Source organism: Symphalangus syndactylus, chromosome 18 (assembly GCF_028878055.3).
Source record: "Symphalangus syndactylus isolate Jambi chromosome 18, NHGRI_mSymSyn1-v2.1_pri, whole genome shotgun sequence".
NCBI classification, from domain to species: domain Eukaryota; kingdom Metazoa; phylum Chordata; class Mammalia; order Primates; family Hylobatidae; genus Symphalangus; species Symphalangus syndactylus.
The window spans coordinates 104,897,689-105,041,867 of NC_072440.2; the positions used below are offsets into that span (position 1 = coordinate 104,897,689).

At 40.8% G+C, this 144,179-nt stretch overlaps 1 pseudogene; it reads left to right on the plus strand.

The window, feature by feature from the left end:
* The first annotated feature begins 113,673 nt into the window (after positions 1–113,673).
* Positions 113,674–114,149, plus strand: LOC129468399 (cyclin-dependent kinase 2-associated protein 1-like; annotated as a pseudogene).
* Positions 114,150–144,179: the final 30,030 nt, after the last annotated feature.

Consider the following 144,179-nt stretch of genomic DNA (forward strand, 5'->3'; position numbering starts at 1 on the left):
GACAGACATGGCATTATCTGACTTTCTGTTCCCAAATCCCATCTGATTACGTTGCGGCCTCAGTTCTTTATCTGCTTCCCAGTCCATATGGGTTTAGTGAATGACTGGCTCCCTGAAAACCCCTCAGTCCAGATAGTGCCTTGCAGGGGAACCTCTTTCCTTCCAGGCTTGCACAGTGTATTTCAGCTGGGATGCCTCCTGATGACTCCCTGTGGCTGGTTCTGCTACATTCGCTCAGTAACCTTTAGATACTCGTTCATTATTAATCCAAAAGTGAGTGGTCATTGCTGAGTTGCAGTGGAAAGTCATACCTAACTTTCAATGCCACCTTACTCTATTCCTGAAAGAGCCCTGTATAGCCATGAGACGCTATTAGAATTTAGGCAGGATGTTATAAGCTGAGAGAATAGCAAAGGAAAAGCATTTGCCTGCCTTCCAACCTCTCATAGCAATGATTAGAACACATTAAGGATTCTTTTCATTCTAGTAAGCATTTTTCTAGGCTTGCTCGAAGACCTAAACCAAGTTAGGGTAGGTTTTCGTAAGTGCCCGTGGTCTGGGCTGAAACCGAAAACTGATTCAAATGATGCAACTGTTAAGAAAGTTTTTCTGTAATAAAGTAATCACAAAATTGAAATTATGAAATGACTAGCGTTCACTGCCTTTCCATTTTCCAAGTAATTATCTGACGCTTCTGGGGTTTAGCAGATTTTTCTGCTAAATTTTTATTAAGATGAAAAAAGAAAAACATTTGTAAATAGCACCAAAGGTAGGATGTACTAAAAAGATACAGAGATGCTCAAAAGGCGCTGAAATACACTCTGTTTAATTTCTACTGGGGTCTTGCAAGCTTTTGGACACATGAGTCTAATATTAAAACAACATTAGGGATTTTTTCTTAAATTCAGAAACCACCCCCATCATCTAAGCAAAACATTTAAATTCCATTTTGGCCTTTGTTAGAGGTGGAGCATCATCAAATGGTACTTTTTCTAATCTGACATTTTAGAAGTTGGCAAATAATGACCATGAGCCACATTCAGCCCACTGTCTGTTTTTCTAAATACAGTTTTCTTGGAGCACAACCACACCCATTTGTTTATGTCTTATCTGTGGCTGCTTTTCACACCTAAATGGCAGAGTTGAGTAGTTGCAACAGAGACCATATGGCCTGTGGAGCTGAAAGTGTTTACTATCTGGCCCTTTACAGAAGAAGTTTGACAATGCCTGCTTTAAATAAAATATACATTCTATTAGCTGGAGCTAGGCTTTTACAGACTATTCAAATATAACTAAATCCAATCCTTAACTTTCTGAGCTGCCATTACTCCCAAATATATTCCATTTGTGGCTGATAAAAACAATGCTTTTTTATTTTCTTTACCTCTCAAAAAATGCACTGAAGAAAACCTAACATATCAGAAGACCTGTCTATGGAAAAATAGGGGGGGAAAGTCTCCTAAGAACAACGTCAGAGGGATTTTAGAAGAGCAAACATTGCCCAATTTGTTCCCAAGCAGTCCCATTTCTGTTGGTAAAATAAGCTCAGGGCTTCAGTAATTACTCCTTGGGCCAGCAAGATCAAAGATGTGTTTATGTGAATGTGCCAGGGAAGGAGACAAAAAGCAGAGGTTCTCCACCATGGCTGCATATTGGAAGCACCTGGGAGATGAAGACGGTTTGAAAGCCAAGTCCCTCCCTAGACCAATTAAATCAGAGTATGTGGAAATGTGGCCAGGGCAGCAGAATGTTTTCAAATTCCCCAGGTGGTTCTCCATTGCAAATAGAACTGAGAGTCGCTGGGTTCCAGTAAGGAAGGGTGCTATATAGAACAAGGACGTCACTTAAATTTGGGGTTTTCCTTTCCATCTGTAAAATGAGATGGTTGAAATGAAGTTCTCTGAGGTCATTCCCATCTGTGATTATAAGTGCAGTTCAATTGAATTAAGTTAATTTCCCCAGAAGAGGAAGCATGGAGTATTTTGACACCTTCTGTTATGAAGAAATACATGGAATGGAAAGAGTTCAGAGCACGAATGGGTTCACTGCCATGGGAACATGGGAAAAAAGCCTTGACAGTATTTCTGCTACTACTCTGTGTTTCAATAATTCAGAAATAAGAGAAGCCAGAACTTCTCTGGGACCTGTGTCAGACACATGCTGCTATTCCTGCTGGCCTTTGCAGGCACCTGCAGTTCTGGTGGTTCACTTTTAGTTAACGACAATAACGGAACGCATGGTCTGAGGATCACACTGTGCAGAGAGAGGGTGAAGCTTCTCAAGGGTGAATATTTTCTCTAGAGGAAAACAATGGTGGGATAGATTCTGGTTCTGCTGCTTACTAGCTGTGAAAGATGGGATTTATTCATTCTCTCTAGACATCAGTTTTCTCATCTGCACAATAAGAGTAATAATCATCTCTCTATTCTAGGATCCTACAGAGGATTAAATAAAATAATGCATCAGAAGGCTTGGCAAAGTGTCCACCACAATGTAGGCTAAACAAGGGGTATATCATCATTACAATCATTTTCATTATTATTACTATAATCATCATGATGCATTGGCAATACACAAGTGAATCAAAGTTACTGGCTACCAGTGATTTTCAATTTGTGGTTACAAATGACACCTAACAGAGCTGACTTTGTTAATATTTGAGGGGCTTTATAATAGTAAGATGGGAAGGTGTCTTTCTGTATAAAATACTTCAGACATTTACAAGAATAGCAGAGGGAGCCAGGTGTGGTGGCTCACACCTGTAATCCCAGCACTTTGGGAGGCCAAGGTGGGTGGATCACTTGTGGTCAGGAGTTTGAGACCAGCCTGGCCAACATGGTGAAACCCCATCTCTAAAAAGACAAAAATTAGCCAGGCGTGGTGGTGCGTGCCTGTAAACACAGCTACTGGGGAGGCTGAGGCAGAAGAATCACTTGAACCCAGGAGGCGGAGGTTGCAGTGAGCTGACATCATGCCACTGCACTCTGGCATGGGTAAAGGAGTAAACTCCATCTCAAAACAAAACAAAACAACAACAACAGCAACAACAAGACTAGCAAAGGGCAGCGTGTATGACAGGCAGGATGCACACTAACTCCCATTCCCTCCCCCACTGCAGAATGTACAGCATCCCATGTGCAGATCGTTATTATACAAGTGTATGTCCATAAGCAATCTAGGGTGTATTTTGAATGTTTTTTAAGCTTCCTATGAACAGTAGCATATTAAACGGATGCTGGTGAAACCTGGGTTTTTACTCAACATTATGTTTTTGAGATTTATCCATATCAACACACGCCATGCAAACCCATAAGTCCTAACTGCTGTATTCTATGTCACTTTATGATTTTGCCATGATTTATTTATACTTTCTTATGTGGCTGAATATTTGGATCACTTCCATTATTCTTATTACAAAAAAAGAAATTTTGCTATGTCCATTTTACATGTTTCCTTGTGTACAAGTGTGGGAGTCTCTTAGGGTGTTTACTGAGGAGCTTTATCACACAGAATACGCCCATCTTTAAATTCTCAGTCTCCTTTCCTGGCTCATTGTTATCTCCTGAATTTTGTAAGTATCGGTGTGCCCCACAGCTCAGTTCTTGCATCTCTTCTCTTCTCTACCTGCATTCAGGTAATATTACCTGGCTCCATGTCTTTAAATACCACCCAGGATTACTATCTGCAGTCTGGACATAGCTCCTGAAGTCTGGATTCATACATCATCTTGCTCACTTAGTATCTTTGTAGATATCTAAAGGGACATAGGATGGACATTGCAAATGCTCACCAATGGGGTTTCTCTTCCAGGCACACAGACTGCATTTCTCATCACACTTTCGCCAACATGGGAGAATGTGACTACTTCTTGTTGAAAAAAAATAAGAACGTACCACTTGTCTTCGGTTCCCTGGGAAATTGAGTCACAGATTTGGTACAGGACATTATTGGGCCAGCCCTTCAGGAATTCACCTGTAGGGGAGTTAGAGGCAGAGATGTGGGCGGAGGGAAGACTTGAACTGTGATTCATTTACCGCAGAGCCTTAGCTGATCCCACAAGGGCCCTGGAGGTGAAATTGCGTCTCAGAATTGTTCCAGATGGAGGCATGAGCTGTGTCTTTGTACTCCCATGTCAGCCATCATTAGAAGTGTGCTGCTTCTAGGCAGAGGACATTTGCTTGTGCTAGATGGCTTTCTTTATCTGAGAAATTTATGGGGAGGGATGTCCCAGGGAGCCACCCAACACTTCAGCAACAGGGATAATAAATACCTCAGACCTCAGGGGGAGTTATGAGCAACACACCCCCACATCCACTGCACACTCCTAAGCTGAGGTGGTAAAACAGAGCCTGCTCAGTTTTCTTTTCTTTCTTTCTTTTTCTTTTTCTTTTTTTGAGACGGAGTCTTGCTCTCTCACCCAGACTGGAGTGCAGTGGCGCAATCTCGGCTCACTGCAAGCTCTGCCTCCTGGGTTCATGCCATTCTCCTGCCTCAGTCTTCCCAACAGCTAGGACTACAGGTGCATGCCACCACACCTGGCTAATTTTTTGGATTCTTAGTAGAGACGGGGTTTCACCTTGTTAGCCAGGATGGTCTTGATCTCCCAAAGTGCTGGGATTGCAGGTGTGAGCTGAGTCTGCTCAGTTTTCAATCTTGTACTTCCTTCAGCAATGAGTGTGAAGACCATAAATGGCCCCCATCTCAAATCCTTCAAGGAGCTACAAGGTTTTATGTCATCTGAACCTGTATCACTTCTCCAACCTCACCTTGAACCATTCATACTTATCGTTCTCCAGTACAGAAGGATCCCCCACCCTGCTCAGCTATTCACTAATTCCCTCACTTCTTTCAAGGCACTGCTCAGATGTCATCTCATTGTTATGAGCCCTACTCTGATCACCATCTATTTCAAAAAATATATGTCAATAAATTTATTTTTAAATTATTTTCCAGAGCAATTGTGTCATCATAAGACACATTACAAATTTATTCTTAAACAAATAAAAGACTAGCCCTATCTAAGCATAACTGTCTGCACTTCTCACCTGCTGCAACTGGAATAGCCACTGCATTCAATAAATGTTTGTTGAATAAATGAATTGAATATAGTAGGCATTAGTGTTAATGGTTTGGGGATTCTTTTGAATTTTCTATCAAAAATATTTTATTTGCATATAATAGCAATTTTATCTATTACTTAAATGTTTAAAGTTTTCATTTCTTTCTTTTTTTTTCTTTTCATATTGCAATGGCTAGGACCATTCTTGAGGATTGTTTTTACCACAAAAAAAGAACTAAATTGTATCAAGTTATTTTTCTGCATGAATGGAAATGGTGATGTAGCTAATAATTAATGGAGTTTCCGATGCCTAACCATACTTAAGTCTCTGTGATAACCTTCTTGAGCTTTGAAATCTATGTCAAAATGCAGAGCTCAAGAGATATAGAACACAGATTCTGATGGCAGTAAGACTTTCTGATCACAGAGAGAGCTGTTTTTCTACGAGAGACTATTCCATGGACAGAGGTGGTGCTATTGAAGCATAACCAGGCAAAGACAATGCCTTCAGGAGCCAGACAGATGCTGTGAATCAGGGAAACAGGCTGAGGGTGGAGATGGGCACATGGGAGATGCCACCTTCATACACGATGATCAGAGGAAAATCAGTACCGACTGTTGCCATGTGAAAATGAAGGCCAAGTGTGGCCAGGTCATCTGATATTTGTCCAGAGAGACTAGAAGTCTGGATATTTAAAATGTAAAATATTCTAATTTTAAGTACCTTTTAACAAATTCAAATTTATACAGGAAGACATCATGTGGTCCAAATAAAACCCATCTCTAGGCCAAGTAAGAATTATGAGTTTGAGAATTCCAGTGTACAAGAATGTCCTTCTCTGATTTTAATAGGCATTTTAACTCTTTTATCTAGTTGTCTTCACTTGTGAATTATGGCCAACAGTAATTGTCTCATTGAGTTGTGGTTTGTAAATAAGTATCATAAGCATTAAAGCAATGTTGAAAAGAAGGAAGTTCACTATGACTCCCAACCGGTAAAGGCATCGCACTGGAGGACAGAGGAGAGAGGGAAGCTGGAGCTCATGTCCATCACGCCTTGAAGAAATTCACTCTGAGAGCAGCCCTTGAGCCACATCAATACAAGTAGCCATAGTAAGTAACGGGAGCTGTTATACACATTTTTGTTTCCTACTGTCCAGTACACCCAAAATCTACTGTTTACCATTAAAAAAAATGGCGAAGTTAAGAACTCTCCTTGTGGGTGGCCCCGTGGGTGAAGTCACATGTGTGACAGGGATGATCCTACTGCAGGTGGCAGTGTAGGTGCTCAGGACATTTCTGGACACCTCTTTTCCATCTCCTTTATCCCTTGTGTCTGCAAGGCGGGCCCTTTAGGGATCGCCAAGAGGAAAGATGCTAGAGTCCAGTCCTAAAGGAGATTCCAGTCCCAGGACTGCCATCAGACACATAGAGAGGATACCTATGGGGGTGGGGCATATAGCCATGATAGCCATGGCCCTGCCAGCACTCAGCCTCTGTGCCCTGGTCCCCTGCGTATAAAATGACGATTGTACAATTCCAGTGTTGAGGGACTGTACAACCCCGATGAGATTAACGCACGTGACAGGTTTTAGCACCTGGAACTTAGTGAAGCCTCAATTACTATGAATCTTTGATATTCTTATTAAAGACAAGCAAAATTCCACGGTGAAATAACACGGTGCTCCAAAGAGAAGACTTTTGGAATGCCTGCGGGGCTGGACAGCCAGGCCATATAAAAGAGGACTTCACAGATGGATAGGGTTTCCACGGGCAGTGACGCTCATGGTACAAAGCAGAAGGTTCCCCCAAAACAAAATAAACTGGGATGAACAAGTTGAAGCTGGGTTATTCCAAAAATCATCTGGCTGTGGCCAGGATCAGGACTCTACCACCATCCCCGGCCCCCGCCCCCACCCAGTGTGTCCAGGTTCTGTGGTCATCCTCATAGAGCCAAGGGCATTTCTCCAGTGCATACAGAAGCCTGGCTTGGAGCACCCTGCGCCAGGACCACATTCCTGGAAGGAGACTCGGGCAGAGCTGTGGGCTGGGACTCAGGTGGGCCCTGGGGGCCTGGAGAAACACCAAAGAGAGCTGGGTGCGCGCGAGGAGTGCACACCTGCGGTGACGCCCGGCCGGCCTCACCTGCCCGGAAGGCTCTGCGGGCAGGGAGGGCGCATCTGCGCGGCCCCACGGAGCCCGGCTCTGCGCGCCGCTGATTAGCATGCAGGGCCCCCGCGGCCAGGCGCGCAGCTGGACGGCAGCTTCCCCCCGGCCTTTGAAAAAGCCTCTGTCACAGCTGGAGAGAAAAGAGCCCCCGCGCCACTGGCCGGCCATTGTGAGCGGCAAAGAGCCCTTCTTTAGGCGGAAGCAGAAGTTGGCCCAGCTGTCGAGCATTTGAAATGTAAAAGGCCGAGGCGCGCGGGAGGGGAGGCGACAGAGGCCGCGGCAGAGGAAATGCAAGCTGCCCGGGGGTGAGGAAACCGTGGGCTGAGAAGTTCACTTTGAGCAATCAATAAGGCTTTCAGAGACCAGGACAGAAAAAAACAGTTCCGGAGAGAGGGCAGCGAGAGCGGCCAGCCCCAGCCGCGCTCCTGCAGCCGGGCTGCGCCTGTCACTCGCAGGCCTGAGACAGGCAGCCCATCCCAGGACGCAGGGAGCGGCTGGGCTAGCCCAGAAGTCTAGGGCTGACCGGGGTGAACTGAGAGGTGGACTCAATGCGGGTGCCTGGCTGTTCCATACACCCCACTCCACCCCTTGCCCACAGTGACCTCCTCCCTAGGGCGCATGAAGCCCTTGCACCCCGCGCGTAGTCTCCAGCCCACACTGCTCTGTGACAGGGCTGGGGTCTCCACCTCACTCTCTGTGTCAGGGTATGCACTTCCTTCTCCCTTTGGGTCCCTTTGCTCTCTGAACAGTCCTTAAAAGCAAGCTCAGTCCCCTCCTGCCGCTCTTGCTGAGTCCCAGCCCCAGGGCTCCACATAGAATCAGGCAGCCCCTGCTTGTCTGTCTTTCTCATGACTTTTGACAAGCCTCCACCGTGGTTCCTATCACTAATCAACTGTGTATCCACCACCCAGCTTTCCTCAGACCTTGCGCCGTCTGCTAGGAATCCGCACACCACCACCCTGACCTCAGGGAGTTGGCAGGGGAGGGCAAATGCAACTATTTGGTGACCTAATCGAGGCAGGGGCCACCCAGGGCAGTCTCTTTAGGACAGTGGAGAAAAGAGAAATACAACTGTTTTCCTGCCTGGCTCCAGCACCCCGCGCTGTATGCCTTTAAGGATGCCTATAACACCCCTGGCTTACCTGCAGTGGACAATTCACCATGTTGTTACTTCTAGACTGCAATATGGAGCATGTCATTTTTGTGTCCGGCACTCGCTTTAAACATACTTGGTGGGCTAGTTCTTCCTTTGGTCCCTAGATGAAATGTAAGGTAGGCTTCACTTCTTTTTTTGTTGTTGTTTTTTTTGGTCATGTAAAAAAATCAGGTTACTTGATATCACAAAAACAATATAGCAGATAAGTAACAGTTCATTCCCATGTAGTAATCCAACCTGAAAACTTGATTGAAGCTGAAACTTCTTTCTCCAACTACACCTGAAGCCTTGGTTGGCTTCTTCAGCCCCTCTCTGTCTAGGGCTGCTACCGGTCCTCTGCTCTGCTATGACTGTAATACCCGACTCTACCAGGAACTGGGATTTGGGACACTAGGGAGTTGAAAGTTCTTACTTGACAACTTCGGTGCTTAGTGGTCATCCGCACATGGGGCAGCAGTTGTGTAAAGGGACTCTTCCTCTCTTGGGATGCTTTTGTGGGGTCTCACAGTCTCCCCTTACCACAGAGGATGAACACTCGCAGTTCCGTTGATGTGGGAATGCAGCTTTTGTGTATCAATCAGAATCCAGACTGGAAACTAGAAACATACTGGTTATCTTAACAGAGAGAATTGAATTTAGGGAAGGGGTTAGACAGGCGTAGCAAGAAATGACCTGCTCGAAGTCTGGGGGAACAAAGGAAAGAAGTTGTGTTGGGAGAATCTGGGAGCTGAGAGGAGTCTCACAGAGCCAGAGCCAAGCCCTACAGGAATGGAATGTGTGCTGCTGCTGGTGCTGATAATTCTAGGATCTGGAGAAGTTGGGGAGCTGGGACTCAGCTTCTGATGTGGGAGTGCTATTGGGGAGGGAGAATGATTATAGAAATGTTAAAAAACCCAGACACTGAACTGAAATCTGACTCAAGAAGCACTACAGGGCAAGCAGTATTGCTCGGATGCCTTTGGCACAAGCACTGTGCAAAGAGAAGGGTGGTGTCCCCTTTCCCTCCTCCAGCCTTGCCGTTTCCCTTAGTAGCACATGGTCAGAACTGATCAGGGAACCCTGGCAAAGGGGAAAGGTGGTTTGGCCTCCCCCAGCCTTCCCACCGTCACAAGGCTAAGCAGTGAAGGCTGAGTTTGGAGCTGAGAAACTAGCTTAATAATCAGAGCACCATGCCTGGTGGTCACTTATATTTCCTTCCTCAGAACCTCAGCATCTGGGTACACTTTGATCAAGGTCTTCTTGACCTAGTAAGGGTCTCTCTTTGACAGGAGTTACTCTAGCACACTTTTGCTCCCGTGTTCATGGCTCATGTCTGTTCCGTGGGGAAAAATCCCACGTGCTTGCTCAAAGGTCAGCCTCCTCCACTCAGCGGTCCCACGGCTGCCTCCCACTTCTCACCCTCCCAGTATCTGAGGAGGGAGCCAGACGTGACTTCACTGTGTCCACCAAAATACAACCACAATATCTGGCTCCTGAGTGATTTCTTTAAAGTGCCTTTTCTTTGACTGGGGATGACAAGGGAGAGCATCTCCATTCTTTGTAGTTCATCAAAACTCATCCGAGGAAAATCTGGCTCCAGCTCTGGCTTCCTTCAAACCTTTCATATCATCAGATGGGTGAGGGGTGATGAGCTGTGCAATTGGTCTTCTCTTCCTCTTTCTAAATCCAGCCTCAAGATCTTGCACCTCGTTGTGGAGTAAGGCATCTGTCAATTTGTTAGGTCCTCAAATGAAATTTCCATTTTATCATTCTGTTAAATTTTAATTAATAAATTCCAAATTAGAGGAAAATATTATATGTCTTACAAAAATGCCATTTATACCTTCACTTCCTTACCATGTATGAAGCTTTATTGAGATAACAAAAAGGAAAAGAGATCATCGTCTCCCATGGTGTTTTTGTGACCTAAAGGGAAAATAGAAATACAAAGAAATCATTAGAATGCAGGATGCGCGAAGTTAGGAGGAGCTATGTGGAAGAATGCACAGACGAAGGAACTTTGGAGTTAGGTTTTGAACAAAAAATTTGCTGACTAGAGAAAGAGCTACAGGGAGCTAGAGAAAGAGCTACGTCCCTGTCTTTCCAGGCAGGGGCGGGAGTACCTACAATGACTTGGGGCTGTGAAATAGAAGATGTCAAAGACAAAGAAGAAATATGACAGTGATTCCACTGTACTCGGTCATATATACCAAGCAGCTTGCTTGGGTTTTGGAGGCAATGATGAATTAAAATCAAGTCTTGGTGACTCACTGGGTGTGATAACTGAGGGGCAAAAAAAGCCAAATAAATCACGAAAATATCTTCTACCACAAAATTGGCTTTGTAGCCTTGCCAATGGCTGGATAGTAGGGAGACTGGAAGGCTGGTGATAAGAAGATGTCCCAGATGATGGGTTTGTGATGCCTGTGGGGCCTGGGGTGGAGACATTCAGCATCAGTGCGGTAAGTCCAGAAGTCCGGTGAGAACCCAGGCTGAAAGAAGAGCTGGACACATTGCCTCACTGCTTTCAGTTTGCTTTGCTCTCCATCTCATGACACAAAGCCATGAAAAAATTGGTATTCGAATATGACTTTTGAAACCACTGATACATAAAATAGACACATCTCTTATGTGCATGCTCATGTCAAATAAAGCTGCATAGATGATAGATAAACCTTAGAATATTTGGTCCAAATGAATATTTAAGAGACCACCGAGGAAGACTGATTATTTCTAGACATTTCACCTCTCCCCACCCCAAGGAACACCTTATTTACAGCCACACAAAAATGCATTCAAAATCCAAATTTTGTTGCAACACAGTGCCATCTAGTGTTCAATCTGACTAATACCAAGAGACAATTCCCCAGGGATGCATTGAAGCTCATTCGGACTTAAAACCTGACCTGGGTGTTAAAGGACAAGTTTTAGATGAAGAGCAAAGTCTCATTGTTGTCTAGTCTTCCTTCTAGTGGGTGGTGATGCTCTTTATGTGTTTAGACATAAAGAAGCACATGTGTTCATCGAGTTTGATTCGCAAGTTGTGCTTTTAAACTAGAGCCATGCACCTTCCTTATCTGATGAAAGTCTTCCTGGCATACTTGCTTTTGAATAAGATTTTTAGTTAATTATAATATAATTATTAGAACTTGGATTATCCGTTTTAATTATAGTCGTTAAAATTTTTCCTGTAAATATAATGACGCCAAATATTATGTTGGCTTGAAATTGCAAGATCGGTTTGCAGATAGATGTATTCTCAACTGCTAGACTCAGAAGGCCAGAGGCAAGAAATGTACCTATTTGTCTTAGTGGATTTTCACACGTGCAACAGCATTACAAAAGTGTGTAGCTTGGTGTGGGAGCCTTCCCCAGGACTAGGGTAACCTGTGCTCTTGCCCCAACGTTGTCATTAACGTGCCGTGTGACCTACAGCAAGACACTTAAGCCTGTGAGCCATGTCTGTAACTTAGGTATAAAACAGGGTGATCTTTCTCATGTGCTTATCATAAACCCGATGATATGCTTCCTTTATTTTATTTTGTCAATCTTCACTATTTCACTTTGCTATACATGTTATTTTCCTTGTTTTATAAATGAAGAAAGTAAATTCAGAGAGGAGAAAGTGAATATGTAGGCAGTCAGCTTGTCCGTGGCAGACCTGGTGGGGTGAGCCAGGGTGACCTGTGTCCAAGGGGACCCTGTCTTTGTACGCATCACAGATATCATATACATTGAGCATCATTTAGATTCGAGGTACAGTAAAACACCATTCAGTAGAGCCTGAAAGTTTCTTCACGGAAGCAAAGGATAAGAGGATATCATGGATCTACCCCTATCTATGTCTATTTCTGCATCTCCATCTTCATCTATTTCTATTGATTATCACTTATCAATCTAGGCATCTACTATCTACTTATTATCTCTGTCCATATTCACCTATCTATTCATCTATATGCTATATCTGTATTATATATGTATCATATAGCTATCAATCTGTTTATCTGCTTATCTATCCATCTATCTGTCTACCTATCCCCAAGAAGCAATTGGTTCAAGGAAACATATGTTATTAATAGTGATGCCAACATTAGATGATTTGAGTTTGACAGTCTCCCCAAAGGAATGCTAATCTTGAGAACTTTATTTAAATACCCCATTTCATGTTTCAACCTTACAGATTAGATATTGATCTTTACTACTGTCCAGATAAAAGGCTGGTAATACCTGCTTTCTAACTTTCCTGTGATAGAATTCTGTCTGGAATTAAAATAAAATCAAGCTGTTATTCTTCAAGACCTCACATTAGTAAAGGTTTTTAAGAGTTTGTACTATCCAACTTTTGTGACTGTGACGAGGAGTGGGTTTTCTCATGTGCTGCTGCTGTGGGTATAAGTGGGGTAGCCCGAGAGTAGAAATCTGACATTATTCATGTCTGCAAATCTGCATTCCCTGTCTCAACAGTTTGACTTTTTATTCTACAATTTTTTTTCTACTCATGCAAGTACAAATACATGTATTCATTGCATTATTTATTGCAGTATTTAAAATACTAACTTTGAAGACAACACGATTGCCCAGCCAAAGAATATTATTAAATAATGTAGAGTCCATCCATATAATACCATGCAATCTATGTAACTGTTACAAAATTATGCTATATTTGTGTGTACTGTCATATAAGGATATCTAAGACATAATTTTCAGTGAAAAACTGCAAGTTGCATACCTATATATTGAAAGCATATGTGCGTGTGTGTTAACCACATTATCATGTGATTATCATGTTCCAGACATTGGTCTTAGAAGTTTACAAATATTAACTCATTTAATTATCATAACAGCACTATGAAGAAGGAGCTATCATTAATCCTCTAGATAAGGAAACTGTGACGTGGAAATGTCACTCTTCCCAGCACTGTCTCTACTTCCACATTCGCGTATGCAGTGGTGTCTACGTACGTAGCAACCTTTTTCTTCTTTTCTTTCTTTTTTCTTTTTTGAAATGGAGTTTTGTTCTTGTTGCCCAGGCTGAAGTGCAATGGCGTGATCTTGGCTCACCGTAGTCTCTGACTCCTGGGTTCAAGCGATTCTCCTGCCTCAGCCTCCCGAGTAGCTGGGATTACAGGCATGCGCCACCACGCCTGGCTAATTTTTGTATTTTTAGTAGAGATGGGTGGGGTTTCTCCATGTTGGTCAGGCTGGTCTTGAACTCCCGACCTCAGGTGATCCTGCCGCCTCAGCCTCCCAAAGTGCTGGGGTTACAGACGTGAGCCACCACTCCTGGCCCCGAAGGTAGCAACCTTTTAGTCAGTTAACTAGTTAACCTAGGAGAGTGAGATGAATTGAGATGGAAGGAAACATTTATTCCTCTATATATCTGGAAGTTGCTTATTTCAGCTATATAAACAAATGAGTGTTCTGTTCCCGCTCTGGTGTGGGATACTGGGTCTGCACTGAGCAACTTCCCCAGGTCCTTCAGCAGATCTGAGGCAGCTTGTGAAGGTGGAGGTTGTGTACCCCTCCCAAAACCTGCACTAGAAACGAAAGCGGTCGGCATTTGAAACCTTCCAGACAGCATGCCAACTTTGCCATCTGCTCGTCCAGTAGACAATGTGCGCAGGTCTTCCTTCCAATACTAGATCAGAACCCCGAGCTCTTCCAGAGCTTTCTTTCAACTACCTTCTTTCTTGTGTGTATCAAAAGCTAGACTTGGACAAGGAGATTTTAAGAAAACTAACCCCAGTCACTAGTTCTCCAGTCACTCAGAGCTGTAAGAATGATTTGGAAAGTTTTTCTAAAAAATAAAATAAAATACACATTCCCATGTTCAATCTTCCACTCAAATTCAGTTAAACTAAGATAAGATCCCAGAATCAATATTTTTGGAATGTTTCCCAGGTGACACTGAAGGGCAGTGAAGTTTAAGAACCAAATGATGCTGTGAACTACATGATGTGTAGGAAGGTTCTAGTTCAAAGAAACTGGCTTTTTACAAAAGACTTAAGGGACCTATGAGGCCTATGGGGTCTATCTGAAGGAAGAGAAATAACCATGATGTGGAGATACATAGAACAATTCCCAGATCCCTAACCAAAGCCTGGCAGAAGAGCCGGATGTAGGGTCCCATCAAAGCAGACAAGGGAGCGAAACAAAGTCGGGACAGTAGGCAACAATTCAGGCTTCACATAAAGGGTAACCATAACTGATAAAGCGAAGGTTACTTCGGACCCAGTGCTCACCTCCAGTGAGATGAGAATCAGTGCATGGGCATTTTGACTCACTGTAGGACGCTGTGGTCTAGGATCCCTTTGTCGAAATTTAGGAAGATGGATGTCAAACTGGGGAGAGAGATCTTTCTTTTCCTTGCTCTGATTCTTCTGGGTAAAGACCAAGGCTTTGAGTATTTCTCACATCTTTTTCGTTCTGTTGCCTAGGCACAGGATCATGGTTCTTTGCAACCTTGACCCCCTGGACTCAAGTGATCCTCTCGGCTCAGCTTGCGGAGTAGGTAGGACTAAGGCGTGCACCAACACATCTGACTAATTTTTTTTCTTAATTTTTTCGTAGAGATGGGGGTTATTACTATGTTGCCCAGGCTGGTTTTGAATTCCTGGGCTTGAGGGATCTGTGCACCTTGGCCCTGCAAAGTGCTGGGATTATGGGTGTGAGCCACCATGCTGGCCTCCCAGCATCTTTCCTCCTGCATAGGAGTCTAAGTAATTAGCTGGAACAAGACTTTGTGTGTGTGAAAGAGATCCAGACTGATTCTCTGGAATTCTTCTACAGTCGATTGCTGGATTTCTTGCCCTGCCAATGGTTAACATCCAGCCAGGCCACTGGGTGAACTGCTCTGTGATGGGCAGGAAGTAAGATGGGTGCAGAAATTATCAACTCTTCTTTATCTTGCCTGTCTCATGGTAGAAATAAGGAATTGATCCCCCTATCAGTGCCCTTTCTGCATATTCAATTTGGCAGGAACTCAGTTATGTTTCTTTCTGATCCCTAACCTTAGAAAGATGTGCCAAAGAGCTAAAAAATAAAAATAAAAATAAAATAATCAACTCACCTCCGAGACAAAAGGAATTACTATGCACGGGTCCTATGTCTAAATGAGGTTGCTGAGTTGTTGACCATATGAAAGGAAGTTTCCAACTCCACCCCTACACCATGCCTGCTCACGCCAATCATTTCTTCGGTCCCGTAAACCCTTAATTCATACCAAATCATGAATGTCATTCTTCTCATTGCTTTACTCTCCAAATCAGTTGATCACCAAGCCCCACCAGCTGTTCTCCCTTCTCCAGCTCTGCTGTGACATGCCCTTCATGTGCTCTATCTTCAAACTCAATGCATATTTAAAGCTGCTAATAGCACCCCACGGAAGGTTCCTGTCCTTGTCCTCAGACATAATGCATGGTTCCACCAATGCTATGAAACGTAGGCATTTTTAATACAGTCTATTATAGTCTTCTTCTATAAGAAAAGTGTAGTTATTTCCTAACAGAGCTCCCTTGCCTTCAAGCCTCCCTCATCCAGACTCAGTACTGTAGCAAGCAGAATCACGTTTCTAAAATGCGAACCCTATCTCGCAAATCCTGTTTTTAAAAAGCCTTCAAGATGGCATATTTCTTCAGCAGTGGCTTTCAAACTGTGCTCTACAAAGTTGTGGCAGTTTCCTGAAGCATCTGAAGAAGAGAGAAGGGACTGGGTTGAATTCTAAGACCCTGCCATAATCAGTCAGGTAGCTCTGCTGGTATCCATTTTATCCATTTGGATTCTGGCTCAGATTTTATTTTGAAAGGGATCAACTTCTACTATTTTTAAACCTGGTCTGCAGAAAAAAAGGCAAATTTCCTTAGTTTGGCTCACAAAATTCTACATGGGTTCCTCTCTAATTGTTTACTGTCTGCCGTTTACTACTTTTGCTACCATTTCTATGTCCCTTAAAATGTAGTCACTCTTGAATTTTGTCTGTGATTTTGATCTGAAACAATCTATCCCCTCTCTGCTTTTATTCACCTAGTGTTAGGTATTTTTCTTTACTCTTCAAGACGCATTTTAATCACTGCCTTTATGAAGCCTTCCTGCCCTCCCACCCTGTTCCCTCACGCTCCCCATTGACTCACTCAGCCCCTTTCCTGTGCTTCTTTTTATGAGTTTGTCACACTGTCCTTGGTTTTGTGGAGGCCAGTTCACCATCCTAACTTATACATTCTCAAGAGCAAGGACCAGGGCTTGCTGTGTGTTGCATTTTGGGTTCCCCCAAGAAGCAGACTGTGGGATGACATTTAGGTACAGGCCATTTAACAAAGGAGCTCCTTTGAGGAACACACTTGTGAAAGTGGAGGTGGGAGAAGAAGCATAATTGGGAAGAAGAAGAAGTCAGATGTGATGGAGACCCAGGGACAGCTTCCATCCCTGAGGAATTCTGGAGCTAGCTAGCGGTCCCTGGCAGTTGTCCCAAATTGAAAAGAGATGGCCAGGCATTGATAACCCTGATATTTAGAGACAGATGGTGGCTCTGGGCAGAAAGATCATCTGATGGTATTCTCAGCCCCGGGACAAACATTTCTTCACTGAAAGGGGATGGAGGGCGACATATCAGTGTGTACCACACTCTGCCAACTGCCTATCAATTCTTAGGTTTAAGTAAATGACTGACATAAACATTAATGGAGAGAAGGCAGGGGATGGGGGAATACACACGCTGCATGCCAATAGAAATTTTGTAAACATGGCTCATGATTAAAAAGAAACACATTAAAATATTAAAAACATGATAATAAGAGACATTGCCGTGAAAGGCAGCAACAAGGTGGCTAGATGATGTGTGGGAGACACTAGGAACGGTTGACAGTACCTGCTCCTCCTCAGCTCCTTCTGGGTCTCTGCTGCAGTGGCTCTTTGTCCCTGTGAGCTGACACATGCCCTTCGCAGAAGTCATATGCAAGGGAGGTGCTCTCCAAGCTCAGGCTGTGGATAGATGCCAGAATTTTACCTCGTCTGTCTTCATCCAGAGGTTCTAAGTTCTGCCCATAATGATCTCACTTCTCCTTTCCTTCAGGAGCCCACAGCCAGCGTTAGAAAGACGTAGGGAAAGACATGACATTAGAATAGGACAAGAGGGGTGTGGGGCAGTGACATCAGTTCCTACAAGACTATCAGAGTAGAGTCACACACTCCATGCTCCCAGAAGAAGAGTCCCTGTGGTGTATTTGGATATCTATTAAAACCCTGCTACAAAGTCAAACCACCTTAGCAAGACAGCTTTAGCCTTTTGAATATTATTGGTCCGTGGGAAATGGCCCTATTTGTGAACATCTGATTGCTTAGAGGGGTTCTCATTTACAGACCACTAACAAGATTAAAGTGCTAATTTCAAAAGTACTTAGCCTAGACATTTAAGCAGCAGCAGCTCTATAAGTTTGTAACTGCTGTTTCTGTATTGGTTGTTATACCAGAGCCATTCATTCTCTTACATTGAAATGGATCAGATAAATCACATTAGCTGGGTTTACAGAAGCAAGCAATGACAGGTTCCTCAGAACTGAAAGCTAAATAGCCGACTGGGGTCTGACTTTCCTTCATCATGTGCTCTATCTTCAAACTCAATGCCTATTTAAAGCTGCTGATAGCACGCAACGGAAGGTTCCCGTCCTTGTCCTGAGACATAATGCATGGTTCCACCAATGCTATGGAACGTAGGCATTTTTGATACAGTCTATTAAAAAGAGGGATTGTAGCTAATTCAAATGCAGTAAGTTCTAATAAAAAAGTAAAAAGTCCATGAAATCACATGCTGCATTTGCAAAGGCAACTGGGTAGAATTCACACAAAGAAGCTCTCTGTTCTGTCACAAAATTATCTGTACTGGGCAGGCAGAATTGATAAGAGAACTCATTTTATGCACACCTCAGGAATAGAACAAGAGTAGATCTCATGATCTCCCAAAATAGCAGGGAAGTTCAAATTACTAAAGGGAATAAAGCTCCTGTATGCTTTTAGATGTGGCCATTTTTAATTCCCCTTTATGTTGCTGCAAAAGCCTCCCCTGCAGCCCCTGGGGTGCAGGTTACCTGTTTATATATAGCCTCACTCTCTTGTTAAGGTAAACCCTCACACCTCACTGAGCACTATCTTCTCATGAGACAAATATATTGAAATTGTGCAAGAAACCAAAATGAGCCTAAGTTGACTTTATGTAGCATAGTATTTTGCAATATGGTATTTCAGGACAGTTTATCTATGTTACTTGATTAAATGGTTTAAGGGTGTAACTTATTCACTTTCTTACATTGAGGTCAGATTCAATAATGAATAAATGGAAAAGCTGCTACTTTCTAATCAGACACAAGAATAGGAAAGTAGAGGGAAAAGAAGACAAAAATGCTAGAGAAAATTATCAGAAGATTTCGATAAGTAAGAAAATAAAACTAAAAATGACTAAAGGTACCAGATTGAAGAGGGAAAATACCACTGTGTGCAGATTATAGAAAGTTGGAAATATAAATATAGAGATCTAAATCTAAATCTGTTTATTGAAAACAAGAAAGTTGAATAAAGGCAAAAAAGGGCCATCCAGAAAGTTCCCATAAAACATAAAGCAGCATGTCTGTTGCTCAGGAGGACTGAAAAACAATAAATCCCAGTCCTGAATTTGCCACTCACTAGCTCTATGACCTGCACAAATCTTTTCAATCTTTTGATCTTAATCTTCCTTATTCATAAAATTGTAATTATAATAGTATCTACCTCGTGGGCTTTTATATGAGATATGGATAGTATGTTGTTTAATGTCTCAAATATTGTGATTAAAAACTGCAGCTAGCAAAACCAGAAGTGGAAGTAGTGTGTCAAGTTAAGCAGTGGTTACAGAGGTCATAACTTTTAAGTAACATTTAATTATTTTTAAATGAGTTGACCAGTGCCTTAATTACAAGTGCAATTATGCGATATCATAATTATAAAATTATTAAAAGAGAAAGGACAACGTTGATTATAATATCCATTTAACAAAAGGAAACTTGAGAAGTAAAATCTTGTCGTTGAATAATTCTAAAGAACCATTACAGAACTCAATTTAAGAATCATGGAAAGGATTTTTGCAAAGAAACACTCAACCTTCTTATTTTCAACTGTTGATTCTTTCACTTGCTCAATGAAGTGAATTAGACAGAGACACTCCACTGTAGAGAGCACAGGCTGATGGGGAAGGAAAAATGCAGATAACAAAATAAAAGCTGTGAGTGCTCTAGTCAAATACTGCAGGTGACAAGGGAGAAGCCACTTATTCTAGCTTAGGTTTTAGGAGAAAAGGGGGAGATGACATTTGCATAAAAATCTTGAATGAGTATATATGCAAGAGGTAAAGAGGAAGGGAATGTTCATTCAGACAGAGGTTATGGCACTTGCTAATGTACAGAGTTGGAAGAGAGGACCCCAAGTTTGTGAAAGGTTTATAAGTTTGCTACTGCTGTGGTGTAAATACGCTGGGAAAACAGGGAGAGCTTGAGAATGAAGCCATGATTGTGTGTCCTACTTAAGAAAGTTAACTCATTTTAAAGACCACTGAGAGCCAGGGTGTGACTCAACATGTTGCATGAAGAATGGAGCAGCTCCATTTCTGATCCAGCACACAGGAGGCTTGAAAGTCAACACCCCATCCCAGCAGCAAACAAAAGACTGAACAAACTAAAAAATCAACAACTCTTCTCACATCGATAAGGGAAATGAGGTCATAGGGCAAACCACTGTTCCTTAAATTGGAGAGAAAGATAGGTAAATAGAGATTTTCAACTTATCAGAGCAAAAATCCACAAGCAGAAGCTTCTGCGGGAACCAGTACCAGGGTGGGAAAACCCAAATTGTAATTCACAAATTGCTAAAGGCTAAGTTTGAGTAATTGCGAGAGTTAAAAACAAAAAGGGAACCCAGTCATAGGAGTATTTCCACGCTTTTGTGAGTTTTACCAATAGAAATTCCACCCAGGTTCTTACAGTAAATATCGGAGAAAAAAATCCCCTTGTGCTTCCAACAGAGGGAGGGGAAAGTAGCCATTTTAAAATATGCCAGAATATGCTGTTCTTTTTTTTTATAGGATCTTCCCTCAGGAGAACTATTTAGCCAGATCCTAACCTGTTGGGGCTTTATCAGAGCCTCACTGACCTGGAGGAAAGGAAATACCAACTCCAGCCAGCTGCAATCTTTCACATGGAGGAAGGAAAATACCTAACTCTGGACCCACTATTTATTCCGTACCACCTAAGAAAGTGAAAAAACAAAACAAACAAAACTAAACTAAAGCATGCTTGTGAATGAGCCAGAGGCACAGGCTCATTAAAAGACTAAGTCCTAATTAATTATAGGACTACAGAATGTTTTCTTCTCCATACACTTCATCACCACATTACTAAAGGCTTACGTACAGCAAGTTCTTTCTACCCAGTATATCATGTACGGCTATCAAGACAAAGTTGCAAGTTTGTAAGGCACATTATCTTAGTCTGTTTAGTGTTGCTATAAGAGAATACCTGCGGCAGGGTAGTTTATAAAGAAAAGAGGTTTATTTGGCTCATGATTCTGGTGACTGAAAAGTTCAAGATCAAGCAGCTGTATCTAGTGAGAGCCTTATACTGTTTCAACTCCGGGTGGAAAGCAGAAGGGGAGGAGGTATGTGCAAACAGGCAAAAGACAAAGTAAGAGAAAGAAACTGAGGAATCCAGGCTCTTTTTAACATCCCTTTTCTCTTGGAAGCTAATCCTGTCTCTTGAGAGTAAAAACTCACTCACCCTTGAGGGAGGGCATTTAATCTATTCCTGAGGGGTGTAGTTCCATGACCGAAATAACCCCCACTAGTTTGTACCTCCCAACACTACCATACTGGAAATCGAATTTCACCGTGAGTTTCGGTGGGGAAAATCCACATGTAAATTATATAATATACTAAAGAGCAGAAAACAGTTTAAAGAAACAGAGCACCCAAAACAGACTCAGATATGGCAGGAATGCTAAAATCATCAGACTGTGAATTTCACACAACTGCCATTAATATTCCAAGGCTTCTAATGGATAAAGTAGACTTCATGCAAGAACAGAAGGGCAATGTACGCAGAGATGTGGAAATTCTAAGAAAGAGTCAGAAAGAAACGCTAGAGGTCAAAAACACGGTAACAGAAACCAATGTCTTACAGGCTTATTAGGTGACTGGAAATGACTAAAGAAACAATCCCTAAGCTTGATGATATAACAACAGAAACTTCCAAAAGTGAAAAGCAAAGATAAAAAAGACAAAACAAAAACTCAACAAAATACATAAGACTGTGAAACAATTACAAAAGGCATAACATTTGCATATTGGTAATACCATAAGGAAAAGGAAGAGAGAATGGGACAAAGAAATATTTGAAACCACAATGACTATTTTCTCCCAAATAATGTCAGATGCCAAACCACAAATACAGAAGCTCAGAAAACTTCAAGCAGGATAAATGCAACAATAACAACAGCAACAAAACAAACAAACAAAAAATTAGTCTTATTATATTCAAGTTGCAGAAAATGAAACATAAAGAATAATTCTTGAAAGATACCAGGAGGAAAAAAGTCAGCTTAACTACAGAGGAACAAAGATAAATATTACCTCTAGCTTCTCAAAAATTATGGAAGCAGAAAAAGAGTGGAGTGAAATATTTAAAGTGTTCCGAAAACCACTTGAGTTTTGTACCCTGTTAAATTATCCTACAAGAGCAAAGTGGGAATAAATACTTTCTCAGATAAACAAAAATTGAGAAAATATATTGCCAAAAGAACTGCCTTCAAGAAATGTTAAAATAAATTCTTTATGGAGAAGGAACAGAATATAGGTTGGAAGCTCAGGTCTACACTGAAAAAAGAAAAAGCATTAAAGAAGGAATAAATGAAGGTAAAATAAAAAACATTTATGTTCTATTCTCAATTGATCTAACAGTAGGTTGTTCAAAATAATAACAGTATATTTGATTACTTATTACATGTATGTATATATGTTTGTATATGCTTATGTATAAGTAAAATTGAGTGACAGCAATGATAAAATTGACAGGAGGGAGAAATTCGAATTATTTTGTTATTATAAGGTGCTCTCACTAGCCATGATATAGTACAGTGTTATTTGAAAATGAACTTGGATTTGTTGTAAATGTGTATTGTAAATTCTAGCGCAACCACTAATGGACATTTTTTAAAAATGTGTAACTGATATTCCAAGAAAGAGGAGAAAATGGAGTAATAAAATGCACAATTAAAATTACAAAGGCAGAAAAAGACTGAAAGATAAAAATAGAAAAAATAACAAACAAGGACAACACATACAAAACATTCCAAATATATTAGCTATTTATTTAACTCTATCAGTAATAAATTTAAACATCAGTGGTCTAAATACATCAATTAAAAGGCAGAGATTATCAGAGTGGATCAAAAAACAAGATCCATCATTCTCAGCAAACTATTGCAAGGACAAAAAACCAAACACCGCACGTTCTCACTCATAGGTGGGAGTTGAACAATGAGAACACATGGACACAGGAAGGGGAACATCACACACCGGGGCCTGTTGTGGGGTGGGAGGTGGGGGGAGGGATAGCATTAGGAGGTATACCTAATGTTAAATGAAGAGTTAATGGGTGCAGCACACCAACATGGCACATGTATACATATGTAACAAACCTGCACTTTGTGCACACGTACCCTAAAACTTAAAGTATAATTAAAAAAAAAAGTTGCTAAAAAAAAACAAGATCCAACTGTATGTTATCTATATGAAACACACTTTTAATATAAAGATATGAATGGATTTAGTGTAAATTCATGGAAAAAGATATACCATGCTAATACTAATAAAAAGAAAGCAGGAGTACCTGTATTAGTTTTAGATAGGACCAATTTCAGAGCAAGAAATGTTGCCAGGGATAAAGAGGCATTACATAACAATAACAACGAAAGATCAATTTGCCAAGAATACATAACTCTCCTAAATATATTGGCCTAAAAAATACATATTAAAAAAATAGGTAAAAACTGATAAAACTGTAAGAAGAAATAGCTAAATCAACTATTAGAGTTGGGGACTTCAACACCCCTCTGTCAGAAATAGACAAATTCAGCAGTCAGAAAACTGGTAAGGATATAGTACAACTCAACATCATCATTAATTGAATTTAATTGACATCTTAAGACTACTACATTCAACAGTAGCAGAATACACACTTCTCAGGCTCACATGGAACATTCACCAAAATAGACCACATTCTGTGTTATAAAACACACCTTAACAAATTTAAAATTTAAAAATTTAAATCTATTTAAAATAGATCAAAGACAAAATGTCAATCAAAATTTAAAAAAATACTTCAAACCAAATGAAAATGATATCACAATTTATCAAAATTTGTGGAATATAGTGAAAGCAATGCTTAGAGGGAAATTTATAGCGTTGAATGAATATATTAGAAAAAGAAAGATCTAAAATCAATGGTTTAAACTAGCACTGTAGGAAACTAAAAAAAAGCAAAAAAATTAATAAGCCTCTACTATGGCTAAGTAAGAAAGAAAAGAAAAAAAACAAATTACCGATATCAAAAATGGAAGAGGTGACATTACTCCAGATCCCATGGGCATTAAAATGATATGAAAGAAATACCATGAATAGTCTAGAACCACAAATTTGATAACCTAGATGAAAAGAACCAGCTCCTTGAAAGTTATAACCTGCCAATACACACAAGAAGAAATAGGCAATGTGAAGAGGCCTACATTTATTTTTTTAAATTGAATCAATAATGAATAACTTTTCAAAATAGAAAGTGTGAAGCCCAGATGGGTCCACTGGTAAATTCCATCAAGTATTTAAGAAAAAAATACCAAGTCTTTACAATACCTTTCAGAAGATAGACACAGAGGGAATACTTCCTAAATAATTCCCCATGAGGCCAGCATTATCCTAATACCAAAACCAGACAAAGACAAGACAAAGAAAACTACAGCCCAATGTCTCTCATGAACATAGATGCAAAAATCCTTAACAAAATATTAGCAAATCAAATTTAATAATATAAAAAAGTATACACCACAATCACATGGGATTTATTCTAGTTATGAAAGACTGGTTAACATTCAAAAATCAATTAATATAGTTCATCACATCCATAAACAGGCTATAGAAGGAAAACTGCATGATTATGTCAATAAATGCAGAAAAAGCATTTGAAAAAGTCTAACATCCATTCATGATAAACATTATAAGTACACTGGGAATAGAGGGTAACTTTCTCAAGTTGATAAAGAATATCTACAAAAACCCTACAGCTAACACCATGCTTAATAGTAAGAAACTCAAAGCTTTCCCACTAAGATCAGGTACAAGGCAAAGATCTTTTCTTTTTACCGTGTTTTTTCAATGTCATGCTGAATATCTTAGCTAATGCAATGAGACAAGACATGGAAGCAAAAAAAAAAAACCATGCTAGTAGGGAAGGAAGAAATCACCATTTTTCTTCACATGTGGCATGATTGTCTATATAGACAATCCAAAAGAATCAACAAAACTCCTGAAACTAACAAATAATTATAAAAAGTTTAGGAAATATGAGTTTAATATATGAAAGTCATAACTTTCTCATATAACAATTAACGAGTGGGATTTTATATTAAAAAATCTTATCATTTATATTAACATTCCTCAAAAATAAAATGCTTAAGTATAAATTTATGAAAACACATACTAGAATTGTATGAGAAAAACTACAAAGCCTTGATGAAAAAAACAAGAACTAAATAAATGGAGAGATATTTCATGTTCATGGATAAGAAGACTCAATATTTTCAAGATGTTATTCTTAACTTGATTTATAGGTTCAGTGCAGTCCTAATCAAAATCTTAGCAACTTATTTTGTGGATATCAAGAAACCGATTCTAAAGTTTATACGGAGAGGCAAAAGACCCAGAACAATCAACATGGCATTGAAAAAGAAGAACAAAGTTTTAAGACTGACACTGCTCAACTTTAAGATTTATAATAAAGTTATAATAATCAAGAGAGTGTTGTGTTGATGAAAGAATAGACACTGGAACAGAATAGAGAGATTAGGAGTAGACACACATAAATATATTCGACTGATCCTTGACAAAGGGTAAGGATAATAGAATGGAGAAGAAATCGTATTTTCAACAAATGGTGCTGGAACAATTGGATATCCACATGCAAAAAAGATACATAAAATGAATCCTGACAAAGACCATACATCCTTCACAAAAATTAACTCAGTATGTATTATACACCTGGATATAAAATGTCAAACTATAAAATTCTTAGAAAATAACATAGGAAAAAAATCTAGTATGACCTTGGGTTTGGTGATGACTTTTTAGATACAACACCAAAGGCACAATTTTAAAAGAAGAAATTGATAAGCTATACTCTATTGCAATTAATATTTTTGCTCTATGAAATACATTGTCAAGAGAGTGAATAGACAAGCCACAAACTAGGGGAAAATATTTGCAGAAAGAAATCTCTGATAAAGGACCACTACCCCAAATATACAAAAAACTCTTAAAACTAAATAGTAAGAAAATAAACAATTCAATAAAAGTGTCCTAAGATCTTAACAAACACCTTGCCAAAGAAGATACACAGATGTCATATAAGCATATGAAAAGATACTCCACATCATATATAACTAGGGAAATGTAAATTCAAACAATGAGATACCGCTACACACCTATTAGAATGTCCAAAATTCAGAACATTGACAACATGAAATTCGGATGAGGATTTGGTACTCCAAATCTCATACATTGGGAACTCACATATATTGCTGATGAGAATGCAAAATGGCATAGCCACTTTCAAAGCCAGTTTGGCAGTTTCTTACAAAACTAAACATACTTTTACCATATAATCCAGTAATCATGCTCCCTGATATTGATCCAAATGAATTGAACGCTTATGTCCACAAAAATACTTGCACATAGGGTTTATAGCAGCTTCATTTATAATTAACAAAACTTGGAGGCAACCAAGGTGTCCTTCAGTAGGTAAATGCACAAAAAAACTGGTAATCTAGACAATAGAATACTATTTAGTACAAAGAAAATAAACTTTAAGCCATGTAAAGACAAGGGGGGAAACATAAATGCACATTACTAAGTAAAATAAGCCAATCTGAAAAGGCTACATAAGATATGATTCGAGGTAAATGGCATTCTGGAAAAGGCAAAACTGTGGAGACAGAAAAAATGTAATTGTTCCCAGGGACTGGGGAGAAGGGAGGATGAATGGTGGATCACAGGGGATTTTGGGGGAAGTGAAACTATTCTGTATGATACTATAATGGTGAATACAGGCCATTACAGATTTATCCAAAGCCATGGCACGTATGAATTTGGGGTGCTAATGATGTATCAATATAGGTTCATCAACTGTAACAAATTTCCCACTCTGGTGAAAGATGTTGATAGTGGGAGGTTATGTATGTGTGAGGGCAGGGAAAATATGGCAAATACCTGCAGCTTCTGTTCAATTTTGCTAGAAACCCAAAACATAATTAAAATATTTATTTAAAAAAGGGGGCCAGAGTTGCAAGACACTGCTGGCAACTGCAATTGCACAGATGTGAAATAATAATGAGTACTTGACAATGGAGGCCTTAAAACTCCACAGAGAAAGTGAGATGAGGGCTGGAGAGTGTGGTTACATATAGGAGTCATATCTCAAATAGAAACTAGAGAATTAGGCGTGGAGTATAGGAAGTGCAAGGTAGAAATGAGGATAGTTCCTGAGACTCTAGTACTCTTTCTTGGAAGCCTGAGATTTTAAACCTACATTAACTTACATGGTGATAGAAACAAACGTAGGAGTAGGATTGGCTCAGTTGGTGAAAGCAATGTCATCTCAAAGTACTACAATGCTCTCCATTGCACTGGTGAGAATATTGGCACTTTTGAGTGCATTAACTTAAAAAGTTCTCAAAAGAATGTGGTACGTTAAGCACTAGTATACTCGTTTATTAGAGGAAATATGGTTAGAGTGGTTGAATAACTCCCAAAGCCACTCTGTCCTCTTCCTCCAGACTCTAGGCTTGAAGTCATCCTTTGAAGTTCATGTTTTCATTTGTTGACTTGGGTATTTTTGGGAGAGAACAAGTGTTTCTCTCTTGTTCTAAAGTCTAGGAAAATGGATTCTGCCAACTGAGGGAATCAAGGGTCAACTGGAGTACTGAAATTAAATGTGTAATTCATTACTTGCTAGTCCAGGACAGGGTTCAAGGTAGAGCTTGTTGACTAACACGTGGGTCTACAATGAATGTTCCTGCTGGCTGCAATTCTCTCTGGGAGAATATTGAGTAATAGATCAATCCAATAATCTCTATGAGTGTGTCACCAAATCTGAAGCAAAATGGGTACAAATCTGGAAAGGAATTAAGATGCGGAAAGAGGAAAGAGAGCAGAGATCCGGGTGTGAGAATACCTGAATGTGCTGGAAGCAGGAATTGAGCAAGTCACTTGCATCTCTAAGCTTCCGCTTTATCAGCTACAATACAAGGAGGACACCTTCTTTGCCCAACTGCTACACGATCCATGTGGAACACCTCATGCATGTAAAGCAATGGTGCATCCAGGGGCCACTGCTGCTAGACTGTGACTCTGGACTCAGGATTTTGCCTCTGCCTTTTCCTGGCCAAACTTTTTTAACTCCTCACTCTTAATTAAGGTAAAACATTTCAGAAGGTCTTCCATGACTGTAACACTTTAAAGCTCTCATTGTCCAGGCAGTGAATGAGGTGAGGCGTTGCATTGTTAAATGCCAAATACCAACTGTGTAGGAGAAAAAAATACCACCTTACTTAGGATAGCAATTATTATGAGGAGTAAGTTGCACTTTGAAACAGAAATGATTTTATGTTGATCCTTTTCCTATGAGCATCAGGGGCTGAGCTAGGAAGGAGTCCTCAGCCAGGTTTTCAGGCTGTTGAGAGCACATTTTTCCCCTGCAGCAGAAATGTGGCAAAAAGAGAAGAACAAAAGCAATATAGAACCTCAGTTTTCATAATTAAAAACAGATTCCCAAACACTGATGCTGAGCAGGAATTCTGAGCAAATGAAGTAAGTATTAAAATAGTAATGCTCAGGATATCTGCTTAGTGGCCACCAAATGTACAACTACTCTTTTGCAGTTACCATTTGAGAGATACAGTATACATTGGGACTAAGTGTTCTCATGACTACCTTTAGGCTAAGCAGTTTCACCAGGTATTATGGAATGAAAAATATCAGCCTATCTCTAGCTCTTCTCTACTCAAGAATCTTGATTTTTTTTTTTTTTTAATTTTGCCTGCTCTTCCGCAGTGAGAGAGACTTTCAGAAATATTCAATACTTTCTATCCTGGTTCTAGGAAAATGAGGATATAGAAATTTGTCATTCGAATGAACTTTCCAGGGATTTATAGCCTCTGGAGTTACTGTAGTGAGTGTGTATCTTCTGATGAGTAATCCACAAGAAAATCACTGGGCTGAAGAGTTCAGTGTTTGAATATTGTGTCTGAAATTACAACAAAATTTAAAGAACTCTTTGAGAAATCTTGTAGAAGATTTCTCAATAGTAATGGAAATTCAACTTTTGATATAAGACAGAGCTCTCAACAAACAGGAAAAAAACGAGCCAAAGGTACCCAAACCAGCTGACATTTGTTTATGATGGAAAGATGAAGTTTAATTCACTTTTGTTCTTAAATGTTCACATTTACAACAACCAAAATAACATGGACTTAACTAATGTATAATTTGAAAAAGCTTTCATATACTATGTTAAATGTAAATGTCTATTACCTCATTTGATATAAGAAATGTACTTTAAGAAGTTCTTGTAAACTAATATTTAGTGAATTAATCAGTGGTTTACTTCTTCTTCATTCTGGGGCCAGTGTGGGTCTTCAATTGAGTGTTAGGTGATAAGGAAATGCACGCTGGACACAGAGCTGAAAGATCTCATTATCACACACTTCGTATTGCTAGATGTGTTGCTTTGGGCAGGCCATGACCTTCTCTCTGGGACTCAGTTTCCTTGCCTTATGGAACAAAGGATCCAGTGCAGGCTGACATTTAGGGCCTCGGGAGCTTCCTCAGGATGAAATGACCCATTGGGTCTTCCATGTGGCGAGCCTCGGTTAGCAGAAGCCAGGGCTTGCCATCCAGGGAATTAACTACACATGGTGGTCTCCATCAGTGGACGAGTGAGTGCAAAGGTATTTATCCTCCAAGACAGCCTGTGTGCACATGGATGTCCCCAAGTTCAGTGGCACCACGGTTAGTCTAGTGCTGTGCCCTTGAGCCCGGCAGGCCCTTCAGCTTCCCGAGCCTTCATTTCCCATCTGCCCAGTAGAGATAAGAACGCCTGCCAGGTCTGTGCATCGTGTGAAATACGTGAGATGATGTGTGTCAATCCAGGGCACAGGACTTGGCCCCTAGCACCAGCTTGGAAAATGAAAATTCTTCCATTCAGGGTCCCGGGGGTAGAAAGTAAGAAAATATAACAATAAAGGAGGGAGGGGGAAGGAAAGATAGATTGCCATTCTTTAAATAAAATCAGGGAGCGAGGTGTGAGAAAAATAGAGAAAGGCAGAGAGTATGAGAGAGAGGAATAGCTACAGGCACTTGGAATAGTGCTGCAAGATTCTCATAAGTAAAAGCTTCTCTTAAAATATTGGAGTTCCTCCATATGGGAAGCTTGGGGAGAGAAGAGAAAAAATTAAATTAAAGCATTTGAAAGTATATTATAGTTTTATCTCTTTGGCTCTGTGATTTCAGAAATAATATAATCCTATGGAAAACATGCTGCCAGAGGATTTTGTATAGTGGCGCCCCGACAGGATGGGACTGAATGATGTCAAAAAAGCTTATATAACAGTTTTGTTTTATTCATTTACATAAATCACATTTACCGTAGGTGTTTTATTCAAAATAAAGTTTGGGAAAAATAAATTGAACAGATGAACCTAGGCAAACCTGGTGATTTTTTCATGAGTAGTGTTTGATGATAAAGGCATAAAAGCATAATGTGGTATCATTTCACCAAGGCACAATATGGATCACCCATATGGAGCAGAAGTTGATAATACTGCAAAGAAGCAAAAATAAACAGAACAGATGTACTTGTAAAATCAAGTCTGCACCCACCCCTGAGTACCTGCCTTGTACTGGAGAAGTTTCTGCTAAAACTCCAAACTGGCTTCAAGTCCCCTTCCCACAGACACTCTTGGGAAGCCAGAGATGAAATCTTATATGACCAAACAGAAATGAGAAAAGGTTTTCTAAAGCAGCAAGCTCCCAAGAGAGACTGAACCAGAGCCTGTTGGATCCCCCAAAGAAAGCCGACCACTGACAATGCCTCAGTTGTCAGGATCAGAAGGCATGGGTTCCAATCCTGGCTCCTCCTAGCTGAGTCTTGGAGAAATCTTCAAATTTCTAAGCATTGGTTCATCAAAGGTGAAGTCTCAGTGGTGTTACCTACTTCACAGGGATATTGTCAAGCTTAACTGAGAAATACAGGGAGGAAAAAAAATGCAATGCCAAAAGCACCAGACAGACCGAATTCTGTCTACATGGTTTTGTTCCAGGCCTTTTCTGAGGGACATGCCAAAGAGGATGTGATATAAAGTGTTCTTGTTTTAACAAAGAGATAAGGTCTTTGGGAAGTCTAGGTTTATTGTTTGATAAAGATTCTATGTAGAATCATGATATTCCTGAGAGTATGTCAGCCTTAGACTACTCGTAATATTAGTAACATGTACATAAAACTTTGTAATTTCCAAGGCAGTTTCTCAAATGGATTTTCTTCTGACCCAACCTAACTCTGTAAGGTGGGCAATGCGGGGAATAATCCCCATTCAACAGATGAGCAGACTGTCACTCAGACAGGGACTTGGGACAGCCAGGACTGGAGCCCACGTGTTTCACGACGCCATGCCGCTTGTCACTCACACATTCACAGACGCTTTTATCGTAGGAGAGGATTTTACATCTCATCAGCCATGAAATATTGAGCCTATGTCTGAAGGCTTGGCTGTCTTGCAAACACAAGAGGCCCCAGTAGTTGGTGTTTAGCTGAGAGTATTTGAAATCACATTTGTCATGTGTAAAGTATAGAGCTCTTTGCAAACTGTAAAGTGCAAATATGCATATACAGTGTTATCTTTTCATTACTGGTTTCCATTCCAACAGCAGAGGAATGTCTACGACTAGGAGGACGACCTCAGACCTTCCCGCTGTGATTGCAGGAAACTCAGTTCCAACCCTCTGCTGTGAGCCAAGTTCTCCTGAGAGTGCTGCTTTGTCTTATCTACACAACTTGGGAGAAAGTTGACGGCACTGCTTCATTTAGAAATTCCGTGCTCTGACCAAGTTACCTGAATCCTGCAAAGCCCTTTTGCATGTTTCACAAAAAGTACCTGGAAATTCTTTTCCCCATGGAGACTCTCCACGGCTGTCTATTTCAGAGAGAAGGAGGCAGACATGATTTCAGTAGCCCAGAAAAACAATCTAAGAAAGCTGGGACCAAGGGAGAAGCAGAGCACAGGAGGGAAATTCTCTTCTTTGCCCATAGTAAACGTGTTCACGTGGTCAGCAGCTGGAATGCACCATCCACGGCCCCTGATGTCATCAAGTAGCCACCCATCTGCTTGGTTCCCAAAGCAGCTAGGAAAAAATAGCGTCCCACGTCCCACGCACTCCAGCTGTCCTCGGCATCCAGTGCTCAGTGAGTTGTTTTTTTTTTTTTTTTCTAAAAATAAAATGAAATAAAATCATCACTTTTCCAATCAAGAGAGCACTTGTTTAAGGAACAATTATGTGAGACAGAAGCCATTGTTCTAAATCTATGTGTAGGTTTGTTGAAGCAAGTGTGGAAGTCACCCCTTTATCAGAGATAGGAATCCTCTGAAAATTGAGCAGCAAAGCCAGTTGGTATTGGAAGTATCTGCTTGTTATGTCCATTTGGAGGAAGAAAGTTGCTCTCTGGGTTCCCCTGGGCCACGGTGCTAGGTATGGGACACTGTTAGCTCTTGGGAATTGACTTCTTGTGTAATATTTTGGGCTCCATTATTTCTAATTGGATGGCAAAAGCATCCCTCCATAGAATGTGGACATATGTCAATTTTCAAGAATAGAACTGGCAGATATTTGCAGACATGCAGCTTTTGGGTATGCCAGCATTATCTCCAGTCAAATTCAATCTCAGAGGAAACACAAATCAAGCAAACATTTCCCCTCAGACTTCAAGTTTTAGAGCAGAAATTCCAAACAAGAGTCAGATAATTGAAAGAGGAGAAAGGGGTCTGATTTCTCATTGTGGCCAGGAGAGCCTGCCCTCCTATCTTTTTTTCTTTTTTTTTTTTTTTTTGAGATGGAGTCTCGCTCTGTTGCCCAGGCTGCTGTGCAATGGCGCAATCTCGGCTCACTGCAACCTCCACCTCCTGGCTTCAAGCAATTCTCCTGCCTCAGCCTTCCGAGTAGCTGGGATTACAGGTGCACGCCCCCAGGCCCGGCTAATGAGCCTGCCCACCTCTCTAGCACAGCCCTCCAACCCTCTCCTGGGGTTCCCGTTATGCAGTTGTACTGCACTGCGGGCCATTCTCCAGGCACGATCTGCCTGGGATGACATTCCAGGTGCATGCCAAATAGTCTCCTTTTCGTTTGTCCTGTCAGCTCATCTTTCCTTTAACATAGGCAGTACTTGAGAAATTCCCCACCTGCTGTTTGATTACAGTAAAATTATATAACATACATTTGTTTTCTTCACTAGAGTATCTATTTTTTATATATTTAAGAAACGCTTATAGCATTTATCAGGTACAAGCCATTCTTCAAAGTGGTATACATGAAAGAGCTCACTGAATCCCCCTAGCAGCCCTGTAGTTTAGGGATGGTTGCTGTGGCCATTCCACAGATGAGGTAACTGAGGCCAGCAGAAACAAAACACTTTGTCCAGCATCACTCAGTGAGAGGGTGGCAGAGTCAGCACCCAAACCAAGGGTGCTGACTCTGGAGCCAGTCTGGCTCCAGAGTTCATGCTCCATTGCTGCACTCTGAGCAGCTAGAGGGCAGGGGAACCACCCTACAACTTTTAATTTATTCCTCACCTATTCTTTGCCAGTTCAATAAATTCCTGTTGATCAAAATATTGGTGACAATAAAACCTATGCAGGCACGCGATAATATATATGTGTAGGTTTGCACTGGTAGTCACCGTGAGTGCAGTTTCAGAATGGACATTTTATATCAATCAATAATTTAAGCATAGCAAGACATGACACAGAAACACTGTGCAATAAATCAGGCAGACATCATTAAACCCATTTTACAGGTGAACAAAGTTTTATGGATTAGATATATAAAGGAATCTGATAATAAAATAGCCATGTAAACTTATATTTTAGGAAGATAAAATTTCACATGTGATTTCCAGGTTCAAAAGAAAACAAGTGATTACAAAAGCAGCCGGCATTTGATTTACGTCTGGAGGACCTGAGTACGTTTAAAAAAATATCTGTCCAGAAAGCTCCTGGGTATAGGAAACCCAGGAGAATGTATTCTAAACGAATGCTCTAGAATATAGAGAGGTGACAGCTGCGTTGTCTCATCCTAGACAAGGAACAGAGAACTGGACTTAGCTACAGTGTGGAGAACACAGGTGCACCTGTAAAGCCCTGGAGAGGCAGCAGTAAGTGGCTCCCACCAACATACCTTCTTCTGAAAGGAGGCACGGAAATGCAAGTGTGCATGGCCCAGAAGGGAAGATGTCCACTTAATGATTCTGAACTGACAAAATGCTGGCTGGGTGTTGGTCAGGTAGCCACACATCACGTGGTTTTCTGTCGAGCATTTGCTTTCAAAAGGGGAAAGCAGCACCTCGTCAACTCCTACATTAACGACCACAAGACTACCCTGGAGCTGCAGTGGAAAATAAAGAAACTCACTGAGTTCATAGCCTTGACTCACAAAGCCAAAGAGAGCCAGTTTCTGATTCCGCATGCTCACGTTTCCCTTGGTAGTTAGTGAGGGCACGTTGAAAGTTTGACGGAAGTTGAGAATGATCATCTTGCAAACTTACCTAACTGGAAAAGCCAGAGCTTGTCCTTGCCCTCTGGGGAGCATTTAACACTTCACAACATAGTTTTTTATTAGTAAAATAGGGATTGTACCATTTTACTATAGATCTTAAGAGATATGATTTAGATTGAATATGATAAAATTTCCATAGCACTTTATAAACTGTGAAGTTTTTCAAAAATACAACAAATTGGAGCCACTTGATTCAAGACTTTTCCTCTGCAAATTGATGTCATGTGGAGCAGATACTAAGATAATGATGAATCTAGAAATGTCTCCCTGGATACTAAGCTGGAAATGTGCTGATCACATAGAGGCCTATGGAGGATTTGATGGAGAAAAAAAAAAAAAAAAACATTGTGAAAGGACCCTGTGTCCGTTTGTAAACTACCAAATTCATGCAAATTAATATAGCTCCAACAATCTATAAATGCAGGAGACAGAGGCAACCTTAGCTAGATACCTATCAACTGGCTTTAGATTGATGTGAAGATAAAAGATTGAAATCAAAGATGCTCCATCTTCAGATTCCGGAACAGAAACAAACCACAGCTTTAAAAATTGGTGAGCTAGCACCACTCTGGTTCCCTGTTCAACGCTGGAGGGTTTAACTGAAGGAGCCCTTCTGTATCATTTCAATACTACTCGAAGTCTTAAAACCTCTGATATTTGTAAATAGCTGAATTAATATAACATTTACTCCAATGGTAGCAATCATTATCATTTGTGCTTGGCTAATCCTTCATATTCACCTTCACATGCATGTTGATTGGGGAGCCTCCCCAGATACAGGTGATGTACGATGGGCCATTGGACATGTGAGCCTGATGCCATCGCAGACACCTGCCGTGCCCCAAACGCGCTGGGCCAACTGGGTGTATATGCGCAGGGGGAAGGTGGATTCCTCTCCAAGAAGCCTCAACTATAGGTAATATGTTGATTTCGTTGCAAATCTTTTAGTCCCCTGAATTAGGTGGTGATAGAGGTTAACACGTAAGGAAGTGCATTTTCTGCAGGGTTTCCAGGAGCCTTGAACAGAGCACAGGTGAAGAGAGGATGGGTTATGCAGGCGCTGGCCACACAGCTGTTCCCAGGGACCCTTTAGAAGCCCTCTTACCGGCTACAGGAAATGGCAAAGGAACCGCAGCTGAATCAGGAAAAGGGGGTGAGTCCTTGTTTCCGCTCCCTTCTGCTCCCCTCTACTCCAGCCCCACACAGACTGCAGAGCTGGCCCTTTTCCTTCAGGGCACCCAGGCTGAAGGCAGCTCCATGTTTGTTTTTTAAGCTCTCTCCCTCTTTCTCTCAGTTTGCCTCTCTTTCTCCCTCCATCTCTGTCTTTCTCTTTCCTCTTCTTTCTCTGTCTCTGTCTGTCTTTATCTTTGTTTCTTTTGCCTCTTCTTTGTCTCTTTCTCTCCCTTCCTCCATCTTTCTCTCTGTCTCTCTCTGTCTCTGTTTCGTCTTTCACTGTTTCTCTCTGGTGCAGCTTTTTAAATCTTGGACACTTCTGTAAGGGTCACTTCACAGCTTTGTGTTTCTCTAAAGTCTTCCTACTACATCTTCAGATCCAATATTTTGTTACTCTATACTTTTATTTTTCCTTTGAAAGTATGTTAACAAACATGCAAATCTAAAATTACTCCAATCTCAATTATCATGAAACTGCTAAAAAAAATCCACCAAGAACAATAAAAACAAGTTTCTTTAAAGATGTTTAAGGACTAATGAATATTTTACAAAATACTTGTCAGGATGAATCTTATTTCTTATTTTACTTATTAATCCGGAAGAGGCGGTGCACTGTGTCATTTCTAAGTTTGCAGACAAGACTAAAAATGCTGTTGAATAGAAAGACGTCAAGCTGACAGGGATAGACGGCAGCAGGAGGATTGCTCCAGGCTGGCTGAGGGGGTGGGCAGTGGCAGATGAGTTTCAGTGTGGGTTAGTGTGGGGACACCATGGGGAGAGTCAGTTATAAAATGATTATCTCCCAGCCATCAGACCCATGACATAGAAAACACCACTTCAAGACGTCAGGAACTAGGATCCGAACATACAAATATTAAGACCATATTAACAGTGTTCTATAATTTACAAAAAAAAGCTGTGTGTGTGTGTGTGTGTTTGTGTGTGTTTGTGTTTGTACACATACATTCAATAATAACAAATAACTATATATGTACATTATATAAAAGTGAGTTAGGTTAATGATGTGGTTACAATTCCATGGCTATTTAATGATTAAATATTAGCCATTCTTCCTGATCTCAAGCACTTAGACCCCAGAAGGGAAGTCACACATAAAACCCATGTAGTACAGTTTCTCCTGTGCTGTTTCAAACAAAAAGGCTGACTGCTATACAGCATCAGAAATCCTTCAGAAGGAACATAGTAGAAGAATATTGTGTAAAACAGGACTTTAAAACTTAACATTGCATATACCTTACAAATGTTGTTGAAAATGTTAAACATTCTATTACGTGATGTCCTCCTTAGGATTGTAGTGCTATATATAGATTTGCCTCTCTTGGATAAAAAAGAGAGAACATTTTGCTTTTTTTTGTGAATCTGTGAATTTTATAACTGCTCTTTTTTCCGTCTCTGTGTTAATTTCTAGGAAGTAAAGAGTCAGTATGAGTAGCAAGTTCAGGGGACCTTACAGAAGAAAGTAAAGATACTTTATCATAGGCTTCCCTAGTTTAATTTAATCTGAACCAGATGCCACACGGCTACAACAAGCCATGGCTACTTCAGTTCCGTGGGCTGTGCTCCCACAGGCCTCCATGTGTCCACACAGGACACAGATTGCAATCCAGTCTGCCTTATTCTTAGAGGCATTCTCTTATTTTCAGATTTGTCCCTGTCCACCCTCTGCATATAGCTTTGCTTCAGTTTCCCTGTCCACCCTCTGCACATAGCTTTGCTTCAGTTACTTTGGTTTTGATCTGTAACAGTTTTGAGACATCTGGTCCCTCTCACCTTTTAGCATATTCCACTCTTAGCTGCCAGGCCCAGCCACACACAAGGGGATGTTTGCTGAGGTGAGACAGGGAGCAGCTCTTTTAAGTTTCTCTTCAAGTTGTCCCTGTAAATGGAGTCATGGAATCATAGAACCACGATTCTGTTTCAATGGAGGCCAGTTTGGCTTCTTAAATAATGAATGATCAGGCACAATTTGTGATATAATTCAAAGAAAACATTTGTTACTGGGATATGGAGCCAAACAATTGGAGGCAAATATTTATTTCTTCCACAGGTACATACTGTTATATACGCTATTTATAGGAGATCAGAAGTGTTTCCTTGATCCTCAAGTGTGTTTGCTGGAGAGAATGAGTCATTCCCAAGGAAAGATCTTTCAAGGAAATGACGGATTCATGCTTACCATATGAATAAACTTTCTACAAGTTTCTATCTTCCTATCATCTATAAATAATACTTTCCCCACTTAATGTCAGACATTCTATAAATTTTTAAATGAACTTTGTATATTCTTTATTGACATTGTCTTATCAGAATAAAGATAAGTTTTTACCCATGTACAACTCAATATCTGGCACACTTTATCTGTCCATCAAGTGTTTGTTAAGAAACTGAGTTTTAGTTCAATCATCTTGAATGCTTTGCTTGTTCTCCAGTTTTCTGAAGACAGTTCTGTGAAGTGAAGAATTTACAATAAAATGGTCGATATGTAAGTATCTATATAATTGAGTGGTACTATTCAAAACTGAGAAGAGTCATTGGATTTTGATCAAAACACTTTACAGTTACAGAAACTAAGTAACTTATTCTAAGACAGACAATGAATTTATGGCCCAACAGAAACTCCCAGATCAGAAACCCAACACCAGCATGTCAGTGGCTCCTGGTACAGAGTCTTTTCCCTGAGAGCATCTCATAGATTCTAATTTGGAGGACCCATCCTTTTCTCCAGAAATGAATTTAATAATTAAGCTGGGTATGATTAACTCCCGTGATGTATTTCCTGTCTCCCGGAAGTCACTGCGCACCATTCTTTATGTCTCATCTCTACATAAACAAAATTTGGAGGAAAAAGTAATGTGAAATTTGAAAACATGACCAAGTGGCTTCGAATATAATCTCTCGAAGGAAAAGATGGTGCATTTTTCCTTGAATGAAGACTACCTTCAAAGCATGACAGCATTCTCCTATAAGATCATCACCAGGACCTGTTGGTTCCTCCTTCTTAACAGCTGCAACAAGAATCCATTCTCTATGTTTCTACACCGCAGAGTGACTATTTCTTAGTGATTAAAACCAAAACCATTTAGCATGAATCCCACCTCCTTTTGACACAAGCCTTCCTATCTCTTGATTACTCCTTCTGAGAACCATGTTTCTCATATGAGGCCTGCTTTCATTTCCCTAAGGGAATCGCTTCTTTTCTTCATTGAACCACTTGTCTTTATTGGAAGCGACAGTCAACAACTGACACTGTTTTTAAACAGTGTCTTTCTCTTCTCTCCCAAAAGGATCAAACATGCAACTCCACACGGGTCAATGCTGTGGTCCCATCCTAGACTTTAAAGTCTGAGCCAAGTAGCAGACAGAACGAACACTGTGAGAGGTACTCGAATCCAGCAGTGCTCACATGAGAGGGTTGCTGTGGCTTACGAGGCTCTAGGCATTCCCTGGCTCCTCATTATTTCACCCCTAGTTCTCCAGCTGTTCTGTAGATTTCTTGAGCTAGTCAATATCTTTCCCTCACTTCACCTTTTGCTTAAGTTATCTAGTTTTAGTATCTGTTGCTTGCAACCCAAACAACCCTAACTGGTAACACTGCTCTAGCCCAGAACCACACCACCCCTGGACATGGATCACTGCAGCTTCCAAACTGATCATCTGGCCTTCAGTGTCTCACTTTCAGTTCATTCTTGTATATTCATCTTCACTGACATCACTCGTAACATGACACATCCTGATGAAATCCATGAGGGCACAGAGGAGAGGCACAAAGCCATTCCTAGATACTTCTGGAAGGGCTTCCATTAGGGAAGGATGTCTGGAGACATAAAAACTGAGAGAGAGTTGATGGGAGAACACCGTTGTTATGGACTGCATTTGGGAAAATGGTGGATGTAAAGAAAGAAAGATAAACCTCTAAGCACCAGAGGTAAGAGAAGATGGGACTGAAAGCAGCAATGTGTGACAGTGAAGCTCTGTGAGGCCTGATGAGGGTGCTTGTCCTCATTCTGAGAACAATAGGGAGCCATTAAAAATCTCTGAGCCAAGCAGAAATATCGTCTAATTGGCATTTGAAATATACAGAAGAGCCCAGAAATGCAGGTGAGGACGTCGGGTTAGTGCAAATTTCCATAGCAGCATTCTGGGGGCCACACTCTCACGGTCATTGCTTCCAAGTCTTTCTCAGTTTCTCTTCTCACATATACTGTTTAAATGCTGTATTTCCTCTCCTTTCCCCACAGCATTCATTATTTCTGGGCAACCTAATAAAAACCTGAACTTACCTTTCCACGTAGTATATTAATCGTGTATGTTCTTTGTCCTTTTCAATCCAGTCTCTCACCTTCTCGCCCCCCTTACTCTAAACAAATTATTTGGCTTTCTCAATATACCGTGAGCATTTTTGCACTCCTGTACATTTCTAAGTCCTCTTCCCTCTGGGTAGAATGTTGTCCTCTCCCTTCTTTACCAAATTCAGCACTACCTAAACCCTCCTCAAAGTTTCAGACCTTTACATCTAACTGCCTGCCCCACATCTCCATTTGAGTTTCACAGATGCCCATAATTCAACATTACAAAAATAACTTCATTCTTTTCCTACAACATCTGTTTCTTTCTGTTTCCTTATCACAATGAAAGTCCCAAAACCTGCCAAGCTATTTGAGTGAGAAATCTTGGCCTTACCCTTTTCCCCTTCCAGTTTCCCTTGGTGTAACCTAAAAATGTTGAATTAACCAACAAATCTGATAGATTTTATTTCTTAAAAAAATACTGGCTGGGTGCGGTGGCTCACGCCTGTAATCCCAGCACTTTGGGAGGCCAAGGCGGGTGGATGACCTGAGGTCAGGAGTTCCAGACCAGCCTGGCCAATATAGTGGAACCCCGTCTCCATTAGAAATACAAAAACTTAGCCGGGCATAGTGGCGCGCCTGTAATCCCAGCTACTCGGGAGGCTGAGACAGGAGAATCGCTTGAAACCTGGAGGCAGAGGTTGCAGTGAGCTGAGATCGCACCATTGCACTCCAGCCTGGGTGACAAGATCTAAACTCCATCTCTAAAAAAAAAAAAAAAACCTAAATACACCTTCTCTGACGGCATTGCTTTAGTTAAGGCTGATGTTTTTTGACTCATGTTACTGCAGTCATATTCTTAGTAATTACTCCATCTTCACTACTCACAACTTAAAGATGTATCCTTCCTGTAACTTTCAGAGTAAATATTTACAATTAAAAATACGATTAAAATATTTCAGTAGCTCTCTATGGTCCTAGTGATGTCTAAATGTGTTAGTGTACTATATGTTTACATACAGTACACCGAGTCTAAATGAAGTCGATGGCTTAGTGTTCTAATCGTCATGTATCAGAACATGTTGCTGTTCTTAGCAATGTATTTGTTCTTTGTCTATCTCTTCAGTCCAGTCTCTCACCTTCTCACCTTCCTTACTCTAATCAAATTATTTGGCTTTCTTAATAGATTGGGATCGTTTTTGCACCACTGTGCATTTGTAAGTGCTCTTCCCTCTGCTTAGAATGTTGTGCTCTCCATTCTTTACCCTTACCCTTCCAGTAAGATGTCCTCTTCTTCCATTTTGGGGGGTTAGAGCCTTTCCCTGGGCTCAAAATGCAACTTGCTTTGATCTCACCCTCATAACATCTGATTATAGCTAATTGCATGGGGGTCATGCAGGTTAAAATTGCTTAAGGTCAGGGACTCTGCCACATTCCTCTTGTGCCTCCCATGGCCTTTCTGCCACTCAGGAAATGCTTGGTGAACCATGATCTCTATGTAAAGGGAGAGGTGAAATGTTACCTTGGTCAGCATCATGTGGCTTACAATATTTTTAAGTGAATCATTTGCTATACTAACATTCTCCTTATATATTTTTAATGAAATCTGCAGATTTATACTTATTTTTCTCATGGTATTAGTTCTGACACAATTAACAGTTCTATACTATTTGAATATTTTTACTTTAAAATCTTAAGTCTGACTTTTCAAAAGAAGACATACGTGCTGCCAATAATCATTTAAAGATCTCACCATCACTGATCATTAGAGAAATGCAAATCAAAACCACCATGAGATATCATCTCACAGCAGTCATAATCACTATTATTAAAAAGTAAAACAAAACAAAACAAAACAAAAAACAGATGCTGGCAAGGTTGTGGAGAAAAAGGGATGCTTATACACTAATTGGTGGGAATATTTAACCATTGTGGAAGATAGTGTGACGATTCCTTAAAGACCTAAAAACAGAAATACCATTCAATCCAACAATCCCATTGCTAGGTATATTCCCAAAGGAACATAATTCTTTGTATCACAAAGACGCATGCATGCGTATGGTAATTGTGGAAATATTCACAACAGCAAGGACATGAAATCTGCTTAAATGCCCATCAGTGGTTGACTGGATAAAGAAAATGTGATAAATACACACCATGGCATACTATGCATCTATTAAAAAGAATAAGATGATGTTTTTTGCAGGAACATGAATGGAGATAGAGACCACAATCCTTACCAAACTAACTCAGGAACAGAAAACCAAATACTGCATGTTCTCGCTGTAAGTGGGAGCTAAATGATGAGAACACATGGATACACAGAGGGGAACAACACACACTGGGGCCTACTGGAGGGAGGAGGGAAGGGGAGGGTAAGATCAGGAAATATAACTAATGGATACTAGGCTTAATGCCTGGGTGATGAAATAATCTATATAACAAATTCCCATGACATAAGTTTACCCATATAACAAACTTACACATGTACCCCTGAACTTAACATAAAAGTTAAATTAAAAAAAAAGATCCCTAAAGAAAACTTACAATATCAGAATCTGTAGTCAGCAAATTCTGATGCGGCCACAAAGAATTTAAATAAAAGTAAAATGATCCTGAAAAAAAATATTCTGATCTGGAACTGACAAAATTGAGGAAACACATTCACAAATGAGAATAGTCTAGTTTATGCTGATTGATTCATCCATCCACTTGACTATCCCTCCCCAAAGTTGTTTTCTTAAATACAAATGTGCCTATTTTTGTGGAACATTAATAAAACAGAGGGTTTTAAAAAGTAAACAAAAAGTAGAATTTTGCTAACCTAGAAGTATTCTAGTAATTATAAAAAATCTAAGCAAAGACAGGTATAATTTAGGCAAAAACTGTTTTCTTCATATTTTGCTTATATGTTACACATTTTACAACATGGCTGATTTGAAGTGTGTCTTTTTTATGCTACTAAAGTATGTTTTAGTAAGTACTTTCTGCAGTATTCACCTTTCCGAGTTATCAGGTGAAATAAAGCGTTTGAAAGTGATTTATAAACTTTGCACAACTGTATACATATCAAGTACTTTTATAATACTAGCAATCAGTCATTCATTACTATCTACTACATCTATAAGTTGGCTGGCTCAATATAAATACAATTTAGATTTAAATGTCCTGATCTCTGTTTTTACATAATTTGCAGACAATTTTGGAGAAACCAATCAGAGAAATGATAAACTATCAACACAACACAGAATATAGTGGTGACCAAAGCACTGGTCCAGCCATGTCAGGAGAGTTCAGGAGATGGGAGCATTAGTTACGACTACTTTCTCAAGGAAGTAGAATTAGAACTTTTGGTCTTGAATGATGAATGGAATATATAAAGTATCCTTTTTTTTCAGATTTGGATAGAAATTTTAAGATGTCCCCCAACACCCTGCCCTTTGGTGTCTACACCCTGAATACTCTACTGTCTTTGAGTGTAGAGGGAGTTCTGATTAAAAAGGGTGCCATTCCATGATGAAGTTCTGCCATAAGGCAAAGGTGATGAGATTTTGCAAATGTAATTAAGGGCTCAAATCAAAAAAGACCTTAATCAAAAGGGAGATTATGCTGGGCAGGCAGGACACAATTAGTGAAAGCTTTTGACAAAGGGACTGGCCCCTCCCTCAAGAGAGATGCTCCCCTGCTGGCCTGGAGGAAGCAACCATGAGTTCTGCAGCCATGTGGAAACGAATTCTGCCCACAACCTGCAGGAGCTTGGCAGCAGACCTTTTCCCATGAATCCTCTAAAGAAAAAGCGTTTTGGCTGATATTTTGAGCACAGTTTTGTGAGACTCTGAGCAGAGAACCTGGCTAAGCTATGCCTGGCTTCCTGTCCCACAGAAATCATGAGATAATAAATGCGAATTGCTAAGTTTGTGATAATTTTTTATGTAGCAGTGGAAATCGAATACAACAACTATTCCACTAGATTCTCCAATTTATACCTGAAAACTCCTCTAGACCTATCATTTGGGGCTTCGCAAGTCACTGTTCTCTATGGCATCCTTTGCTGTCTGAGCTGTTCAGAGGCAGGTGGAAAGGAGTCACTGTCAGTCAACTGTTGTGATGAGTGAGCACTCCCCGCTAGGAAATGAGAAAGCTGCTGGCCCAGAGGAGATCCTACAGAACACAGTAGAGATTTGCCAGCATACCTGAGAATCACAAACTCCATCACTGTAAGAGACCACTAAGCTCAGGATCTGATTCTCTAAATTTGCCCCCAGAGGCTCTTGGTGGCACAGCTAGCTCCTCCAAGAGCTGAGAGAGGAACCCAAGTCTTCTGACACCCAGGCCAGTGTTCTTGACACTAGTTTGACCTCCACTGAGTCAAGGCAAGATCCCACCCAATAAACCATGATCATTACAGTCTCAATTCCATGGCATCTTATTAAAGTTCAAAAGAGCAAGAAGAGAAATTATCCAGTTTTCTCTGCCTTTATCACAGAGACAGTTTTTTTTTTTTCCATGATAAATTAGTAATAACTCTCAGGCACATTTGGCAAGCCAAAGAAAAATGGATTTTTTACAATGCATTGAATAAACATCTTCTGCTTGAATATCTCCTATACTTCACTGGCTTCAATACAGTAGAAGTTTATTGACGTATGTACTGCAAGCTATGTTTGAATGATTGCTTCATATATTATGCTATGCTACATTACATCGTGTTCCTTTTCTGCTTCCATAGCCCAAAGACTTATTGGAATCAGTTGTTTCAGACTCATAAAATATACATGACTTTAAAAAAAAAGATTATCATAGCAAGAATTTCACCAGTCTTTTGAAGCTGCATCCTTGATTATTTGTTGAAATTCATTTCATTTTTCTATCATTATCCCAGTGCATGTTAAGTCCTACCATCGAGTATAAATGTACAATCTGCTCAGCGAGGCAGTTTGTAATAAGCTAGCATGAAACAACGTTTTCAGTGTTATGGTTTGTTGACTTTTTTTTTTTTTTAAGAAACTAACATCCATAAAGCAGAAAGTTTGTTTGAAAGTGTGAATTCTAAAATGAGCCTTTTCCTAAAGCAATTCCATCTAAAATTTAACTAAACTGTCTTGTCTTTATCAATAAACCATCTCCATTCCACACGGTAGACATTTTTAACAGGAAGATTTATGAGATTGTTGAAGCAGCAGGGTTGAGGAGAATGCACAGAAATTGGAGGCTGAAATCAATATCTGGGTGTCCTGTTGCCCCTTCATTCTGCAGCAGGCCAGAGGCCCATGTGCATGGACTCCTTTGCCTTCAGCAAGAGATCAAGGGTGGGGGCGGGGTTGTATGTTCAGCTCTCCTGATGCAGATGACCACAGGTGCTAACTTTCTTCTAGAGTCAGGGCACTCTTTCCACATGATGCCCCCTCTTGGTCTCCGCTGCAGGGTGGTGACAGCTTCTCACTCCTGGTCTTGCTTCATCTTTGTTGTTTTCCCTAAACACTACACGTCATCGTAAACAATGTGTTTTTAAACCCTCCTCCATATCAAATTTGAACGTGCCAGTTGTTTTTTTGCAGGGACCCATGATTGCACAGTTATGGTACTTGGGTATGTCATTTACATTACTTGTGCCTGTAATCCTCTTTTTCCTTTTCTAAAACTTACAGGAAAATATTCCTGCTCAAATTGCTTCATGAGCTTATTAGTGTATAAAATGTGAAAATACACAGTTGAATGACTTTAAATACTTAACATTTTCATTTAATCCATGTACATTGAAGGCTTTGTTTATGCAAGACATTATAAAAAGTCATGATGCAAGAATACAAAAATGAATTAGGCATAATCTCTGCAAACTGATAACTATAGTGGAAGGCTATGGTGAAAACCAAAACTGATACCAACAATTTGACACGCAAGTTTAGTGTAGCTAAAATTGGGGGAAGAAGGGGTGAAAGCTTCCAGCAGAAGATGTCATTTGAACTGGATATGAAAGGATGTATGAAATTTGAAGCCAGGATGGAATTGCTCATCAAGGATGACAGAGTCATGCACAGGAGCAAGAGATCTGGCAAAGCCTGGCCATCACCTGACAGACTCCAAGTACTCCATATGCTTTCTTATACGACAGGTTTCAAAATGGGAGTCACGTTCTTAATGGGCTGCTCCTGCGGCTCTAGCTCAGAGGTTGTTTCTTCAAGTGTGGTCCTGAGATCAGCAGCAGCCACCTCACCGGGAAACTCATCAAGAAAGACAAATCATCTGCCCGCCCCTGACCTGCGGAACCGGAAACTCTGGGTGTGGGTGGAGCTCACAGCCCTTGCTTAACTTCGACCTCCTCCTCCAAACTGGGGATGATATCATCCACCTGACAGGGCCACTGGGAGAATGACATGAGATAATACTGCTGAAATGTGAAACTAAAGACTGCTTCTCTTTAGTGAAGCTCTATTCACTGTCGAGGCTTCAGTGTACGGGGGCGCATCCACGGGCTGTCTCTCCAGCTGCCCAGGTGGGTTTCATTCTGGTACTACACTCTGCTTCAGACTTCTGAGAGACATTCTCCATAGCAGGACGTTCCTATCCTCTATTTGGGAGATTCCTTGGTCAATGTCTGTGTCACTGAGTCTCACTGATTAGACAATAGGCCCCATGATGGGAGACACCTGGCTTTTTTTATTCCCTTGGATATGTAATGACTATAGCACAGTATATACATAGTGTAATAGTTCTTGAATGACTGCATGAGAAGTCCCTGAAAATAGTTACTGAACTTTTTAAATAATCATGCAAACAAGATCCAAAGAAATGTCACAAATAGCTCTTAACTCCTTAAAAACAAACAATTCCAGACACCTAGAATGAGCAAAGCAGTGCTAAGTCACCTTTCTCATGAGATTTTTCACCAATAAATTGTGAAGGTGAGGGCCTTGGCCATTAAATACTGCCTCATCCAGCCACTCTCTGCCGTAATTTAACCACACTGTCCTGAGCTTGATCCTTCTGTCTCTATCTCTGTGCACCTGGGACACCTTACAGGCTCTGACTTTAACTCTGGTACCCTTGCACCTGTTCTGCCACCTGCCCCTCCACCGAGTTACTGTTTCTCTGTTCCTGAATTGTGAGGCTGCCTTGGTGTGACTCTTTCTGTTTTATCCTCAGCTGCTATGGAGCATTTTTTCTCTCTCATTCATATGTGTGTGTGTTTACAAACACATATTTCTTGTATGCAATGTGAGTATATATATAATGGCATATAGATAGATGTAAACACATATCAATATAGATAGATATAAATATATACCAATAAAGATTTTTATTTCATGATAAATAAAAATATATATCATCTATATAATGTGAGTATATGTATAATGGCATATAGATAGATATAACTATATATCAATAAAGATAGGCTACGTCCATGTTTGCTTTTTGTCTTCTGATAGTGGAAAAGGTGTGACTTTCTGACTCTATTTCTGTCAATTAGCAATTATCAAAAGGCATTTAGATGATTCAGCTATAACTGACTTCAAAACACCAAATATGCTGCAGTCTGATTTCCCAGTGCTTGAGAAATTGGGGTGTGACAATAAACTGCCAGGATGATTGTCAGCTGCCCATATCCTGCTCTATGACAGCTGGACTTTGGTACTTCCCAGAAAAATATCAACAGACATGGAGTCTGCAGAGGTCCTAGAATTCTTGCAGTGCTCAGTGCCTGGCACAGTGCTTTTCAAAGTGTGGTCCCTGGACCAGCAGCATAGGCATCAGCAGGGAACCTTTCAGAAATACAGACTCTGGGGCCCTACACTAGATCTACTGACACAGAAACTCTGGAGCTGGGCCTAGCAATATAATATTTGGCAAGATAAACTGTACCCACTAGGAGTTTAAAAAATATATATATTTAACAAAATCTCTAAATGATTCTGATGCATACTGATATGGTTTGGCTGTGTTCCCATTCAAATCTCAACTTGAATTGTATCTCCCAGAATTCCCACGTGTTGTGGGAGGAACCTAGGGGGAGGTAATTGAATCATGGGGGTCAGTCTTTCCCATGCTATTCTGATAGTGAATAAGTCTCATGAGATCTGATGGGTTTATCAGGGGTCACTGCTTTTGCTTCTTCCTCATTCTTTCTTGCTGCCGCCATGTAAGCAGTGCCTTTCACCTCCCACTGTGATTCTGAGGCCTTCCCAGTCGTGTGGAACTGTAAGTCCAATTAAACCTCCTTTTCTTCCCAGTCTTGGGTATGTCCTTATCAACGGCATGAAAATGAACTAACACAGTAAATTGGTACCAGTAGAGTGGGGCGTTGCTGAAAAGATACCCAAAAATGTGGAAGCGATTTTGGAACTGGGTAACAGACAGAGGTTGGAAGAGTTTGGAGGGCTCAGAATAAGATAGGAAATGTGGGAAAGTTTGGAACTTCCTAGAGACTTGTTGAATGGCTTTGCCCAAAATGCTGAAAGTGATATGGACAATAAAATTCAGGCTGAGTTGGTCTCAGATGGAGATGAGGAACTTGCTGGGAACTGGAGCAAAGGTGACTCTTACTATGTTTTAGCAAAGAGACTTGCAGCATTTGGCCCCTGCCCTAGAGATTTGTGGAACTTTGAAGTTGAGAGAGATGATTAAGGTATCTGGTGGAGAAATTTCTAAGCAGCAAAGCATCCAAGAGGTGACTTGGGTTCTTTTAAAGGCATTCAGTTTTACAAGGGAAGCAGAGCATAAAAGTTTGGAAAATTTGCAGCCTGACTATGTGATAGAAAAGAAAAACCCATTTTCTGTGGAGAAATTCAGGCAGTTGCACAACTTTGCATAAGTAGCAAGGAGCCTAATGTTAATCCCAAAGACCATAGAGAAAAGTCTCCAGGTCATGTCAGAGACCTTCACTGCAGCCCCTCTCATCACAGGCCTAGAGGCCTAGGAAGAAAAAGTGGCCTCATGGGCCAGGCCCAGCGTCCCCGTGATGTGTGCAGCCAGAGACTTGGTGCCCTGTGTCCCAGCTGCTCCAGCGGTGGCTGAAATGTGCCAACGTAGAGCTCAGGCTGTGACTTCAGAGGGTGGAAGCCCCAAGCCTTGGCAGCTTCCACATGGTGTTGAGCCTGTGGGTACACAGAAGTCAAAAATAGAGGTTTGGGAACCTCTGCCTAGATTTCAGAAGATGTATGGAAATGCCTGGATGCCCAGGCAGAATTTGGCTGAAGAGATGGGGCCCTCATGGAGAATTCTGCTAGGGCAATGCAGAAGGGAAACGTGAGGTCAGAGCCCCCACACAGAGTACCTACTGGGGCACTGCCTAGTGGAGCTGTGAGAAGAGGGCTACTGTCCTCCAGGCTTCAGAATGGTAGATCCACTGAAAGCTTGCATTATGCACCTGGAAAAGCTGCAGACGCTCAATGCCAGCCTGTGAAAGCAGCCAGGAAGGAGGCTGTACCCTACAGAACCACAGGGGCAGAGCTGCCCAAGACCATGGGAACCCATCTCTTGCATCAGCATGATCTAGATGTGAGATACCTGGAGTCAAAGGAGATCATTTTGGAGCTTTAAAATTTGACTGCCCTGCTGAATTTCGGACTTGCACGGGCCCTGTAACCCCTTTGTTTTGGACAATTTCTCCCATTTGGAATACCTGTATTTACCCAATACCTGTACCTCCATTGTATTTAGGAAGTAACTAGCTTGCTTTTGGTTTTACAGGCTCATAGGCGGAAGGGACTTGCCATGTTTCAGATGAGACTTTGGACTGTGGACTTTTGGGTTAATGCTGAAATGAGTTAAGGATTTGGTGGGCTGTTGGGAAGGCATGACTGGTTTTGAAATGTGAGGACATGTGATTTGGAGGGGCCAGGGGTAGAATGATATGTTTTGGCTATGTCCCCACCTAAATCTCAACTTGAATTGTATCTCCCAGAATTCCCACACATTGTGGGAGGGACTCAGGTGGAGGTAATTGAATCATGGGGAATGGTCTTTCCTGTCCTATTCTCGTGATAGTAAGTCTCATGAGATCTTATGGGTTTATCGGAGTTTCCACTTTTGCTTCTTCCTCATTCTCTTGCTGCTGCCATGTAAGAAGTGCCTTCCACCTCCTGCCATGTTTCTGAGGCCTCCCTAGCCATGTGGAACTGTAAGTCCAATTAAACCTCTTTTTCTTCCCAGTCTTAGGTATGTCTTTATCAGCAGCATGAAAATGGACTAATACACATACTCAAGTGTGTGAGCCACTGTCCTAGTTCAATATTTGATACTAATTGTACATGAATATTGTCTATGATTAAAGAGAGGAAGCTTCCTGCACATCTATTTCACCAAGTAGCTATACTGGGGTAAGAGATAAGCTGAAGCCAGGGGCATGGTTTTAAACCAATTATGATATTGATTCCATAGCCAATCACCCACCCTATAAAGGCACCATATGTAATGCTGGATCCATGTTTTTAAACAATATAAGAAATGAATGATCCTCAGGAAGGGGGTCACTGGGAGGCTCTGTGGTGGCACCCAGTTGCCTTTATGGCTGTATCAGTGTTTACTGCCTGACAGTAGGGCTGCTTGGGAAAAGAGTCAGAACTGGAAGTCTGTAGGTTGCAGAGCCTTCTGCATGTATGCCCCCAGGTCCTCATTGGCTCCCATGACTCTGTGAGGTGGCAGAACAGTAGCAGTCGTCTCTTATTCCATACTCCATTGACTTTCCTAATTGGTTGATATAAAAATAAAGGCAAACCTAAGGTTGCTATCAGAACCTCCCCCATCTTCCCACCCCCACCATCACCAGGCTGGCAGCTTCCAAACCAGCCTTGGCTTTGGAGAACTGTAGACTTCAGGGGTGTATTAGTCCATTCTCTCATTGCTACAAATAACTACCTGAGACTGGGTAATTAATGAAGAAAAGAGGTTTAATTGACTCACAGTTCCACAGGCTGTACAGGAAGCATGGCTGGGAGGCCTCAAGAAACTTACAATTATGAAGGAAGGTGAAGGGGAAGAAAACAGGTCTCATATGGTCAGAGCAGGAGAAAGAGAGGGGTGGCAGTGGTTGGGGGGGGGTGTTACACACTTTTAAACAACCAGATCTCCTGATAACTCTATCATGAGGCAGCACCAGGGGGATGGTGCTAAACCATTAGAAACCACCCCCATGATCCAATCACCTCCCACTAGGTCTCACCTCCAACACTCAGGATCACCATTCAACATGAGATTTGGGTAGGGACACAGTGAAACCATATCAAGGGTCAAGCAGGAAAAAGCACATTTCCAATCAGCATGAGAGTCCTGAGGTCTCTAAACTTTCAAAAGGTAAGTGCCACTGAACTGGACTAGGGATTCCATTGCCACCCATGAACACTCATGCCCCTTGAGAACAGCACCCAAGGCAGGTAGACAGTACATGTCCGTTGGGCCTGGATTCCAACTGGGGCTCTCCATTTAATAGCTGAACGAATTTGAACAATTCATTAAGCCTCACTGAGGCACAGTTTTCTCATCTGTAAATGGAGAGAATTCTATCCAACTTAAAGGATATGTATTAGTGAGGGTTCTCCAGAGACACAGAGCCAATAGGATACGTAGAGAGATATACAAGAAGGGACTTGTGGGAACTGTCTAACATGATTATGGAGAACCAGGGTAGCTGGCAGGGTGACTCAGTCCATGCCCAAAGGCCTCAGAATCAAGGAAGCTGATGGTGTAACTTTTAGTCAGCACTGAAATCCACTGGGGCCAGGAGGGAAACCATGGCACTGTTGCAGATCTTGGAGTCCAAAGGCCAGAGAACTTGGGCTTCTGATGCCCAGTAGCAGGAGGAAAAAGTCTGTTCCAGCTCCAGAAGAGAGAGAGAGAGAATTAGCCTTTCCTCTGCTGTTTCGATCTATCCAGGCCTCAGCCAATCCGAGACCCACCCACATGGGGTGCGTGCAGATCTTCCCCCATCCACTGATTCCAATGCCGATCACTCCTGGAAATGCGCTCACAGACACACCCAGAAATAATGCCCCACCAGCTATCTGGCATCCCTTAGCCCAGTAAAATGCACACCTAAAGTTGATCATCACAGAGTGAGAGTGAAGAATAAGTGATAGAAAGGGCCTAAGAAAAATGTTGCCATTGTCATAGGATCCCAATGTTTTCTTCCCTCTCCTTGAAACTTTGGCAACCAGGACATAAAGGAGGTACGAATTCAAATAATTTCCAAATATATTCTCACATGCTGCTGGTGTCTGGCTCTCAGAATCACTCACCTGTGTGTTCATTTATCTACCTGTTCGTCCCCTGCTATCCTCTATGCTATCAGCCATCTCAAAAGTGTGGGCCAGCCTCTGCCATGTACATGAGAGGCCTGTGGGACAGAGGCACCCAGGAAAGGTTCCTCTCCCACTCCCACACCTCCTTCCCTTAGTAGCTCATCCTTCCACCTTTCACCCCTGATGCCAAGAATTTATCTTACCTTTTTCTCTACTCAGCCATTTAGATCTCTAATGCAGATGGAATTTATTATAATAAACTTTTAAAGACATGTATTGTGTATCTATTTATTTCCTACTAGAATCCAATAGTCTCTCTCTCTCTCTCTCCTTATTTCTTTCTGTCTCCTTTATCTTTCTGTCTTCCTCCTTCTCTCTCTCTCCTCACTCTTTCTTTCTCTGTCTACTTCTTACTCTTCCATCTCTGTCTCCCTCACCTGCTCTCTCTCTCTCTCTCTCCCTTCCTTCCTCTGCCTGCTCCGCAGGATTTAACATAGTGCTCTGGATCTAGCAGGCCCTCAATTTCTGCGGTGATAATGTGGATCAGAAAACCAAGAAATGAGGCTCTCCTCCTGGCCTGAAGAAAATGGTTGGAAAAGTATAAGTGGGAAGTCTCTCAAGTTGGCTTTTCCTCTTTTCTATGCATTGTTTGCAATTATTGTCTATAGTCCATTTATTAAAAACTCTACCTATTGTATAGCTTCAGCTTTATTTTAAGTCCAAAGGGCTGCATTTTTTTAAAAAACACATCTATATTTAAAGTAAACGCATAGAGATGGATCCAGAAGTTGCAAATATTATTTACATCAAACCCTGAAGTTGGAGCAGTTTCAAGAAACCCCAAATGCCTGTAGTTTCTCCCTCCCATGTGTTCATTAAAGTCCTGAAATGGAGTAGTCATACAGCTTGGTTAATTGAATAAGTGCTTATTCGGCCAGTCAGTGAAAGACTGATAATAACAGATAGTTTAGGGGTGGTGGTGGACTAGGTTGTATTTACTTGAAACAAACAAATGTAGACCTTTATGGACTGGAAACAGAGTTCACGCTGGTGCCTTTCAGGACAACGTTTCTGATGGTTAAGTTTCCCCAGGGAAGAAACTTTAGGGCACAGCCACATTTCTGCTTTATCTGCTGAAAGCGGTCACCTTATGTCCACAAGTTTTTTTTCTCCTGAGGTTGGGCACAGCAGATGCTGGATAAATCAAGACAAACCCCACGTTTTACACCCCTCAACTCCCACCCAATGTGCCAGCCCAGCAGAAACATGTGCAGTTTCCGAATAGCACCATGAATTTGCACATATGGTTTTGACGTCCTAACATATTTTTGTCTCCTTTATTTGACTATCTCTTACTTGGTTTTTAGGATCTGGTGGAGAAGCCCTTCCCTTCAGGAAGCCTTCCGGCACCGCGCCCACCCCAGCCGCAGGCTCCAGCACCTCTCATAGCTGCTGTCACGCTCCCTGTGTCTTCTTGCCTTTGTGTCCATCCAACTGGACAGGGAACTCCATGAGGCCAGAGAGTGTCTCCCAGCATTATACGCCTGGAAATAAATTTTTTTTATTTTTAATTGAGGTAAAATACACAAAACGTAAAAATTTATCATCTTAACCATTGTCAAGTGTACAGTTCAGTAGTGGTGTGTTCAGTTGTTGTGTAACCAGTCTCCAGAATCTTTTTTAATTTTTCAAAATTGAAACTCTGCACCCATGAAACAACAGCTCTCCATTTCTCCCTTCCCCTGGTGCCTGGAAACCATCATTCTATTCTTTATCTCTAGGTACCTCATGTAAGTGGAATCCTATCATATCTGTCTTCCGGGACTGGCTTATTTCACTTAGTAATGCCCTCAAGTTTCATCTGTGTTGTAGCATGCACCAGAATTTTCTTCCTTTTTAAGGCTGAATGACTATTCTATGTATATATCACATTTTGTTTTTTCATTCGTGAGTCAGTGGGCATTTTTTGGCTATTATAAGTGATGCTGTTATGAACATGGGTGTACAAACACCTATTCAGAATCCTTATTTCAATTCTTTTGGATATGTCCCCAGAAGTGGAATTGCTGGATTCTATTTTTAACTTTTTGAGGAACCTCCATACCGTTTTCTGTAGAGGCTGCAGCATTTTACATTCCCACCAACAGCGCATGCGTATTACCATTTCTCCATGTTCTTGTCAACAGTCATTACTTTCTTTTTATCTTTATAGTAGCTAACCTAATGGGTGTGAGGTAGTATCTCTGGCAAATTTTCAGTGAATAATAAACATGGACTGAAAAAGATGGATTTCAAACTTACTTCTGATGATATTGAAGTGGCTATTTCCAGCATGGATGGGAGGAGACCAAAATGTGTGCACAAAGACAGCTTCTCATTATCCTTAGTGGTTTTCAGACTTGATGCTCACATTTGAGAGATTCATGTTGCTTCAAACCCTAAAAAACTTAGGTGAGATATGAGACCTGCTCTTCTGATTGTTGCAATGGCAAGACGTGAGACCAGGGACTGCTTAGCTGCCCACACAATGCTCTGCCAATCTGCCCTCTCTCCTGTCATTCATCTCATCCTTGGTGCTTTGTGTGAAGGTCCCTGCCCACTGTGATTTCATGAAGTGAGCGGACCTAGCTAAAAACTGAAAGTTAGGATCAGACCAGGGCAGTCAGAATTCACAATTCATTCCACTTATCCAAAAATATCTTCCCTCAGTATTGCATCTGCCTCCAAAACTACTGCCCAACCTCCTCCCTTCTCCATATTTTTTCTGGATAATTGAGATGAGCAAACACTAGTTGAGTTTATCATGGACAAGGCAATGCTCCAATAAGTCTGCATATATTAACATACTTACCATTTATGAGAACGTACAAAATAGGTTATCACCGACATCATCATCATCGTTGTTTTACAGATGAGGAAACTGGAACACAGGGAAGTTATGTAACTCGCTCAAGATCACAGTGAAAAGTTGGTAAAACCAAAATTCAAACCCAGGCAGCCTGGATTGGGAGTTGGCCGTCTTAATCCCAACACCGCTGATAAAATACTCTTACATTATTTCATTCATACCCTTCTCTTCTTTACCAAAATTACTAAAAGAATAGTTTTCATTTGCTTCTTTCATTTCTTCCCCTCCGTTTACTCTTCATTCCATCACATACGGCCATACCCTCTACTCCTGCTCCATGCATCTCCTATGATCCCCTGGACCCCACCCACCAGCCCTGGGCATCACCACCCTCATTTCTAACCATTAGCTCACACTCAACACACCAGAAATTGAAAAGTGGGAAATTTGGGGAAAATTTTTCCCTAAACCTGCCGCTTGTTCTATCCCCTCTCTCTAAGCATGGTGACACTGTCCATGCACTTAACCCTAGCCAGACATCTGAGCCTTATCCTCTCTCACCTCATTTTGATGATGTCAAGGCTAAGACTAATGAATTTTAAGTTGGCAAATGTAACTATCACCTTCCAGTTTTAGTTTTGCACTCTTTTTCTCTCCACTTTATGGCAGACTGAAATTTAGCAGCATTTTGAAGGCAGCCATGGACCAGCACTGTCTACCCCACTGTTTTTCAGCAGACACAGGCATTAATCCAGACGTGGGATTGCCATCCTGTGAGAACACACAAAGGAAGACATTCAGTAACGAAGCACCCTCTTCCAGAGGTGCCCCAAAAGGGCAGACCATGGTAGCCTCACCTTTCTGGTTTTGAACTAGGTCCCTCTACTTGAGGACAGTGCAATGGAATAGAGACAGCACCTCCCTAGGCAGCAAGGGAGCTGGCTCTAAGCCCCACGCTGGTGCCGTGACCAGCTGCCTACCTGATACTCCTAATCTTCAGTTCCCTCCTCTGTGAATTGCCGGCATTAACTCTCCTGAATACTGCACCACAGGCTGCAGCTAAGCACTTTGTGAGTTTCAAGGAGAACTCAGGGGTGAGGGGGTCCTTTCTCCTTGAGAGAATCTGCAGACTGTGGTCACAGTTTCCTAGCAACCGTCTCCATCAGGTGGGAGTCACAAGAACACACTTCGGGTGGAAGAGTGGATTTTCCCTTCTCATTTTCCTACGGTTGGTCTTAATAAAGAGGGAAACCAAAGAACGCCTGGAAGTTTTCCTGAGCTATTTCCTCCGCTGATGAAGACGTGGCTTTCCTGTGTCCCCAGTGTCCCCTTATGCACCTCTTGGGACATGTAGACTAAGGAATAGAAGACATGGGCATTCCGGGCCCTGGGGTCATCCTGCAAGCGACGCCTTCAGAGGCTGTTTTCCATTCCTCTTGTGTCAGTCAGGCCCAATCCTATTTGAAGCTGCTTGGGTCGCCTCAGATTAAGTCACTGCTATAAATAGAATTTTGTCCCCCCAAAATTCATATGTTGAAGCCCTAGCCCGCGATGTGATGGTAGTTAGAGGCAGGGCTTTGGGAGGATCGTTAGGTTGAGGTGAGGTCATGAGGGTAAGGCTCCCATGATAGGATTAGTGCCCTTATAAGAAAAAGCTCTCTCTCCATCTCTCTCTCTCTCTTTCTCTGCAGATGCACCAAGCAAAGGCCATGTGAACACACACAATATGATGTCTGTTTACAAGACAGGAAGAGATGCTTCACCAGAGCATGACCTTGCTAGCACTATGATCTTGGACTTCCAGTCTCCAAAACTGTGAGCAAATACATTTTTGTTGCTTACGCCAACAGAAGTGTGGAATTTTACTATGGCAGCCCTAGCTGACTGAGACACTCGCCATTCTCTTTGAAACTAGATGCCACCAATGTGAAAGTCCTTACGTCCACTATTAATGGTATGAAGGGCCTGATTCTTAGAACTTCTTTATCAGGTTTGCTTTACTGATTGAAAAACAGTCTAGAATATCAGTGTTTAAAAAGTAAAAAAAAAAAAAAAAAAAAAGACAGAGTTTAGAGGAATAGAGTTTGCCCAAGACAGTTAGAGGATACAGTCCCCAAGACCTCTCTTACTTCTGACATGAACCTCAAGGTTGGCAGGGGGATCCACAAACTACCCTCAGTTTTGAAAATTTACTGGAAGGGCTCACAGAACAGTTACACACATGGCTTTGGTTTATTGCAAGGAAGGGATACAGATTAAAATCAGCCAGAGGAAGAGATGCTTAGGGCAGAGTCTGAGAGGGTTTCAAACAGAAGCTTCAATGGCCCTCTCCCCTTGAAGTGAGTTCACCTCACCCTCCTGGCATTAATGTGTGGCAATGGACAGGGAGGGCTGTCAACCAGGAAAGCTCTCCTGAGTGTCTCTATTCAGTCTTCCTGGAGCTCTAGTCTGTAGGATTGAATGAACCACCTGAGGTGGTGATTGTTTTGTCCCTGGATCACTGGATCTGGATGACTCTTATCAAAATTGATGAAGGGGACGATAGGGGGTTGGGGAATTTCTTTAATAAGCTGGAGGCAGGAATAAATTGCCATTTAAGCCTCACTCCCAGGATGAGTCCAGAAAAATTATTTTTAGGTGTGTATCTATGCTAGGCTGTAGGGTAAATTCAATAGGCTAGAGAAAGAACAGTTATTTCTTAGAAGTCAGGTATTCATGAAGTAGGCATAAAATAAAACTATTCAACTAAGTGCTTTGGATACATAGTAAAAAAAAGATATAAAATATTTGGAATCTAAGAAAGTCAAGACGTTATGCGACTCAGAAGATGGTCTGCATGTGACAATAGTTGCCAAAGCATCTATTGTGTTGGAACCGCTCACCACACCATCAGCTGAAAGAAGGCTGAGACATTTGGCGTCGCATCTAAAGACCTTTTTGATCTGGCCTCGGCTTATTTTCCTTGGGGGCTGAATGCTTTCTCTCACCTTCTTTGCCTTTGCACATGGTTTTCAATCTATCTGAAAGGAAATGTGAGCCAACACTACCGCTACCAAAGTCTTTTTGCCTTATGAGCGCCATGTTTTCTCAAGCCTCACCCCATGTATAAAGCCATCCCCCACTCCTCCAGGTGTAGTCTCGGGACATCGACATCCACAGCTATTCTTCACCTACCTTCCCCAGTCTCCACAGAACCACCACTACCACCATCTCCACCATCACCACCACCACAACCACCACCACAGGCAGCTCCAATGTCATGGCTTTCCTGAAGCCTATGCAGTGTCCCTAGATGGCACCCCTGCTGTACTTCCTTCCCATGCTCCTCTCGAGAGAGATGTCCATACTCCCACATGTAGCAGAGTTTATATAGAGTCTTATACTCACTCCACTGCCAGACTGCAATCCTTGAGAAGAAACACAGATGTTTGATTCATTGTTGTATGCCTACAATGACCAGCATCTAATAAGAAAACTACCACTGATAGAAGGATAGAAAAGAATAGAGCAACTCTGGAAGAATATAGGTTGAATAAGTGTGTGTTGGGTGAACAATGTAATTTTATTAACGAGGATACGTTTTACCACTATTTACGTAGAGGCTGTTGTACTCTGCTGGAACTCTCATTGCATTAGTTTCCTAAGGGCTGCCCTAACAAAGTACTACATCCTGGGTCGCATAAAACAAGAGGAATGGCTCCTCTCACAGCGTTGGAGGCTAGAAGTCAAGTCAGGGCACTGGCAGGGTCATAATCCCTCTGAATTCTCTAAGGGAATCTCCTTCCTTGCCTCTTCCAGCTTCTGGTAGCCCCAGGCTTCCCTTGGCTTGTGATACACAACTCAGATCTCAGCTTCTATCTGCACATAGCTGTCTTCACATAGTCTTCACTCTGTGGACACCTGCCTTCACATTTTCTTCTTCTTATAAAGACGCTTGTTCTATTGGATTAGGGGCCCACCTCACTCCAGGATGACTTCATTTTAACTTAACTAATTACATCTGTAACATGACTTAGTTTCCAAATAAGGTTGCGTTTTGAGTTTCTGGGGTTAAGACTTCCATATATATTTTTGGAAGACATGATTTTACCCCATAACACTGGTTTTACCCTTGCACGGACTGGGTGATTTATACTTGCTTGCAGTGTCTATGTAACTTGAAGCCTTAATTCATTAAGATTAGTGTGTTTTTATTTTGTTACTTTTTCTTCATCCACTCATTTCCTTTGTCACTTTAAAAAATATATATATTTTAAAGTTGAGACAGCAGCCAGGGCTGTAGGCAGAGCCTGACTCTGATGGCCCTCTGGCCCTTCAGATGGGCAGTTTCTCAGTGGCAATGACAAGAAACCCAGGCAGCCGCACGCACACACATGCCACATGGCTTTGCAAACGAGCGGTAGAGGCAGGAATATCTTCAAAGCATATGGAAAGCAAGGGGATGAGGAGGTGCGCTGGAGCCAGGACAGTGACGAGCTTCACAGGGCTCTGGCGTGCAGGGGAGGGGACAAAAATAACCAGCAAATCCCTTCTCTGCGGAGAACCACCAGTGAAGAGGATCGACAGACAAGTGACGGGAGGAAACAGGACGTGGATCTGGGCTTGCAAACCGGACAGGTTGTGGCTCCAGATGGCAAAAAAGGAAGAAAAGGAACCATGAGCAACAACAACAGTTTTATTCAGTTTGAACATTTACAAAGTTTTCTTTAATTATTACTCCCTTCTGGGACTCCAGCTGCACAAAGAGTTGAGGGCAGACACACCAGGGAGGCCGGCTAAGCCAGGAGCTGGCGGCACAGCATCTACTGAGCCCGGCCAGCTCGGGACATGAGTGGGCGGGAAGCTCTTGACTGTGTTTTCCAAGGGACTCAGGTGACAGGCTGTCAGGACGTGTGGCTTGGGTTTCTCTCCCTCAAGGTACAAGTGCTTTGAGCTGCGCTGAGCAGACAGCTGGGCTGAGAGTGGTGTGTCTCACTCCTGGTCAGTCACTGCCCCTGGGGGCAGCTGCGTGAACGGCTGCCTGGCAGGATTTTCCAGGCCTCTGGCAAAGGGCCAGAATATGCACAGTGCAGAAGAAGCCAGGCACGCTGGATGGGAGTGTGGAGAAAGCAAGAGTGGATGTTTTCAAAATATTCCTCGGCAAAGACAGAAACTACCAGAGAAATGTCAGTTCCTCACCTGCAGTTGAGTGTGTGTGTGTTTGAAAGGTAGGACTGCGCCCTGCCAAAAGTACAGGGGGTGGAGGCTGTGGAATGCAGCCTGAGCCTCGCTAATCTCTGCTCGGAGCCCAGGACAGCTGCTGCTGCTCTGAGAGCCTGGGTCTTCTCATATGCCCCGCAAGTTCCAGTCCTCTGGAGAGAGAAGTCTGAGGTATGCACACACAGAGGGCAAGGCTGCTATCTGCTCGCACAAAAAGCATATTTACCATCACCCAAAAAGTGCATCTCCAGACAGGCCTGGACTGCTCTCCTTTCAGTTGAGACCATGACAAGTCACGTTCACAGGTGTGGATGCCAACAGATTCTTTTTTTTTGAGACAGAGTCTCACACTGTCACCCAGGTTGGAGTGCAGTGGCGCGATCTCGGCTCACTGCAAGCTCCGCCTCCCGGGTTCACCCCATTCTCCTGCCTCAGCCTCTCCGAGTAACTGGGACTACAGGCGCCCGCCACCACGCCCGGCTAATTTTTTGTGTTTTTAGTAGATACGGGGTTTCACCGTGGTCTGGATCTCCTGACCTCGTGATCCGCCCGCCTCGGCCTCCCAAAGTGCTGGGATTACAAGCGTGAGCCACAGCGCCCGGCCGGATGCCAACAGATTCTAACCCAAGCATGAGAGTCTCTCTTTTCCTCCCAGCTCTGCAGTCACCCCGCATGATTTTCAAGGGAATGAGAACTCACCAGCTTTGTCTCTGCAAATGAGGGCATCCTCATGCCATTAACTGATTTCTACACTAACAGTTTTGTCAATGGATGGCAAACACAACTTCCTCTCATGTTGTTTTCTTTAAGGGTTTATAGAGTCAGTTTAAACAACCCAACACATATAACAACAAATTTTCTAGAACTATTTTACTTTAAATAATAAAATATTATTATTTTTATTATTTTTGCTGAATCTGGGGGAATCAATAGCTGCAAGGACAGTGTGGACCTGTAGAAATGAAACTGAGCTGGGTGTCAGGAGATTTAGACTTAAATTCGTGTTCTCCCATGGGGTGACAGTGGGACCATGTTCAATAGCTTGCCCCTTCGATGCCTCTGTCTCCTCAATTTTAACATGAATTCTCAAGCACAGAGTTGCTTTGATGGCCAAATAAATGCACAGAGGGAAAATAAAAGTCTTTGACTTGATTAAAATGTTGCACCACATGCGGTAGAGACATATGATGTTTCTTGGTACACATCTGTATGCATTTCTCTGCAAGTTACCCATCTTTGCTGCATAATATTTCTCTATGATATGAAATTATTTTAGACTCCAAATAATTATACCTTGCTTTAATGGAGTGTTTTTATTTGAGAGATCAAAATCTTCAGTGCCGTAGTGGAATTGTTTTCTTTGTCCTTATAGAATATTTCTCTTTCACCTATGCATGCCCCACTGCATATAGAGGTGTCGTAGACTCTGAGCTCCTTGAAGTCATGGTCCAGTCTTAGCATGATCTGTTTCCTCATTTCCCAAAATAGAGCTGGATACAGTAAGAATCCAGTGATTATTTGTTACAGCAAACACAATGAGAGCCAGGCACCCTAGGTGTGAACTCAACAAGCCTGTGGATGTGAAGTTGATGCTATCAGTCACCAAATAACCTCTGAGAAACACAGAGTACAGAGTCAGCATAGCAGCCTCTATGGGCAGGGCCTGAGTCCCACGAATCTCAAGGCCAGGGTGGTGGAGTAATCAGTTGTTGGTAGGTGTCATCCGATGGGAGGAATGGGAGCCTGGAGGAGAGGCAGGGTGCCCTGCCAGATGGGTCTTTGACTGAAAGCCATGCTGATTCTGATGACAGTTTTTGGTGATTTTGGATAAATCTCTTGGTCCATCAGCGAAGACATTCCAGATGAAGAGAATGCCCAGAAAAAAATTGAGAATGGTCATTTCTGATAACAACATAAGGAAGCCAATTTACAGGAGTGAAAAGTGCTGGAGATAAAGAAGTATGTCAGCTGCCAGCAATATCTTCTCCACTGAGCATGGAAGACCACTCAAGGCTCAGACTGTGAAATGATGTGAGTCTTCAGAGGTTGTACCACTTCCCTAATGACAACACACCAAAACCACCACTTCAGCAATGGGTCATTCTGTCTTTCAGCTAAAAAAAAAAATCATTGAAATTTCAAAAAAGGCAGTGTAAGGGGCAAAAACATTTTGGATGTTATCATATCAAAGGTTGCAGCAGATTCTAGGAACAACAGGGAAGTCTCACGTGCACGATGCAGGGGCCCACGCCCTGATTGCTTCAACCAACTCTGGTTTCATAGAGAAAATGGAGAAATGCTCACTCCAAGGCCAACTTCGATGAGCCTGACATTCAACAAGATACACATGCTGGCTGCCTTGGATGACAGCTAGGACCGCTCCATTTATTCCAGGGCAACTAGAGTGTCGTCTGGAAGCCCAGATGTCTCTTGTCTCTCACACACTCTGGAGTCTCAAGCCCTGTTGACCACCCGGCCTTTGTATTGGACTCCTTTTGTCTCTTCCCTTGGTCTGCAGGCACAGCGGGGCTGCTCAGAAAGCCCTCTCAAGACTATATTAAGTAAACTGAAATCCCATCATATTACAGTCTCTCAAAATAATGAATGTGTTCTACAGACCAACATGTGGGTGAGTTAGATGCTTCACTGTCAGCCATAGACTGAGGAAAGGTTAGAACTTCTTGTCCTAACTTTGCACAATGGGCAGCAGAGGTCTTGAAGGGAAGAGACACACCAGGGTCACACAGGGAATGGGAGGTGAGTCAGGGACTCGAGGCCTGGCTTACAGCTCCAAACCCAGTGACTTCAGCACCAGATGGTTGCCAGGCACTGAGCATGGTGAGTTCACTGGCAATGAAACAGCATCCCAGGAAAGGCTTCCAAGTATTATAACTAATTAAAGGTTTGCATGAAGTTGGGTGGTTGGCATTGAGCTGCTCATGCTTTTGACATTTTTCCAGATTAAAAATAATCCACCATTCATTGTATCAGAGATCTTCCATGTGCCCTCAGTTCTCAAAAGTGATTCCAGCCTTGGTCTCCCTTTTGCTAAACTAGTACCGTTTTGGCCCAAAGTGAAACTCGGCAAATAAGGCAATTGGAACAGATTGGGATTGCGGGGCAGTTTTTCTTTTGGATACTTTCTCTTCCTGCCACCTTTTCTCTTCCTCTCTTCTTTCCTTGTGTTGCTTTCCTTTAGTTTATTACAATCAGAGAGACTGAGGCTCTTCAAAAATTCAGAATTCTGTCCAGTGGAAATACTGGCGTGAACACAAGACTCATTCATTCATTCAGTTTGGCATTCAGATGATCAGTTGTTCTTTTATTCTTCAAGTCAATAAACAGGCACTGAGCACTAACTCTCTGTAAAGTGTTGTTCTAGGAACCAGAGATACAAAAGGGACTAGGGCCTGGCTTAGGCTAGACTCTAGAAAATAGAGTCTGAGGCAATGTTTGCATACTATTTCAATCCCAGAGAAGCCAGGATGAAGGAACAGGGCATTGACAAGAGAAGAAGGGCAAATACAAAGTGGGCATTACCCAGCTGACCACTGCTTCCCAGAGACTCACCATGGTTCTGGGCATCCCATGGGACATCTCTGGGTAAAAGGTACAGTAACACCACACCTGGGAGGCATTCAACAGGAAGAATAGAGAAAGGTGTGCCTCCTGGCTCTCCTCAGGCTCTTGGGCCCCATGAGTCACAGTTTATCTTGCAGGATGTCAGCTCCCCTGAACATCTGGGCTGGGCCACCCGAGTCCTTGGGCAGCTACTGAGAAAGTGGGATCTTATGCCCCGGATATGGCCATTCTTCTGATTCCAGGATCCAGCAGATAACTGGGGGCATGAAAGACAGGTGAGGCCTGGAGAATCCAAGGTCACAGGTACACAAAGTCAAACACTGGTCCTTAAAGGCTTCAGGGTCAGTGTGGGAGAATGAGAAATAATAACGGTAAACTACTATGTACTAAAGCACCAGCAGTGTGTAAGGCACTGTGGTAAACACTCTATATTAATTATTTAATTTAATATTCACTAATAATAACAGGTGATTTTTACAAATAACATGGATTAGAAAACTAAAACATATAATACTGATGATTTATCCAGGCCGTTTAGCTGGCAAGCTATAGAGCTGATAGTCACATGCACAGGAACTGTGGTTACTTCCCAGGTTTCCTCCTAGTTATTGCCACAAGGCAATGTCAGTGCTTTCTTAGGGCCCTGTTAGTGTCTTCAGGGGTTAACCCTGAAGGCTGTGGACTCAGAGGTTATGTGGCAAAGGCATGGGTGGTGGCCTCCTCTAGAGCTGCAGGTGCCATGGTCCCCATCACGCTTGGTGCATACTTTGAACTTGCTCTGACAATGCAGGGAGTGGGGGCAGCTAGTTGTAATACTAGAGTGTTTTCTCTAGAAATTTAAAACAAGAAAATGTATTTACACTCTACAAATTCAACACTTAGAACAGTGCAGAATAGTAGAGACTTTAGGTAGGTATTGAGTTTCTGAAGGATCTCCAGGTAGATAGGGAAATTTTTCTTCACCAGCATTCAGAACAAGTTGAGAACTAAAATAAAAGAATGGCAGGTAGAAGCCAAGATAAGCCCTGGATCACTGTGGTGTCTATGTTGACAGACATAGGCAGTGTGAGAGCCCAAGGGTCCTGCTAGGAAGTGTGATGCCAGGTTTAGGCATTTAACTACCATCACTCATGGAAGCATGGATCATAGCCTCCCCAAACCGAAGACATCCAGGAAGAGCAGCTCTAAGGCATCCTCCCAGGAGCAGGGGAATAAAAGGGAGAAGTGATCTGGACATTGTTTGATACCCATTCCAGTCCACAGTTCAGAACTCACTAATGAAAGAGTGTTCCGTGAGCATTTAGAGAGGAAAGCAGGATGTACCGAGCTATTTGACTGCATCTGTAGAAGAAGACTGTCTGGAACAAGGGAAGAGAGAGAAACACTCCATCCTTGGCCATAAATTCACTTTGGGACGCCATCTCTTCAGTGTGATAACCTGGAGGTCATTCAAAACAGAATATCGAAATAGTGGACGTGTTCAAAGCAGCACTGTCAGAGAAGGAATAGCATAATCAAATTGTTGCTGTTTTGCTATTTTTTACAGTTTATTATTTTTAAAATGTACATTTCTGTATAATTTTTAATATTAGAACTAAATATTTATGGGAATAAGTGTTAACTCTTCCCCCTCTTTCTTTGTTAAGTTTTCATTTTATTTTTAATAGCTTCATTCAGATATAATTAATGTGCCATACAACTTACCCATGTAAAGCGGATAATTCAATTTTTTTCGTGTACTCACAGAGTTATATCACCATTATCTCAATAAAATTTAGAACATTTTTATCAAAAAAAGGGGAGAAGTGAGACCCAGAGGCTAGGAAAACCCTTCCCCTGGAAACCATGCCTGTGTAACAATAGGCTAAGCCAGGTTAAAGGGACTACAGAGCTCCCAAGCCATCTAAACTTGATTGCATCCTGTTTATAGCACAAGCCTGGATAAGGGGAATCTGTGAGGGGAGACTCCCAGAGGTGAATGTGAGACCATTCCATTTGTAGAGCACCTGCCATGTGCCAGGCTCTGAGCCAGTTGCTTTCTCCAGACCATGTCTAATCTTCGCACACTCTAGAGATGGGTATTACCACTATTCTCTTTTCACAGGTGAGGAGCTGAGCCTCACAGATGAAGTTAAGTGTGTGAAGACCACACGGGTAGGGGGACTTAATCCCAAGCCTGGGTGGCTTTCTATGGTCATGATTTTACATGTCTGAATTGCTGGTGTCCATCCAAGCACTGCCAGAGGAGGACTGTGCCCCTGCCTAGATAGAGGCCAGTTGCAAGGTAGAAGCCCCGAGTGGTTTCAGCCTGATGCCAAGGACGGTTTTTTCCTTTACTACATTCCTCTGCTTGGGTTGCATTCTCCACAAGCGGCCCTCTGATTATGATTTGGCTCCCATGGGGCTTTTCTACAGGGAGGGATTGATAGTCTCACCGGAGTGTCTGTATCTGGTCTTTCTAGCAGATGCAGCTCCTCCTGCAAATTAATAAATCATGATTCTGGTTATGGCCACTGGTCTCTGGGGGATTGGTTTGTCTTGATCAGCATCCCTGAGTCTAGTTAACCCTGGGGTCCTCAGGAGACAAGTTCACAGAACTGAAGGCCAAACACTGGCAGAGCCAGTGAGATTTAGGGGACCTGGAAGTTCCTATAGACATCTCCTTTAAAATCAGTCCCACCTTCACCTTCAGACATCCACCCACTGTGTCAAAGCACCCAGGCCATCTCCTCTTCATTTTACAACTGCTTTATGGCTGTAATAAAAGAAAACAGGGATTTATTTAGGCTGTATAGTGTGGTCATGTCATGCATTCTGAAATACAAAACACACACACACACACACACAAGGTGCCAGGCACTGTGCCACATTATTACAATCCAGAGATGACAAAGACAGAGCTCCTGCCTTGAAAAGTCATACAAGTTACTACAGAAAACTGCATGAAACAGACCATCATAACACCACTTAGCAGGTAAAAGGAGCTTGACAGGAGAAGTAAGGCTGTTTCCAGGAGAAGAAGGTGCAGTGGGGGAAACGATGTTGCAGACAGAGGCAACACAGGAGAAAAAGCCTGGGATGATCAAGCCCCACCTGCACATTTGTGGGGCCTCAGGTGTCCCGTGAGGTTCAGGAATAGACCAAGAAAGTCTGCATGAACCTGTGGGCCTCATCATCTGGCTCCAGGAGCTCTGAATTTCTGTAGAAAGGTGAACGAGAAGTGCAATTGGTTCTTTGTGGCTCAGAGGCACTACAAATTGTGACTGTCTTTGGCCTTGACCTGGATTCCTAGAGCCAGCATATTCCTTAAGTTATTCCACCCATTTCCAGTCTCCATTTGTCTTCCCAGAGTGGGAAATGGTTTGCCTCCACTGATGAGCTGATCAGTAGCGGAGCTGAGACCAGGGTCTGGCTTCTTGTTCAGGGATAGTTCTTTTGTGATTCTGTCCATTGGATGGACTCTGCTGGCTCTGGTGCTTCAATCTTGGCATTAGAGCATTTCTGTGTACTCTGATAGCACTCATCACAACGTGTGAATTACTTCTCCTTGTGTTTTCCATGTTTTACTCATCTTCGTATACTTAGTACTCAGTGTCGCATCAAGCCCAGAGGAGGTGTTTTAAAGTGTTTGATACACAAATGAATAAATGCAGCATCAAAATAGTGCTTTTGCAAAACTGAGAATAAAGGAGATTTAAAAAAAAAGAAACTGTCAGGAGGATGACAGTCTCATTATAACCCTCATTATTTTAACTGGAAAGAACGACCAAGGTGTTAAAAGTATTGCACAACTGGGGCTGACACATTGATTTGACTTTCCTTCTGACTCTCAGAGCCCTCACCCATTTTGTATCAGTCCTCTTACTGTTTGTGCACTGCACATTCCACTTCCTCCTGCTTCCGCTAATTAACATCTCTGAGTCTGGCCACAAGCTACTCTCCTGTGGAACACTGCGAAACGCATTAATCACTCCCTACCTCTAGTTTGTGCTCCTTATCTATATGAAACCATATTGATCTATTTCTCCTTGGAACCCCAAAACACGCATTGTTTTCACCCGTAATTGTCTGTTCTGCTTCACTTACATGCGTCATTCATTAATCAACTGGGCTGTTTACTTCGTCATAGTAAATGGAGCCTGTGGTAGCTTATTGTCACTATTGGGGGTCCATAGCAAAGAGTTAGAAGTTTGTATAGGTTAGTGACTCTCAAAAAGTGAGTCTTCAGATTATGAGGCCCTCAAGGCGGGAGCTTGCAGGGAGGCTCCTTGTATTCCTGGGCCTTTTTGTTTTTGATCATTTTGTTATTAAGAAATCTAAGATCTGGATATCGAGTTTATGAATGGTTCAAGTTCAAGGTCATTGATTAGGGCTTTTCATCTGCAAACTTTACCAGGATGTCCTGTGGGTCTCCCTCATTGCCAAAGATCTGATTCCTTAGATAATGGAAGCAGAGGGACAGGGGAAAAAAGACAGTTTCCCTTGTATTTCAGGAATGACTTCATGGTGAAGCTTATGCATTAGTTCAATGTAAAAGCCTTAGAAGGCACCAGGTTCCTACCGTAGCGGTGAGAATGATAGCACCAGGTAATCACTACTTTCCAGGAGATTTGCCTCAGGGACAGTAGGGCAGAGAAAAGGAGGCCCAATCAGTCTTAAGCATCCAGGAAAGGATGTTCTGGTGCTTGGGCTGATCCCTAAAGGGGAAATGAACTTCGACAGGAAGGTACTAAGGTCAGGGTGACAACAAGCACCCATGATCAGAGGCATGGGTGAGGATGGCATATGCTTGGAAAATCAAGGAGTTCTGATTTTCTGGTAATAAAGAACATAGGGTCAGAGGGGATGTCATGAGCCATACAGATGGGAAATTCCACATCCCACACCTTGAGTCTGGATTTTATTCTGAAGGCTAAGGGTGGTCCTGAAAGCACTAAAGTGTGTGTATGTGTGTGTTATGGGGGTGGGAAATAATGCATTCTGATATCTGAGCCAGAAAGTGCAATCAGGCACCTGTGGGAAGTAGATTGGAAGGCTTTCAGATGGCGTCAGAGGCCAGTTAGGTGGGGGTCTTGAGAATAAGGACCCCTCCAGCCATCCTGCAACCTATGAGACCTCTCTTCCCAGCAGAGCTTATAAACCAAGGAACCCCTGCTGACTGTCCCCAGTCCTGCTAGAGGTGCAGATCCCGGGGTAGCTGTCTGAGGCCCTAACTCCCTCTCATCAATTGCCCAGGAGGCTCATCCAGGCACTCCAAAAGGCAACTTCCTCCTGACCTGGCTCCTTCCTGCAAAATTCACTCAAAGCCCCTTGCAATTGGACTAGACACATTCACTGGTGTAGACCCAAAGCTCTCATGTTCCTGGCCCCCTACTCAGTGTCCTGCTGTCTCCTTCAGGCTGACCTCCTTATTCTGCAGAACAGAGTCCAGAGGCTCTGTCTCTCAGTTCCTTTACTCCAATCAGACACTGTGTAATCTTGTAAACTGGTGAATGTCTTCCCAGTTTCTTTGCACTAGACTCAAAGATGAGCTCGGAGAAATGAGGGGATATCCCATTATCTTCCTTCCTCCCTCCCCCCTCACTTCCTTCCTTTCTTTCCTTGTTTTAATTATAAAGTTATATATATACATATGTGTGTGTGTATACATATATATATGTTATATATATAGATAGGTGATGGATAGATAGGAGAATAAAATTGAAATGGGGTCTCATGCATGTACTCTCCAAACGGGAATGAGAATGATGTCAAAACATTTGAAGCCACCTGTGCCCTTCTTGGCTCAATCCCCTTTTTCACAGTGTGGAGTTGGCCACTCTCCTCAACTGTGATTTTATCATCCCTTCCTATTTAAATAAGAATGACTATTTCATAAAAGTGTGACTCTCTAAGCAACATATTACCTTTTGAAACTTACATAACTGGAATTATGTAGTATTTGTTCTTCACAATGTGTTTTTTTCTTCTCCACTCCGCATTTCTCTCCATGTTGATGTCAGTCACCTATAATTCATTGATTTTTCCTGCTTTACATGGGGATTGCAGTCACGGTATTTTTTTTTCTTTGCTAAACATTGTCTGTGTTCCTTCAATGGACATTTGGGTGGTTTCCGGTCTCCTGCAGTGACCAGTTCTGCTGTAGACATTCCTGAACTTGTCTCCATTCCTGCACAGGCAGTGTTGCACCACGACCTCAACAGTAGTGAGTATTCTGTGTACCAAACATACAGATATGAAAGGGTTTTTTATTACTTTCACATATAAACCTTAAGCTATATGAGATGTATTTGTGTGTAGAGTCTGAAATAGAAATCTACTTTTATTTTTCCATACAATTATACATCTTTTCTGGCTTCATGTATTGAAATTTTTTGACCATTGATCTGTTTCTGGGTTCTTATTTTCTGTTCCACTCACCCATTTCTAGCCTTCTGCACAACTGTTGTCTTTACAATGCTGTATTTTTATGCATTAGAATGAGCTCTCAGTGAATTTAACTCCTTTTCAATATTTTTAATATCTTAATAATTTTTTTCATGAATAAGATGCATATATTTAGTATCAGACTTATTTTTAGGTATTTTACCTTCCATCTTTTGGGTAGTTTATTTATGTGGGAGAAAAGTACAGTTGACCCTTACATAATGATTTCAAATTCATCAGTCTTGCTACACTCTTACAATAATGCTAATGATTTCTATATAAAGGTATAGAAATTTGTGTTTTCTTTACAGAAAATCACGGCATCTGCAAATAATGACAATATTGTTTTTGACTTCCCAGTCTGTCAATAATTTTTCTTGTCTTATTTCTTGGGCTGAAATATTTAGTAAAGTGTTGCATAGCAGTGTCCTGGTGAGCATCCTCGTCTTTTTCTGAGTTCAGGGGAAATTATTTAACTTTTATCTACATAATGAAATATTCTAATATATTAAGGCAGTTTTCTTCTCTTTCCATTTTACTAATCATTTTTATCATAAGTGGATGGCAAATGTTAAGAAAATTATCTATGTATATTAAGATCATTTTTCTTCCTAAATGTGTTAATATTGTAAGTTGTATTAATGGATTTTTAAATGTTAAACTAAACCATGAATTTCTGGAATAAACCAAAATGATTCATTTTATATTATATTTTCTATACATTATTAGATTTGGTTTGTTAATACTTTCTAGATTTTTCCCACATATATTTAAAAATTAAATTCACTTTTAATATTTTTTCTTGTACTAACTTTGCCTAGTTTTGGTGTCAAAGTTGTACTATCTTTACAAAATTAATTGGAAAATATTCCCTCCTCTTTTACTCTCCAGGAAAGTTCACCTATAATTAGAATTATTTGTTCCTAGGATGTTAGAGATTGCTTATTAAACTGTCTAGGCTTGTTATTTCCTTCCTGAAAATATTTTGAGCTACTAATTCATTTTCTTCAATGCTTATAAAACTGTTCTTTTTCTCCATTTCTTATTGAGTCTGCTTTGGAACATTATTTTAAGAAAGTTTTCTGTTTTCTCTGTTTTGTTTAAATGTATTGATGTAAGGTTGATCAAAATATTCTCATATTTTAGATCTCTACTATCGATTTAGCAGTGTCTTCTTTTTTATTCCCAATATTTGGTTATACTTTCTCTCATTTTTGCCTATTAAATCTTATTCAAGGTTTATCAATTTTTATTAGGAAATTACATTGTAGCATTATTAATGTGACCATTGTATCTTGTTTTGCATTCATTTCTGGCCTTTTCTATCATTCCTTCTATTTTTTATTTTTTTAATAATTTATTCTCTATACATTTGATGCTTAGCTTATTAATTTTCAAACTTTTTTCAAAAATATAATCATTTAAGTTGATTAACTCTTTTTTAAAGTATTAAGATGAATCCTCTAAGTTTGATATGTTTGATTTTTGTCATTGCACAGTTTTTATTTTTATTTTTATTAAAATTTATGATTTCTTTCTTTTTTTTTTTTTTTTTTTGAGACAGAGTCTTGCTCTGTCACCCAGGCTAGCGTGCAGTGGTGCGATCTCCACTCACTGCAAGCTCCACCTCCCAGGTTCATACCATTCTCCTGCCTCACCCTCCTGAGTAGCTGGGACTACAGGCAGCTGCCACCACGCCTGGCTAATTTTTCTGTATTTTTAGTAGAGACCAGGTTCCACTGTGTTAGGCAGGGTGGTCTCAATCTCCTGACCTCATGATCTGCCCACCTCAGCCTCCCAAAGTGCTGGGATTACAGGCATAAGCCACCGCACCCGGCCCTAAAATTTATGATTTATTTCTTAACTTGAGGGTTGGTATAATACTGGATAACTTGACTGTGTTCCCTCCCAAAACCTGATAATCATCATGGGCAATTGAGAGGCAACTGAGATTAGAAAAATTCTTCAAATCCCTTTTCTTTAAGGTATATAAACAATAACACAAGGCTTAATGACATTTCAACGCCTCACTACTGCACATATTTTATATCCTAAATAAACAAACAAAAAAGAGATATATGTAGGACAAAAGAAATGTCTTTGCTAAAATACCCGATATAAAATCTTGGATGTGAAAATCACTCATGTTTTGTTTATAAGTATTTAAAAGACTTTTGCTCACATTCTACCTTTCAGAACTTTCACTAATTCTACGTTAAGGTATGACACGTAGCTACTTAATGATAAAGCAAAGACTAGGATTCAGATATTTTCATTTCAATTCCTACTCTTTTGCAATGGCTGATTTTCTCCATATTCTCTACCAATTACTGTATTAGGACAGTAACCACTAATAATGATATCCTCCTCATATTAATAAATTATTTTTATCAGATAAGAGTCCAAGATGGATTTGTGCTACTCATTATGTTCTATATAATAACTGATATTTTAGTTTGCTTTTGCAATCATATCTTGCCACTGTAACTGGTAACTGTAGACAGCCCAAATCCGTGGCTTTCATCTCATTGTCCTTGATGCTGATTCCCATGGACACACATTTCCTGACCCATAGTATTTCTCGTGCCACGGCACATTTGCCATGAGTCTCTTCCTTTGAAATTATCTCTTTTTCCTCTATTTTTAAATCACATTACCACATTGATTATGCCAATATTTAAATTCACTTGTGTTGTTCAATATCACCAACCATATTAAAATGACAGATTAAAGAGGGATTGCCAGAATCAACCTAATGTGTAATATCAGTATATAAAACTGAAAATATTTGTAGAATAGGATTTCCTGCCCTATGTCACTTTTCTTTCATTAATCATGCCCTGTGGGGCCATGTTGCCACACCTTCTAGGAATGTGCCAATATTCCTCAACTCCTATGTCCTGGAAGAAGATCCCCTTCTAGAATTTAGGTTACACACAGGCATCAATCTCATATTTTTGGTTATTTTTATTTTTTTAATTTTTATTTATTTATTTTTAGAGACAGAGTCTCACTCCATCAATCAGGCTAGAGTGCAGTGTTACCAACATAGATCGCCGCAGCCTCAAACACTTGGGCTCAAGTGGTCCTCCCATCTCAGCCTCCTGAGTAACTGGGACTATAGGCACATGTTGCCATGCCCAGCTTGGGTATTTTTAGATTTTTTTTTGAAACTTTTTAGTTTCACTTCTCTCTCTCTCTTTTTTTTTTTTTTGAGATGGAGTCTTGCTCTGTTGCCCAGGCTGGAGTGCCGGGGCACAGTCTCGGCTCACTGCAACCTCCGCCTCCTGCGTTCATGCAATTCTCCTGCCTCAGCCTCCAGAGTAGCTGGGATTACAGGCATGTGGCACCATGCCTGGCTTATTTTTTAGTAGAGACGGGGTTTCACCATGTTGGTCAGTCTGGTCTCAAACTCCTGACCTTGTGATCCACCTGCCTCAGCCTTCCAAAGTACTGGGATTACAGGCGTTAGCCACTGCGCTCGGCCTCACTTCTCTCATCTTAAATGTCATGAGTGCAAAATCAGATAAACCTTTTTTGACTTTCTGCCTGTAGTATTTTTTAAATCTATTTTCCATTTATGATCTTCACATATTGATGACAGCCTGCATAAAATTGTTACCATCCATTGTTTGAAATAATATTAGGTTGGCGCAAAAGAGACTTTTTAATGGCAAAAACCGCAATTACTTTTGCACTAACCTGTAGTGGAAGATACCTTTTCCATACAGAAATGTGGACTGTTTTATTGTATGATTCTTTAATCTTACTAGAAGGAAACATTACCATCATAAAGGCCTCATTAGCTGCAAAATATCTGAATAAGAACACTGTTAGTATTTAGATACCCTGACTTTGGATTCATAAAAATTCAGAGGTTATGTTTACTCAAATTCACCTTTATGCTACTAGTAGTATATGCAATAAACCTTAATGAAAGTTTAGGAAGAATTAAATACATAGTTGACCAGAAAGGGAAAAAGATCAAAGCCTGTTTCTAAATCTCTCATTGTTAAGAACTCCTCTATCTGTATTCAAGCTTTCTGAGATCCATATGGAGTATCCAGATAGAAATAATTTATTTCCACATCCTGCTTTCTATCTTAATTTGCTTGATCATAACACCCACATTTACCATCAGCCATTTATTATCACAAAGTTATAACCATCCAGAGACTCTCCCAAACACAGAGACCAAATCTTTCAACGACAAATCAGCTCCTGAGATGACCAGGCCCTCCATTTTCTGTTTCAGTGAGCCTGACGTGCACGTCACTCACAGGAGATAATCTCAGGCTTGCTATTTGAAGGCTGCATGACTTTAGCCAAGTTTCTCAAATTATGTATGTCAGTTTCCTCAAGTCTGAAATGGGCATAATGCTGGTATCACTCCCCTACTGCTATTGTAAAGATTAAATAACAAAATTCACTGAAAGGATGAAATAGAGTGTATTAGTCTGTTATCACACTGCTGTGAAGATACTACCCAAGACTGGGTAATTTATAAACAAAGGAGGTTTAATTGACTCACAGTTCTGCATGGCTGGGGTGTGGCTCAGGATATTCACAATCATGGTAGAAGGGGAAGCAGGCATCTTCTTCACAAGGTGGCAGTAGAGACAGCATGTGAAGGAGGAACTGTCAAACACTTACAAAGCCATCAGATCTCATAAGAACTCACTCCCTATCACGAGAACAACAGGGGGAAACTGTCCCTATGATCCAATCACCTTCCTTCCTTGACATGCGGGGATTACAGGTCCCTCCCTGGACACTCGGGGATTACAATTCGAGATGAGATTTGGGTGGGGACACAGAGCCAAACCATACCATAAAGAGTGCATGGTAAATAACAATATTTAACCAACATCCATTGAATAAGTGAAGTATGAATAAAAGAATGACATACTTTTATACATAACCTTTTTTTCTTCTGACAATGTTCTCATGCTCCTAGGAGGCTGTATAGTCCTACTCCATGGCATATTAGGCTACTGATGTACAAAGCAATAGCAGCAAGAATTTATAGAATGCCTCATTGGTTAGAAATTCTGGTTTAATCCTCATTCTTCGTAATCAGATAGAGGTTAAGAGGAACTTCAGTTCATCCTTTATGAACTTGTCATGATACTTTATCGAGAAGTCTGTGACTAGAAAATGGAAACTCAGGGTGTTCCCAATATATATGTGTGCGTGTATTTTTAAATTGCATGTAAGGCTGAGAGAGCTTTTTTAATAATTCTTTTCATAACTAAACATCTTGCACTATAGATTCTATTCTTTATATTTGGGTAATTTGAAATCCAATTATCACTCGTATACATCAAAATAACACATTTATTTATCACAGATCTGCCATTTAACACCTCCATGTTATGCTTGCGTCTTCCCATGATCACTTTCCAAAATACAGTTGACAGCCCTGAGTTTTTTTTTCTGTTTTATTGTGGGTATGGTATTCACATTGAGAAATAAGTGTGTTCAATAGAGTGTCAGTTTTCTGTACCATGTGGCTTCATCTACATGGCTGAGAATACAAAAGTTCCTTCATAATATCTTCACTGCTGTTATTATTCTCCTACAAGTCATTTACACTATTCATTACCAAATGATGGAACAGTTAGTTATGATAAATTGACTGATGGTGTTTAACTGTTCTTTTTTCATTAATACCAAAGAAAATTTAAAAACTATAAAACAGGAAAGGGGGGTGGGGAAGGAAGAGATCTTTCTCCAGAACTGTCGCCACAAGCCGATGAGGTACTTTTCCACAAAACCAGAAGACTTCATGCAATGAGATCCTCCTACTGAAGTCCATTGAGCTGAGTAAGCAGTAGAGAGGCAGCAGCCTCTGCCTTCAAAGGGCTTACAAACATGTTGACTCACTCTTACCATTTGAATGTGTTGTTTTTATAACATCGATTTCTACCAGAAATGGTGTAGACTCTTATAACAAAAGATAATAACTCTGCAACATTTTTTTCTGTGTTGGTTTGGAGACCATTCCATCATTTGGAGTTAGTGAATTTCAGATCAAATCTAGGTTTTTAGGAAGCCTGGGGTTGAGTATTCAAGCTCAGATATGTTCTTAGGTCATTTGAGGATTCGGGAAACCATAGGCCATAACCAGAGAGGCAGGCTTGGTTTGGATCCACTACTGGCACTGCTTTGCAAAAATTAGTACTTTACTCATAATAGTAAAAATAATCTTCTCTTGTTTAGCTCTTAAATCCCCAATATACTGTCACAATTAGTTTCCTCTTTGTTTTTTTCTAAAGATGAAGGCTTGCGGTGTGATCAGATTCCAAGCAAGATATATGACTCTGAGAATTCAGTAATGTTCACCTTTAAAATATGAGTGGTCTCATGGCCAAAGCAGCTAACTGATGATAAAGATGAGACTTGTAAAAAGATCTAAGTCAAAATTACTGTAAATAAATACATCTCATACTCCCAAAGAGCTGTCATGTCTAAATGGAGAAAGAAATATATAGTAAAAAGAGAGGACTGTTGTAAAGAAAGATGAGCTCTAAGGTATGCTGTTAATTTTCTTTCCCAAAGGACCTCTACCTCTGCATGCATCCTTAAAGAAAATCATTGCCTAGACCCAGTCCTAAGACCTTCTTTTGAATAACTCTGCTTTTCATAGGCCTAACTGCTAATATCTAGAGGTAAGTGGTGGGATTTCACAGATGTATCTGAGATTCTGCACCTTTTGAGATCATTCTGACACTAAAGCCTCCAGGTTCAACCTGGATCCAAAAGTAAGCCTAGAGTTGTACCCTTGGCTTTGTTGTTTCACAGCTCTTTCATTTGAAGCAAGTTGTGGAAGTTCTTTGACCCTCTGGTTTTTTATCTGCCAAATGGACATAGAGGTGTGTCCCGTGCCTACTGCATAACTTTGAGATCACTGTTTATCACATTCAGGGACCCTTTTGTCTTTACTCCTGTGGATTCTAAAAGAATGAGGTTGCCAGAAGCCTGACATATATAAGCAGGAGGTAAGTATATGTGTGAGATGCAATGTTTATTTATGCACTCTATATACATATGTATATACAGACATAAACATATTCTTCAACATTAACTTTTCAAAATATTCTCTAAAATTCCTTCCCTTTCTGCTGTTTCATCTTTTAGTTCTGTCAGGAGCTTGGTCCCTTTACAATTTATAAATCATCCACATTAATCTGTCTTCCACCTCCTTTCCTCAGTTCGTTCCCTCAGCCACAATAAGCTCTGAATGTATGCCTATACACATGGCATCCCGAATTATAACCTCCCAAGTCTCCGGATTGTTTTCAAAGGGCTAAAAATTGCCATACTCATAAAAACAAAACAAAACAAAAATGGCAACCTTGTTTGCCTTGCCAGTCTGTCAGAGCTTGAAAAACAAACTTCATCCCAGAAAGACAAACACACACACAGCAAACAAGAAGAAGGAGCTGTCGACAGAGCTGAGAGAATCTCCAGGCCAGGGAACAATAGTAGAGAACACAGCCAGACGGCAAAGGAAAGACAATGTGTTGCAAACACAGCGGAAAAGAAGAAAAAGAGCCTAACCCCAGCAGTGGAAATGAAAGGAGTTGGAAGGAGAACTTTCCCTTTGCACAAACTTTCCTTCAAATGCCCAGACATCCCAAGGCCAACAAAGCTCACATATTTGAAGCTATGTCTGACTTCAGCCCACTCATCCCTTCATCATGCATCATGCCAGTGGAAAGGCATTGGTTACCCAGGGTTAAATGGAAGCCTATTTACCTAGCCTAACTCCCTCTGGTATGTGATGTCAGGTATATAAATGTACGCATCCAAGAAGATTGAAGTCCCAATTTTGCAAATCATTGTTGGAATGAATCAAAGCCAATCAACTGCATATTTCCTGGAAGGTTTTATTTTACAACCTCTGATGAGATACAAAATAAAAAGACGACTTTGGCGGGTATCTATAATAACAGTTTATATTAATATTCAACAGAAACCCTTTCTTCCAAGCAATCTAAAGTACTTGTGATGAGATTGGATTCTGCCCCAGCTCTAGCTGCAGCAGGAATAAATGGCAGTGCTTGGCAGCCATAGCACAAACCTCAGCTATGTCTCTGGAGGATGTGAACACTAAATTGCACAAATTACAAATTAGTCTTTGTTCACATACACTGTGGTGTAAGTTTAGTAGCTGTTGGCCCCAGAACCATCAGGGTAGATCCCACTAGTTGACGGGTTAACAGTCAGTCATCATTCAAATAAGTTCTCATGTGGCCACTGAACTTAGCAGTGCTATAAGACACCCCTTATTGAAGATCTTCTCCATAACACGTGTGCACTTGACTCTTACCCTATGGTCATGCAGTCCTCCATGCAGTTATCTGAAATTAATGGGATTGTGTCCATTGTTTACATAGAGAAATAAAGACTCAGGGAGGTCAGACCCCTTGTCCTGTGACATAGCCAGTAGGCGGTAGAGTCAGCATTTGTGCCCAGTTCTTTCTAGGGCCAAGTCCATGCTTCATTTCTCCACTGCTCTGAAACATGATTTGCTTTAAATTGTGCTCTCCTTTTAACTTCACTGTGCCAAGGGAATGGGACCCAGAATTGTTAAAGCTCCTAGTTTCCTAAAGGTGTATACTTGAGAGCATTCTAGTCCCCAAACTGCTCCCAACCCCCACATCTGTACTCCATGAATGCTGTGGATCCCATGAGTGCTACTATGCATTCCTGGGTGGAGCCTATTGCATGACCTGTATCTTTGGATTCTTTGCATTGGCTTTGAAGACTACCTGGAGAATGCAGTGTCTACAGAGATTGTCCAGATGCAAAACAAACAGACAAACAAAAACCACAATCATGAGTCTCTTCTTAATTCCCAAATTCAGCAAATACTTGCTGAGAGCTGATTACATGCTAGGCCATGGAGGATACCAAGTTAACCAAGTCCCTCACTTTTCTCAGGTATATAACAAAGGGATGCCAGAAACCAGTCATCATGAATAATATTTGAATGCAATATAATTAATCCAAATTAATCCAAAAATCAACATGAAGAAGCATCAAAATCTCAGGCTCCAATTTGACTCAGCACAGCTCTGTGCTAGCAATAGGAATGCAGAGTCCAACCTCGCCCTAAAGTAAAGGGTTTTTAGTCATCTGATAGTGATATAAGACACAAATAACATCACGTTCCTCTCTTTTAAAGTAGGAAATACAGTCTCTACTTCAAAAGAAAAGTACTAGAAAGTTTTTGGACTGGATTGAGTTTAATAGATGAACTAAATTTAATTTTCCTGCTGTTGAGCTAGAAGGAAGCTTGGAATGAGTGCAGTTTTAAAAAATATAGAGGGAGTCTCATGTTTTCACAAAAGCCGGTGGTGACTATTAATCATAGCAGCTACACATAGCGTGGTAGATTAGAGCCACTGTAAACTTACAGCCTCTTTTCTCAACTGAGCCCTTAACTGTGGTTGAAGTATCCTACTGCACATCCAAAGTCAGCTGACTCCTGCAGCCTGGGTGACAGGGGTCACTGGTTCACTCAAATAAAAAGCACATATCATCACTTCCTTAGACCCAGGCTCCCTCCTAGTCACAGCAACACAACCAGCACAGAAAACAAGGGCAGGGCTGTGGTCGCCAGTGGGGGCAGCACCAGGGGAAGAAGAGCCACAAGGGCAGATGTGGAAATAAGGACAAAGACCAGGACCTCTTTCCTTATGGCTCACGCCAGCCTTGATGAGAAGGTAAGTAAACCTGCTCAAGCCTATTCTGGAAGGACAGGGATTTTCACTCAGCAAAGACCAGACATGTCAAAATGAATCCATGGCATCCACAAATGCCATTGTTCCCCCACCAAAAAAAAAAACAAAAACATGTGAAAGAGGGACGTCGTCCCTACTCAGTCTTATAGGTGAGAAAAACACTATCTGAGGCTAATCCAAATATCCCAGTCTTTGTGAGCAAATTTTAATTATTGCCTCTGCCCTGCCTCTGAGCCCAAGGCTCTCAGTCCACAGGCAGATGGAAGGCAGAAAGGAGGCACATCTCTCTCAACTACCTGCCCACTGTTGCAGGCTCAGAAACATCAAGATTCTCCATATTTCCCAGGAAATGCCAATTTGTGATTGGTTCCATACAGAAAAAGGAAGATTACCTTTTTTTCTGAAAATACATTTGTATTTTGTTTAACTTATATATTAATAACTGCAATTCTCAAAATGTTAAATGCAGACATACTATACGACACAGCAAATCAACACCTAGGTATATGTCCAGAAATCACAAAAACATATGTTCATGAAAACTTTTATGTGAGTGTTCATCAATGAATGACTAAATAAAAAGTGCCATATCCATACAATAGAACACTATTTAGTAATAAGAAATGAAATATTTCTACATGACACAATGTGGATGAACCTTGACAACATTTTGTTAAGTGAAAGAAGTCAGACATAAAATGTTACTTATTATATGAGTATATTTAGATAACACGTCCAGAATAAGCCGCTAGTGGTTGGGGGTGATGGCAAGTGACTGAGGATGGGTACCGGATTTTTTTTGGTTGATGAAAATGTTCTGAAATTATATTGTGGTAATGATTGTACAACTTTAGGAATAAATTGTAAAATAGAACTGTAGACTTTAAATGAGTGAACTGTAGGGTATGCCAGTGATATCTCAGTAGAGACAGTAAAAACAAACGAACAAACAAAACCTGCAAAATTGGACTAGGCCGAATCTGGCCATCGAACTCTAGAAATCTTGCCAAAAGTAGAGGCAGCTTCCAGGGGAGCAGAGGGGAAACCTTGAGGCAAAAGAGGGGAGAGTAAAGGTTCAAGCCCTGGAGGATTTGATACAAATGACTTCCTATCCTATTCAAGGAGAGGAAAAGGCAAATAATGCCCTCAAGATAGGAAGGAATGGAAGGGGCTAAGGCCATGTGAAGGCCCTGGAAAGTCCCCCTGCTTCTCCACTGAGCAGAGAGGCCAGGCTCAGGGCGGAGAGATCAGAGACCAGTGCGCACCCCGGGATGCTTTCAGATGCTCACAGGCCACAGGGAGGAGGCGGCCCTTGAGCCTGGTGGTCTCAGTTACCTGAAGCACTAGGAAGGCGATGATTCCAGGAGGTGCAGGGGAAGCCCTTGTTCTGGGCATCTGCAGCTGAGAGTGTGTGAAGTGGCCCCAGGCTGTGTTTTTGAGCCATTCTACTCCATGGTTTACTGGAGAACAGGAGCGTGAGAATCTAGGAAGGTGCTGGACCCCAGCCTGGTCCCATCATTACGGTCTGTGATTGTCTATGACTGTGTCTGTGGCCCCATTATGTTCCTTGTTGGTGTCACCTATGGGAGCACCAACATGGCTCCAGCCAGCCTGCCCTGAGTACAAGTCACAAGGTCAGTGCTCAGTTAATCATCGGCTACCCTGGAAGCTTGGAGCAGGAAAACAAAATCCCTGAACAGAGTTGGTCCTGTCAGCTTGGCCTCTTTGAGAGTCACAAACAGAACTCCTTTCTTCCCTGCTCCCAGGGCCACCTGCTGAACACACACAGGGAGGCCACCTGGCAGGGAGTTCAGTCCACCTGGCGGCGGACAAGGTCAGTGAGGAAAAGTCAGCACAGCCTGCCTGGAACCTGAGCCTGCTGCCCACGCTCCAGCCACCCTGAGCCGAAGACTGAGATGTGAGCGTGTTGCCCAACATTCTCCAGACCACAGAGAGGACACACTGTCCCTCAGCGGAGGGAGTCCCCTCACATTCTACAGGAGGCCTCCTGCAGACTCAGGCAGGTGGAGCTAGGGCCAACAGACCCGAGGCGGCGAATCCCCACCTCAGCACGGAGAGCCACCTCCATGCACACAGCCAGATGCACAGCTTTAACGAGGCCACCTGGGGCAGGCACACTTGAGTCAAGAAGTTAAGGGGCATTGCCAATTTCTTCTATTTCCATTTCACTTAGCACTTGAGGTTTTCTAAGGTGCATTCATCTTGTGTTCTTGACCTGCCTCCGTCACTCTTAGGTAAGCCCCGTGTTCAGGCCATCTGGAACCTTCCTGCTCTCCTTGGCCCCTGCCTCTGTGCATGGGGCTTCCTGCATGAGCACAGGAGCCCACGGACCTTCTTGCCACATGTGACCCTGGCCATTCTTAGGAACTGCATTCAACTCCTGGAGTCTCAATTAGGATACATGTAGAAAAATTAGAGCCAATCCAATAAAAGCAATAGAAACTATTAGAGTAATTAGTGTTTCATTTCGAGGGTGTAGTGGAGATGGGTTTCCTACAAATTAAATTAGCTTCATCTGTAATATTAAAATATCATGAGGTGTCTGAATCTCTTTCTATAGACCCAGCATGGGTGAAGTACCTGCTTAACCCCAGAACTCAGCATTTCAATTCCTAGAACTGAGGGAAGGGCAGACAGAAACACACCTGATTTAATTAAAAATGTATAGCTCTCGGCATTGCTCACAGGCTGTGTCTAAGTTCTCAGAACTCATGATTTCTGTAGCATCCCGGGGTCGGGAGCAGCAGGCAGGCCCCAAAGGCTACCGTGTGCTCCCCCAGCAATCTGCGACACAGGTTCCTGAGAATCGATCCACGGTGACCGCTGAAATGACGTTTGCAACCCCATCTGCAGAACCTGCTCGAAGCCAGCTTTGCTCTGCTGATTCAGAGCCACTCTGCAGGCCTGGGCTCCATTCCACAGTACATGTGCAGGGATCCCTGCGGGGTCCACCTGCCCCACACACAGCCCACCCTCTCCGGGTCTCCCTATATCTTCAGGTTCAGGTTCAGGTCAGGAAGCACAAGGCACCCCTGCCCCTCGGACCATAGGAGTCTAAGGTGTGCTGCTTCAGTCTCCATCCAGAAAACAGAAAAAACAGAGCTTTTGTTTTCTGTTTCAGCATGGAAAAGAAAGTCTGTTGGAAAGTCACTCTGTTGTCTTTTTACTTCCCTATAATCATCCCTCATGACCCCACTTTTAGGCGTCACCCATGAAGGAGAGTGGGATGGGGGAGTCCTCACACTTGGCACATTCTTGTCTAAAGTTTTCTATTGTGAATCATTTCCATTTTACTAAAGGGCTTACATTTGAAAGAGAAAAACTAGGATAAAATGCTTCCCCTCCACTTTCCTTTACTGTAAGTTCCATCCTTGAAACAACCAATAGAAGCTAGACTCTGCTGCCTAAATGTTGCCTGCAGAGAAAAGTGGGAAATATATAACAGAAGAAAAATAAACGAGGAAAAACATCAATGAATATTTCAAAATCATATCCTGGTTTGTATTTTATAATATAGTGCTGTTCAAAAACACAGATATGTTTATTCTCATTTAATTTTTTCAATGACTCTTGTGGGGTGAACGCTATAATCTCTTTTACAAATAAAGATGCAGAGTGCTTAACAATTATTCATCCCCTCCACTGATAGTGGATGCCAGATACACTTCGAAAGGATCCATGAGTTGTGAATTTGTAGCTAAACTGGAATGTAAGAGGCTTGAGGACAAGGGCTGTGACTCACATTTTTATTTTTCACATTATCTAGATGTTATGGGCTGAATCATGCACCATGACATCTTGAGCGTGGTGTTCTCGGTTACCTGAAGCACTAGGGAGGAGGTGACTCCAGCTGTTGCAGCAGGAGACTCAGGTTCCCAATGTACTAGGAGTTAGAACTTCAAAAACAATGCATTGAAGTTCTAACTCCTAGTACTTTAGAAATGTGACTATATTTGAGAAAAGACCTTTAAAGAGGTAACTGAGGTAAAAATGAGGTCATATGGGTGGGACTCTATTGTTATGTATTTATTTTTTTTTCTTGAGACAGAGTTCGGAGTTTCACTCTTGTCACCCAGGCTGGAGTGTAATGGCGTGATCTCGGCTCACCACGACCTCCACCTCTCAGGTTCAAGTGATTCTCCTGCCTGAGCCTCCCAAGTAGCTGGAATTACAGGCATGTGCCACCATGCCTGGCTAATTTTCTATTTTTTTTTTTTTTTTTTTAGTAGAAATGAGGTTTCTCCATGTTAGTCAGGCTAGTCTCGAACTCCCAGTGTCAGGTGATCCATCCTCTTTGGCCTCCCAAAGTACTGGCATTACAGGCATAAGCCACCGTACCTGGCCTGGTGTTCTTATAAAAAGAGGATACTAGGGCACAGACACACATGAAGGGACGACCATGTGAAGACAAACCAAGAAGATGGGCATTATACAAGCCAAGGAGTGAAGCTTCAGGAGAAGCCAAACCAGCCAGTGCCTTGATCTTGGACTTCCAACCCCCAGAACTGTGAGAAAATAAATTTCTGTTGTTTAATACCCCCGGTCTGTGGTATTTTGTTACGGTAGCCTACCAAACTAATATACTGGCTCAGTGTCATGCTTAATAGATCTCTTTGATATTAAATTATGGAATTTTAGAGAAGTAGGCAGTGCTTTCATTCCTTTGAAATGTGCTGTTCAAATTTCTTCATTCCATAAGTATCTAACAGTTCTGAGTCTTCTGCTGGGCTCTGTGATGACAGAGATGGAATTAGTCCTTTGCCGCCCTTAAGGAGGACAGCAGTCTAGAACAGAAGCTGTGACTAGGTCCTTACATGCCAGTGTGGCAAGGGTGAGGGTTAGGGTTAGGGCAGAGCAATGAGGCTATTATGTGGTCGGCTGAAGGAAGAAAGGCCAGTTGGTCTGGACATGATGAAAAGATTCACAGAACATGACTGTGTGTTGCTTTCTGAAAAATGAGGAGGCATTGTCAGTGACAGAAGATGTTAAAGGAATTTCATGTGGAAACCCTGAAAAGAGTTCTACTGGCTACCACAAATAAATAAATAAATTCCTTAGCAAGGCTTAAAAGTCCCTCAATGGTTGAGCCTCTGCCTTCTAAGCCACCCATTTCTTGCTACTGATCTTCACACTTGGTATCCCACCACACAGCCCCCTTGGACTACCTGCAATTTGTCAGACACACTAAGATTTCCCATGCGTTGGCCTTTTATTGGGATACTTCTTCTGCAGATAAAGTCATCCCTCTAATGAGTAGCTACTCATTTCTCTGAATCTTCACTTAAAGTCACCTCTTCTATGGCATCTTCCCAGACATCCCCAAATGGAATGAACCACTCCCTTATTGGCCCACATTCTAGTTTGTGCAGACAATTATTGTCAGCCCATATGACACATTGTTTTCTATGATTTATTTGCATATCTGACTCACTTTATTAGATTATAAGTATTTTAATAATAGCAACCATGACTTACTTAGGTTGGTATCACCAGTATTCTTAGTAGATGCTCAACACGTGTGTTGGCTAAATGGATATGCAAAAACACTAGAGTTGCAAAGAACACTGTGCGTAAAAAGGCAGGCACTTGTTCCGTGGTAGGCATGTAGAGTGTTCGCAGTCAAGGCTTGAAAAACAGGTTGGCCTTTTATGTAGAGTTGCTAAACTCAGCAACTAAAAATAAAGATGCCAAAGCGGGTGGATCACCTGAGGTCAGGAGTTTGAGACCAGCCTGGCCAACATGGTGAAACCCCATCTCTAATAAAAATACAAAAATTAGCCAGGCATGGTGGCAGTCACCTGTAATCCTCAGCCTCTCAGGAGGCTGAGGCAGGAGAATCGCTTGAACCCAGGAGGCAGAGGTTGCAAATCCCACCACTGCACTCCAGACTGGGTGACAGAGCAAGTCTCCATCTCAAAAACAAAAACAAAAAAAAAGAAAAAGCCCAGTTAAAGTTGAGTTTCAGGTAAGCTGCAATATTACATATATATATATATATATATGTATATATGATGCCCCATGCAATATTTGGGGCATATTTATATTCTTAAATTTTTTTTGTCTTAAATTGACATTTAACTGAGAAGCTGGGGTGGCTAAGTGTGTGTAATAGAGATGAGCACCTTATCATCAGTAGATCCGTAGTTTGGGTCATTCCTTTCTCTTTCCCAAGTGGTAGGTTAGGAAAGACACGGCTGCCTCCCCTTTCTATGTTCTTAATTCGGTAGTCCACACTAGAGTCAAGTGAAGTAGAATTAATCTTGGAGACTAAGTAAGATTTTGCACAATGGAATCATAAATGCTGTACATGGAGAAAAGAGAGAAAAGAGTGGAGAAGACTTAAATTTAAAAAAAAAAGAAAAAAAAAAAAAACAGCCAATATGGTCTTGGCCTTCATGAGAGATTCACACAGCTTTTGGGATATATTTCCAAAGCTGAAACTTGAAGGGAAATCACATGGATATTATGCCACCCTTCCCAGAATTTTAAGCAGAGGCCAAATGAATGTTTCCCCAGAATCCCCGATCAATTGCAACTACTGACATTCACGTCGGTCTCGTGGCACCTGCTTCCACCAAATGCTAGTGTTTAACATTTCTCACAGTGTTTCTAAACTCGAATTTGCTCACTGCTACCAGCTAGGAACAGATGCACCAGAGAGAACCTATTTGAAAGTGGGTGGCTTATTATGAACAACTTAGGGTCTATAAAAAAATCTCAACAAGAGCTGGAAGAAAAAAAATAAAAACTGCCAGAAGCTCTAAAAAATCTCTTCATAAGAAAACAGAATAGTTATCTGGAAATTCTGCAAATATGTAAAGGAACCTTGTTTTAGCAATGTTTTGCACTTTGATATAAATTCCTAAAAGTTACCTCTAACTTGAAGACAGAATTGAGTTACTGCCCTGCCAAAAGGATTTCTTCTTCAGGCCACAGAAGTGATCTTGTCCAAAACCTGTGAACAGAGTTGCCATATTGGGTGAACATAGATATCCTTTTCTTGCTTCCAATTTCCTAATGGCATGGCAATAGTACAGCCACTGCTACTGATTTTGTAAAATTTTTTCCCACAGTGATTCCATATGATGAAGCTTCCAGTCTGTGTTGTCCAATGGGGCAGCCCCTAGACACGAGGGACTACTGAGTGCTGAAATGTGGCTAGTTTGAATTAAGAAGTGCTGTCCATGTAAAATCCAAACCAGGTTTTGAAGACGTAATTGGAAAGAAACATATAAAACATCACTAATAATTTTTATATTGGCAACATGTTTAAATTTCAAATAAGTTTGCTTAAATAAAATACACAATTGCAGTTAATTTTACATTTTTTTTTTTTTTTTTTTTTGAGACGGAGTCTCGCTCTGTCGCCCAGGCTGGAGTGCAGTGGCGCAATCTCGGCTCACTGCAAGCTCCGCCTCCCGGGTTCATGCCATTCTCCTGCCTCAGCCTCTCCGAGTAGCTGGGACTACAGGCGCCCGCCACCACGCCCGGCTAATTTTTTGTATTTTTAGTAGAGATGGGGTTTCACCGTGGTCTCAATCTCCTGACCTCGTGATCCGCCCGCCTCGGCCTCCCAAAGTGCTGGGATTACAAGCGTGAGCCACCGCGCCCGGCCAATTTTACATTTTTTAAGTGACTACAAGAAAACTTAAAATCACAATTTTGGCTCACCCTGTGTGATTCCCATTAAACTCCATGGCATATTTTAATCAAAGACCAGTAATCATTTAACTCTTGGAAAAAAATGCTGTGACATTCTAAATCTTCCACCTTTGATATGACTCCAGGTGTCGAAATACCTCAATGTCACAGTGATGAGAGCAGATGTGGGAAGGATTTTTGTGAGACTCTGATCAGCAAATTTATCAGCCAACAAGTAAAGAAGGAATTGAGTAGACTGTTTAAATCATGCAATCATGCACTAGGCCTGGCCTTGTAACTTTGATTTGTTTTATCCCAGCACAAGCTCCTTAAACATTCTCATAAACTTTATTGAACAACTGGTGTTTTTTTACGCCGTGATTTTCATGTCAGTGAGGCTAGAAGGCAAGGTTTCAATCTATGATATAGCAAATTGTTAACAGTCTCTGGTCAATTTTCTGAGCCTTCTCAGAGTTCCCAGAACTGGGCACTGGTTACAGGGGAAATGGGGTCAGACTGGTGACTGACAAGAGCTTGGTGAGGAAACTGGCAGGTGTAATACAAGGTGCCAGAAGAGCGGAGAAGGAGGAGTTCCTAGCCCGGCTTGAGTGATGGTAAAGAGGACACCCAAGGACTTGAGGGCTGATGTCACCTACAAGAATCTTACAGTCTCCATTGATAAATAATTGGTAGATGTCGTGTTCTATGGGTATGTTATCAGTAGCAAGCTAGATGGTATCCGGAAGCCAAGGGCATGGTGCCTTACTGGGTCTACAGCAACAAGCAGCTCAGGATGTGGAGCACTGAGGAGGAAGGACTCTTAAGAATCATATCATGCAATATGAAAATGCCAGTCGTTTGCCAGGCTATGCTGAAAGTCATCTTTGCCCACCTCATTATCCATCTCATCATCCACATCATTATCCTCAAACGTCAATAAAAATATGCCTTGGGCGTAGACATTTTGGTAGCATTTTGTAGGTATTACAAAAAAAAGTCAAGAGGACATTATGGTTCATCTTTGCCACATTTAGGAAGACAGCAGAGAACAGCTGAAAACTGAGACACAGGGTTGTCAATAATTAGGTGAAAGTAGCAGATCAGAAATAGAAGTACTAGGAGAAACATAAACTTTATGAGAATACAGGATGACATGGAGCTGGAGATTTGAGCTAAGCCTCCTACCATTTATGAAAATGATGTCAATTTCACATGAAGCTTTAAAACAAAACTTGAGACAAAATAGAAACGTTGGGTGCAATGAAATTGCCACTTCAAGCTATGCCAGGGCCGCCCCGGGGTGAGCTCTTTCTGTAGACACTGATGTGCTCTGTGAATAAGAGCCGGGAAACACTGGATGATGGTCTTCAGGTCTCTCTTTGTGCTGCAGTTCTATTAGTGTTTCCAGGCAGGGCCCCTCCCCTTCTTGGGGCAAAAGGGACAAATGCCCTTGTCCGTCATCTCCCTCAGAGATCCAAACAAAATCAGGACAAGGGCTTAGGCCAAGGGAATCAGCATTTGATGACATGAGACAGAGGAGTGATGGAGACCTGGACCTTGCAGGGTAATCAGGAAATACCCAGAGAGATGAGGAGAATCGGGGCATGAGATGGCTCAGGATGAAGTTCTGCATCAGAAGATATACCTCAAGCTGTGCTGCTGGGTGGGCCCCTCCTATGAGCTTCCCCCAGAGGTATTCCAGAGCACAGAGACAGGAGCTATGCTCCGTGAGGACATGAGGGTGACCCAGGCATGCATTCACCATCCTGGAAAATTGATGGAAAAGACAGGAAGTAGCAGGTTGTGGCTGAGTCAGAAATGAGGTGAAAAGAGGAGGGACCCGGGCATTTGTCCCCTTTGGAATCCCGAGGACCCCGCATCCACTAAGCCATGTAGGTCTGGGTGTATCTAAGAGAAGAGATGAGAAGAGTCCCACTCAGTAGCCAATTCACATCTGTGCCCCCAAATTAACAAAATATTCTCACTTAATATACAAACTGCCCCCTCAAGGCTTACCTAACAAGTCTGGATTCATGAGGTAGAACCAGCACGACTCCATATTGTATTTATCCAGATATAACACAAAGGTGCATGATTCAAAGAGGCTTTGCTTTGAATTTTTGCAGTGCTCCGCTGACTGCAATTTACTCTGTAGACCATGGGGGATTTGGAGAAGTCTAGTGACCATGAGTGGCTCCCTTGAGGCTGGAGCATCAGATGAGGTCAATGAAGTGGCCAGATGAGAGGCCAGTGTGGAGAGGTCAGCAGAGGCAATGATCAGTGGAATTTACGGCCATTCCAGGTCCTTGTACTGAGTCCTAAGGGCAGTGGGAAGCACCCCAGTGTTCTAATGGGAGAGGCGCGGGGATGGCCTCTGAAAAGAAGAGCGTGGCTGCATTTCACGGAGCTCCTACTATATTCCAGGCGATTATTTCATAAAGAATACAGTGATGAGTAAATCTCAGAATCTGTCCTCTTTTGAGAGGAAAGGATAGCATGAGCAAAAGATAAAATAAATGCAAAATAATATTTATTAAATGCACAGGCAAAAAGTGTTCCAGGAATTCAATAGAGAAGAAATGATTTTTTAAAATGGGTAAAGAGACTAAGAAAGTGAAACAGAGAAATTTCAGACACACGCGCCTTATCTGAAAGGTGGATGGGCAAAAAGACAGAACTGGGAAGAAGCTATCCCCATTTCCGGGCTGGGGTAGCCACAACTCTAAAAGAAAGCTTCAGAAATGAGTATGGTGCTGCTAATACACTTTGAACCATAGCCTTTGAAAGTAGAATCTCTCCTTTAAAAAATTTTAATATAGTCCTCAGTTTGACCATCTTTTATACACAAGTGTCTAAGAAGAGAAAATGTATTTGATTGAAAGTTCTATGCTTGGTACACACATCCCTGATATACACATCACACATAGCCACGGGCAACTGTGGGAACGCAGACCAAAGCCCCCTGCTCTGGCTGCCCTGCTTCAGCATCAGCAGGAACAGCAAACCTCGTCTGCACTTTGCAACCAATGCTGCCTCATCGCCACGGAAACCTGCCTGACATCCAAAGTCATAAAGCCAAACACAACCGTGGAGAAGTCAAACTACATCAGGATGCAGGCTGAGTTAACCATGGAAAAGGGCACTGAGGTTAACCCAAGTGCTACTGAGGTTGCAATTTAACCCCAGGCTGGAGGAAGATGGGTCCCAGAAAGAAGAGAAAGGTTAATGGATCCAAGTATAAATGTTACCCTTCCTCTTAACCAGTTGCCTAATTCTGCAAGTCCTGATAGGCACTGGGATGAAAATGTGGGCTCCTTGGACATGTCCTAGATATGAGGTCAGAAGACGTGGATGTGCACCCACTCTGCTACCTCCCAGGGCCACAGGCTTCCGCAGAAGGTTCATTTCTAGAAACCTCATTTTCATGTGGTAAGTGGAAGAGACCAGAGGTTACTAAATATAGTTCAAGTCCAAAAGTTGCCACATTTCTTCAATTTTCCCTCACATGTCCCAAGAGGCAGGTGCTACTCTCCCCATTTTACAGAGGAAGAAACTAAAGTTCAGAGAGCTTAAGTAACTTGCCCAAATCACGTAGGAGGTTAATTAATAATGTAGGGTGTTATCTAGGTCAGGCTCACCCCAAAGCCCTCGCTCAGCTGACAACAGTTTCCTTGGTGGCAAAGGGGCTTAGCCATAACTCTTGCCTCCTGCACAGATGTTTCTGGAGCAGAAAGAAATGAATGGATGGGATGAAGTCCTGTGAAGCACACCACGCTCTGTCCACTTCCTGTAAGAAGAGCTCTAGGAGAGTGGGGACAGGCCTGGGGTAAATAGCCCTCGGAAGTCATGGTCCATGCCACTGCGGCCCTGCCTTGCATATGGGTAAGGAGGAGATGAGAGTGAAAGGAGGTCTCGCTGAGTCTCAGCCGGTTAGACTGTAGGCCCTCAACGGCTCTCAGACAGAGAGCTGGCTCTCCCACTACAGTCGGCTTGGCTTCCAACACACCTTTCCAAGGGTAGAGAGGAGAGTTGCCAGGCCTGGGGGAGCTTCACCTCTGAAGTCTGTCCCGAGGGTCTGCTGCTGAGAGTGACTGCAGGTAGTAGTTAGGGCACTGAGTCAGCGGACGCCCTCAGGACAGTGGGTCACCTAGAATTGGATGATCTCCCCTACCAGGCTGCCCAGTTCCCACAGACTGGCTGGAATCTGGGCAAGAAAGGTCCAGTGGAGGCCAAATGGGAAGGGCCTCCACAGGTGGTGTTTGCTTCTGGGGAGAGTAATCTGGGGAGAAGGAACCAGTGTGCTTCAGTATAAATGCACAGGCTTAGAGAGACAGGGCTTGGACTGGAACCTGCATCTGATCCCTTTAACTTAGGGAGTTGAGGAAAGTTATGACTCCCTGAGCTCATCTCCTACATCTGTGAAATGGAGATAACCCCTAGCCTGAAAGATTGTTGTGATAATGGGATAAAATAGTGTGTAAAGTCCCCATCACATAAAAATTTAGGAAATCGTAGCTGCTGTAACCAGGAAGCTGAAGACAATGATGACCACAATGATGACGACAGCCTCCCTCCATGATCAGAACCACAGGGTGCCCATCTATCTCCAGCGGACTCTGCAATTTACAGGGATCTGCCACTGCCTTCATTTCCCTCATTTAATCTGAGCTTCATGACAAGTCCATTAGGCAGGTAAGGTAAGGATTCGCCCTTTTAATGGATGAGGAAACTGTGGCTCAACAGGCTAAATGATCTTCCTAAGCGACAGAGCTGGCAGCTGTAGAAGCAAGGACTGTCACTCAGGTTGGCTGATCCTGGCCTCTCTTTCTCTAGAACCTGCAGCTGGTGCCACGGCTCCAAGACTGGGCCTCTGCGAGGAAGCAAACCCACCCTGTTTCTAGGGTTGCATTTAGGTGGGGTGAATTCTGGAGTCTTTTTTGTCCTTTTCACTCAACAAGTACCAGGCTGAGTGCTTCCCCTTGAATAAATAGGAACATAAATTCCATTGCACACATTTTCTCAAAAAAAAAAAAAAAAATTAAAAAGACAAAGCATGCTTAGGTTTCATTATTTTTTAGTTCCTTCTTTGGAACACTAGCTGTGATCAACTTGAGAAACTGCAATTGCCCAATCGAGGCTATCTAGGAAAATCTTCAAAATCTTTCTCACGCTTTTGCCAACGTGCTGTACAGAAATGTCCTCAGGTGCATCTGAGAGAATGTGGGAGCAAGTGCCAGGAAAACCAGGAGCTTATCTGGCCCTGCCCTTTCCAGGGTGGCTTGGGGAAAGTCTCTGAAACACTTGGGGCCTCAGTGTCTTCACATTTAAATGAGAAGAATGGAAAATACCCCCTGCACCGACTGGGCACACGTCACTATCCGTGTACCTGGAACTACACGAGGGCACAGAAACAACATAATGCGAGGGTTTCCTCTCACCCAGAATGTTCAGGATTTCTCCACTGAATTCCCCATAACTCCCATCTGGGCAACCTACATAAAGTTTCCACTTACATAGAATATCTCACAGGCCACTTGAATTGAATTGGCAGTGGAGTCTAGGGGTGAAGAGTCCAGACTTGGAGTCAGACTGACCTGTACACATCCTAGCTCTACCACTTACTAACCATGAACTCTGGCAATTTTTTCATCGGTAATATGCAGGTGCCAATAGCATACCAGTTCATAGGATGGTGGTAAAAATTAAACAAATGTATCTATGTGAAGCATTTAGAAGAGCCTGCGCAAATAATATCATTTCAATATTCCCTATGCTCCCTCAGAGTTTTCTATCTCAGTAAATTCCTCCACCATTCACTTATCCATTCATCCTTCCTTCTATCCATCCAATTGCATAAGAAAACGATGGGGAAGTCTTCTTAGCATCTGACCCTCACCTCTGCCACATCAGGTCCTCCCAATTCTAATCCTTTATTTATCACCACTTCCGGTACTTTATCCAAAACACCATTCTCTCCTAGCAGAATTCCTGTCTCCAATCTCATTAGTATAGTCAGAATAATTTTTAAGGTAAAAATCAGATCGTGTCATCCCCTGCTTCCCAATGCATTTAAAATTAAACCCAAACTTTGTGTAATGGCCCTGCATAATCAAACCCCTTCCTATTTCTCCAGCCTCACTTTGTATCACTCCTTCCTACACTCTCAGCTTGGGACACACTTGCCTCTTTCAATTTCCTGAATGCACATGGCTCTTTCCAATATTAGAATCCTCACAGATAACATCTGCTCTGCCTGTTATGTTCTTCCCCTTCTCCTTGTAGGCCGACTCCTCACTCTTCAGATAATAGACTTCATATTACATCTTAAAAATGGTCTTCTCTGAAAAAAAATGTGATGGTCCTTTGCAGCATATATTGTCATATAAGAGTAAATATTTATATTTTTGTGTACATACACAGTATCTAGAACTGTGTCCAATATGGTAGCCACTAGGCACATTTGGGTATTTGGTGCTTGCCCAAATGTGGCTAGTCTGAATTGACATGTGGTGGAAGTATAAGTACACACTGAAACATGAAGACTTCTGATGGAGAGAAAACAATCGCATTATCAATTTTTGTACTAATTATATATTGACATAATATTTCAGATATGCTTAGTTAAACTAGATTAGTAAAATTAATTTCATCCTATGTTTTAACTGTGGTTACCAGAAAACTTACAGAACTATTGCATATTTGGGGAGCTATTGGAGATCATTGATCCAAACATAGAGGTTTCCAATAAGTACTTCATGGGATGAATAAAAGAATCTTCCTGGAGTATCAATAGCCCTTGAGGATAAGGAAAAACCCCTACATAAGTAATGAGTAACAAATTTAAAACATGTTTTTATATTAAAAAAACATGAACATGTTATGAAAATAACGTCAATTTCACTTGAAGCTTTAAAACAAAACTTGAGTTAAAATAGAAATGTTGGGTGCAGTGAAATCGCCACTTCAAGCTATTCCGGGGCCGCCCCTGGGTGAGCTCTGTCTGTAGATACTGATGTGCTCTGTGAATAAAAGCCGAGAAACACTGGATGGTGGTCTTCGGGTCTGTCTTTGTGCTGCAGTTCTGCTTGTGTTTCCAGGCAGGGCCTCTCCCCTTCTTGGGGCAAAAAAGACAAATGCCCAGGTCCCTCTTCTTTGCACCTCATTTCTGACTGAGCCACAACCTGCTACTTCCTTTCTTTTCCATCAATTTTCCAGGATGGTGAATGCATGCCTGGGTCACCCTCATGTCCTCACAGAGCACAGCTCTTGTCTCTGTGCTCTGAAATACTTCTGGGGGAAGCTCATAGGAGCGGCCCACCCAGCAGTACAGCTTGAGTTATATCTTCTGATGCAGAACTTCATCCTGAGCCGTCCTGTGCCCTGATTCTCATCTCTCTGGGTATTTCCTGATTACACTGCAAGGTTCAGGTCTCCATCACTCCTCTGTCTCATGTCACCAAATACTGATTCTCTTGGCCTAAGCCCTTGTTCTGATTTTGTTCAGATCTCTGTTTCAGCAGTTCCCTCAGAGACCATCTTAGGGCCTCATCCCAGAGACTATGATAGCGCATGTATATGATGCCTCCATGGCCACATTTCTGCCACCACTTAATGAACAGAACAGGAGACAACAATCCCCTCCAAAACATTTGCCTTTAGAAGGCAGCAACTCACAAGACCAAGCAAATGTTTCCCCGAAGGAGTGAGTGTCACTGGGGTCCTGATCACTGAAAGTTAACAAGCCCCAGTGATGAAGGGTCCCTTACTAAGAATAATGTTAAAATATTTGTATTTGTGGCCAGGCGTGGTGGCTTACACCTGTAATCCTAGCACTTTGGGAGGCTGAGTGGATCACCTGAGGTCAGGAGTTCGAGACCAGCCTGGGCAACATGGTGAAAACCCCATCTCTACTAAAAATACAAAAATTAACTCTGTGTGGTGGCACACACCTGTAATCCCAGCTACTCAGGAGGCTGAGGTGGGAGAATAGCTTGAACCCAGGAGGCAGAGGTTGCAGTGAGCCAAGATCATGCCACTGCACTCCAGCCTGGGCAACAGAGTGAGACTGTCTCAAAAAAAAAAAATTGTATTTGCATAGCACTTAAAAACAGATGCCACATTTCCTACCAGTTTTCTTATTTGGTACTGGAATCAGTTCTAGGAAGAAGGTATTTCTATTTCCATTTACAGTTTTACAAACTAAGACAGGTTGCATGACCTTCTTTGGGAGCCTTCACGTGTTCAGTTTATTGCACGGATGAAGGAGGCCATGAGCTGATGAATGAGTAGGGACAGATCTGCTGCGTGACAGGGCCAGGGGACGTCACACTCATGCTCTTTCAGAATTGTCTTTTGTTTTAAATGCAAAGGTAAGCTTAGCTCAGCCTTGTTAAAATTAAATTTAATTAAGCAATAATAGTGCTCATTGTGCCTCAGGCACTAAGGAGGATACAGAGGTTAATATTAAATCTTTGCCCCTTAAGGTGAAACTTTCTTTAGGGAAATTCTACATATTGACATGTAATCAATTGGAAAATTTCAAGCTGAAGGATGATTATTTATACTGTGAAAGGATTTGTATGCGTGTGTGTTGTACTTCACAGGAATATTCACTGTAAAGTTATTTCAAATGATGAAACACTGTTGATTATATCTTTCATAGAGACAATTTACAGTGATGTTTTCAAGAATCCAACCACTATATCACTCCACATTTAATGCCTGTGCATTAAGAAATTTTACTGTATATTCAAAAATGAAGACTTTTGTTTGGAAATAGAAAAATTGAAAATGAACACCAAATACTAGACAAAATTAGGACATTGACAACTGTTAGAAAAGGTTATCTAATTAATTTTCATTGACTGGATTATCAAAATCATCAGGAAAGTCTATGTTAAAAAACACAAAAGCAAAATTGTTAGGAAATTATCATATCTCTTAACTAGAATTCACTTGCATAACTTTGGTACAATGTGTAAATAATTAAGATACACTTCCACCAATTAAGAATAGAATGTACATTTTCATATTATATATAATCTACATATATATTTACACATATGTAAATATGGTCCAAAAATCCATCTAGCAATGCGTATGGATCAATTCCTATATATATAACATACAATATCATCCTGAGCGCTGCCAAAAGCAATTGAAAGTCGTGATTCTTATGTTTGTGGACCTTATGGTTAATGTGGGGAAAAGAAATGCATCACGGAGGTAGGAATGAGCTTGTCAAGCAGCAGCGCTGGGTGAACCAAGCCTCCTGAGAGTCCTGGCTGCTAAGGGTGAGGGATCACCAGGAAACAGCATTTCTACTTTATACCTCGCTAGACGCCAGGCCCCTCAGCCCACAAACCCAAGCATTACTTGTTTATCCATTTGATTTTTTTTTTTATTATTATTATACTTTAGGTTTTAGGGTACATGTGCACAACGTGCAGGTTTGTTACATATGTATCCATGTGCCATGTTGTTTTGCTGCACCCATTAACTCGTCATTTAGCGTTAGGTATATCTCCTAATGCTGTCCCTCCCCCTTCCCCCCACCCCACAACAGTCCCCAGAGTGTGATGTTCCCCTTCCTGTGTCCATGAGTTCTCATTGTTCAATTCCCACCTATGAGTGAGAACATGCCATGTTTGATTTTTTGTCCTTGTGATAGTTTACTGAGAATGATGTTTTCTAGTTTCATCCATGTCCCTACAAAGGACATGAACTCATCATTTTTTATGGCTGCATAGTATTCCATGGTGTATATGTGCCACATTTTCTTAATCCAGTCTATCGTTGTTGGACATTTGGGTTGGTTCCAAGCCTTTGCTATTGTGAATAGTGCTGCAATAAACATACGTGTGCATGTGTCTTTATAGCAGCATGATTTATAGTCCTTTGGGTATATACCCAGTAATGGGATGGCTGGGTCAAATGGTATTTCTAGTTCTAGATCCCTGAGGAATCGCCACACTGACTTCCACAATGGTTGTACTAGTTTACAGTCCCACCAACAGTGTAAAAGTGTTCCTATTTCTCCACATCCTCTCCAGCACCTGTTGTTTCCTGACTTTTTAATGATGGCCATTCTAACTGGTGTGAGATGGTATCTCACTGTGGTTTTGATTTGCATTTCTCTGATGGCCAGTGATGATGAGCATTTTTTCATGTATTTTTTGGCTGCATAAATGCCTTCTTTTGAGAAGTGTCTGTTCATGTCCTTTGCCCACTTTTTGATGGGGTTGTTTGTTTTTTCTTGTAAATTTGTTTGAGTTCATTGTAGATTCTGGATATTAGCCCTTTGTCAGATGAGTAGGTTGCAAAAATTTTCTCCCATTCTATAGGTTGCCTGTCCACTTTGATTTTTTTAAATTAATCAATTAATTTATTTTTTCTTTTCAAGCCTCCAGCTTCTAGGTTTCCTATTTGCAACACCATGCCACATATGAGTCTTAGGTTCTGGTCTTAGGAACCACTTCAAGTTGGCCTTCAGCAGCCCTAGTGTGTTAGTTCACTCTCGCACTGCTATAAGGACATACCCAAGACTGGGTAATTCATGAAGAAAAGAAGTTTAATTGACTCACAGTTCTGCAGGGCTGAGGAGGCCTCAAAAAACTTACAATCATGGCAGAAGAAGAAGCAAACATGTCTTTTTTCACAAGATGGCAGGAGAGAGAAAAATGAGAATGAAGGAGAAAAGTCCCTTATAAAACCACCAGATTAGCCAGGCGCAGTGGCTCACACCTGTAATCCCAGCACTTTGGTAGGCTGAGGTGGGCAAATCACCTGAGGTCAGGAGTTCGAGACTAGTCTGGGCAACATGGTGAAACCCTGTCTCTACTAAAAATACAAAAATTAGCCAGGCATGGTGGTGGGTGCCTATAATCCCAGCTACTTGGGAGGCTGAGGCAGGAGAATCACTTCAACCAAGGAGGTGGAGGTTGCAGTGAGCCGAGATGGTGCCACTGTACTTTAGCCTGGGTGACAGGGCAAGACTCTGTCTCAAAAAAAAAAAAAAAAAAAAAAAAATATATATATATATATATATATATATAATCAGATCTTGTGAGAACTCTATCAGGAGAATAGCATGGAATTAACCACCCCCATGATTTGGTTACCTCCCACTGGGTCCCTCTTATGATATGTGGGGATTATGGGAACTGCAATTCAAGATGAGATTTGGATGAGGCACAGCAAAACCATATTACCTGGCAACTACATTTCCCTGGCCACTCACTCTCTCAGAATCTACCATAACCAGTCTTCTCTCCTACCTCAAGCTCCTCTCTCCCACCAGCGCCTCCTCCCCAGCCCACCCCAGTGAGCCAGTCTCCTGCTCGAACTCCTACACATTTCTAGTTTTTGTAAGTTGCAGTATAAACCTATCAGGATCCTGTTACATTCCTCTACTTTTGCTAGAAGAGATGTTTCTCCTCCCCAAAGCTGAGGCCTATGCCGATGGTTTATATTTCTGCCTGCCTAATGTGATGTTCATACTGTTTTTTTTTCTTTTATATTAAAACTTACCTTCTCAACTAGATTCTTACTACTGGCTTTTATGCATATTTAAACCTCCTCCTTTCAATCTTTCACCTCCTTCCAGCTTCCTTCCTTTCAGAGATAAACTTCTCATGACCTGTTTCCTACACACTCTGTTTGATCATCTTCTTGTCACTTTTAAACCCATGTCACTGGGGATTTTGGTGCCATCTTATTTGATCTCTCAAAATTATTTGGCTGTCTTGACCCGAAGTTCTGCTGTAGGTTGAACTGTGCCCTGCTAAACAGTGCCTTAACCTCTGGTGCCTGCAAATGTGACCGTATTTGGGAATAGGGTCTTTGTAGATGTTATCCAGTTAAGACGGAGAACATTGGATGGTACTAATCCATATGACTGGTGTCTTGATAAGAAGAGGAGAAGAACACGGAGGGAAGCCCGTGCGGTGACAGAGGCAGAGACTGGAGTGATGTGTTCAAAGCACTGACGGTAACACCGGGAACTAAGTGCACAGCATGGGACCATTCTCTCCTAGAGCCCAGGGAAAGAGCATAGCCTAGTGACACCTTGATTTTGGGTCTCTGTCCTCCAGAATCCTTTTTTTTTTTTTTTTTTTTTTTTTTTTGAGATGGAGTCTCGCTCTGTCGCCCAGGCTGGAGTGCAGTGGCGCAATCTCGGCTCACTGCAAGCTCCGCCTCCCGGGTTCACGCCATCTCCTGCCTCAGCCTCTCCGAGTAGCTGGGACTACAGGCGCCCGCCACCACGCCTGGCTAATTTTTTTGTATTTTCAGTAGAGACGGGGTTTCACTGTGGTCTCGATCTCCTGACCTCGTGATCCGCCCGCCTCGGCCTCCCAAAGTGCTGGGATTACAAGCGTGAGCCACCAGAATCCTGAGAGAATAAAATTCCCTTGTTTAAAGCTACTCAGCTTATGGTATTTTTTCAGAGCACCCCCTAGGAAACTAAAACAATGAGTAAGAGAGAAAGTTTTCTAGTATTGGGCCATGACTACTTTAGTTCACTCATTAGCATAGCCTCCTGTTGCCTAACACAATGTCTCATTTCACAAATACCTTCAGGGAATTCGACTAATCTGGTAAAACTATTGTAATTAATCTTTTACAGAGGTGCCTATCTCATATTTTTTAAAGAAACCTTCAAACCTTTGATCCAAAACAATCATCATCTATGGCAATTTCAAGCCCTCAGAACACTAGAGAAGTGTGGAATGAGGACTTCCAATCTGTGTCCTTCATGCCTGGGGGGACCAGATGTCCTGCAGGCTCACACAAGCCTGTCAGTTTAGGCCTGCTCAGAGGCCCAGTGGGTTGCTGCCTCTTTTCACTCTACCTACTGAGCTTATTTGGATAATAAATCATGATGTTGCCCTATCCAATGTCACTCATTTAGTGACTACCTGTTCTGTGTTTTTGTAGCCCTCGTCTTATAGAAAAAACACATTTTAATCAAAACAATTGAACTCATGGAAATAGAAAGTAGAAGGATGGTTGCCAGAGGCTGGGAAGGATTTTGGTTCGTGAGAAGAGGCGAGGATGGTTAATGGGTCCAAAATATATATAGAGAGAAAGAATGAATAAGGCCTACTATTTAATAACACAACGGGGTGACTATAGTCAATGCTGATTTTATTGCATATTTAAAAATAACTAAAAGATTATAATTGGGTTGTTTGTAACACAGAGGATAAAAGCTTGAAGGGATGAATACCCCATTCTCCATGATGTGATGATTATATATTGCATGCCTGTATCAAAACACCTCATACACCCCATAAATATATACACCTGCTATTTACCCACAAAAATTAAAAAGAAAAAAACAGAAAAATATATCTTAACAGTGACCCATAAATGGTCTACATGGTGAGCCTTCTCTCCAGTTACTCCATAAAGACACTGACAGACCCACAGAGTCCACACAGTTATTCTTTGTGTAAAGACATATATTTTTAAAAAAATGTATAAATTGATAAAATAATGTTAAAAAAAGATGATAATAGCAGAAGAATTTTCATAGCTAGTGATCAGAGTAATATATTTTATTCTCTACAAAATGTTCATTTTTTTAATTTAACAATCCATATTAAAACATTTTCCAAATTACTGAATATCCTTTTAGACTCACCATTTATATGGGCTTCTGTTATTCCATCGTGTGTAACACCACTTCTTGAATGATGTGTCCACATGGCTGGTGAGGCCCTCTTCCTTCCATTCAGTCCCATTCAATGAAATCCCATTCAGACCCCACCTAGTGCTTCCTGCCCCTGGACACTGATCTGCACAGTTCTTCACAGGGGCAACTGGTACCTTCCCACTGCCAAATCTAATGGGGGATTTCCACTGGCTTTCTTTTGGATTGGTTCTTCATAAGGAACCACTGAGTTCTATAAGCTCTAATTCTTCAGGATCTCCTTTCTCCTTGATTGTTCCTTACTTTCCCTGGGCCTCTCTTCACAATCCCATATTTCAAAATTATGCAACTGTCTGTTCTCCATCACCTTTGAAAAATTTCACAGCCACTACAAACTTAATTTGTCCAGAAACGAAATCAAAATCTTACTCTCAGAGGGAAGGTGAAAAGAAGTGTGTTCATTTTTCAAACGTTTCATAGCAGGAAGTCAATAGATGTAGAAAAATAATGAAGCATGCAATTAAAAATAAACGTTAATAACTTCATATTCCTAATGATCCACATATTTTTTTCGAAACATTGCAGAGTTCTTGCAGAAACATAGCTCTTTTAAAGAAACGTTTATTTCAAATATTTACATTTCATTTTTCTTTAATTCTTTTGTCATTTGTTAGTTTTTAAAACTATGATTGATTTAAAAAGTTATGTCTAATATGTTTATGTTCTCTTTCTGTAGATAAATACATACATACATAGATAGCTATGTACATATATGACATTTATACCTTATCTATGTCTGTTATGTTTGTATATACATATGTATCTATTCAGAATGAAATATATATTTCACTCAGAGAGAACATGAGTGCTTTTTAAATTTTTTTTGAACCTTTAATCTTCATGTACTTCTTTTATTTTAGTTCTTTATGTTGAATAATAACATGTTTTTTAATTTAAAAAAATTTCTACTGGAAAAACCAGCCTATTTCTCTGATGTTTTCTATCTCAGTAGACATGATCACCACCCCGGCCATCCAGTCTAGAAAACTAACATTTCCCTGTGACCCTCTTCACTCATATTCCTCATTCCCTATGATCACCTGCCAGGTCCTCCCAAGTTTGCCTCTGAAATCCTTCTCAAACGACTCTTCACCTCCCACTCCCCTTCTCCTCCTTCAGACTCTTCCATCTTTCCCTTGAGCCTCTGCAGGAGTCCTGTCTCTCCTGGGCTGGCTTCCTTAGATGCTTGCTTCTTCCAGAGGGATCCAGCAACTTGCCATCCAGCCATGCTACTCTCCAGCTGAAAACTCTTAGATGGCTTTCTATCATCCAGAAGACAAAGCACAATTTCTGTTTCTTGACTCAAACACACACCCAGAATCTTCACGGCTGCTCCCTCTTCTCATATTCATCTTTGATCATGTCCAGAACTGCCTACCATCCCTACCACCACCACCGATTCCATGTCTGTTTGCTTTTTTGTTTGTTTTATCCTGTCCCAACACCTGCCTTTGCTCACGTTGCTTTCTTTCTGCCTAGGTTGCTGTTTCCCCTGATTTCTTTCTTTATTCATCTTGCTAAATCCTACAATGTTTTTTAAACTTAGGCATGGAAGATTGCCTCAACTATTGAATGTCCAGGGTTCCCAAGACCCTCTTTGATATGCTCTTGCCATACGTTCCTGGACAGCAAGGAGAATTTATAATTTCTGTTTACATCCTCGAATCTCAGCAGAGGGGAGATGCCCAGCCAGCTCTGCTTGTGGAATGGATTCTCAATGGGCCATGTAAGGCGCCTTAGAAGCAAGGGTTTAATGGAAGGAACTGGGTTGCTACCCACCTATATTCCTTGGTTTCTTAAGACAAATCTATATCTTTAAATGTTTCTAAACATAGCTGCTTTGTTTCTTTAATTAAATTAATTCTGAAATCAGTTTTTCCCAAGAAAAGTAGAATTGAAGTCCATGGCACAAAGCAATCTTATAGTTCACCAGCAGGTTGAAAAATCGTATAAGTTAGTCAGCCATAGAAAGTCTCTTTGTTCTAAAAGATTCAAGGAAAAAAAGTCAAAAACATGAATTTTAAAACTACATATTCTGCCTTTTTCTACTTAACAGTCATGTAACATAAAATTTACATGAATTTTCTGAGTTTTCCTTTCTTCCTTTTTTCTTTCCTTCCTCTCTCCCTTCCTCCCTCCCTCCTTCTCTTTCCTTCTTTCCTTCCTCCCTCCCTCCATTCTTTCCTTCCTTGCTTCCTTCCTTCCTTGCTTCCTTCCTTCCTTCCTCCTTCCCTCCCTCCCTTTCTTCCTTCCTTTCCTCGTCTTCATTTTTCTCATAAAAGGAGACAATATCTCCTACGAAGCTTTGAGAATTCACAGAATAGAAACTGTGGAACACCATGTGGGAAGCAGGAGGCACTCAACCAACACTCATTCCATGTTGTTCCTGGGACCTGCAGCTGCCATCACTCTTGGTAGAATCATGAGTGGCTCCACCTCAGCGTTGCGAACTTTTGATTAACACATACTTGGGTCTACCTTTTAAACAACTCTCTTCTTGAACAGAGGGAAGAAGTGTATTTGATTTATTGCTAATTTTCTGTTACCTGACACTTGATAATCACTTAGTAAATGTTTGTTGAAAGAAAAGGTAGGTGATAATACAGGGTTTACTAAGTGCCAGATGATGTTCCAAAGCCATTACGTTTTAACTCCTTTAATCCTTTCAACAATTCTATGAGGTAGGCACTATTCCCCTCATCAGCTATGGTTAAGAAAACGGAGGCAAAGACAGTTTAAGTAACACCCCCAGAGCCACTCAACAAAGTGGCTATCAGGGGACTGACCGTAGAATCCAGGCTTTCAATGAAATAAAATAGTTTCTTAAAGTATTTTATTTTTAACAAAGCTGTTTAAAAATTTAACATAGAACTAAGGCTCTTTCTTATAACATTTTAATTTCTTCATTAAACCCTAGAAAATGAATTAGACTTGAACATCATGTCATATTATTATATAGGTTAGCTTCACTGCTTAATTGAATAAAAACAATTCCAATCAAAGCATCTCACTTTCGTCTTTTCAGCTCCTGGATGTTGGTGTGTTGGTGCATGTCAGACTGCCATTCAACAAAAGGCAAGACTCTGCCTCCACTCTGGGTATTCTGGAAAATGTAAGTAATTGGATCAGACTTTCATATCACTGCCTCCTAGATGATTAGAATCTCAGTTTTCTGCGGAGTCTATCAGACGTTAGGCTATCGTTATCTCTCGTCAGTACTCACTGAGTCGCAAGGGTTTGGAGATGATTTATTACATGTGACACAGGTTTCTGTTTGTGCACTCATAAAGGCCATGTCTGCAAGATCTATAGAGCCAGCTTGCACCAGTACACTGAGCTGAGATGAATAAATGAATAATTGTTTTGATAATATTAACCAAGCATGTGTGATGTCTCTTTGCGACATCTGTTATTAACGACATAAACAAAAGGAGTCTTCACTGGTTATATGTTGCTTTCAGGAACAATGTAATGTGCCCAATTTGGTAAGCCTTTGTGGGTATTAATTAGAATAAGTCTTTTTCTGAATATCTCAGGATCAAGTGGAATGCCAGTGCGTTTAAAATACCACTGGATAAAAATAAGTTGGTGATTTTATTTAAAATATCAACCATCTCTCTTACCCCTTTAGATTTTAATTTAGTGCATCTCAGAGCAAGGTAAGAAAATCAGTGAATGTTTTAACAAACACCAGAGGTTATTATCATTGTCTTGGCTTGATCCCACTTTCTACTGAGCCAGCCTCTGATGTATTGCTTAAAATTTTCAACAGCCTATGAGACAAGTGACTGACGAGCCTTTGACTGATCATGTCTAGTGATGAGTGACTCGCTACCTTGCACGGCAACTTTGCAGCTCTGGCAATAGGATAGTCCTTCTGGAAGGAGGATATTCTGAAATACTAAACAGCTTCCCTCTATACAGAAAACTGCCCCATTCAGAAAGCTGCCAGGGCTTGCCAGGCTTATTCTAAATGAAAAAGTGTGACTCAGCAGAATTTGGGGAAGGCGGAATAACACTCAACATTATCTTTCAAAAAAATAGGGTATGAGGTGAGAAAGAAAAAAGTGAGAGAATGCTTGCTGAGGAGAACATCGTTTTGTTTATACTCCTACTCCATTCTAATTCCAGGCTGAGGGTGAAGGTAAAAGGAAACCAAGATGAGCCTGAGTTTCGTATTTTCCAGGACTGGCAACCGGCCTGCCCTAGGCACAGAGAGCTGTCCTGGGAAGCCCTCCACTGGATTGAGAGTGGACACAGAGCAAGTGGTATCCGCTGTGGACTGGCGACTACATAGTCAATGGAGTTGGGATGTTAAAACTGGTCAGTGTGGCTAGGTAATGGCACTGAAGGCCAGATAGCCCCATCCAAACATGCTCAGCACCTTGGGAACAGGAAAAGTCTGCACCAAATGTGGACACACCTCCTAAAAGGTGAAGTTACTGAGTAGCCTGAGAATGCATTTCCACCACTGAGGGTGGGGAGGGGATGCGGAAATAAAAATTAAATTCTGTTATCAAAACAAACGAAGACGGCATCTTTGCATGTCTGAGAATATAGACTACCATTTATTCCAACTACTTGTTCAGAAAGCAAAATCTATTTATCTATAGTTTTTGCCTTTTTCTATCTGTTGGGCCAAAGTAAATTTTTATTTTCCATGCTTATATTTTTATTTTCAAAGTAAATTTTTCTTTTGTATGTTTCCTCTTGGCTAACTAAAGATAGAGATTGCTAGGGACTAAATGTTTACACATTCATCCCCGCATTCATATATTGAAATCCTAATCCCTAAGGTGATGGATTAGGAGGTGGAGCCATTGGAAGGTGATAAGGTCATAAGGGTAGAATTCCCACAAGTGGGATTAGTGACCCCGTAAAAGGACATATGAGAACTTGGTTTTTCTCTCTCTGTTCTCCTCCGTGTGTGGACACAGCAAGATGACCATCTGCAATTCAGGTAGCAACCCCCCACCAGACATGGGATCTGCCAGTGGTTTGATCCTGGACTCCCAGCCTCCAGAGATGTGGGAAATAAATGTTTGTTGTTTAAGCCACCTGTCTATGGTAATTTGTTATAGCAGCCCAAACTAACTAATACGGTTTGGCTTTGTGTCCCCACCTTAATCTTACCTTGAATTGTAATTCCACAATCCCCACATGTCATGGGGAGGGACCCAGTGGGAGGTAATTGAATAATGGGAGTGGTTTTTCCCCATGCTGTTCTCGTAATAGTGAGGGAGTTCTCAAGAGATCCAGTGGTTTTATTAGAGGCTTCACCCTTCACTCAGCACTTCTTTTTCCTGCACCATGTAAAGAAGGATGTGTTTGCTTCCCATTTTGCCATGATTGTAAGTTTCCTGAGGCCTCCCCAGCCACGTGGAACTGTGAGTCAATTAAACCTCTTTTCTTTATAACTTATCCAGTCTCGGTTATTTCTTCATAGTAGCATGAAAATGAACTAATAGTCTAACTAAAACAAAGATAGTGTATTTTTATTTTCTAGAGTACAATCTCAATTCTATCACATTGCCTCTGGGATATCTGTAATCTACTATTCTAGGTACAGTGTAATTTGTACACATTTTCCATAAGATGTATAACTGAATTATTATTATCTACATCCAAAATATGGTCCAAGGTGTTATTTTTCTCCCAGTAGTTTGGTGAATGTAGCTTGGAGCAGCAGCTCTTCTAATATTAATAACAGTTTTGAAGATAATATAAAATAATAAAGTAGTCATAAAACATTATTTAAACACTATGTGAACAGCTCATTCTAGATATCATTAATGTCTTAGTTTATTTTGTGTTTCTCTAATAATACCACAGACTGAATAATTTACAATTAATAGAAATTTATTTCATTAATGATTCAGGAGGCTGGGAAGTTCAAGATCATGGCACCAGTACGTGATGAGCGCCTTGTGTTGCATCATCCCATGGCAAAAAGAGGAAAGGCAAGAGAGGGTGTGTGTGTGTGTGTGTGTGTGTGTGAAAGATAGAGAGAGAGAGAGAGACAGAGATAGAGAGACAGGCAGAGACAAAGAAAGGCTGAACGCATCCTTTTATCAGGAATCTATTCCCTTGATGACTAACCCACTCTCATAATAATGGCATTAACCCATTCGTGAGGGCAGAGCCCTCATGACATAATCATCTCTTAAAGGATCCCCCTGTCAATACTGTTGCATTGGGGATTAAGTTTCCAGTGCATGAACTTTGGAAGAGATATTCAAACCATAGCAATAGGGGATGCATACAGGTCTAGATAAGGTTCTGCCTTAGAGATTTTATTGCACAAATTGTATTAATTGATCTGGTTAATCATGAAGCTTTTCTAAAAGGTGATTTTTTATTTTACTTTTTGGTTTTCCACATATTTGATAAGAATAGGTTTCTATAACAAAGACTTCCATAAAGAATAGAAAAAGTAGAAAAAGTTACTTGTCTCATGGATAGCAGTCCTGCCATTAACAGAACCAGGTGTTAAGGCAGTTTTGTTTCCTATGGTACTTCATGGAACTAGATCCTTTCCAAAGCATTGCTCATTCATCTTCTTCCCTACTATCACCACACTCAGGGGTCAGCACACCAGACCCCTCATCTGGTTTCTGTAAATAAAGTTTTATTGGAATACAACTATTCATTATATAATGTCTATGATTGCTTTTGTGTACCAATGGCAGAATTGAGTACTAACACAGAAACCATATTGCCCACAAAGTCTAAAACATTTATTTTCTTTTGTATTTTATTTATTTAATTTTTTTATTTTGCTGAGGCAGGGTCTCACTCTGTCATACAGTGGTATGATCACAGCTCACTGTAGCCTCCACCTCCCAGGCTCTGGAGATCCTCCCACCTCAGACTCCTGAGTAGCTAGGACTATAGGTGCACTCCACCATGCCTGGCTATTTTTTTTTTTTTTTTGTATTTTTTTTTTTGTAGAGACTGATGTATTAGTCCGTTTTCAGGCTGCTGATAGAGACATACCCAAGACTGGAAAGAAAATGAGGTTTAATTGGACTTAACAGTTCCACATGGGTGGGCAGGCCTCAGAATCATCCAGGAGGCAAAAGGCACTTTTTACATGGTGGTGGGAAGAGAAAAACGAGGAAGAAACAAAAGCAGAGACCGTGATAAACCCATCAGATCTCAAGAGACTTATTCACTTTCACAAGAATAGCATGGGAAAGACTGGCCTCCATCATTCAATTACCTCCCCCTGGGTCGCTCCCACAACAGGTGGGAATTCCGGGAGATACAATCCAAGTTGAGATTTGGGTGGGGACACAGTCAAACCATATAAACTGGGTTTCTCCATGTTGCCCAGACTGCTTGAACTCCTAGGCTCAGGTGATCTGCCCACTTCAGCCTTCCAAAGTGCTAGGATTACAAACGTGAACCACCCTACCCATCCTAAAACATTTATTATCTCTGACTTCTTACAGAAAAGATTTGCTGACTTCTGCCCTAGGATACTGTCATGGTCTGCATGTTTGAAACTGGGTCACCACTACATCTGGGCTCACCACTACAACTGGAAAAAGGAACATGGAAAAGGCACTCTCATTGGTGTCAGACCTAGAAACAACACATGTCACTTCTGTTTTGTCATTGGCAATGCAACACCAAGGGAACCTGTGAAATACAATTGAGTCAACAGATCCATTCAGGCTATAAGCCTGTATTATGAAAGAAGAAGAAGGTGCTTCACTGGATGGTCAGCAGTCTTTCTCACATTCAATAGAGAAGAAGCTAGTGTTTCTACTTTAGTGCACAAACACTGTCTTTTTGGACAGACTAAATTTATATCAATCCAATTGTCCCTTTTGATTTAATTTCTGTATTTATTTTAAAGAAAAGTGTATCCATATATTTCTGCATCATTTATACCTCCCATCAAAATGCGGTTTTCAACAGGGATTGGGTATTCAAAATTTCTTGTAGAAAATGAGTAGAAAATTTGGTTTTGTAATATGAAACTGGGAAGTGTATGTGGCATCTTAGCTCAGCAGGTCAGCATGTACCTGGCTAATCCCCCAAAGAAAGGGTTCATGCAAATACTGAATAGAGCAATTGCAAAGGAGACCTTCTTCTGCCCTCATCTGAGAAATCAGATTAGATAAGTCCATTGTCAGGTAATAACAATAGAAAAAGAGACAGAGTGGATATGCAATGTCCCTAACATTGTATAAAAGATCCCAGTTTATACAACGCTTCCGAATTGATGATCTCATTTGGATAGCATTAGACACTGTAAGGGAACTAACTCTGTTGTTCAGAGCAATGTCCCCTATCCTATTGGTATTTCCTGTTCCATTGACAAATCCTGTCCTATTAGTATTTCCTGTTCTGCTGGTTATTTCCTATTCTCTTGGCATCTCCTGTCCTGTTAGCATTTCCTGTTCTATAACAGTGGCATCGCCTGTCCTGTTTGTATTGTCTGTCCTATTAGCCTCCCCTGCTGTATTACTATTTTCTGTTCTGTTAACATCCCCTGTCCTATTAATATTTCCTGTCCTATTACTATTTTCTCTCCTGTTGACATCACCTCTCCTGTTAGTATTGTCAGTCCTATTAGTATCCCCTGTTCTATTAGTATTTTCTATCTTTTAACATCCCCTGTCCTCTTAGTATTTTCTGTCCTATTGGCATCACCTGTGCTAATAGTATTAGAATGTCCTGTTGACATTCTCTGTCCGTTAGTATTTCTTCTTCTATTGGCATCCTCTGTGTATTTTTCTGTTGTTGCATTGCTGTAAGGAAATACCCAAGACTGGGTAATTTATAAAGAAAAGAGGTTTAATTTGCTCATGGTGTGCAGGCTGTACAGGAAGCATAGCACCATTTGCTTCCAAGGAGGCTTCAGGAAGCTTACAATCATGGTGGAAGGTGAACAGGGAGAAGGCACATCACATAGTGAAAGCAGGGGCCAGAGAGCCAGGGGGAGGTGCCACACACTTTTAAATGACCAGGTCTCAGGAGAACTCACTCAGTATCACGAGGACAGTACCTAGGGGGATGGTGTAAACCACTTATGAGAAATCTGCCCCCAGGATCCAATCACCTCCCACCACACCCCACCTCCAACATTGGGGGTTATATTTCAATATGAGATCCTGTCCTATTGATAGCTTCTGTTCTGTGGGATTCTCTGTCCTATTAGTATTTTCTGTTCCATTGGCATCCCCTGTTCTATTAATATTTCCTGTTTTCTATTAGCATCCCCAGCAGCTTATTTCCTACTATGGAAGTTCAAGAATCCACAGCTCAGCCAGTCACTAGCTCTTAGCAATTTCAATACTGAGAAGGGGACAAACAGAAAGCAATCTTTGGACTTCAAGCCTCTTGATTTAGCAGTGCAGAGGTCAGCATATCTTTGTCCACTTTCTGTTCCTAGTCTTTGAAAACTCCCTGGATTCTTTTCTTTCTTCCAAGCCTGGTCCTCCAGCCACACACTGAAACTGTGATCCCGCTAATATATTTCCAATAAATTCTCTTTTCATTGAGCCATTATAATATGTTAGTGTTGTTTGTAACTAAGAACCTGAATTGAAACAAGCTGATTTTATCATCCCCATTATAGATAAAGAAACTGAGATTCAGAAATATTCTTGCTGTCACACTAGTACTAGTAAGCTAGTCTTCCAGTAAGCTACAGAACTGACCAGAATCCGTGGTTTTCCTGCTTACTGTCTTCTAGTAAGCTGTAAAACTGACCAAGATCTTTGGTTTTCCTTCTGTATCCAGTGAAGTTTTACCCTTTAATGAGTAATTATGTGAACTCTCCTGTCTCCCGCAAAGCTAAAGGAAAATTTCTAGCATAGCATGAGACCCACTTTATTTGAGAAGGCCCAGTTTCAGTGCCTTCTCTTTTCTGAGGTCTCTGCCAAAATAGGCCACAGCTAGTGGCTCCCTGATGTACGTTTCCATAACAATTTCTCCCATATATATATAATTTCATATATAACATTATATATATGCATATAAAACATACTTTGCCCTATATATTTATAAGAATCACATACATCTTAACAGGTTATGCAATTTTTAATATAGCTCATTGAAATATAAACTTCTCCAAAGGAGACACACTCATTTCTTACTATCCTGTCTTCTATATCATGGGCCCTCAATTGTGTTTGTTGGGTAAATAAGTGGGTAAATGAGCAAAAGCATGTGGAAGAATAAACTGTCAGAAATCTCAAGAAGATTTTCTGAAGCATTAGGGTTTTAGAAAAGCAGAATCAAGCATAACCTTACTCGCAACCTAGCATCAGCCTCTCATCAAGAGCCAGAAATTCTGCTGCAGCATCCATAACCGGAAGAAGCTAATGCCATGTCCATGGGAGTCTAAGGCTTTGTCAGCAGTTGTTCTGCTCAGAGGTTACAGAAAAAGAAATGTGAAGCCTGTGAAGGAGTTGTCTCAACCCTGTCTTACAGCTAAAGACGCTGTGAGGCTTAACTACCCAGAATTTTTTCTTCTGTGAGTCTCCTAGGGGGTTCTGATCTGTGGGACACTTTCTGAGACTGAACTCATCTCCAGAAGGCCTTATTAATATGAAAATCTCTTCGTTGGCAGGATCATCAATGCATCCATGCAGGGATGGCAGCCTTGGGTCATCAAATAGAGGCTGAGGAGCTGCAGGAGAGAGCAAGATGCACTGCTATGTGCATGAGGCCAATCCACAAAGGCAACAACAGGGACCGAGAGCAATGGGCAGGAGGGATGGGGATGATGACAAGCATAAGGAAGAGCAGAGCTCTGAGGGTGGGGCACAGACAGGGTGGGGCACATAGAAAATAGCACAAGAGATGCTGCAGGTGATGAGATGCTGGAGGGTTTTGCCTAGGAGAGGCATGATAGGTTTCCCTGGCTTTTCTGAAATAGTCCACAGAGGTCTGTGTCCTAGAAATTAATTCAAAAATGAACTCTTCTCAGGTGCCAAGCTGGATCCATGGGGGGAGAATTTATTTTTCAGGGTAGTCAATTCAGAGTCCACATGGGAGACAAAAAAATCTTTGCAAGCTTGTGTGAGATAATAAAACACACAGAATATTAATTTACTTCAGCAGCACAGCTGTTCAGGAAAGGCTATAAGTATCATCAGCTAGTCATGAAGTCATGAGTGTCCATTCTTACCTCCTGTACTCTGCTGAGTTTCTTTATATATTCTTTATATATATATATTGTTATACATGGTGGTTTGGCTAGCAGGAGATTGCACTCACACTCTGGATTAGCCAGGCTTTCAGTAGACAATCTATCAGCCATCTACGAAAGCACTCTGTGTAGAAACAGTTTTCACGTCCCAGCTTACAGCTGAGTTTTGAACATTTAAACATTTTGAGAAGTGTGTCTGTTCCTATGTGTGTGTTTGTGCAATTACATGAGTTCCTTTCATCAAATTTTATCTATGAAACCAGCAAGACCATCAGGTTGTAGCCCAAGTAGTAACCAGGTTACCCTTCGAAGCTAAAAGATGCTCGTGCTTGTGTTTCATGAAGGCAGAGGAAGAAAACAATCCCTCACTCCTCCTTAGGGCCCTCTGTGCTGTGGACAGCTGGAGGCATGATTGATCAGCAAGTTTTCAACACAGCAGGAGACACATGGAAGAACTATGAGATATCTGAGAAGCTCTAAAGACCAGAAGCATATATTTGGCTATTCATAACCCTTTGGAGAAACAAAATGTGTGCCACTTGCCCCAGTGAAAAAGAATAAACCAAGAGGATTTTAGGACTTTTCAGGGTGAGCTGGAGATGTTATGGCTTCAAAGACCAGGAAGTGCATTCAGATCTTCACACTCTCTAGGGTAGAATCAATTGTGTGGATTGCTGTTGAGATTGCCAAGTGGCGCTAAGCACAGCATTGCAGGTGAGCCTGATAAATCCTGTTAAGTTCTCAATGCAGCTACTGCCCACGTTATGTGGGGTGATTTTTCACGGGCTGGAGATATATATCAGGATGCAATGTGCTCAATTTGGGCCAGCTGTGTTTATAACCAGACAGCACTGTGATGAACGCTCCCAGAAGGAAACCAAAGAAGCTACTGTGATGGAGGACAGAGAACACGAAGCACCGTGCAGAAAATACAGGAAAAGGGAGGCTTAACACAAGGGTCCTCACTTAGTAATTGGTGAGTTTCGCCAAGGTTATGCTCTGTGATTCTTCTGGTGAATGCGCCACTGAAGTACAGGGTCCCTTAAGAAAGTGCCTGAGGTTCTCGCACATGCTCCCCTGCCGCCGTCCTCGGCGCCTTCCGGGAATGTCCGCTGGCTTTCCAGCAGCATGGCGACGTCTTCACAGTACCGACAGCTGCTCAGTGACTACAGGTCACCGTCCCTAGGCTACACTCAGGGAACTGGGAACAGCCAGGTGCCCCCCAAAGCAAACAGGCGGAGCTGCTGGCCGTCATCGAAGAGCCGGGGAAGGAGATCAGAACCACGTACGCAGGGGAGCTCTCCAGAGCGCCGCGGAGAGGCTGCAGCGTGGCATGATTCACGCTGGAGGACTGGTTCCGGGGTGCTTGGCAGAAACGGAACGGAATGCTAGATCCTAGCTGCCTTGTTGGTTCTGAAGGATTTCCATCTTTTTACAAGATGAGAAGTCACAGTTCATCTCCGCTATTCAGATGAAACCCTTGCTTTCAAAATGGTTACAGTTTGGTTTTTCCTCCCGTGGTTCACGTGGCTCAGAACCTACAGTGTCAAAGATTGAGAAAAGATTTTGCAGTTAGTTAGGATTTGCATTTCAAATAGTTAGGAACTGCTCAGGTTTTTTTGTTTGTTTGTTTGTTTTTAAGCATTGATTTAAAAGATGCACCTAAAGTTATCTTACAGCAAACTGTAGTTTGCCTCCAAGACACCATTGTCTCTTTAATCTCCTCTTTTGAATACATTTGTTACACACGGTGTTCTTTGTTCCTTTTCATCAGCTAATACAGCTCTAGGGATTTTGTTTTTAAGGCATATTGACAGCCTGCTTTGCTTAGTAGCCGGTTCCCATTTCCCATTTGCCATCCACAGTGTAGATTCTGCTTAATGTAAATTCTTTTTTGCTTATGCATTTGCATGACTATTAGTGCTTCAAAGTCAATTTTTTAGAAATGCACAAGTTATAAATATAGAAGAAAGAGCAACCCACTAAACCTAACAAGGACCCCTGAACATTTTCATACTAGGACTGTAAGTAGATCTTAGTTCCGCGTTTAAGTTGGTCAAAACATCTGGAAGAAAATGACTAAAACTGTTTCCATCTTTGTATTTATGTATTACTTGATGTAATAAAGCTTATTTTCCTTAAAAAAAGGAAGTGCATGAGGTCTGTCTTGCTTTTGTATCTCTGACAGGGGATCTTAAGGAAACTTACTCTTCCCTATTTCTCTTTGTTTCTCCAGATTCTTGCACAGGAGTGGAAAAACTATGACCCATTGCCAGTTTTTGTATGGACTGTGAGCGAAAGGTTCTTACATTTTTAAATATCAAAATCAAAAGATTGATATTTATCGTGTATGACATTATATAAAATTCAAACTTTAGTGTCCTTGAATAAAGTTTTATTGTTCAACTTGGCACTATTGACACTTCAGGTTGCGTGATTCTTTCCTGTGGGGAGGGAAGGTTCTGTGCATTGATGTTTAGCCACATCCTTGGCCTCTACCCAGTAGGGGCCAGCAGCACCCCTTCTCCGTTCCTGACAATCAAAGTCTTCTGCATATCTTGCCAAAAGTGCCCGGGAAGGCAAAATCACTCCCTGGTGAGAACCGCCTTTTTGTTAAAATACAACCATGTTTGTTCATTTCACTGTTGTCTACCTGCTTTTCTGCAAAAGCAGCGGAGTTTACAAGTTGTAACAGAGACTGTCTGCCTCTTCAAGCCTAAGATATTTACTCTCTGCCTCTTTGCAGATAACGTTTCCTGACTGCTGGACTAGCACATAGAAGGAACGCAGTGTTTGAAAAAGGAAGAAGGGAGGGGAGGTAGAGAATCATAGAGTAGGTTGCTTTCTGGGAAAAAATGGGTTGTTGTTGTTTTTCTGACACAAAGACCAATGCACAGATGTCAGGCAGCAGGCCAGCCTTTTCCTGAGAACAGCATGACCACAAGTTTATTTCTAAAGCTCTAAAATGACGTGTCTGAGTCCCTAAGATGAGCCTCTTCTACTTAAACTCCAGAAAGCTACCATTCATCATAGAAATTATAGGTCAATTAAAAACAATAAAATGGGAGAACACATAAGTACTGACTCTTGTAAGCAACTCCAGATATTTTGAAAAATTAGCAACATGTTGGTTCATCAAATTACAAGTTAACAGATTAAAAACGTTGTGAAATTCATGGAAGAGAAGGGTGTTGATATTCATTGGCCATTCAGCATGTACCAGGCATTCAGGGAGAATCTATACGTATATGAAACCAGAGAGCTCATTGAGAATGGAAATACTTCCTCATTTTTAACACAAGGAAATGTGGATCATAAACATGAAGGAACTGTCCAAGGTTTTATGGAGGCAGGAGCAGAGCTGAGGACTCTGATTTAGATCCAGCCAAGATCTTTACTTCTGCACTGCCATGCTGCATCTACTGAATTATATGCTGTGAAACTGGATTAGCCACATCCGCAAAGGTGGGAAATCTGTCTCTGGGGTGAGGTGATATGTCTAGAAATTCTGAACATCAAGGGAACAGGGTCAGAGTCAGGTTAAGTCCTTTTGCCACAGTGCAAAGCTCCTGCGGAGCAGCCAGGGCCCAGCTCTCCCAGGTTCCCAGGAGCATGAAATGACGCCTCCCGTTGTTACCCGGCCTGCCTAAGAGTTCAGTAAAGTGTTAGAGTTTCCATAAGGCATGCTGAGCTGCTCTAGAAAGGCACTCTCAGACAATCTGAGGAAGGAAATGGACTGAAAAGTCATGTCTGTAGAAGCAGCAGTATAAAGAGAGATTTATCACTTGTTCTGATAAATTGACAGTGAAATTAAAAAGCTTAATTATTTCAGCATGAATTTTGAGAGGCTTCTTTTCCCACTGAACATATGAAAAAGTTTCAAAGCATTTTGCAGCAATAAAACATCTGTGACCCAATTTACATAAAACAGAATAAAACTTAGAGTTGTTCTGGTAGCAAAGAGCACCAAGGCAGTGTGAACCCTTGTTTCATCTTCCATCAATAAACAGACCCTTGTGCATACAGTAGGCAGTAAAAAAGGTCCTTATTAATCTCGAGTGTGTGGAGAGATGGGGAGGGAGTTTCTGTAGGACCCAAAACACTGAGAAGAATGTTTAAAGGTATGCAGCAGATCAAAGGCCGATGGAAGATGTATACTGAGAGTTCACTAATGGAAAGATAATGGCCTCCAAGAGGCTGGTGGGAAGATAAAACAGAATGAATAAATTTTAAGGACAAAAACACACTTGAAAAAATATGGCACAAATACATTCTCTGAAAGTGTTGAATTATAATAATTCCAAGAAGTTTCTTTCATTCCACTTTGTATGTTGCTAATGGAGAAAGGTGAGAAGTAGAGTCTAAAGCATTTTGTGTTTTTTTTTTTAGAAACGTATTGGCTATTTCTGGAGCTTTGATTACAATGGATTGGGCAGTGCTTTAAAAAAAAGTATCTTTTGAAGAAAACTGAGATCCGATCCGATATACTCAATTCATATTCACGATGCTTGAGGGATTTGAAGTAGATTATTTTAAACTGATATAAAACTTGACAAAAATCTGTTCTAAAGGATGTATAGAATATTGACATATGGTAATTTACTAATTAGAGAAAAAATAGGCAACACTTACTTCTGTAAGATGTGAAACTTAAATTGTGTAAAGAATTAACTAGATTAAATCAAGGGTGAAAATTCTTGGACTTCGTGTTTTTCTCATTCTTTCAATTTGAAAGTCCTATCCTCTGAGAGATTTTTTGGCAAGTCCATGGTCTTAATAAACAGAAGATGAGTTTAAAAACATAATTGGTTATAGATACATTTCAAATTAGCATTTTTTTTACCTTAAAAATTAACTCACTCTACACTAAAGCAGTGGTTCTCAAAGAGAGGCAGCATTTCTTGGCTAGAAGAATTGTGAGGAATAAGGTCTTAGGGACTTTTCAAAATACAGCACAACAACCTGCCACCACTCTCCCCTAAGCCAGGAAAAAGATTCAAATATACATCTGCAAAGTGACGTTAAATGCCAGCAACCCACGTCCAATTCTTATTAGAAACCAGGGCCTTGATGACTCGCTGTTATTGGTGAAAATAAGCTATTTTCCTCAAGCAGGTTTGGAGCATGACTGTTAGCTCATTCGACACTATCTGTGTCAAGGACTGGATCCCATGATCAGCTCAACTGAATGGTAAAGAACAGACCTTCGCATTTGGCTGGAATTTGCCCCAGAGGTGCCACAGGAATGATCTTAAACCCACTGCCATTTAAAACCTTCACAAAACTGGGCAGGAAGAGGTGATATTAATGGGAGGGCTTGAAGAATAAGTGGTCAGTCTCATTTTGCCTCTGGAGAAAGTTTGCCAGCACGGAGATCTAGGTAGTTGACGTGGTGAGTGGAATGGAAGTATTCTGGAATAGGATGCAGAGTAGTGAACGCTGGGCAAACGGGTGGTTCACACCGGCTGACGGTCTCAGGGGAGCTCTCCAACCAGGTGTTGCCTTGTGAAAATGAAAATCTAGTGCTGCCAGGGTCGCACTTTGCAAGGATGACTGACAACCTGGATTTTTGCGTGAACTCACCTATTTTTTATATGATGGTAACTAAATTTTTTTTAAAACCAGACACGGTGGGAACCAATACCGTAGAGTAAACAAGCCTTATGTGTTTGTCAAATGCAGCCCGTAAATTGCCGGTGTGTGATCTCTGCCCCAAGTACTCTGAAATCTGTCACAGTTTAAAGCCAGGCATGAAGAGTCACTTGCCTGAGTGACATCGCATTTGCCTCCATGTCAATGTCCTATAGTTTGCTTTTTCTGATTCACTGTTTTTGTTTTTGATACAATGAATAATTGAAGGATATGATTAAAAGCTACCCTGTGAAACTCATCTCAGCATTTATTGTGAGGGTGTGATGAATGATGCCCATTATGTGATACAATAAGCTCTCAGCAGAAAAATGTCTTCTTCGGTTTAATTATCAGATGTAACTGTGCTTTTAAGGGGAAAATACTTTGTTTTTATGCTTTACTGGTGCTGTGACTTATACAGACCTTCCTTGTATCTTGTCACCGAATGCTGGAAAACAAAGCTGAATTTGTGTGTTTCCACTTCGGAATTGTTTCTGCTATTACCCACTTTTCTTTCAATATACCTCAAGTGCTAACTCCTTTTTATTTGGTTTATCTTCTTATGCTTATTAGATTCTTGATGAGATACGTTACATCCACTTGAGAACAGAGCAGAAAAGGAATGTGTGAGAGGTATTTAAAAAATAATTTTAACTATTTGTAGCTCACCTCCTTCTAAGGTATAAGTTGTTTGTTATGTAGGACCAAGGGTAGAGGAGTTATTATGTGTCCTGGTTCTACACAGAGGACCTGTGATTGAATAAACTCAGACGACTTGTGATTGGATAGACTCAAGCTAAAAATTGAGGGAGAGGGAGGTAGAAGGGATGGCGTGCGGGAACAAGAGCACTGAGAAAGAGAAAGAAACACCCCTCCCTGCCCCACACACACAGATCCTAATAGGAATTCAAGATCAAGATGATTCTAAAAATCAAAATTCTGAAATCCACATGTAAAACTAATACTGAGAAAAGCACCCCAAAATTCAATATTTAATGTGAATTTACTTCAGATGAACTAAAATTAAGGAAGAAACTAGAATATAAATGGCATGATTGTATTTACAATGTCCATGAGCTAAGGTAAAGAATAATATTTAGCCGGGCGCGGTGGCTCACGCAGCTACTCGGAGAGGCTGAGGCAGGAGAATGGCGTGAACCCAGGAGGCGGAGCTTGCAGTGAGCCGAGATCGCGCCACTGCACTCCAGCCTGGGCGACAGAGCGAGACTCCGTCTCAAATAAATAAAAAAAAAAAAAAAAAAAAAAGAATAATATTTATAAAAATAAGAAAATATATTCAAAAAGAAGACATTTAAAAATGAATTATTTAAAACATAGGAAAAATCCTCAACAAATAGAATAAACTTCAGATTGGATACATTTGAAGATATGATATGTAAATCTGAAGGCTGAGGAATTGATCCAACATGAAGCATGGCAAATACAAAGATACAAAAATATAAACTTCATTTAAGACAGAAGACATATTTAGGAGATTTGTACAGGAAAGAGTGCAGGAAAAACTAGTAAAAAATAATTTTAAAGGTAAGTTAAAATATTTCATGAATGCTCCGATTAAAGACACAACAAGTCCTTAGCAGGATAAACATAAATAAGTACATATCTGGACACACTATATTAAAATTCTATAAAATTAAGAGTAAAGACACAATCTTAAAAGTGTCAGAGAGAAAAAACACACTTCTTCAAAAAAAAAAAAGGAAAAGAAAATTGTACAGACACCAGACTTCTTGACAAGATCAATAATTCTAGAACATAATAATATAATATATTTTGACAGCTGAGCTTACTATATAATGAAAGTATGGAATTCTATATTCAGATAAATCATCATTCAAAGATACGTGAAAAGATAACCTTTCTCAGAGGTACAAAATTTGCCCCCCAATACTGATCCTCTCTGAAAGAAGCATTCAAGTACATACCAAAGCAAAAAAACAAACAAAAAAAAAAATGGGAAGGGGGAAAAGTATGACCCTTAAAATGAACACAGAAACTGGTAAACATGTTGACAAATTTGGTTATATACTGATTGTAATTAATAGTAAGTTATAAAAAGATGGAATGAAATCTTTTAACAATTAAGGCAGATGACAATGTTGATGATGAAGATAATTGGTGACTATCAGCAGAAGTCCTTATACGATTGGAATGAGGATATAAATAACAAGTAACTTGATCTTATTAGAAAAAAGCATAATAGGTATTTAATTAAATGTTCAGGTATAATTACTGCAATAATAGAAATATTATATAAAGCTTCTAAGAAGTGGGGATGAGGTATGCATGAAGGGATTTTATATATGTATGTATAATATATATTTGTGTATATATATATATATATATATAATATATATATATTCATCCAAAGGAGTACAGAAAGAATATAAAGAAAAAAACAATAAAAATTGCATACGCACTAAAGAATTACAAAAGAATATGGTGGAAGTAAATGTAGCTATACCAATTAGAGAACTTTTTAAAATCAACTATGTAGAGCTCACCAGAGCTGGGTAAAATAAAACATACGGAAAGATTGAAAATAAAGTATAAAAACGTTTCTCCAGAAAACCAATAAGCAAAAAAAAAAAATTGTGGAAGTGATTATATTGATATTGAAGAAAATAGGGTTTGAGGCAGAAAGTATCAATAGATATTAGGAAAGATACAATTAGATCATAAAAGATTAATCAATATGATTTTTAAAATCATGAATTTTGGCTACCTAATAACGTAATGTTACAAAGAATAAAATACAATTCGTATTTTGTATTCTGACCAAAGTGAATATGATTATTCACATGATTTGCTTTTCTGAAGTAAATATTGGTGGTCTCCAAAAATTAGAGGAAGGTGAGTACTGCAAGCTTCCTTCCTGGCAAACTTTCCACCAGGTGGGACATTGCAATGAAAAATAGTCTCAACCAAATTCTTCCATCTGTTCCGTCATTATTAATAAGAAGGTACAAGCTGAAGGCAGTGGCTCATGCCTGTAATCCCAGCACTTTGGGAGGCCAAGGCATGTGGATCACCTGAGGTCAAGAGTTCAAGATCAGCCTGGCCAACATGGTGAAACCCCATCTCTACTAAAAATACAAAAATTAGTGGGGCATGGTGGCAAGTGCCTGTAATCCCAGCTACTTGGGAGGCTGAGGCAGGAGAATCGCTTGAACCCAGCAGGTGGAGCTTGCAGGGAGCCGAGACCGCGCCGTTGCACTACTCCAGACTGGGCTACAAGAGCGAAATTCTGTCACAAAAAAAAAATAAAGTACCAAATCATAAAATCCGCCCTGTAAACTTTCTGTTCTTTAAATGCACTGACAGTATCTTGCAGATGAAGTTTACAGGAAACGGAAGCAGCATACTTAATGGCAGAATTCAGTCAACCTATTGGAGCCAGGTGATCAAACTCATCTATAAGTGGGAAGATGCAGGGACACTCTGATAAGGTGTAATTCTTAAGAATATGGGTTACGGGGCTTGCTAGATTCATACACCAAAAGAGTACCCTCACGCAAGGGTGGAAGGGCCTGTATAAATTCCAGGCCAATCTACACACCTTGAACCCAATTCAATCCACTTAGAGTAACAACTTTGATGTTGGCTTTTTTTTTTTTAAAGGACATTATATATTTTTAGAGCAGTTTTAGGTTCACGGAAAAAGTTAACGTTAAATGCAGAGTTCCCACATACTCCCTGCTCCCACTCCTCCACACCCATTATCCTGCTCAACTATTGATATCTCTCACCACGGTGGTATATTTGTTACAATCAATGAAACTGCCTTGACATATCATTATCACCCAAAATCCATAGCTATGCACTCTCTGGGCTCTGACAAATGTATAATGACACATCTCCACTATTATAGTATCGTACAGAAGAGTGTCATTGCCCCAAAATTCTTCTGTGTTTTGCCTTTTCATCCCTCCCTCTCCTGTAACGCCTGACTAATGTTTTCATTGTCTCCGTAGTCCCTTCTTTTCCAGAATGTCATGTAGTTGGAAAAGATAGTAGGTACCATTTTCAGACTCACTTCTTACACTTACCATATGTATTTAAGTTTCCACCAGGTCTTTCTACGGCTTGATAGCCCATGTCATTTAAGTGCCAAATTATATTTCATTTTCTGGGCATACCACAATTTATTCATAAATTCTCCTAATGAAGGACATCTTGGTTGCTTTCAAGTTTTAACAATTATGAATAGAGCTGATATAAATATCCATATGCAGGTTTGTGAGAGGAACTAAGTTTTTACATCAATAGAGTAAATTCAAAGGAGCAAAATTGGCTGATTATACAGAATGTGTTTAGTTTAATAAGAAACTGCCAAACTGCCTTTTAAAGTGGCCGTGCCATTTTTGCATTCTCATGATGTTGACTTTTGATTAGAGCAGTTCAAATACAAAGTAAATATCCTTGGGTTATATAATCACAATTAAGACATTTTTATATAAACAAGCTACTAATACGTGGATTAAAACATAACTCTAAATACATATTTATATGTCATATAAATTTTTTATGCTGCAACAGTCTAAAGAAAATTATATCACCAAATTTTAAGGATAAATGGGATAAATATAAATCACAGAAAAATATTTTAATAATCTTTTCTCAGATGTGTCAGCTTGACACCTCAAGCTGGGAAAATAAATAGCAAGAATGAAAGCATTTGAACAGTATAATTAATAAATGTTATCTAACATATGCATATAAGTGGAAGTACATACCCTCAAACTACAGAATATGTATTTTACTCAAGCCTATATAAAATATTTGTAAGTGCATATATTAGAAAGAAAATCTCAACATAGTTTAAAAATACATATATAATAAAAGCCCTCTGACCACATGCTTTTAAATTAGAAGAAAAAAACATATATACATATGTTTTTGTGAGTAACCTTTTCTCTACTGATGCAAAAAGATATTTGAGAAGAAATTACCCCACACCCAGCTTTATGATATAGTTAGATGACCTTGACAAGTTTTTTGGATCTATGTCTAAATAAATTTACAGGCAAGACCCAATATTCTAAGAAGAGCATCGAAGAAATTTGGAAAGTTCTGTTACACTGATGATATTTTTGAACCAATGAACTAAACATCTGTATTTCTATTCTACCTCCAAATTCCTTGGCATGGCATGTGAGGTAAAAAATGTCCATATTGTCCCATACGTTTTTATTAAAGTGTTTTTACTTGCAGCAAAATCAACCTCACTTATGCAGCTATTATCTGCTATATTTCTTTTTATTCCTTTCCTAGTCAATATTGCACCTAACACTGGGTTTTACCGACACATGGGACTAGTAGAAGAGATTGCACCTAAACAAAAATTTACTTTTAGAGAAAAACATAATCTAAGCAACTCCTTTCTGAAACACAGAAAACTAAAATTATGCAAAGAATTGATGTGTTTGATTTAGACAGAAAATTGCCAATTCTTTTCAATTTACAATCACTTTATATTTCAAAACATGTAACACATTTATATATCTTCATTTTTTAGGGTAATCATCTGTGGCAATGGCACTGAGGAAAATCCTTTGTTTTCGTATACACAAAAATGTGTCTCATTTTCAAACAATGTGATGCATGCTTGTATTTGGATCATCTAATTGAATTTCTACAGCAACTCCACATAGTTGGAAATATCCCCATTTTAATAATGAGAAACTGAAGTTGAAAGAAGTTAATTAGGAGAACCTGACAAAGAATTATATGAGAACTTGCCAAAATAGTAGTAACAACAGTGGGATCAGCAGCAACAACAACAACAACAATATATTCAGCCTCCACTTCTTGGTTTCTGGATATGGAAACAAAAGACACCCTTAAACACCATTAATCTTTTCTTAGTAAAATAAGCAGAGGTCATGGCTGTGGTTATACTGTAACACGAAAAATAACATTAGTTCAAATATTGCATCTTGGTCTAATAAAAAAATTGACAGAAAAATTGTTTACTTTGAGTGTCATGTTGAACCCAGTGTCAGACAGTCAAATCTACTTTATTTCACTTGAGATTTTTTGTCTCTTTTACTTATATTTGACTTTTCTCTTTAAAAAAACTATTGGAGAGTCACAAATATCTTTTCCCAAAAAGTAAAGTATTACATATTGCACTCAGAACAGCAACAGATGGATTCTTTTCTAAAGAAAAAGAAGACCATGACACCAATGTGGATGACAAGAGAATGTCATACCATTACTGGGAGGTTGTTATTGACAATAAATTAAACAACAACACGATATAAGAGCACACATATTAGAATGGCTAAAATCCAGAACACTGACAACACTACATGCTGGCAAGGATGTGGAGCAACAGGAACTCTCATTCATTGCTGGTGGGAACACAAGATGGGAAAGCCTCTTTGGAAGACATTTTCACAGTTTCTCATAAAAACTAAACATACTCATACCATACGATCAGCAATCGGACTCTTTGGTATTTACCCAGAAGAGCTGAACACTTACATCCACACAAAAACCTGCACACAGAAGTTTATAGCGCCTTTATTCGTAATTGCCAAAATTTGAAAGAAACCAAGATTTCTTTCAGTAGGTGAATGGATAAATAAACTCTGGTATAACCAGACAATGAAATATTATTTAGTGCTAAAAGTAAATGAGCTAGAAGCCACAAAAAGACAGGAAGGGAACTTAAATGTATATTACTAAGGTAAAAAAACCAATCCGAAAAGAGCATATAGTGTGATTCCAACTATGCCACATCCTGAAAAAGGATGGCTATGGAGACAGTGAAAGATCAATAATGGCAGATGCTGTATGGCAGGTGAGAATAGAGGGATGAATAGGTGAATAACCAGAGCACAGGGAATTTTAAGGCAATTAAACCATTTCGTATGATACTATAATGATAACAGGTGTCATTTGTGCATTTGTGAAAACCCACAGAATGTCCATCACCACAAGCCCCATGGAAACTATGGACTTTGGGTGATAATGATGTGTCAATGTAGGTTCATCAATTATAAAAAGTGTACTGCTATGGTGTGGGATGTTGACAGTAGGGAAGGTTGTGTGTGCCTATGAGGACAAGGGTTATATCTTTAAAAAAAAAGTTTAGTAATTAAAAGAAAAAAGTAAACATCAGATGATCACGACAGACCAGACATCCAAGACCAACCCATATGTTAAGGAGAAACAGAATCATGCGGTTAATATCCATCCACTGGGCCTCCAATTTGTACCTACGCAAGATATTTGCATATTCTCTTATCCACATTTTGACAAAGCTATTTTTGCAAAATCATCTGTATATGCAGCTGTGTTACCTTATATTCTTTTTACCCTTATTTTAAAGGTTTATTTTAATAAGTTATGCCCATTTGAAATCACTGATTTTTTTGCCCTTTCTGATTCATTGTTTGCTTCAACAACCTTGCTTAATGTCAAAAAACTGATTTTTAAAATTTTCTTTATTTTAATTAGTCTTTATCATTTCTGTGTGCTCCTAGTTCAAGCTTCACGAATCAGTCTTGTTAGAAAATTCATTGACTGCCTCCATACTTTGAAGAGCTTTGGAAAGGTGAGGGTAATTTGCATTACTAACAGCCTATATTTGAACTGAGCTAAAACTCAAGTTGGTTTGTGAACAGCCTTTTACTCTGCTTTAGGCAGGGCACATCTGGTCATTTTGAGCTCAGCCCCCTGTCTGCTAATATACAGCCTTTCACATATCAATGACAACATAGAGAAATGAACAACTTCTCAATTTCTGCTGATTGAACAGTGTGTCATGGCCACAAATCCAGCAACTGCAGCACTATGCATTGTGTTTGAGTTTGCCGTCCTTTATTTACAGACAAATCAGTTTGGGAACATTATTCTTTTCTGGAAATGTGGTGGAGAAAGAGAAACACAACGCAGATATATTTATATACACAATGGATGCTTGGGGTTAGAATGAGAATCTTGAATAACGTAGTGGAGATACAACTATCAAGAATAATTTCAGTTTACTCCAAGTCTTCGGGGTTTATTTTTGTAATTATAAGAACTGCAAAGATCTCACTATGGGCCACTCACCAAGACTTGGAAATTTACACTTGGGGTACTTGCAAATATACTTTTATGTCTGGTCTAATAAGTTTTTTTAAAAAAATATGTTTGGCTAAGAAAGATTAATGAGACAAAGACACATCTGATGGCTACAGCAAATCTGGCAGCCATGATAAAAATTTTGCAGAATGGAAACCACAAAGGACAAGGCTGGTGTCATAGACAAAGAGTGGGTTTGGCAAACTTTGCCGGTGGCATAACATGAAAGTAGAAACTCTGAGATCACGTGTCTAGGCTTATGTCCAGAAAAGAAAATGCACACTGAAAGACAGAGCCTCTTAATGAGAGGCTCTAAGACCGTAAGATCACAGAGGTAGACAGATTTGGCTTGGCCATTTCTTGGGAAGCAGTGCCCCATCGTATCAAAGGGTTTGATGCTGGGCCTTTTCCTAAATATAGCTGATGTCAACAGTCTTTCTATTTGTCTTGCACATCAGAATTCTGCATAGCTGCTTATTTATTCTCAGAGACCTATTGATAGAAAGCAATGGACTCAGGGGAAACTAAAACACGGAGTATTGGAAAGTTGAATTGATCAATACTGTCCATATGCTGCCATGAAAACAGACCAGGCTTTCATGCAGTAATATTCATTATCTTAAACCTCCTAATATTTGTCTGGCAATTAAGAGTTTCCAAATAAGTTTCTTACTAATTAGGATATTGGACTTTCATTAGGATACTACGAGGTAAGGAGGTTTAAACAGAGTGGATCTAGGAAATAGTACTCATGGTTTCAAGATTAACTCCTGCGCTCATACCTCAGTCGTCAATGGGATTCCAGGCTGCTGGGATGCTTGTTTTTGTTAGTAACCCTTGAGCCCTTCAAGTGACTTTTCACGCGTGCCTGTTTCTGGTGTCACCTCTGCTCTGTTGTCAGGTCACTGCATGGCCTACAGTTTACTCAGTTACTGCTATTTCCACACATATCCCTGTTTTATTTTCTCTTTTCTTCTTTAGAATAATGCCATTTCATGACAACTGAGCCACAACCATAGGAAAATTGGGTATCCCTAGCCAGTACAATAATATAATCATAAAGATACCTTAGAGCATACACTGCTTTTGAGTTTTCCAAGCACTCTCCTATTCTACTTCGTGTTACATTCTCACAGCACCTCAGATTGGTGGATATTATTCTCACCTTGCTGGTGACCATCGTGAGACACAGGGATTAATGTGCTCACAAGGGATATTTCACAGTAATAAGATGAGACAGATCTAAGACCAGTGTTAAGAAAGAACTATGTAAAATATCTGAAATCTACTGAGTCTTGTTAGTGTTTGACCTCCTCATATTACATAAACAGCCTTAAATGTATGCAAAATACTCTGGCAATAACCAGTACCTCACAGTATGCATTGTGCAAGATAATGTTGGGTGGACTATACTTCTAGCCCCTAAGAAATCCTGCTGACAGTAGGAGAGGTAAAATACGTTCACAAATAAATGAAAATGCAGTGCAGACAAGATAAACACTTTAACAAAGATGTAGATAGAGTGCTTTGAGGCTTCAGGGGAAAAGTAACTTTTGTTTTTACTAGGAAGAATTCTTCACATTATGGAAGACTGGAAATGTGTACTCTTTTTAAAATGTCTTATGTGCAGATAAGAGAGCTATAAATTTAGCATGACTTATACATGATGAAAAGACTGAGATTTGGAAAATTAGTGAATTTTGCAGCATCCAAGGTAAATTGAGTCTGAGAAAAGCCATTTGCTTGATGAGAAACCTGGTGGCGCATCTTGCAATAAAACACACTCTCTTCTCACAGTGAAATGCCATTACGATGCCTGTGAAATGGCACGTTCTCAAGAGGTAATTGCAAATTTCTTTCCCAAGCTGAAATTTAGGAATAACCAAGCAGGCCTTGAAATCAAAAGCACCAGTTGGCTCCATGTCCCTTAGCAGATTTTTTCCAGAAGTAAATAATTGTTACTGGATGAAATGACATTCGGCTGAAGCAAAACAGGCCTTCCGAGGCCCAGCGGGGTGCTAATGGTCAGATGGTGTGTCCTCGACTTGCTGGGGTGTAGAGCAGTGCATTGAGTCTTGCCCATGCTATTTGAAACACTTAGCTTTTCAATAGGGAGTGCTCAGAAGGAGATGAAAATTGCACTGGCATCAGAATGAAAACAAAGAGGAAAAAATGGAAACAAAATTGGTAAGCATCACTCTCAGAAGCTGAGGCTTATTTCTTCTTCATTGTTAAATTTTCGGGAATTTATTTTTGGACATTTCTATAGTGAAATGCCAAGCTCAGTTAAGAACAATGGTGTGTTCAGTGACTATTAGTCAACAGCAATACTGATAATACACGCGTTTGAAAAGGAGAGGAAAGAAAGAGAGGAGAGGGAAAAAAGGAAAGAAGAAAAAGATAACAAAAAAAACCACCTACCCAAAGCACAATAATAGAACTAGATCAAAAGTCACTCTCTTCTATTCATCAAAATTGGAGTCAGAAAAATGGTACTGAGTTATTATGGCACCCCCCCCCACACACACACACACACACACACTGATTCATGGCAGATACAGTACAATCTCTAGATTTCTGAGCTGGAAATCTTCAACCTGGAAGCTTCCATAGAAAGGATCACTTGCTTCCTGGAAATAAGGCAGGGAGATGAGGGAGGTGTCCCTGAACTGAAGTGATGCCCTGCTTTTTCACCGCTATTCTGTGTGGCTCCATCATCCCAGTGTTGCTGCCCGATTGTCAATGAGTTGCCAAAAAGGATGTGCTGCTCCCCAGGGATGCGGTTTCTTCCCTTTCCAAGTTTGTTTTCAGTGGGAGCCCACAAAGGTAGAATCACTCCCCAGTGTAATGGATAATACAATGCAGAAAAATTTACGTCTGTGCTACCTTTCAGATACTGAGCAACCTTAAGATGGCAAATGCCTGTTGCAAGATGTCAGTCATTCCTGGGTTGAAGATCTTTGCAGGGAAGATACAAAGATTTGAGTACCTATAACGTGCCAGACGCAGAGCTAGGTTTTTTCACAGATGCCTATGGTTCAATATAATTTATCCTTGCAAAAACTGTGGGATGTGAGGATTAGCCCATTTTGTAAATGAGGAAAATGAGATTTAGAGAGAGTACAGATCCCCATTCATGGACACACAGTAAGTTGTGGGTCTTGTATTTAATCCAGGTACAAAGCATTTCTTCTGTATGGAAGTGCAGAGTGGCATGAGCTTGGCTGCATTTTCCGTTGTGTCCTTGGTTGCCCACATTCCTAGCTGGTTCTCTGTCTAGACAGTCTGTTGATTTTTTGAGTGACACTGAATTCTTGCAATAAATTCCTTTTCTGTTGCAAGTATCTATTTTTGCTTCAGATGCCTATTCAGCTTACCTGTTGTTTGCACCCAATAATTCTGACTTATGTGAAGTACAAGGGAGCCATACAGGAAGGGAGAATACTTCCGTCTGGAGGATGGTGGAGAGAGCCAGGCAAGGTTCATGAAAGAGGACTGGGTCTAAGACGATTAGAAAGTCAGGGTAAGGGGATAAGGCAGTAGCAAAGGCAAAATTACAGGGCAGGCAAGTATGTGAGGTTAAAACACAGACCCAGTTTCATAATTATTAAGGCTAGTTCTATTAATTTCCTGTTGTCTTTTTACTTTTGTTTCAGTGAAAATTCTGTTAAAATGGGTGACAGTGCTTCCCCATTTCTCTACCTTAATTTCTATGGGGTTGAATTTGTCATAAGCAATCTTTTGTCTCTTACTTCAGCTCAGAAATGACTGAATAAAAGGTCATGTGTGTGGCTAAATAAACCTAGTGACATTTTTCTGTGCACATATTTTGCTGATGCACCTACAGACCTTTAAAAAATAGAAACTTTTGAAGCAAAAATGCTTTTAAAATTCTGTTCAAACATGTTGGTGGGAAACTAGCCAAAAGCTAGTAGGATACTAAATAAAGAAATAGCTTTAAAAGAAAGAAAGGGAGAGAGAAGGAAAAGAGAAGAAAGAAAACTGTAACCTGCTGCTTTTATTTAAAGAAAGAAATAGATAAAAATGCATGCATTAGTTTTGCAAGGAAAAGATCTCTCATCCACAAAAAGATGAAAGATAGATGGATGAAAGATAGATGATAGATGATAGATAGATAGATAGATGATAGATAGATAGATGATAGATAGATAGATAGATAGATAGATAGATAGATAGATAGATAGATAGATAGATAGAATAGATAGACAGAGGTGATCTGTTAGGGGAATTGGCTCATGCAATTATAGAGGCTGAGAAGTCTCACAATAAGCAGTCTGCAAGCAGGAGAACCAGGGAAGCTGGCAGTGTAACTCCATTCAAGGCCAAGGGCCTGAGAAATTGGAAGGCGACTGGTCTAATTCCAGGAGTCCAAAACTCTGATGTCTGAAGGTAAAAGAAGATAAATGTACCAGCTCCAGAAGAGGCAGCAGCAAATTGTCCCTTCCTCCTTTGGGTTCTATCTGGGCCTTCAACAGATTAGAGGATGCCCATTCACACTGGTGAAGGCTGACCTTCTTTACCCAGTCCACCCATTCCAATGTTAACCTCTTCCAGAAACATCCTCACACATACACCCAGAATAATGCTTTGCCAGTTATATGGGTAACCCTTACCCCAATCATCTAGATTGACATCTAAAATTAAACATCACAGATGGTTAAACATAAAACACATTCCTAGCCCTCAAGGTAAAGACATTGAATAGACAAAAAGACCTATATTCAACATTTAAGAAAAACATAATTCGAGGGATATCAAATGACCCTAAACAAGAGAACTAGAGAGCATTTTATAGAAAATGTGACATTTACTTAAATATTATAGGATGAGAAAGCATTCAATTCAAAAAGAGTGAGACCCAGAAATATATCCTCATATATATGGTTAAATGACTCTTGACAAGGGTGTACCATGACCTTTACCTTTGGGGAAAGAACAGTCTTTTCAACAAATGATATTGGAAAACTGGATATCCACATGCAAACAAATGAAGTTGGACCCCTACCTTACACCATATGCAAAAATGAGCTCAAAATGGATCAAAGACCTAAACATAAGAAAGAAAACTAGAAAAGTTTTAGAAGAGAATGTAGAGAAAAGCTTCATGATACTGGATTTGGTAATGATTTATTGAATATAATGCCAAAAACATAGGGAACAAAAGAAAAAAAATAGATAAGTTTGACTTCGCCTGAATTAACTTTTGTGCATCAAGGTTCACTATCAACCAAGTGAAAAGGTAACCCAGAGAATGGGGAAAAGAATTCTTAAAATACTATATCTGTAAATGGAATTAAAATTCAAAATATACAAAGAACTCTTCAACAACAACAACAAAATCTGATTAAAAACAGGGCAAAGGGCAAAGGTATTGAATAGACTTTTCTCCAAAAAAGATACACAAATTACCAATAAGCACATGAAAAGATGTTCAATATCACTAAGCACTAAAAAATGCAAATCAAAACCACAATAAGATATTACTTTACATCCATTCAGTGAACTAGCAAATATACAAAAACAAATAGAAGAGAAAGAAAATAAGTGCTAGCAAAAACATGGAGAAATCAGCACCTTTGTTCATTGTTGGTGGGAATGTAAAATGTAAAGCTACTTTGAAAAACATGTTGGTGATTTCTCAATAAGTTAAATATTGATTTACCATATGATCTAACAATTCTACTCCTGGGTATGTAACCTAAAAAGCTTAGAAGCAGGGACTCTAACAGATATTTGTATATCAATGTTTATAGCAGAATGTTTGCTATTAATCAAAAGGTAAAAACAAACTAAATGTCCATACACTGATACATAGACAAACAAAATATATAAAGACAATAGAATGTCCTTAAAAAGAAAGGAAATTCTGACACATGCGAGAGCACGGATCAACTTTGAAGACACTAGGTTCAGTGAAATAAGCAGACACTAAAGGACGAATAGTAATTGATTCCACTCATATGGTGTACCTAGAGTTGTCAAAATCTCTGAGAAAGAAACTAGAATCATGGTTGCCAGGAGCAAGCGGTAAGGTGGGATGGAAGCCATTGTTTAATAGGTATAGAGTTTCATTTGAGGAAGATGAAAGAGTTCTGGAGATACATGGTGGTGATGCTTGCACAACAATGTGAATATAATCAATGACACTGAACTGTACACTCTAAAATGATTAAAATGAGAGAGTGAGAGAGAGAAGCAGAGAGACAAGGATTGATTGACTCCAAGTGGGAGGGACACCAAATGGTAAGAGTGTAAGGTGCTTGAGAAACTAACTTGGAGCCATGTTGCAAAATGTTCCTGTGACCCAACAGTTAGAACTTTTTCCTGTAGATATCTACCAGAAAACCATCTGAGAGTATTAATTAGGGCAGACTCTCAGTCAGTTTTAGGCTGTGAGTAAATTACTTCAAATTAACTGCAAATGGATGAAAAAGCATCACATTAAAGCAAGAAGGCCAGTAGTGAGGCACCTGCAGTAACAAAGTCAGGACTGAAGACTCATACCAGGGTGCTGGCACCGGGGGTTGGGAGAGAAGGGACAGATGGAAGATGAGCCTTTAGGAGGTAGAATTGGCAGAGCTCAGACAACCCATGGTAGTATTTTGAGAATTTCCCAAAGACACTCCCAAGTTTAATCCTCTGATTGCCAATTTCACACATGCCAGTTGACATGTGTATCATTATCTTATCATGACTCTCCTGAGAGGGGAACAAAATGCAGGATCAATGTCATAAACACAGCCCTCTGTGCCACAGAGGTTAAGAAGGTGGAACAGATTTACAGCAATCTTGATAATCACTGATGCCTAGCTTTCTTCTTGCTCATTACCTCTGGTAAGGACCCATGGGTTGGCCCAGAAAACATAAGTAGTATAACTAAGCCTCTGAGTACACCCCTCTGTGCTGCTTCTAGACAGCCAATGGCTCTGGCTTTGCAACTTTTGTTCACTTGGATTCAGCTTGGGCCAAAGACAATCTGCTTGCAGGCTTTGGGAGGACTCCCAAAACTCAGACCACCTCTCAACTGCTACTCAACCCGTGTCTCTCCTTACAAGACTGGTCAAGGTTCCTGCTAGTCTGTACTTTTGGCAGAGATGATGTGAGGGTACATGAGATGTGACTGTAAATCACTGAGGTCGTTCCTGGTTTGTAGTAAGGAACTAGTCATTTTATTTCCTGTGCTAACTTCTAGCATGATATGACTTCTCTGGTCCTTTCCACGCCAGATTTTTGGGCCACAGTCTCACCTGGTCATCATCCTGATACATCACAGACCTCAACACACTGGGCCCTCTGGCTCCTCACAGAGTGCTTCCTGCCAACTTCCTGCTGCTGGTTCGAGAGGTTCTGCCAAACATAAAAAGGAACTATGGATCTGACTCTAGACTGCGTGGCTCTCCATCTTTTCTCATAGCTTGCCCGTCTGAGATAGGATCTAGCCCATTTTAACAGCTCATCAAATACTGATGTACCTCTATTCAATTCAACATGCATTTATGTAGGATCCACCCTGGGCCAGTCATTTTACTGAGCACTGAAGACACAACAATAAATGAAGCAGCTCTAAGTGTCCAGAAGTTTTTATCTAAATTAGGGAACATCAATAAATCAACCAATTTTAAAAATAAAAAATTACTTAACTGCTAAATAGAATACAAACACCACTGCCAGGTCAGCCATAAGTGTGAAATAAATCATTCTTACTAGTGAGGATGTGAAAAGAGTGGATCAAGGAGTTTTTAAATTAATCAGACATACTGAGGCATAATTTGCAATCAATAAAACATATTTTAAGTATACAGTTAAGTAAGTTTCACGGGTGCATACAACAATCACGATCAAGATAGACAATGCTTCCACCACGCCAACAATTTTCCTTGTACTCTTTCCATCAGTTCTCACCCAGAACCCACCCCTCTCCCAGCACACCACTGACACTATATACTATACTGAATAAAGCCATTAGGAACATTTGTGTGCATGTCTTTTTGCGGATACTCATTTTCGTTTCTTGTGTGTAAATACCTAGTAATGAAATTGTTGCATCATGTGGTAAGTTTCTGATTAACTTTATGAGAAATTGCTGTTAGTTTCCAAAGTGATGCTAATAATTTTATTACCAATTTAATTCAATAGTGAATGACAGATCCATTGGTTCATATAACACTTGGTACTATCAGTCTTATTGACATTTTAACTATTCATGTGACTACGCAGCTATATTTCATTGTGATTTTAATTTAAATTTCCTTAATGATTCATGATGTCTACCAGTTGTTCATGTGTTTATCGATGATTCATACACCTTTTTAGTATATGAATTAGTGCCTGTTTAATTTTTTTAATTGGGTTGTCTGTCTCCTTATTATTGACTTGTAAGGGTTTTTTATGCTACATATTCTGGATATAAGTCCTTTGTCAAACATGCATTGCTGATATTTCCTGCCACTATATGGCTTGTCTTTTCACTTTCCTAAGGTGTCTTTTTAAAAGCATAAATTTTACATTTTGATGAGATGTGCTTTATCATTTTTTCTCTAATGGTTCTTGCTTATTGTGTCTTAGCTAATAAATGTTGCCAAACCCCAGCCATGAAAGTTTGTTTCTTATATTTTCTTCAGAAGTATTATAGTTTTCACTTTTCCATTTAATTGAGTGATTCATTTTGTTTCGATTTTCTATGTATACCATAGGGTTAGAGGTAAGGATTATGTATTTTCACATGAATATCTCATTTTTTCAATTCCATTTATTGAAAAATCTATCCATTACCCATTTAAATCTTTTTTCCCCTTGTTGAACATCAATTAGCCACATATAAACGGTTTTATTTATAGACTCTCCTTTTTTTTGTTCTACTAGTGTATAATCTTTTTAAATTAAGATTTTCTCGATAGCAGTAGCTTTATAGTAAGTGTTGAATTTAAGTAAAGTCCTCCATTTTGTCCTGTCTACAATGAGCTCTTTTGAATTTTCAATACAAATTCTAGAATTTGCTTATCTATTTCCACTACAGTCATTTGGGATTTTAATCTCATTTGCATCGAATCAATAGATCATTTAGTGAAAATTGACATTTTAACAATATTGAATTTCATAATCTATGAGTAAGTGTATTAGTTTGCTAGGGCTGAATATTGATGAAGATAGCAAATATTAATGTGACATGTATGTTCCAGGTGCCATGTTAAGCACTATATACATGTGTCTGTTGGTTTCAATATACACATCTGAACATAGAAGCACTGTCCTATATGTAACAACTTATATTTACTTATGCATAATATATAAATACATTCTCTCTCCTTATACTTATTTTTTTCATTATGTAGAGTCATCATACATTTTCTCCACAATTCACTTGAACCACTGTCATACCAAACACTTGTTATTAGGCTCATCTGTAAATATGAAAGAAACAAACAGAGTTACATTCTCCTTATCTGTTCCTTCAGGTCACAGATGGTGAAACTGCTCGTGAGAGGTCTCTGGCCTCGGACAGAATGAGGCTCCATAACAGGGAACTCAGAGTCCCCTCACAGTTGATCTGATGATGGTACTCACTTAACTGAGTTACAAAGAGATGCATGAACAAATTTTAGAAGAGTGTGAACCAAATGGAGCATCTCTAACTTGCAGAGAGAAAAAGCTACAAGTGTGTTATACACCTTTGTATTTGCAGTGTGTCTGTGCTCATCTGATCATGCGTTGCAGACAAGGTAAAAATGAATACACAGAATAAGAACTTCCTCTCTCCAAAGAATAAGAACAGAGTCTGTGATACCACAAAACCCTGCAGTTCCAATACTCTTTGGCAAATTATGATGGCATTGTGAAGTGGGCCTCAGATCTTGAACGCTTTATCTCTCCGGAAGCAATGAGGCTGGTGAATAATTATGGCTGTTTTCACATTCTTCAGTTTCCAAAATATACTTTGGGTGGAGCTGAAAGGTATGAGATTCTCCCTAAAATAAGAAATACCATATCCTGGAAAAGCAGCCAAACTTAATCATTTATTCTTTCACATAACACACAGCTGTTGAAGGTCTATCTGTACCAGATACCTTGCTCTGCATTGGGAATAGCAATTGCTTTCTTGTACCATATAATTGAGATGGGAAAACACAATTAAGGAAGAAATGACAATAAAGTGGGAAATGAAGGAACAGGTGCTGTGGTCACACAATTCCACTATACTTGGGGCCCTCTCCAGAAAAAGCCAGAAAGACTTCCGTGGAAAGTGACATTTGAGTCACGCCCTGAATGCGAAGTGGAATGCTGTAGACATGTTAACAATCAAGGAAAATAATCACAGATTCAAGAAACACATGCCATGACCTGGAGGTCAAGAGTCTGGATTTTGAAAGAATATGAATGGCCACAGCTAGAAACTGGGGTTTGTGGGTGTAGGAGGAGAGACAAAAAAAAATTGACAGAAGGCAATAACCCGAGTTTAGCTTTAACATGGAAAAAAAATGTATCAGTTTGACAGCAGGTGAGACAAAGTCATTAGAGGAGGCAACTGAAGATTTGAGTCACAAAGGACACTGGAGAAAGTATAGTGTCTGAGAAGGCGGGACACAGGCCACAAGAGGCAGGCAGAGGCACCAGCTGGACACATGTCCGGGAACGCCTCTCCCAGTAAATTAGGTGAGAATGGAGTAAGATTTAGTTTCAAGAGCTTCACATTTGTAGAATTTGTGCAGAAAATGGGAAGCATTCACACTGGTTAACTTTGCTCAGTGATTGGTGAGGTTCTCTGGTGACTGATGGGATGGGGAAGAGAGGAGGAAGAAAAAGAGAAGGAGAATGTTCGAGGCAGACCCACTGGACCATGGGCAGAGACTGGGCTGTTGACATGTCGAAAGCTACTTGCATGTCTGATGGCAAGAGGAGGGCTGGTGCTTCTCATGTCCACAGGCCCCTGGACATGATCATGGGTCATTCTCCAGAGCTCTCAATGCCCAAGTGCAATCATGAAGGGGGAGCCAGCGAGATGTATCTGGGTTCAATATTTTCCAGGAGTGTGGGATGTGATAAAGAGCCAAATGTTGAATATATTGATAAAGAGAGTTGTTGGGGGATAAACCAAGCAAGTTAAGCTAAAAAGAAAAAGATAGATGTGGTGAAATTGGGGAGTGGGGAGAAATATTCATACTTACGGACTAGTGTTTCAGATAGAAATTGAAGTATTGTGTAGGCACTTGTTGAATATCATCAGGATGTAGAGGAATTTGGAGAAACAGAATGAGCTATTTAATTTATGATTGCAGACTCATGGTTCCAGGGGGCAATAAAGTCCAGAGTGGGTATCAGAACCTTGGTGTAACAGATAACTAGATGTATAGTTACCCAAATGGAAGAGATGTATAACATACATTGACAGTACCCTATAAAATTACCCTATGGTAAAAAACCAAAAGGATCCCAGCATCTCCTTTCTTCTAAAAGAGTTGGGCTGTGGTAACAACCCCCAACCCAAATCAAAGTGGTTCAACAAAATTGCAATGAATGTTTGCTTCTTGTAACAATGCAATGCAGGTGTTTGACAGGTAGCCTTCTATGCACTAATTCATGTGTCCAGGCCACTTTTGCATGTTGGTTCTGCTAATCCTTGGTCTCAGAAAGACAAAGGTAGGATGGAGCCATTCTCACCTCGTAATCCCTTACAACAGGGTGTAACCCACCTTACTTCTCCTCAAACCCCATTGGCCAAACCTAGTCACATGCGCTCACCTCTATGCAGGCAGTCCTTGACTGGGAAGCTGCTTCTCAGAAACAGCTGCACACCTGGGGAGAGGAGTGTGGACCCCTAATGGCCAGCAGTCCATTCCTGCTACAGCGAACACTTAGAAAAAGGGAAAGCCGTTTGAAGGTAACATATAGAAATAGAAAGCAAATGTGAAAGGGAAGAGATAAGATACAAGAGAATATTTTTATTTGAGATGAAAGATAAATCAAAGTAAACTAGATAACTAAAGTAGAAGTCAGGATTATAGGATATAATATATTTGAGCAAATCTATAATGCCATGTATGAATTCTGTACATGTTTTGTGTACCACTAATAAAAATGCTAGCAAGTATATAATGACACAATATTTTCTAATAATATCAGTTATAATAAGCACCCCAATTTCAGAGTTATTAACATATGAAAAAACCAACTCATCTCTGAATAGAGGAAATATGACAGAAGAGATCTTGAGAAGTTCTACCTTCCCTCTCCCAAAATATGCAACCTGGTCAAGTAAGGGTTTCAGTAAACCATAGAATAAATAACAGAATCCGACAGCTGCCTCTTATTAAGACTGAAAGAGATTCATACTCAACTTAAGCCTTATTGTGACCATAAGATTTTCTTTAAAGTTTTCAATTTTTATATTTTAAAGTTTGTTTATGTGTTAGTTTTGGCTTATAAATACACAGTCAACTTTTCTTCATTCTGTGCACGTGTGTTTCAGTTCCCAAAGTTTTCTATAAATCTTCTTTAATCCCTGAACATAGCAATTTTAAAGTTGCCCAGTCATATTCTCCCTCTCAGGTAAAAGCAAGAAATAAACAGCTTTATATAGAAAATCTAGGCCCTTTCTTATAAATACAATCTATAATTTAGCACCCTATAGTTTAAGTTTTATGATAAATAAATGTAAATGTCTTAATAATGGTATATATGGTGTTAATTTCTTGGGTTTTAAATATGGAGAATTTAGACTCGACCCTTTAATTCAGTTTAATGTTAGTGAGTTTATGACAAGAGAAAGAGAAACATGAAAATCTTACTGTTGTGACAAGTTTGAACAACTGAGTATAGGACATTATTGCTATTATTACAGCTGCCATTAAAATCCAAATGATTGTGCTATCAATCAATAAACGTATTTTTTCTGAATACATACATAATGAGTAGGAGCTCATTATTACTATATGGACTCCATGGGTCAAAATCCTGCCACCCTGCCCTCTCGCCCACCAACTGCACCGATGGCCTCATGGGCAATTCCCTATAATCAGTTCACAGAGGAAGAGAAGACAAGGGCCTGGTTCACAGGGTGCTCTGCACAATATGAAGTCATCACCCGAAAATGGACAGCTGCCGCACTACGGCCCCTTTCTAGGACATCCTTGAAGGACAGTGGCAAAGGGAAATCTTCCCAGTGGGCAGAACTTCAAGTGGTGTACCTGGTTGTGCACTTTGCCTGGAAGGAGAGGTGGCCAGACGTGTGATTATATACTGATTCACGGGCCATAGCCAATGGTTTGGCTGGGTGGTCAGGGCCTTGGAAGAAGCATGGTTGGAAAATTGGTGACAAAGAAATTTGGGGAAGAGGTATGTGGATGGAATTCTCTGAATGGTCAAAAACTGAGAGGATATTTGTATCTCATGTGAGTCCTCACCAACACGTGACCTCAGCAGAAGAGGATTTTAATAATCAATTGGACAGGAAGACTCATTCTATGGACACCACTCAGGATCCTTACCAAGCCACCCCGTCACTGCTCAATGGGCCCATGAACAAAGTGGCCATGGTGGCAGTGATGAAAGTTATTCATGGGCTCAGCAACATGGACTTCCACTCACCAAGGCTGACCTGGCTATGCCACTGCTGAGTCCCCAGTCTGCCAGCAGCAGAGATCAACACTGAGCCCTCGATACTGCATCATTTCTCAGGGTGATCAGCCAGCTACTTGGTGGAGGGTTGATTATATTGGATCTCTTCCGTCATGGAACGGGCAGAGGTTTGTCCTCACTGGAATAGACACTTACTCCGCATATGGGTTTGCCTATCCTGCACGCAATGCTTCTGCCAAGACTACCATCTGTGGACTGACAGAATGCCTTATCCACCATCACGGTATTCCACACAGCATTGTCTCTGTCCAAGGCACTCACTTTATGGCTAAAGAAGTGTAGCAGTGGGCTCGTGCTTATGGAATTCACTGGTCTTATCATGTTCCCCATCATCCTGAAGCAGCTCGATTGATAGAACAGCAGAATAGCCTTTTGAAGTCATAATTACAACACCAACCAGGTGATGATACTTTGCAGGGCTGAGGCAAACTTCTCCAGAAGGCTGTGTATGCTCTGAATCTGTGTTCAATATATGGTACTATTTCTCCCATAGCCAGGATTCACAGGTCCAGGAATCAAGGGGTGGAAGCGGAAGTGTCACCACTCATCATCACCCCTAGTGATCCACTGGCAAGATTTTTGCTTCCTGCTCCTGTGACATTATGTCTTGCTGACCTAGAGGTCTTAGTTACAGGTGGAGGAATGCTGCCACCGGGGGACACAGCAATTCTATTAAACTGGAAGTTAAGATTGCCACCTGGACACTTTGGGCTCCTCCTGCCTCTAAGAAAACAGGCGAAGAAGGGAGTTGCAGTGTTGGCTGGGGTGATTGACCTGCAATATCAAGATGAAATCAATCTACTACTCCACAAGGGAGATAAGGAAGAGTATGTGTGGAATGCAGGAGATCCATTAGGGCATCTCTTAGTATTACCATGCCCTGTGATTAAGATCAATGGGAAACTATAACAGCCCAATCCAGGCAGAACTACAAATCACCCAGACCCTTCAGAAATAAAGGTTTGGGGCACTTCACCAGGTTAAAAAACAATGACCTACTGAGGTGTTTGCTGAAGGTAAAGGAAATACAGAATGGGTAGTAGAAGAAGGTAGTCATCAATACCAGCTACGACCACGTGACCAGTTGCAGAAACAAGGATGGTAATTATCAGGAGTATTTCCTCCTTATTTTGTTAAGAATGTTTGTCATATATACACTTGTACTAAGAAAATACCTTCATTTTATTTTCTTTCTTTTTTCTTTATCATGTGACATAAGATATATTGACTTCCTATCAGCATTTACGTGTTGTTAACTTTATGTAATAGCAGTTGGGTGGGCTATTGGTGTGTTTCTGGTTGTACAAAGGATGGCTATATTATATTAGGCATAATTATGACATTATTGTCTTTATTTGAAGATTATGTATGATTTCAGGAGATGTGCATGGGTTCAAGTTGACAGGAGGTGGGCTTGTGATGGTTAATACTGAGTGTAAATTTGATTGAATTGAAGGATGCAAAGCATTGTTCCTGGGTGTGTCTGTGAGGATGTTGCCAAAGATTAACACTTGAGTCAGTGGACTGGGAAAGGCACACCAACCCTCAATCCAGGTGGGCACAATCTAATCAGCTACCAGTGCGGTCAGAATAAAAGCAGGTAGAAGAACGTGGAACGATGAGACTGGCTGTGTCTTCTGGCCTCCATCTTTCTCCTGTGCTTCCTGACCTCAAACATCAGACTCCAAGTTCTTCAGGTTTTGGACTCTTGGATTTACACCAAGGGTTTGCCAGGGGCTCTCAGGCCTTCAGCCAAAGACTGAAATTTGCACTGTTGGCTTTCCCCCTTTTGAGATTTCAGGACTCAGACTGGCTTCCTTGCTCCTCAGCTTGCAGACGGCCTATTGTGGGTCTAAACCTCGTGACTGTGTGAGTCAAGTCTCCTAGTAAACTCCCGTTCATATATACATCTATCCTATTAGTCTTGTCCTTCTAGAGAACCCTGATTAATACACTTGGATTTTTAATACGGAGAATTTAGACTTGACCCTTGAACTTAGTTTAATATTTAGTGAGTATATGATAAGAGAAAAAGAAACATGAAAATCTTACTGTTGTGACAAGTTTGGACAACTGAATATAGGACATTATTGCTATTATTATTGCTACTATTAAAATCCAAATGATTGTGCTATCAATCAATAAACTTTTTTTCTGAATATATATATATAATGAATAGGAGCTCATTATAAACATATGGGCTCCCTGGGTCAAAATCATTACAATCCTCTGTCCTCAGGAGATAGAAATTTATTGGTTGATATAACAAATGCTTAGAAATTCTGCATTCTTATTTTGTTGCCAAAACATGTTATTATTACTCAGATTAATCAGATCTTAGCACATTATAACAATATTAGTCATCATCCAAGTACATTATCATAATAAATGTCCTGCTATATAAATCTTCTAGGATACATTTTCAATATCAGAATATTTCAGGGTTGGAAGAGCCCTTAGAAACATTTGATAAAGTGCGATCCCCTACTCAGTGTTTCAATCTATTTTGGTTCTGAGTTATTTAACCACTGTCTGACTACTTACGAAAAGTGGAAACTCACTATTTCTAAAAGCTGCTCATTTTGTTGTTGAGTAATTCTAATTAGGAATCTCTCTCTGTCTTCTTACTCTCTTTATTCATCCATTAGAATGGTATGTACCTCCTACGACTATGATGGCAATTAAGTAAAATAATGCTTGTTAAGTGCTTTGCAGAGTCTGGGACATAAAGCATCAATAAAAGTTTCCTTTTATTATTTTTATTTTTCATTTATGCTCAGCATTTTAGCTAAGATCAAGTGTCTTATTTTTATTTTTCTTCTACCCAAACTTCAGCCATGGAAATTGTATTTACATTCAGGATTTTGCTGAAAAGTGACTTCCTCCAGAACCCCTTTCAGACTCCTGAGACTTGATTAAGTTTCCTTCCTCAGTGTGCTTACAGCATGTTGGACTTACTACCACCAAATCCTGTAGCCTTCTCCGTAATTCACTTTCTCCTATTAGCTTCCTGAGGTGAAGAACACCGTCCCAATTGCTGTGGTGTTTCTAGTACCTAGGCAATTAGTTGGCACATAGTAGACAATATAATTTTTGAATAAATGGATGAATGAGTGAATAACCACTATAGACACTAGGTAAAGCAGTGACTGTAGTTACAGGACAACTTAACATGCAGAGTCATACTGCACGGCCTTAATATGATTTATCAGCATCAACACTGTGTTAGAGCCCTGTGTATCAGCGTCTCAGCAGATATAAGCAAAATCATATTTAAATTAGACAAGTTCAAGATTATAGAAATATGCAGTGGCTGGAAGGAATGAAAGCAAAACCAGATCTTAATTTCCTTAATGCTTTGATTTAGCTGTGATGCAAAATGTTTCCGTAATACCCTTCCCTACAGAATTTGTCCTTTAATGGGACAATCAGTTCTTCTATCATCCTCAGATCAATACTCACTATTTTATTATGTAGATTTTTTCCAGAGGCACTGTTTTCCCAGGTTCATATGTATTCCTTAATAGTTTCCCCTTTAGAAAGATAGGATGAATCCAGGGATACAGTAAGAAGGCTTTGACTTTTATGCGAAACATAGATCTTTGGTATTTGTCAATGGTGATGTTTCTCTTGCTTAATGATAAGCTGGAAGAAGCAGCCCTTTGTAAAGTCATATTAAGCTCTGATCCCATCTCTAACACTCTCATGATATGCATGTAAGTGTCTAATGACATATCTGAAATTAATGGAATGTTTTTCAATCTCAGTAGCTGCTGCCTCTGACACAATCCCATGCGTATTTTCTTTCCTGTAGAGATACTTGCGATGAATATTTTTTGTTTCTTTTTTCTTTTAAAAGTTTGGCTATTATTTATGTTTGTCTCAGTCAAGGATATTTATCAAAAAAAATAGGTACCAACTCAAACTAGCGTAAATTCAGGGTTAAGGAAAGGGAGCCAGCTTATGGTAACATCAGAAGAATCCCATGGAACACACTCCTCTGCGTAACTCCACCTTTCTCCAGGATGACACAGTTTTCCACGGATGTTCCACGGCATCTTTCTTTATTTTCCCTCTCTGGCTCCCAGCTTCTCCCCAGGGCTCTTCACTCTTGCTTTCCACAGCATTTGCTCAGATGTGTCTTGAGCTGCCATGGCAGTGACACTGCCTTATCTTAAAACTCCAGGGCTCAACCCCATCTGATCCATTCT